Consider the following 144,179-nt stretch of genomic DNA (forward strand, 5'->3'; position numbering starts at 1 on the left):
GGAGAGCGCACCACTTCGATCTGTCCTTCACTCTGGTCCTAAGTCTAGCCCTCACTCTGGCCTTGACTCGGTACCTCACTCTGGCCCTGACTCGGTACCTCACTCTGGCCCTGACTCGGTCCCTCGCTCTGGCCCAGGGCCGGATTTATAATAGGGCTTGACGTGCTGAAGCACAGGCCAGGGCCGGTTCCTGGCATAAGCAATATAAGCTGTCGCTTAGGGCCACAACCACTAAGGGGGCCACATCACAGGGAGAAGATGGGGCCATGTCCCTGCTGCTATCGGACAGACAGGCATTACTTTCTCAATTCACCTGTGCTCAGACACTTTGTTTTTGTTCTGGAGTTGTTTTTTTAACTATAGAGAGGGGAGAAGGGAACAGCCCATGCCATAATGATGACATCGTAGCGTGATACACACGTAACAATGTGTTCTTATCAACTCACCAAGCTGTCATCATATTCAGAAGATCACAATATGTATCCTTGATTTATTAGACGTCATACAGGAAAAAAACTCAGGTTACATCATGTTCATCTGAGAAGCGTCAAGGATACAAACACAACATAGTCTTGCGACTTATTTCCATTGTGGTCCCTGAAATATTTATTCTTGTTAGTTTTTTTCTCCCACTGCTTGTTGGTGCTTTCATTAAAAGTACAGCTGAAGTTTTTACTAGTCGCTGCTCGTTTATACGTCTAATTTAAAATGTATGAAGATCTCTGCGTTAAACAACTTCGACACTTGAAGAAAACTCAAGGAAGGAAGGTACTGTTCGTTCAAAACAAAGCACTCTGTAGTTAATAGTATCTCAAATGAGAATTGCCAGATTTCAAATAGTTTGCATCACTGGGAATAAGAAGAAGTAGAATAGATTGCATCACTGGAAGTTTGCATGAAGAAGAAGTAGAATGGATGAGATGTTTGACCTTTTCAGTATTAATGAATATAAGTCACTGATGACTCCTGGTAATGTTACTACTGACCACAGCAGCGTCTGCCGCAGCTGCGTTATACGTCATTGCTTTGGCCCCGCTTAGCCGAGCTCGGACCTACTCTAGAGTGGATACTTTATACTAGCCTGATTTCAGACTCTGCGCTGGAGCTTGAGTCTGAAGTTGTCCATATTCTATTTGATTTAAAAGGGGAGGGGATTTAAAATTTGAAATTCCCAATCACAAGAGATCTGGTGGGAGGGGTTGTGTTTCACTTGTGTACACAAAACATTCCCCCTCCCCCTGTATGACAGGAATCAAGTTGTTGTCTTTGATGTTTCATTGATTAGAGAGAAGCACTAACGAGCTATTTACACTTGTATGGCTCAATCAATGACTGCAGTTCAGAACCCCTTTGAAGTTCAAAGGGAGCACCCCTCCCTCCACTGTTTCTATTGATTTTCAAAAGTTAGACACACCCCTCCTCCGTCTTGCATTGATTTCATTGGTCGGTGCGCCAAGACACCGATAGAAAGAGATGCGTCATATGACAAAACCAGACCAAGAGAAGCAGTCCACTCAGAGAGTGGGCAGGTCTATTGGCTGGAGCCAGGCAAACTTTATACTACCACGTTTTGTACCACTGTCACACCACTCTGCCCAGTTCCTTGTAGTGGAATACCTGGCACAAGTGTGTGGGGTCGGGTCGAGTGGGGGGGAGAGGGGTGGTGCCATGCCAAATATAATATAATAATAATAATCTGTTTATTTTAGGTGGGGGACACCTAAAATAATCTTGCATAGGGCCACCGGAGTCCTAGAACCGGCACTGCACAGGGCATCAACAACCACAGGGGGGCACCGGAGGATCAACTGTAAAAAAAAGATATTCACATGAGCTAAGCTAAGCTAAGCTAACCTAACGTTGCTGTTTGTAATGACTGGTTACACTTAAGGGTTTTGAAGAAACGTTAGGTGGATACTAGTATGCACAACTCTAAAAGAACTGGTGCACTATTGTGTTGGAGCGCCTCAGTGCGGCTGCAGAGTTAAGGTGCTATCTATCCCTGATTGATTGATTGATTGATTGATTGATTGATTGAAAACTTTCAAACTAGGTCCAAGCACAGGGCACCATGAAGGGTAAATCCTGCCCTGCTCTGGCCCTCACTCTCGCAGTAAGGCCCTCACTCTGGCCCTGACCAGGTACCTCACTCTGGCCCTATAGGTCTGGACAGATAAAAGTGGTGCGCTCTTTGAATCAAGTATGTGACTGGTCCATCAAGGCTTACATAATGGTCCCCATGACCTTCGGCAAAGTGGCCCAGAACTAGCAATGGCAGACTGTCGTCATAATGACCACATGGGGATATTATCGATTTGCAACACCCAGTGTCGATACAATCACGAACTGTATGTTGAACATTGTGGATGCTCTTTGTACAGCTAAATGATCCCCATATTTCACATTCATTTGCTGCATGTTTAGCAGATAATTGCTCCATTCTTCATCAACTGGGCCACAACTCATAATGTAATAAGGGCTCATAATGTAATAAAAACATGTAATAAAAACTCAAAATGTAATAATCAGCTCATAATGTAATAAAAAAGACATTATTACATTATGAAGTTGTATTACATTATGAGCCTCCTATGTGGAGGTTCTTAATGTAACACATTATTACATTATTGAAAAATCCATTATTACGTTATGCACTCGGTTTTTTATTACATTATGAGCTGATTATTACATTATGAGTTGCTACAAGGTCTAAGGGACAGGTCGTTTTTTAAAGAGGGATACTACTGGAGAAAATGTATAAGCCCTGATATAAAATGCCATGACCCTCCCTCCGAATGAGGGGAAAAATCAATTACCCTCCCCAAGCATAAAAATGGGTGGCAGATAGAGGCTGTGAGACTTATATTGATGTAATGCTTGTCATTCAGGATGGAAAGAAATGACACCTATCTGAACTTTTATGTGACAATTAACTGCAATCCTCCCTTTGATGCTGACACTTGCAGTGAGCGATGGTATAGGGCTGATCAGACCCTCAGCGGTGAGTTTCCATGTTCAAATCTAAGGCCTCCTACAAAACATCGCTCGAGTGCTTTGTCAAATTCAAGGTTAAATACAAACGATTTACTGAAAATCACCAGTAGAAACATTTTTTAACGTTGAAAATGTCAAAGGACTGGGATTTGAACACAGACCTCTGCACTGAGAGTCTGATCTTCAGACCACTAGGCTACACTATCTCTCACTGCAGGTTTACTTTGGTGCTTTTGAGTACTTATTTTGTATTTTAACCTTGAAAATGACAAAGTACTACTAGAAGAACATTGAGGGACTGAGATTTGAACATGGAACCTATGCACTGAAAGTCTTATCCTACACTGTCTCTCACTGCAGGTGTTTTCTAGAGCTTTTTATTCCTTTAAATTTGTATTATAACCTTTAAAATGTCAAAGTACTATATATGTCATAGTACTGAGATTTAGACCACTAAACCATCTCTCACACTGCAGGTTCATTCTGGTGCTTTTGAGTACTTGTTTTGTATTTTAACCTTGAAAATGACAAAGTACTATTTACTAGAAGAACATTTGAGGATTGTGATTTGAGTCTGATCCTCAGACCACTCCACTGTCTCTCATTGCAGGTGTTTTCTAGAGCTTTTGAGTACTCCTTTTGTATTATAACCTTGAAAATGTCCTATATAATAGGAGTACTGAGATTTGATCATGTGACCTCTGCACTGAGAGTCGATCTTAAACATCCTGTAGCTCTGGGCCATTGGTGCCTATCTGACCATAGTTACAGCATGCATGTTGGACAGTTGTTAAGGCAGCCATTCATCCTGGAAAATCACACAAATCTCTCTCTCTCTCTCTCTCTCTGAGAGTAACATGCTGGTGAATGTATGTCACTCAAAATACTCTGTGTGAATCTGTCCATTCTTGGACAGCTCTGTTGTAAAGAAAAATCACACCCAATGTGAAGTGAGCGGTGGTCGTGCTTGCATAACGTCTGTAATTGGTGATGTAATACAGGCTACACACACGCACATTGCTATGGCAAAACGCTGAGGAAAACACATTGCTATGGCAAAGCGCTGAGGAAAAGTGGCTATAGTTAGGTCTAGGATGTAATTGGTGATGTAATATGGCTACACACACACATACACACACACACACACACACACACACATATTGCTATGGCAAAACGCTGAGGAAAACACATTGCTATGGCAAAACGCTTAGGAAAAGTGGCTACAGATAATTGGTGATGTAATATGATGTAATATGGCTACACACACACATTGCTATGGCACAACGCTGAGGAAAACACATTGCTATGGAAAAACGCTGAGGAAAAGTGTCTACAGATAGTGGCTACAGATAATTGGTGATGTAATATGATGTAATATGGCCACACACACACACACACACACACACACACACACACACACACACACACACACACACACACACACACACACACACACACACACACACACACACACACACACACACACACACACACACACACACACATTGCTATGGCAAAACGCTGAGGAAAACACATTGCTATGGCAAAACGCTGAGGAAAGGTGGCTACAGACACACGCACAGCCACTCTTAGGAGCGGTTTACCACCGCTCAAAAACACAATGTGCTAATATGCTCATGACCCACCAGTGGGCCCCCGACCCACAGATTGAGAACCACTGGATTAGAGTGAGATTATTTGACTGCTGTCTTGTTGTTGTCCAGGGGTGCACTTTGAGGAGGAGGTGTTTGGTTTCAAGGTGTAATTGTAATAAACACTGTTTCCTGTGGTGATATAAAGGCAATTCACAGCCATTACAGAACACAGAAATGGGAGGGCAGGGGTAACCGATCTATTGATAGTAGTAAGCAGAGCTCCAGGGCTATTCTTATGAAGGCGGATTCAGATTTCATTTAATTCAAGTAGGCCTACGTAACACTAGATATGATTACTATGGTTATTATGTAAAACTCACTGACGGCTATCTGCCTGCCTTCTCTCCGCACCACCCCCCCCCTCTCCTCTCTCTCTCTCTCTCTGTCTGTCTCTCTCTCTCTCTCTCTCTCTCTCCCACCCCCCTCTCTCTGTCCCTCTGGTCATAAAGGATAGTTCATACTGCATCCTACACCAACCAAACCTACTGACATGTAGCCTCGTACCCGCCCTCTTCCAGAAACCATTTAACGGAAGTTGGTCGTTTACGAGGCTAACTGACATGTACTGTCAGGGGTGTCGCACCAAATTCTGGGCCCTAGGTACAAGGATTCACTGTGGGCCCCCCATGAATGTCAAAATGATATGCATTTGGCCACGGACCCCGATCTCAACATATTTAGTTCCATGGACTAAAAATGTAGTTACAAATGTAAAAAAATACATATATTCAAAGATTTGCACACATTTTTATGACTTTTCAAAAATAGCAGATCTACAAGCTCGCAGAGCTTGAATATCTGCTATTTTTCAATAGCTAAAGTATAAAATAATTAAGGCCCCTCCACCTTGGGCCCTAGTAACTCAGTCCCACGTTTCCCCCCCTTGTGACGCCCCTGTGTACTATATGCCGACAAATTGATACTAACTCAAGTGTATACCGTACACAAGCATGCACGCATGCAATGCACGTGATGATTTGGCCAGCCCAGTTCTGATCAATAGATTTTTGAGCGGTGCTAACCGCTCCAACATCTGGCTTTCAGAAAAGAAAATGCAAAGGCATTGCATAAAAATAACAATCCTCACCCAACCTTTATGTCAGGAGGCCCCAGGAGGTTCCCTTGTTCTTCTGTTGTTCTGTATCAATGCAGAATATAAACCACCAGAATATCTTCTTTCAACCAAACTTCCCTTATTCAGAACATGGAAGTGATGTACTTCATGTATCCATCTGACCTTTACTTATTTACATACTGTAGCTTGATAGTTCACGGCCACACTATTCGATGGTTTAAAAAGTTCTGCTCTGGATAGTGTAATTAGTTTATTGTTTGTCTTCACTGACATAAACAAGGGGATGATCAGTGTCCTTTGTTATTGAAAGTGCTGAGCGTATTTAAAACAGTCTCTTTGACAAACCACCACACCAAACACTCTTTACACACCTAAAATGCAATACCCGGCAGCTTCACTTCCTGAACTTTTATAGCTGTTCCTGGTACCTCACTTCCTGGAACATTCCAAAGAGTGATCACTTCCTGGAACCTTTACCACAAGCGCTGCTTTCCACCCACAGCTCCCCCTATGCAATGAACCATGACAACAGAACCTGAATGCCTATATTCAACAAAATAAATATATTTTTGTACACCACATTTGGGTGTTAAATAGGCCTACATTTTGTAAATATTCCCTTTGCTATCATAAAGGGTGATATATTTCTCACACAAGTATCCTGTAGTAATACGACACGCACGCACGCACGCACGCACACACGCACACACACACACACACACCCTCAAGGATCCCCGGACCCCACTTTGAGAGTCCGGGCCTTAGATCATTGACTAGGTGCACCAGTGGATGCCTATATCCACACATTTCATAGGGAGCATATATTTGGGGAAACCATAATGGGCATCACTTCAGTTGTCATTCAATTTAATTGTGTCAGCGGTGTCAGTCAACAATAATGTGGGACTGGGAACCCAACCTGGCAGAAATCAAAAAAGGTCATATTAGTCTGACTTACAGTACTTACCCTACAAGATCTCTCTCTCTCTCTATGCATTTGATGTGTTTACCTCGATTACTGTAAATCTCTCTGGATAAAAAACCTAAATGCTTAAATTGTAAAGCTTATCAGTTCAATAAGGGACATGTCTTGCAGTTTCCAAATAAGGGACAATTCCATATTTCAAAACCATAAGTGTGAGTCAATCTGCGCAGAACAGTGTGTCTGCCTCTTGTAGTCTGAACTGTGTGAAAGTGTGACCTCACTTACTGCAGGTCACCTTTTCACTCAATACATACTGTACCAGATAAGAAAACAAAGGATTTTTTTTAAGGCGCAGCTCAAATCTATTTGTTATTGAGACCATGAAACTCACACCAATATATTCATCCATAACATTGAAAAGAATCACTTTAGGCATTAAACTGCCAGCCTCATCTAACCTGTGCACTTCAGTTTTGTCGTTCAGTTTAGCTGTGTGTGTGTGTGTGTGTGTGTGTGTGTGTGTGTGTGTGTGTGTGTGTGCGCGCGCGCGCGCGCTGTACTTTAAATGTCACTTGACACCGAGGCTACTCTTAATTGACCTTCTCTATAGTACCGAAGTAGGGGAGAGCGGGGTAAACTGAGACACCGGGTAAACTGAGACGCTCCATTTATCTTGGCAATGGAACACATTTGTGGCCATGTGACCATTATATTTTCAAGCCCCTTGAATTTCCCACTTGTCATGAAAAGAGAGACCTGATAGTGCTGTAGAAAACATGCTTTTTTCACAAAAATGTGTTTTTTGCATGTAAAAGTAAATTTTCTTGCTGTCAACATAATCAGCTGTTGTGTCAAAGCAAATTGATGCAGGGAGAACATTTTATATCATACATGTTGATGAACTACCGACTTATAAATCCATGTGATAGATGCTAGCTGAAGATTACCCTGAATTGATAAAAATATCCCTTTTCCCAAAATGTGGCTGTGGGGTAAAGTGAGACAATTGCTTCGGGGTAAAGTGAGACTATCCTTAACATGAAAGACAGGGAGAAAGCTGTAAAAACCTAATTAAAGGGTGTACCAAACTAGTCTCAATTGATTCTTATGTATTTTCCCCTGTAGAATCCATTTTTGATATATATTTCTTTGTATTGTGCATAATTAATGAGATAATTAGCATATTTGACTAAATATGCAAATTATTTCATTAGTTATGCACAATACAACAATATACTTTGCAGAAATAGATTCTACAGGAAGAATTACATAAGGATCAACTGAGGAAAGTTTGGTAAACCCTTCTATACATTTTTTATAGGGTTTTTAGTTTTTTCCTTCTGCCCATGTGTCACATTATTTGACACATGGGTGGAAATGACAGGACAAAGCCTATTAAAAGAATGTCTGCTATGTACATTTTTGTATTGCGCATATTTAACCCGGTTAACCGGGTTTTTGTGTTTTTATGGTAGTTTTAAAGTGAAAAAAGTGAGTGGATCACTTTACCCCGTTGATTTCTCTGGTCTGTCTCAGTTTACCCCGGTCCTGGGGTAAACTGAGACACAAGACCACTTTTTTTAAAACAATCATATTTTCTCTGCCTTTTGTCTTGAATATGTTCTGATAACTTCCATTGTTAGGAAACATCCCAAATTACTGGGAAATGTGTATATTTTTACTGATATATCTTTTAGTTCGCCTCTAGGGGAGAAAATGTAAAAAGTGTCTCAGTTTACCCCGCTCTCCCCTACAACCTAAGCCATCCTGAATTGAACACAGGCTCACACTCACGCTTTGCTTTGCGTTTGTTTGCATAGGCTACATATTTCTGTCCTTGTGTGTGTGTGTGTGTGTGTGTGTGTGTGTGTGTGTGTGTGTGTGTGTTGTGTTGTTGTGTGTGTGTGTGTGTGTGTGTGTGTGTGTGTGTGTGTGTGTGTGTGTGTGTGTGTGTGTTGTGTGTGTGTGTGTGTGTGTGTGTGTGTGTGTGTGTGTGTGTGTGTCGTCTTTGGTAGCCTAGGGCACGTGCACAAGTTGTGAGCGGCTTACAAATGGCCGGTCTCTCAAAAGTAGGGTGACCATATCTCCAGCCACTCAAACCGGGACGCAAAACACTGTTGCCTAAAACTGGGACCCTAAAATCAATGCGCACGTTACCGCGCACGCACGTGCCCATTCTCTAACGTTCGTGCACGCGCACACACGCACCGCAGGGTTGTGAGTGATTGACAAACAGCCTCAGCGTTGAATTCAGACACGCAATGAATTTGTTCCTGTTTTCTGATTGGTTAGGTGAGCTGCTGAGCATGTTTTCATGAAAAGAACATAATAAATGTCTATACAACCACTGAAAACAGCTACTATTATTTTAATTCTGGCGAAAACCGGGACAATTTTGCAGTGAATGTTGAAAAGCGGGACATATCAGTGTTTTAGAGATATTTGTCGGGACACCGGGACACGCAGCTTGAAAACGGGACTGTCCCGGGTAAAACGGGACGTCTGGTCACCCTACTCAAAAGGGCCAAGTAGTTACTTAGGTACTGCTCAGTATCGGCCATTATAGGAAAAAAGGCGTTGTTTCCTTTATATCCATGATTTACGTCTGCTGTGTCTGACAAGTTAAGTATGTGAACTACAGTATATTGTATGTACAGTAATAATGTTCTGCCGGCTCTATTCACTTTGCAACAGGCTGTTGTTCTATTGTCTGACTGCATTCGCAGTGTTTGTCCTTTGTTCAAGTTATTCTTGTACTTCTGTTTATGTGGCGATACATACATATTTCAAGTGTGTGTGTGTGTGTGTTTAGTAATCTCTGAGAGTCTCTCCAACAGTAGATTGTCTTTCGCTCTGTCATCTATTTCCAGGAACAGCTTTTGTGTGTGTGTGTGTGTGTGTGTGTGTGTGTGTGTGTGTGTGTGTGGTTTCAGTTACCAGAACCTGCTGAGACTGAAGGTCATTATTATCCCAAACACAAAGACAACACTCAAATGTTTTGGTGGTGGTGTGTGTATGTGTGTGCGTTCATATAGGATAGAGAGGGACCTTGCTTGATATTGATATGCGTGTGTATTTTACAAACCACATTTCAAGCAATGTGCACTCTCAAAAAGAGTTCATTCCTTATAGTAGCTTTCCAAACTTGTCAAGGCTATTTTTGTACTCTACGGAATATTATTGACTGATATTTAACTGATTTAACCATGATAGTATCAACATCAAAATGACAGTAAACAAATCTCATTGTTGACCAGATGAGTTTCAGAATCTGGTGACTAGAGCAGTGATGTCACAAATGGATTGCAGTCGTAGGGGAAGGGAACATGTGCTTTACAATACAGAGACTCGTTTGGGGAAATCCTTTTCTGGATCAGTTGAAAACCTCAAAAGTGTTTGTGTGTGCATTTTCATGTTATGATTAATCGATAGTGACTGCTTGGATCAGTGGAACTAACAGTACACCTTCTATTTAGCAGTATCACCAATGTTGGGCAATATTACTCAGGACAGTATGTTACTTAGGTATTACATATTACTCCTTAAAAACATTCTAATATTAAATGATGTATTACTTGGAATCAAGAGTAATATATTATAATACATATGACTTTTGGTTAATAAATGATTCATCCCACTGCAACCACTTAGCTGATTGTACTATTTATAAACAGAGTTCAGGTTCAGGTTTATAATACAGTGCAATACTTGTGCTCTGGCTCTCTCAATGCACTCATACAGTATCATATTCCAAAACAAAACTGCCAGGTCAAATGCCACCCTTGATTCTTAAATATGTTATGGGTAAAGAAGCCTGATCCTTAAATATGTGACAGGACAAGTAAGTCACCATATTCTTAAACAGGAAGGAAGCATCATTTTCTAGATGAAGCGGTCAGATAAGGCCTCATTGTTACAATTCTCTTAAAAAAAAGAAACAATTCAAGCATAAAACGTGTCTACACACACAACACTACAACATGCTCCGGATCCAAAACAAGGAAAGCTATTAGATAATTTTGTATCTGAAGCAGTTAATGAACAGGCCCCCGGCATTCAGTCACCATACTGTCCTCTGTTTTCTTTGTAACTTAATAAAATGTTCTTATTTCCTGCTCAACCCTGCTGCTATTTCTGTTTCACCATGAACACAAAGCAGAGATTAGATTAGAGATACAACAACAATGGCATCTTGACTGTGTGTGTGTGTGTGTGTGTGTGTGTGTGTGTGTGTGTGTGTGTGTGTGTGTGTGTGTGTGTGTGTGTGCGCGCGCGTGCACACGTGCATGTTTGAGTCTTTAGTTTATTTACATACTCAGTCAAATGACATGAAATGCTCTGTTGGTAGCCTTGTTGTCACGATGCAGACCGACATGCGAATATCATGGACAATACTGTAAATACAAAACAGACTGACTGATGTGCTTTCACAACTTTATTATTTTTATATAAAATACTGTATAATACTTTATATATAAAAATGACCAAGAAGTGAATGCACATCAGTGACAAATATGAAGGGTCAATTCCCAGGCAGATCTTTTATTTCCAGTCCGCCCATGGCTGCATGTCTCTCTTTACAGTTATTTTAACCACTTCTTAACCCCACAAAAATGTCTATATTATTCAAAAAATGTTGAAGTTGTTGGACTCTCTTTAGTTTTTTACTTTGGTGTTATTTTGGATACAGGCCTAACATTGGGATACCAGGGTTAAAGTGGTTAACAACTGTTCATGGAAGTGCATTCCATGACAAGCCTCCGTTTTAAGCCCTCCTCAGTAAATGAGGAGGATCCTGTTAAGTGTTGAAAGTTGAAGTATAAACCATCAATCACACCGTCCCAGCTCTGTGGAATGTCATCCATGATCCAAAAGGAAGACAACCGTCTTCCACTGGATGATCTGAAGAATTCATCTGTCTTTTTGCATGGAAACACCAAGGTTCCCGGTTCAAACTCCCGGTTCCCTCTGGGCTAGTGTCATGATACAGAAGCAGGTTTGTGCCCGCTGCCCAGCTCTACCGTGAGAATCCTCACATGGGTTTATTTAAAGCGTAAATGGTCAATGTTCTCATCTCCCACTGCTACAGTGCCTTTGAGCAAGTCACTTAAACTTCGAATAGCTCTAGTAGAGCCGCTCTGTCGCGTCTTAAGCAACTCAGACAGTTATAATATATTGTTCTAAAGGAGCATTCCCACTCACGGTGTGGTTTTACATTAACACAACCTCTGCGAACCCAGACTACACTTTGAAGCTCCCTTTAACGTTCTCTTTGGCAAAACTGGACTGCTCCATTATGGCATTCAGAGAGGCTTTGTTCAGAGTCTGGGCCTTGCTGTACAGGCCCTGTTTCACACGGAACGCCAGAGCTTTGACCAGCTCCCGGTACCTCCTGGGAGCGCAGGCGAGGCCCTCGTAGCACTGGCAGGTGAAGCGCCGCGCGAATAGCTTCAGGTCGGCCAGGCCGGGCCTGCCCAGCGCCAGGAAGCGGCCCCGGACTCGCGCGATCCGGAAGCGCCCGGGGCTCAGGTGGAGGTGGTGGTCCGAGTTGTAGTTCTTGCGGACGCAGCGGCCGTTCCCCTGGCACAGGAGGTCGGAGCAGAGCTGGGCGGCCGCCGTCACGTTGACCACGTACGGGTTGAGGGTGGATGAGAGGTAGGAGGACAGAGCCTCGCACGAGGTCTGCAGCGAGTGAGAGATGAGGGAAATTATATTTCGACGCCGTTGGGCATAAACCTTGTTTCTCCATATTTCAACTTTTCATGTTTCCCCCCCCCCCCCCTTGTAAATTCATGGCATCATCATTCAAGAGTGTCACACAAAAGCAGTGAAAATAGCCGATCTTCAAGTCCACAACGATCGCCTATTTTCACCATTAAATAAATAAATAATAATAATACAAGGTTTATGGTGCTTTGTGGAGAAACAAATTACAACAAAATTATATTATTATGCAAAAAAAGAGAGAAGAAAAATCATCAGACCAAACCAGGTTTGTCTAGTCCAGGTTAGTAGCTGCATAGCCAGGGTTGCAGGGGAACATCCATGTGTCTGTTTCATGTCCGGTGGGGATGTTTCATCCCTGCTTCTGGTCAAACTGAATTTAATACAACCTTTTTTGGGAGATGTAGTCAGTCTGATATGTTTGGTATTATTTATGTTTGATAATATCTCAATTTAATACAAAAAAAAAAAATATGTATTATATATATAGTATACACATATATATAAACCTCCAATCTCCAGGTTTGAACTAGTTTTTGCGTAAACGAATGTCCTACTTCATCATACAAAAGTGTCACACAAAAGTAGTGAAAATAGCCGATCTACAAGCTCACAACGCCTCGCATTGTGAGCTTGTAGATCAATTATTTTCACAATTTTACTTTAATATAATTATAATAATAACAATATAAAGGAACAGTTTGGACATACAAGGTTTCTACCTGACAGTGATATGTAAAAGAAATGCAACCTTGATTGTAGCAACCCTAGCATCCATCAACATCCCCAGCCACTTACAGCGTCTGTTGGTCAGAGTATCCGTCTCCAGTACCACCTAATGGAATGTCTTTGTTTAGCGCCCCCTGGTGCTGAGTGACGGGCACAATGACCTGATCAAAGCTTTTGTATGTGTCCCCTGTTAGTAGCCAGTAGCCAGTAGAACTGTACTGTAGGTGCTGATTGATCTGTCTGTGATGGAGGGCAGAGCGTATGCATGGTTTCCTTCCAAACAAACGCTGCACCAGATTCACAAAGACAGCCTGACGTCACCTGGTTTGTTCCAAATGCACCAGACTCGTCCCACAGAGCAGTGCGCGTAATACAATCATACTAGGGGAAGAGGAAGCACAATCTTGTGGTTTTCGTCCTGGGTGCCATATATGTGTCACTCCAAGCGGTTAGCAGCACTGTGAGTGAGTGAGGTGTGACTGCTACATGTGGGCAACAGTGTGTGTGTGTGTGTGTGTGTGTGTGTGTGTGTGTGTGTGTGTGTGTGTGTGTGTGTGTGTGTGTGTGTGTGTGTGTGTGTGTGTGTGTGTGTGCGTGCGTGCGTGCGTGCGTGCGTGCGTGCGTGTGTGTGTCTTGCCCAAGAGCGAGAAAAATGCAGGTTGGCATAGATAAAAACAGTCAAAGGAGAACAATTCCCAAGTCTACATTATGGAGTATTTACCATTAACAGTTATTCTGTTAGGTTAAATCCGATACATACATCCTGTTTAGGGCCGAAAATAACGATCTATGAGCTCTATGATTATTTATATGCTATTTTCGGTCCAAGACACTCTCATATCATCAAGCCTAAATAAGGCATTACATTAGGCCTAACTGGCACTCTGGCAAATCCCACTGCACCCTGCATTCTCTCAGACTTATGTGAGCACATGACTGGCCACCACTGGCCCTGAACAAAGTCTTTGCCTCGTTGCTATCAGTCCCTATCTGAAAGAGAACGGCCCCATTCTCAATGAATTATTGAGACTAGCTAGTGGTGTGGTGTTGTTTAATAGATGTCTTTGGGTGTGTGTGGTATCTGTACAGAGGTGTACAGTATGTGTGTGCGTGTGTGTGTGTGTGTGTGTGTGTGTCAGCAGTCCAGTGGAGGACGTGTGGCGTGGAGCTACCTTGTCGTTATAGTCGGCACTGGCCCCCCACAGCACGGCCCCCGAGGCCCCTACTGCTGCACTCTCCCCTATGGTCCTGACCAGATCTCCCTGGGCAAACACACACACGCACACACACACACACACACACACACACACACACACACACACACACACACACACACACACACACACACACACACACACACACACACACACACAGGGGTAAAGGTGAAGGATAAAGGTTTCTTTCTAGGTTTCTGTTCATTACACCTTGAAACCAAACCGCCCTCACAGTGCAGTGGACCCAGGCCAGGACACTCTGTCTGTAGCATAATACTCAACCACAAGCAGGAGACACAAACCCTCACTGGTTCTTCAAAGTTGAGTCCAGGGACTATCAGGGGTCCAGAATATTGTCCAACACTCAATTAAATTAAACAATTAAATTAAGACTTTGGATTTTTCAGTTTAGATTGGGGTCCCAAGTAAATAACATAATGTATCAAATGGTGGTCTGTGGCCTTAATGCAGATCAAACTGTAAATTCAAAAGGTTGAGGCCTACAGTAATGTATCAACAGTAATGGTTGGATTCTCAACAAGGAAATATTTTATACTCGCCTATAATTAAATAAAATTGTTACCCTAATGAGAGAATGTAAAATGATGACAATTGAGTTCATATTGTAGGTTTCTCTCTCTCCCCAGTCCTCACCAACAGAATAAACAATTGTGTAATTCTGTATGAAATGTAACAGCAAATATCTTCTCTTATGGGGGGTCTCTGGCACAAAATCATTTTAAATGGGGGTCCGTGGTCTAATACAGATCAATTTGTTGGTCCTTGACATGAAAATGATGTATAGACACTACTCAGCCACTAGATGGTGCACTAGTACAATCAACATGACAACACCTCCTGTTGATATGGTCCTTATTTCCCTGAGTTATGGAGTTATTTTGTCTATAAGACATCTAAGAAATTCCATGAATAAAATATAATAATAATTAAGGAGTAGTGAAAATAACCGATTTACAAGCTCTCAGCACGGCACGAAGCATCCTGATATGAGCTTGTAGATCTGCTATTTTCACTACTTTGGGTCCTGGGCAAAAGTCTAATTTCTCTTTTGGGTCACAGGCCAAAAGGTTTGTGAAACACTGATACCTAGATTCCACCTCACGCATTCTGCTCTGGTTATGCACCTGGCTGAGGAAGTGTCGGTTCTGGTCGACGAAGACCGGCCGCGCGTAGACAAACACCGGGGCGGCAGCCGTGCCGTTGCGGATGGGCAGAGACGACACCCTCAGAGCCTCCTTGACCCGGTTCCGCACCATCAGCGCCGCCTTGTGGCTGTTTCTCAACGAGGCCTGAAACAACATCACAACATTTTAGAAATATTTAGAAATATTAATGTATTTTTGTAGTTTTTATGTTTGTATGTTTATCTGGTTCCCATTGGTTCTTTGTTTTTATTATTTTATTTTCTATTTTGTTTTGTTGTTGCCCTATCTGCCTGTTGTAAATCTCTGCACCATTGAAAATGAGGGTTCAATCCTCAATGTATTTGTGGGGGGAAAAAAAAGTTGAATGAATACTGTACAACAGCAAATGTTGCAGGAAATAGCTGATATACGACACGCCATGATGCAAGCATTATCAGCAATAGACCAAATCATCATGACCAAGACATTTTTCCAGGGGCTTTTTCCATGCTTTGGAGCAGTATTACGTACAGAAGAGAACACTTAAATGTGATTGAGAATTAGAAATCAATTATTTTGTTCTAAATATCCACAGGTTGACAACTTAGACAAAGCTAATGTTCTGGACACTTTATTTTCTGTTGTGTAAATATCCATAGACACTCTACCTGGAAATAATGCCTCACACATTCTAATCTGGTCTTTGTAGGGTATCTTTGGATTTTCTTTTATTTTATAAATGGCGACGTATCCAAAGTACTCAAAACCTGGATGCCAGGTTGAAAGTGGTTAAGTAAAAAGAGCTTGTGACTGAATAATAACTAGCCTGGCATGGCCAGACTAATATAGCAAATTTCTATATGTTTAGATCTGGCAGATTGGTCTGGTTTCTAGGCTAAATAACGACCATATTGTCCCGTTGTGTAGTTACTGAATATACTTAAAAGTAATGGTTTCGGACATACAAGGTTTCCACTGAGTGCTATAGGGCCATAACAGTGTATCGTCACTGTCGGGCAGAAACCTCGTATCTCCAAGTTTCAAATTGGTATGTTTTTTCGTAAAGTAAAGCCCTGCTTCATCATACAAGACTGTGGCACAAAACTAGGGAAAATAGCAGGTCTACAAGCACACAACGGCTTGCAATGCGAGGCGTTGTGTGCTTGTAGATCTGCTATTTTCACTATTTTAAATATTTTTTTAAATAATAACAAAAAAGGAAGGTTTTGGACATACAAGTTTTCCACCCAACAACGAGGCTATGTGAGTGTGTGTGTGTGTGTGTGTGTGTGTGTGTGTGTGTGTGTGTGTGTGTGTGTGTGTGTGTGTGTGTGTGTGTGTGTGTGTGCGTGCGTGCATGTGCGTGCATGTGCGTGTGTATGTGTACCTGCAGGTATATGGAAGGGAAGAGCGCTGTGCTGGTCTCCCACAGCCACAGAAGCTTGTTGTTCTGTGTGCGGACCTCCTTGGAACAGCGTCCGTTGTAGCCCGGCTCCAGCCAGCCGTAGTTGTAGCAGTTGGGGAACAGGTAGAACCCCCAGAGGTAGTTGGGTCTCATGGCTCTGCCCAGAGACAAGGTAGCCGACATGAAACTCCTAGCCGCTTTCTGGAAGGAAGGGACGGACAGACAGACAGAGAGAGAGACAGAAAAGAAAGAAAAGAAAAGAAACAAAACAGTGTTAGATAACTCACTTTTTACTAAGTGACACATTGACCAAATCCCATGGTCCCTTACAAACTCATTGAGCCTTGAACTTCAGCATCCTTATTCTGGGGCGAAAGGCCAAAAATAACTGATCCATGGCTATATTTGGAGAAGAGCTTTGGGTGTACAAGGAAAGAAGCACTCCAAGTACATTACGCCCCAACATCACTGTGATGCCAGTGGAACCAAATCTGTTTTATTGCCATATTTATGGACATCCCTGTGATGCCAGGGGAACCAAATCCCTTTTATGCCCATATATGGAGATATGGAGATCCCTGTGATGCCAGGGGAACCAAATCCCTTTTATTGCCATATATGGAGATCCCAGTTTGTGGGTTTCCTTGTATTTCCTGGTGTTCCCCATGCGCAACAACCCCATCTATGTAGGCAGAGGGCGCAGTTCATTGACAGTCCACTTGTGAAGAAGCTATTCCGCATCCTGCTAGTTTTGGCCTTAATGCTCCTATTCTTCTTCCCAGAGGGCAAAAAAATCCATGGGAGGGGTGATGGAGGTCCCTTATATAGTGGCTCTTTGGGTACAGCACTCTATGTAGAGGAGGGAACAGAGGCACCAATGATCCTCCCAGCTGTCTTCACCTCCCGGTTCAGGTGATGTTTTTCCCTGCTCCTTGCAGCTGCCATACCAGGAAGTGAAGCAGTAGGTTAGGAACTTAGGATAGACTCAATGGTGCCCCTGTAGAAGGTGGTGAGGAAAGGAGAAGGAAGGCCTGCTTTCTTGAGCTTTTAAGCACTTTGTGGAATCTGAATGTTGGTGTAGTTGTAGGGGGCTAAATAAGTTGCTCTGCCCGAACCCATATAAAGCTGGGAACATGACGGTCAGGGCTCGGTCTCTACGACCATGTGTGAGTTACGAAGAGCTAAAATCGCTTTGGGAAACCCGGCCAATGTTTAATCCAACAGAACAGGGTAATTTTTTATCAATTTCCTTAACGTTTTAGACATACAATGTTTCCACCCGACAGCGACAAATGGTTAACAGCCAAACGGGATCCAGATAAACAGACCTGGAAGTGGTGTTTGGCCAGCGCCGCGGCCTGCCGGACAGACAGGAAGGGATATCTCTGCAGCACCAGGCCTACAGACAGGCTCTGGTAGATCTTCTTAGAACCCCAGTTCCTGTCCCACAGGGGACGCCATTCCTCCCAGTCCACCACAGCCAGACCTTGACTGGTCCTGGAGGGATGGGCAGGAGAGACTGTCACGAACATGAAATCTTACTTGACGATTAATGGTCATACAAATAATTGGAATAACAATGTAATTCTGGTTTTGGGATTGAACATTGGAACTAGGGATGGTCCGATCAGGTTTTTTGGAACCGATCACCGAGCACCGATCACAAAAGTTTGATCACCCGATACCGATCAATCACCGATCCGATCAAGTTATTATTTATATTTTATTTATATTTTATAAATGTTAATGTTTTAACTTTAATTAATTAATTCACTCATGGATTCATTTATATATTTGCCTTATAGTTATTTACCAGCATTACTATGTATTTATTATCATAGCAGTAACTAATTATTCCTTCAGCACTGTACCCCAAATACCAAAAAATGGCCTCAAGTGGGCATACTGAACGGCTGGTTGATCGGATGCACCGATCGGATCGGATCGGTGAATTTACCTTTTGATCTAAACCACCGATTATCGCCGATCACGCGTTGATCGGCCCGATCCGATCCATTGCCGATTGATCGGTAACATCTCTAATTGGAACATATAAATATATGATCAATCTGGGAACCCATTCGTCTTGAGAGATTAGACTGTGGCCAATACCAATAATCTAAAAATATAATGTGCTATGTATGTAAGTACTAGTAATGGGTAAGTAGGCAGCATAATAACAATAACTAGAAAAGATGCAATCGGACATTGCAAGTGTGGTTGCTGACGTGACTATATTCTGCAGTAAGCTATCTGTCATGTGAAGCTCGACCAATTGTTTCCCTATTGATTCCCACTCCCATTGATTCCCTATTGATTCCCACTCCCATTGATTCCCTACTGATTCCCACTCCCATTGATTCCCTATTGATTCCCTATCCCTGTCAGACAGATGTCTGTCTGTCTGTCAATTTCCAATGGTGGCGGAAAGGTTACCCAAGAAATAAAGTTTCCCCAGGACTGTGTTGCCCTGTTGGGCAACCACACTAACTAGAAATACTGTTCCTACGAAACAGTGTGGGCTCACATGGAACACCATGTATGGGCACAAATACATGGCTGCTCCTCATTGGCCAAGAGCCCTGCCTTTGTACTGTCTGTAGTTTTTTTAAGGAGAATAACCTTGGTCTATAAAGTTTTGGTTTAACGTACTGATATAACATACTGGTCTCGAGCCCCCGTGTTGTTGTTATTTATATCAGGTCACACTTGTTGGTGATGATGTCACCATAGAACGCTGCTCCTCATTGCCTAAGCCCCAGCCTTTGTACTGTCGGTCATTTTTTTGAGGAGAACTTGACCTATAAAGATCTGGTATAAGATACTGGTGTCTGCTTTCAACGAGCCCACAATAAAAAGAAAACAAAGTCCATCTTCATAATCTATGCCCCAGCAGCTCCCGACTGTCCTGACCTGGAGGTGATGTAGTACGAGATGTCTGCTCTGGCCTTGGACATGCTGGCCTTCAGGTTGCCTTGCTGAGGTATTCCACCATTCAGAAGTTTCCTGCCGCTGCGATCCACATGGGGGTACAGACCCAGTCTGTCTGTGTAGAACAGAGACAGGAACTGACCGGGAACCTGCGGCGAGATGAGGCTCATTCAAAACATTGTTTGATTGATATTTCAATTGGGTAAATGCATAGCCAGATTAGCCACAGACCGACGAGGCACAGAGGGAATCATTCTTCTGCGCAATGGCTATCAAATGCAGGAATCGAGGTTTCCAAGTTACAAGAATAATGTCGACAAGCAAAAATAGCAGATCGACAAGCTCACCGCGGTTCATGAATCGGTACGATGTGAGCTTATAGAATGGCAATTTTCAGTTTAATTTTAAATTACACTCAAACAAATATCAAGGGGTTGGAAAAGTTTGGAACCTCCCAGGGTGGATAAATGGTTGGACAAAATGGAGGACATGTACTCTATGGAGAAGGTGACATATAAAATTAATGGTAAGGAAAACGTATTTGAAAAAAGGTGGGCCGCTTATCTTTTAAATAAGGATAACATGCCCACATAACCCCCCTTTTTTGTTTCGGTCCATTTTATTTATATTTTTGTTCAAACCAAAAGTATTTTAGACACAAACATCAAACAAAAAAAGCCTCTTTATTTTATTTTATGTATTTTTCATTTATGACATAACAAAGACTACATATCAAAGCCAGCCCCCTTTTTCATAATTATTTTGTTTTCCTTCTCTGTGTAAACATATGGGTCTGTATGTGAACATGGATTGTGTAGTATTTATATGGTCTTTGTGTAGTAGTTTATTTTGTTGTTATGTAGGTGGTGAAAAAAAAAAAAAAAAGATGGGTCAGGATGTCTATAGTCTCGCGTAGCCAGACAACTATTCCACAATCTCCGAATGCGGGAGCATTTGGCCAAATCGCGGAGGCAACAGTCTGGCCACGCGAGACTAGGATGTCTATACAGGACATGACATGTAAAAAAAAAATGTGCATGTATATGAACAGTGACAATGAGGTTGTCATTTGAAGGATCATTTGCATGTCGACTGACTTAATAAAGTATAGTATTTATTAAGTATTTATTTTGGTTACATTGTGATATAAATGTACGAATATATTTCAAAAAAGGAATTACATGTAGCACACATGAGGTGAATTTATAAAAAAAAGAATCCAAGGCACTTGGCCTTTATTATTATTATTACATCGTGGCTTTCAGCTACTTACTAAACTAAGGAATTACATGTATTTAATTCAGTATGACCAGAAGCAGGTATAAAACATATCGACACTGCATAAAACTGTATGACCAGAAGACGAGGATATCAAGAGCATGGATTTCCCCCCAGCCAATCAATCAATCAATCAATCAATCAATCAATCAATCAATCAATCAATCAATCAATCAATCAATCAATCAATCCATCCATCCATCCCTCCCTCCTACCTTAGCAGGTGTGGCCACTCCTCTGAAGGTGGATGTGTCCAGGGAGATGTTGTGCCTATTGCACACGTGGTCAGGGATGTTCCACGTGACGATGAACGGCTGATGATCAAACAGAGGGTGAGTGGCGTGAGGGAGGCGAGGTGGAGGGGGCGGTCTGGCATGGCGGGGGGGAAGCCTTTTAGGAGGAGGAGATGCGATGGCTCGAGGGTTAAGAGAAGGGGAGGTTTGTGTGGGAAGGGAGGACGAGGAAATGGGAGAAAATGGAGTCGAGGTTGTGGGAATAGAAGTGGGGAGATTGCGGGGAGTTTGTGTAGGTGTTGAAGAATGAGGGAGAGATGTTTCAGAGGGAGAGGGAGAACTTGTGGAGAAAATAAGTTGGGAGGTCGTGAGAGAAGGTTGAGGGTTTGAGGGTAGAGATGTCGACGGCAATGATTCACTGACAAGTTTAGTGTGAGGAGTCTGTGAGCTTTTGGGAAGCAGGGACGTTAAAGGAGGAAGTGAGGACAATTCTGACTGGTAAGTTGAGGGTAACATGTTGAAAAACTCTCCAAGACGTCTAGCCGGTTTGCCAGTTTTGGGGAATAACAAAAATAACGTTTTGGAGGTTGACTGTGAAGTTGGGGTTAGATATGGAGCTGTGACGGTGGTTTCTGGTGAAGAAGTCGGGTACATTGTTTTAACAGAAGTAACTGGGCCAGTTACTGGGGCACTCTGTGGAGACAAAAAGGTTTGTAGCACTGTAGGACTATAGGTAAGTGTCACAGGAGGGATAGTTGTGTGAGGTATTGACTGTGTGGTTGTGAGGGTAGAAATGGTGGTGGTAGAGACAACAGGAGTAGACCAGAGAGAGGATGTGAGTGTTGGGAGGACAGAGAATATGAGCGCAGAGAAGAAAGACAGCGTCAGAGATGGGAGGAGATGCCGACTGAACGACAGAAGCAGCGAACAGCCTCTGCTCTTGTGAGTGATGCACACCATCCTTTCCCCTGAAGGAGAGGGGAAATAATAAAAAAAAACCTGAATGAGAAGTTAGGGACCAGAAAACCAAAGCACAGTGCCTGACAAATCGCACACACCTATAAAGGTATTATAGTATGTGAGAGGGATTCATTATACCAGCTATTGTCCTTTCCGTTGAGGAAGAAAAATATGAGCATTTTTACAAATAAAGGCTTCACAGTCATGCATTAAAGGAAAGATGATTGGCAAGCTTAATTTACTGACTAAACATCCTGTATAGTACCTTATACAGCACAAAATGCAAGGCACATACATTATAGCCACAAAGACTGCTACATTACAAAACCTTGATATGAATCCACCCAGTGAAATCATCAAGACATCATGCCAATAAACTTCACACTACCATCTATAAATCCTGGTGTAATTTATTTCATTTAATATGAACCTCTAGCGTCAATATTATGGGCATATCATCATAGCCGAACATTCTGTAAAGCTACAAACGCATCACAACACAATGTGTTGAGAGCCTGTAGACCAGCTATTATCAGAGAAGAGATTTGGGGTAGAGGGAAAAAGGAGAGAACCATTTGAGGCCCCTGGGGAACCCCGTCAACAAAGTATCCGGGTTTAAGTAGTTAAATGTTACAGTAAGTGAAGACAGGTATTAGAGTTCTCAAATTCTGCCCGAACCCGACCATACCCGAACCCGACCGACATTTAGGGTTGGGTAGGGCCTAAAATGTATGCTAATTAGTCGGGCCGGGTAGGGCCACGGGTTCAATGAAAAAATAAAATATTTGTTTTTATTATTTTATTACTATTATTATACGATAGACCCGACCATACCCGACCCGACGTTTTCGGGCAGGGTAGGGCCTAAAATGTATGCTAACTAGTAGGGCCGGGTAGGGCCTCGGGCCTGCCCAGTTAGGGCCGGGCCTTAATTTTCAGGCCCGTTGCGAACTCTAACAGGTATTACCACGAATGGCAAACGCTACTGTCTAGAGAAAATCTACTCCACACCTCAGCAGACCTAAACAGACATAAATCCAACCTGCCAACACCAAAGAGGTTCTCCACAGCCAACTCAAACTCACAGATTCAACCAACTGTCAAGGTCACGGCCAACTCAATCCCACAGGCACACTCTCATATTACCTGGACATCCCTTCTAGTGCCACCGCCTCGCCTCCTGATCCCCTTGATGCTACGGCGACGTGTTTGTTGGATTAGGAGCAAACTCACAACCTCACACAAGGAAAACTGCTCTCCAGAGTGAAGCGAGAGAGCAGCCTTCGTCTGGTCCTCTCTACTGAGGAGGATGAGAGAGAGAGAGAGAGAGAGAGAGAGAGAGAGAAAGGGAGAGACTGCATGTAGGGATACATTCTGCTGTCCATACACATCTAAGAGCGTCTTGTTATGATCGCTCCTGGTGCCAAGTTTGTCTTGGAACGGAGGAGGAAGCCTCACCTGGGTGCGAGGTTAGGGAACGTGCACGTGGAACAGCAGGATTCCTTGGACACCGACCCCGGGAACGAGGATCAGACTGTTATTGTAGCACTTGTCGCTCCATGACCTCTCAGTGTGCCTGCGTGGACTGGGATGACGTTTTGACTAGGGGTGCGATGGATTTAGTGTGTGTGTGTGTGTATGTGTGTATGTGTGTGTGTGTGTGTGTGTGTGTGTGTGTGTGTGTTTGTTTGTGTGTGTTTTTGTTGACCATATTTGTTCAATGGAGGAAATTAAGTCTCAACTTCACCCAGCTGATGGCTGCTCAGATGGTGATTAGACCTGGGGGGAGAGAGCTGTAGTTAAAGGACAACTCTGCACTATACGGTATAACATATGGGCTCATTTTCTGCTGGGCAAACTGGACGACAGGGGCATTTCTGCCTAATAGACATGTCATTTGGGAATAATATAAGTGGGACAATGAGCCTAGATGTTATTTAGTGTGGAGTTGACCTCTAAAGACATTGTGCAGTGAAAAATCTTTTTAACCATAAAACAACCATTTCACCAGGTAAATGGCACACAAAAATGAATGAATGAATAACATTTTTATTACCGTGTCATGCCATCAGTTCGGACATTACACAAAAAGAAAACAACTGACATTAACAATCCTTCACATTCATATTACACCCTGCCTTATAAGATACAAAATGAATAAACGTGTGCACAGTATGAACCAAATAAGAACAAATATAACAAACAAAATATGCCTAAAATCCCCAAAGATTCATGTTGACACTTGACAGGGTTAGAGTTTCAAAATAATCCATCCAATTTCGAACATCTAAGTACACACACAAACACGCACGCGCGCTTTGCAGAACATCTCGCACAGCAGACAGTTCTATGGTGAATTTCTGAATGTGTTTGCTGTTAATAATTTTGGTGCGGTATGCTCATCATGAATGACTCAAAGCCTCTGTAATGCTGAATTTATGCACCATTGTACGGCGGTGTCACACCAAAAATATTTACCCAACACTGAAGTGCAACAGTCCTGCAGCCACAGTAAACATTTTTAGGATGTGGTGTGATGGGGACAGCAATATGGGCAAGAATATACCCACAAAAGGGTTAGAGTTTCAAAATAATCGTCCAATATCGAAGATCTTAGAGTCAACATATTATATCCAAAAAAAATCATAATTATTTTGTAAGATATGATTTCACTATGCTGTTTTTCCTCGTTGAGTAATGCAAGGCACTAACAATGCTGGGTATGGAGGTTCCATTACCTATGTAGGCCACTGTTACACTACAAAGGTTAGGGGTTAGGAGGATATAGGTTACCTGGATGAGCATGCTACAAGCATCTGTTGGGGGGGGATAGCGAGAGTGAAGAGGGCAGCCAGGAGAATCAAAACAAGTTCAACCACTTAAACCCTATTTTATACTTCGGCTACTTGAAAACGGACAATTTACAATTTCAAAACGAGGAACAATGTTTTAAAAATGGGGGTCCCTGGCACCAAATCTTTTCAAATGGGGGTCTGCACCTCTGCAGCGTGTATCTATTCTGCATCTAACATGAGGCAAGACCTAAATTCAGAGAGAACATTTTTAACTCAAATCTTCCCGAGTATTTTTCGGGCTATTGGACGTCTAATATACGTCTAAACGCTAGTCTAAAATCGGTCTAATAAACTTCTAGAAATAAAAGTTTTTTTTTAGGCGTTTAAGCTTAGACTGAACGTTGATTAGAGGTCTATATATAGCTGCTGAATTAACGTCTAGTCTAAGCTCAGATGTCTAAAAAACATTTATTTCTAGACATTGATTGATTAGACCAATTTGTTGTCTATTAGACCAAGTCTAATAGACAACCATTGCTCATGCTCACTGTATTTTCTTCTGGGGAGTGCCTGTCATGTAACGCCCGGGATTCGAACTCAGGTCTCCCGCCTGAAAGTCCAATATCTTAACCATTGATCCAAAGGGATATCCCTATGGACCGAGGGAGATTTGGAGGCCATCAGGCTGAGGAAGTGAGTCACTCTACTACACTTGGAACAAAATATTTTTAGATGGTGGTCCGGGGCCAAATACATATAATTTTGGGGGTCCTCGATATGACAAAGTTTGAGAACCACCGAAAACAACAAGGATTTCAGAAAATACATTTGTAGAATCGACTTATCAGCGGTTCTCAAACTTCATGTCAAGGACACCCCCAAATGATATGTATTTGGCCGCATCTCAAAATATATTTTTTCCGGGGACCCCTCAGAACCGAAGATTTGAGTAAAGAATGTTCAAGAATTTGGGTCTTGCCTCATGCTAGATGCAGAATAGATACACACGGCTCTGCGGCCAAATGCATATCAATTCGGGGACATCTCGCACAAAAACTTTTGAGAACCACTGGTCTAAATATAGCAGATAACCATCATGTGGCTGGTGATGAAGTCCTTAGCCCTGCAAGGCCCAGCGTTGCTTTTTGGCAACATTTTTTAAATCATTTTTTAAAAAATGTTAATTAATTAGTTTTCCTGTTCTTTTTTCACATTCACATCACCATTAAATCCTATTGTTTAGTATTACAATGCCATTGGCCACGATATTTGCATATAAATACCCCCCACATAGGCTGACATTCACAAGTCCCAGAGAAGTTGAAATTCCAGCGTCTGGACGAACAACATCTCACTTTTTAACTGAAGCTATTCCTCACTAAAACATAAGTACAATGCCTGTAATATTTTTTTTCGTGATCATTAGAATGTCTAGAACATGTGCATATGTTAATATTGTGAAAAATATCCCCAATATGCAAATTAGAGCATGATTTATGATTTATGGCTATAAAACCTTACAAAAACATTATTAATTTTTTAACATTACATTTTCCTGTGATTAGGACTGCTACAACACCATCTGATTTTTTTTTGGCCAGTAGAAATTAATTCGGGCCTTGCAGGGTTAAGCCCCATCCAAATGTTCACAGACTAAAGTTAGGACACAATGGTTTCACACCCAAGTGACAAGGGAGAAGAGCTGCATAATAAGAGTTCTAGAAGAACTCAAATTCTCCGGTGGGAGAGAATTTATTCCATAATGGTTTTAGGCATTTCGCATCCAGCATTGACAGTAGAAGGCGGCGATTCTCAAACTTTTTCCATGTCAAGGCCCCCCATTTTGAAAGTTTGGTGCCAGGGGAGGACCCCCATAAGAAAATATGTCTGTTGTTAGATGAATATTACATAATTCAACTGTCTATTCTGTAGGTGGGGAGAGAGAAACCTACAGTATGATTTGAACAGCCATTCTAATACATTTCAGTACATTCTACCATTGCATTACCTTCTAGCTGCTGGTTATATTATAGTGAAATTAACCACTTTCACCCAGCTGCCCTAATTTTGTAAATCATAGGCAAAGATAAATTATTTATTTTGTTCATTTTCAATCTCGAAACAAATGACATGAGCTTGTAGATGCGGCTATCTTCCCAAGTGTTTTTAAAGGTGATACACCATGCATTTAAAAAGTATTTATGTCATATTGTTTATGTCCCAAAAACGTTTTTCAAAAGGTTTGAGGCTAAATTACCACTCCTGAATAGAGAGCCTCTCTCATTTTTGAATGGCTCTCAGAGCATTTTCAGCTGCAGTACCACCTTTGGCCTGAACTGCCAGAGAACCAGAGAAAGACACAACGGTCAGAAATGGGACTTTGTGAGGATAGAAGGTGCTAGTGGGACCCCAAAAAAAGGTTTTAAAATAGGAAAAGTGAAATTTCATGGTGTATCACCATTAAAATAGTGCTCAATGGTTAAACCGTACCTCATTTTGCTGGGGAGCACATGGAACCCCCTCTAGGACCACATGGGGTTCCCCACTTTCAGGGGCACATGGGGATGAGGTTCAGTCCTTTATCCTAGAAGTGATATAAGGTCACTGGCTGCTGCCCCCCCATGTTCTCACTCTGCATTCTCACCAGTCTGTGAACTCTGCAATAGCACCAAATGGGACAGACATTTGTCTGCCCCATACATACTGTACACGCTATACTGTACAGACATTCAACATGAACACTGCTAGAATGTACACATTCTTAACCACTTGAACCTCAGCATCCATATTCTGTGGGGGCCAAAAATAGACGCTCTACAAGTTCACAACGTGTCATGTTGCGTCGCATTGTGAGCTTGTGGATCGTCCGTTTTTGGCGTGGAGAGATTTGGTGCGGAGTCTGCGGACCGAAAAAAGCGGTCCAGGTACAGAGACAATTCGGGTCCAGTTTGACAAGTGCCAGGAAACCTGTGCTGCTGGTCAAAGCCACAAGAGCATGCTGATTATACCTTTGGCATCTGCAAGCAACCCAACAGCCAAGTAGCTGTTGGGCTCATACCATATGGCCGCAAGGTCCGTGGTTTGATTCCCAGCCGGCACCATCTGTCTCCCTATACTATCACTGTCGAATAAAGGCTCTTGAATAAAGGCCCCTCGCCCTAAATTTCAAAATAATTTACAAAAAAAATCATTAAATCTGACATCTCTCCACTCCTGTTCGAGGTGCTTACAGTGGAGACCAGAATGTTGTGCCTGTGTTTATCCCGTACTTGTGTTTATGTATGTGGTCGGACAAACACGCCATGCGCCATTTGGTGATGACTAGTTCACGGGCTGGCGAGAGCTGTGTGAGGACTGGGACTGTAACCTTTGACCCCGGTGTTTTTGGGTCAGGATGGGATTAGAGTTGCTTGCGACGCCAAGCTGGTAGAGTACTGTATGAGTTGGGGAGGTACGGATGACCCAGACATGGCCCCATTTAGGGCTGTCACGATTATGACATTTTACATGACAATTAATTGTCACTCAAATAATTGTGATTAATGATTTAATTGTGTTTTTGTAATAATTACATTTCTGTTTGGCTTTTAGGCTTTGAAGTTGCACATGGCAGATATGACACATAACCTAAATATATACGAAATTACTTACATATTTGACAACTTAATACTTAAAAAAGAACATTGATAGCGGAAATAGCCGATCTACAATATTTCCACTATTTCTGAAAATGTTTGAAAATATATGAACATTTTTCAACATGAAACGATTATGACGATTGTGCAAAATAATTGAGATTATGTTAAATAATTGTGATTATGTTAAATAATTGTGATTAGACGATTATGGAATAATATTGTGACAGGCCTGGCCCCATTGCACGCCAATACCTGTGGGTGATGTTACCTCAAACCACAGACATGATACGGTAAACAGCGGGTCAACTTGATTCAGCAATTGCTGCCTTGTGAAAACCTTGTACTGTCCATTTAAAGAAGTGAAAATAGCTAGCACATCTTCAAAGACCCTCCTCAATTCACTGTCAATCATGGGTTTAGAAGTCATGTGATAACCTCTCCACATAACAAGTGGGTATTACCCCTGCTGTCCACAGTGTGGTGCCCTAACCACAGCTACCAGTTTCATCCAGCCACACACAGATGTCATTAGGGCTGCAATTATTGATTATTTATATTATATATTTTTTTCCAGATTAATCAAATAATCTTGAAATGCGTTTTTGAACTTGAACTGCATTGCACTTGAGGCTGTGAACTTACAGTATATTTTCAAACAAATGTGAAAAAAAGTATTAGTCCCCCCAAAATCTGTCATTTTATTGAACTTGATTATGCCATACAGTATTACATTATCTGGGTCGACTACTTCAAAGGGTTTCATCAAGCACCATATATGATGAGCAATTTGTTGTACCACTGTAACAATCGTAGCATCTGCTGTACAAACAACATTTCCCTTGATAGGGCAACCCGGCCAGGTGGAGATCTGTGTTTTGAGAACAAGCTTATTATTATCATTATTGCCTCCCCTCCTATTTTTTACACTTTTTAATGTGTATTTTCCATGGGTACGCTTGGGCGAACCCCTTGCCACAATTAAAACACTCAAAAGGTTTTTTGTCAGTGTGAATGAACATGTGTCTTTTGAGTGCGCTTGCGGAGGGGAAGGCTTTGGGACATTGAGTGCAACCGTAAGGTCTTTCCCGGGTGTGAATCCTCATGTGAAGAGTAAGTCCGCTTGACTTGCTGAACCTCTTCCCACACAGCTTGCACGGGTACGGCCTTTCACCAGTGTGAATTCTCATGTGCAGCCCGAGCTCTCCGGACGTCAAAAACGCCTTCCCGCACTCTGTGCACAAGTATTTCTTTTCCCCCTTGTGCATGAGCATGTGTCTCCTATGAGAATGGTGCTGGATAAATGTCTTCCCACAGATGTCGCACGCGAAGCTACGCTCATCCGTGTGCGTGCGCATGTGGTACCGCAACGTGTTCGAGGCACGAAAACCAAGCCCGCAGTGCGTGCACGTGAAGGGCCGCTCGCCTGTGTGCACCAGTTGGTGCTGATTCAGCTGTGCTCTGTATGGGTAACGTTTGTCGCATTGATCACAGCGGAAAGGCCGGGTGTGGGTTCCCATGTGGACCTTCAAGTCGCAAATTCTGGTAAACTCAATGCCACAGAGGCTGCACCTGTGGATTGGATGCTGTACCTAGAGAATGGAGACAGGTGGTTGAGAGACATGCCATCCTCACTGAATTATAAGATCAAAGTAATACACCAGGATTCAAGCTAATAAATAACTAACAAACAAACAAACAAACAAATAAATACATTCTCAGTTTTGAAAATATTTCTTAGGCCAAGGCCAAGTTCTAGGTCTATGGTTACAAGCCAAAACGAAGCCATGCTGATTTCCTAGATATGTTTGGAATGGAAACCTACTAGCTGAAAACAGTTGTGGTGTCTGTGAACTAGAGCCCTGCAGGCCCGGCGGGACCCGACCACGGCCCGGCCCGCCAAAACGGGCTGGGCCGGGCTCGTTTCTGAAACTCACCAACGGGCCTAGGGCCGGGCCGGGCTCAGAACCATGCTCAGAACATTTCGTGCTGTGAATTTCACACATAACGTCTCATTGTGCGGCTGTGCGCATAGCTAGAATGGAGAGTGTGTGTGAGTGCTGCCTGGGGTTCTATCCGTATCTATAGCAACACGGCTCTCATTGGTCGTGACATGAGTACATTAGCCAATGGCCGCAACAAGCCGAGGGCTTTTCTTCTGTCACACACTCACACAAACTTGTGTGTGTGTCTGCGACTCTGCGTACACAGCGAGACAAGAAAAGTTGGAGCACTACTGTAGAATCACCGTCATTTCTCGCCCTGTAATTCATATTGATTCCCTGACCTCCAGTACTATCAGTTCATTACAGGATGCGTCTTTACTCTTTAGTAACTGGACGATACTCTGTATTTTACGAGATGGTTTCTAACCACGGCAAGCCGACAATAATATCAATGTCTAATTTATTTCTGTGAGGATATATAGTAACATAACAAACGGTGGGTGGAGGAAGATTTCTTACTTGCGTTGTGATGTGTGTGTAATTACTTGCTGTGCTGTTGAATTCTTTCTTTTAATCAGAGCGCAAGACAAGAGCACAGCTAAAGGGCTGTACATACTGTCTCCGACCATAGTTTTCGTCGGAAAGTTCTGACTCTGACGTCCTCCGAACTCAAATTAGGAGTAATCCTTTTCAGCAGTTGCAAGAGATGTCATTTTGAAGTTGAACCGGACGCTTTCCGATGCAAATTTTGGTGGTCGGTGACAGTAAGGACTCCTCTTGAGAGTGTAGCTGCTGCGCGCAGCAATAATTAACTAAATAATACAGGCTGGGCCAGGCTCGTTTCTGAAACTCACCAACGGGCCAGGGCCCGGGCCGGGCCTTAATTCCACGGGCCAGGACCGGGCCCCACATTTCAGGCCCTTGCAGGGCTCTACTATGAACTTGAATCCATGAAAACCATTTCTTTATTTTGCATGACAACTATTGCATAGCTTGCACTAGATTACTGTATACAGATAAGGAACACAATCAGCCAATTAGCAAAGATTAGTCAGAATGTTACACTTACCATGTCATCATTATTGGGATCATTCGTCACAGTAGATCGGTGATGAATCTGGACGTATGATTTCAGCCACTTCAGACGTTGGATGAGTGACAGATCAGCACGAGTCTGCTTCTCCGGAACTGTGTGATAGGCCCGCACGAAACGCTCGCGCATTCGTCTCCATTTATTCTTACACTGTTCCGCACTTAATTTTATAGTGCTGGAGATCTCATCCCAGCTGTTCTGGCGAACATCTTTTCTGCTGTACAGTGGCGATGTAACATCATACAGATGCACATAGTTCCTGACCAAGTTGCAGAGCGTATCTTCAAAATGTCTTGCCTTTTTTCTCTTGGAACCTGCAAATGATAAAGTTGACGTGGAGTTGAAAGTTTGGCTTGGTGGCTTTCCCTTCACACTAAACACACATTATAAAGGTTATTATTGAACTCACATGAGAAACAATGTAACATAGTACAGAGACATCATTGTCAAAAGTCTAACGATCGTTTGTTTTTTGGAATGAGTTGAGTAGGGTACAGTCTTGCACCCTTTTTTTGTTGCTGCTTTTAGCAATATTCACCAGGCAGTCACCATTGTTAAAGATTCCCCCCGTGAAGTGTTAACTGGTTACCATGGTAACAAATAGCCCGTCGCGGGAGTGAGCGAAAAGACTCAGTTTCCCATGATTCCTCGCGGAATACTACATCCAGCGACTTCCGGCACCCATTGAATTGTATTCATCCTGGCTGCAGAAACAGGGTTATCTCTGATTCTTTTCCCATATGACTTTCGGCGGCCTTGGATGGGAACACCCGCACACACCATGGGCCACGCCGCATGCACAGAGCCACCGAAAATATGGTAAATACAATAGGAAAAAGCCTTGGCAGCTAATCTACATGTACATACATTGGTAATGGCAAAATTATGGCAATCAAAGTGTTAAGAAATCCAAAGGAGGTGCAGAAAGTGAAATCAAGACTGAGATTAAATTGTATTTTCAACCATTTGTTTCCCAATAAAGTCCTTTGAATTTCCTGAAAGGTCACATTTGTGAATGCAAAACTGGTCTGGCCAATCGCGTATAATCTGGGCTCCAGACTGAATGAGGCACACTGCTCTAGATTAATGAAATGGGTTTTTAGGATTTTAATTTAATTTTAATTTAATTAATTTCTGTCTACACTACAGGTTAGGGCTGTCCTCGACTCGGGATTTTTGGAATCGATTCGAATTGAGGGGTTCATTCCGACGCGTCGATGAATCGTTTTATAGTCTACTTTGTGTAAAAAAAGAAAAAAAAGAAAGAAAAAAAAAGTTTTGCTTTAAACGTCCACATCAACACAACACAATAATACATTAAGATGAATTGAATGCACGGTGTTTTCGGTGATATCGGTGCGCGAGCACAAACATTATCTGCATAGCAATGTACAACACACCGTTAAAACAAATAAAACATCTCCGCTGATCAACTCTGCCCCGTCTCGGCAGCATCCACTGCCGTGCAGTAGAGATGAGACATTCGCGAACGATTCCGCTCTCTTGAACGGCTCTTTTAAATGAACGATGGGATCCAGTCCGCAGTCGCGGGACACAGAGAACTGACAGAGTAATGAGTCGGTGTCGAGAACGGATTCATTTCAGAAACGGATCATAAATAGCTGGAGGCACAGCTCCCAGCTAGAGCCCTCAGTGTGGACATGTCATGGACGCAAACACAGCGAAACAAACTACAAACATCATCATGGATTATTACAACACTGGAACAATTCAGAAGCACTTTAATTAGAAAATGTAACTAGTAGCCTACACTTGTGTATGTTAATTTGACTTTAGTAGATTGTTTAATTACTTCGTGGACGTGCGTGTGTGCTGTGGCAGGTTATTTAATATGGGATTTTGACAGCGTGCTTCTCCTCTTAAGTACGGAACACCGTCCCGGCTCCGAATGTTTTAACGAAGCGGCGGTTCTGGCCGTTCCGTCTCACTTTCACCCCTACGCTGGTGCGAGACAATAAATAACTGTTCGCCAATTGCTACATCTCTCAATTGGAAGTACATGACACCAGTCTAGCAGCAGTGCACCGCAGTATAGTAGGTTAACTGGTGATATAAAAAATATATATATATATTTTCGACTCCTCGACTCAAACAATTGGCGTCGATTCCCGGGGCTTAAAACGACGCGTTGATTCGTCGATTTTTAGAGGACAGGCCTACTACAGGTATAACAGATAAGCATCGGAAATGGGTTAATGTAGAAGAGACCGTTTCACAGACCTTCAAAAAGTCTTAATACATTAAACATACATTGTCCCTCACCAGCAGTAACTTGGAAATGCGGTGAGGGTTCTGGTTGAGTCACTGCAGCTGGGTCAAGCTCAGCTTGAGTAGAAGGACCTAAGCAGATAAAAGAGACATTTAATATAAATAACAATCCAGAAAGCCATTGGCTTTCTGACCTCTTGCGGCAGTGAGCTGACGTCAATTTCTGGGAGACCCCTGGAGTGTACCTTAGTGCAGTTGACCCTGCAGGACTAGAGTACTTGTCTGACTTGTCTAATCCATCCATCTTTCCATCTTTCTTTCCCCTCCTAGATAAAGGTTATTTTGACGCGCTACTCCTCCCACAGTTTTGTTGGGACGCACTTGGGCCACATGTCAAATCGACCGGCTTCATCGGGAATCGATTCCTTGCATTTTGCTAAAAGACCTCATAGATGTCTGACATCATAGACCACATGAGACTGACACAGTACAGTATGGCATTCCAAGATATGGGCTTAAGAATGCATCAGGGATCTCCATATACATGTATGAGCATACATGTGATAAGGACTGACAGTGAATACATTTTCCCCCATTGAATGGGAAAACAATAAAACTAGGAGAAACAAGAATACAAATGTTTTCTAAAAGAAATGTGTTTTTGCAAAGAAACGGTGCGATTTAAATGATCAGTCTGTAATGTGATGCGCTGTCGCCAGGCACGTGTGCACATACAGCAAAGGGGGCTGGAGCCCTTAACTTTTATCAACAGAATTGTCCACCAAAAGGCCCTTCAGCCCATGCCTCTCTAACATTCTGTGCACTCCCTGGCTCTCGCCTAACAAAACAGCCGCAGCGAGATGCTCGCATGTAGAGCAATAACTTTCAATCGTATGACTTTTGGAATGGTTGAATCGGCTAAACGTGATGTCCATTTCATTCATTTTTTTCTCTCTCGCCCGTGTTTTGTGTGTGCTGATGCAGCGATCATTGAATTTGCGACTCTGAGCTTTGTTATTTTCGCATATCCTACTCTGTAAAAGACGACTTTAGCGTTCCTCACGTCATCAACATGTAACATTAGAAAGTTGTGTTTTAAGCTCTTCTTAAACGGGATTCAATGTGACGGGGGTCTGTTTTGTAAAATCCAATCGACAACGGAGCATTTGTTGAACAAGTCAGCGTGTACGACTCCAAATCAAGCAGCGTCGCAGACTCGCATTTGCGTGAATGCATGGATGTTACACAGACATTGGTGTCCACAGTGCGTATAGTTGCATGGTTGATGACTTGATGTTGCGTAGATATTGGTGTACAGGGCTTTTGGTGTGACACATGGGTTGATTTCCTTTTTCTTTTCTTTTTTATCGGTCAAAATTGACCGTTAGTGCTTACCGGTAACCAATTTCTTATCGGTGTAACGGTTAACCGTTGGCCATCCCTAGTCACGGCGTGACAAAAGTGGCTGTTCTACAAACTCTCAACGACCATCATGTTTCAGGACTAAACGCCTCGCATCCGTGACACGTTGTGAGCTTGCAGATCGGCTATTTTTCAGACGGAGAAAGAAGGCTGTGCAGTGAGTCACTGTAGTCAGACCAGTCGTGCAGCGCAGCACACGTTACTATTTATATTATTTAATAATCGACGTAGGCCTATTTAAAACACTTTCACAAGCCAGTGTGGCTTAATATTCATATTAAGGTTAACAAGCAGGCAAGCTGCGTGCTCTGAACATAAAAATATGTTTGCTAAACTATAGTCAGTGTAATCCGCGGCTTCCTCAAAGAAAAAGGAGGGGAAAAAGTGGTGGGAAATATACCTTTCAACAGCTAAGTACCCTACCTGAACGGCTCACAGAAGACCCTGTAAGTGATTCTTCGTCGCTCTGCTTCCCATCAGCTCCCTCCTCTTCCTCAATATTGTGATCGCTCACTGGAAGCCATTCTTCATCACTTTGAAGAATCACTTTACTGCAGTCCTCTGGAAGCCATTCTTCATCACTCTGCTTCCCCTCAACACCCTCCTCTTCATCAAGGCTGTGATCAGACTGTATGTCTTCGTCCTCCTCAGTCCAGTGTGGTGACAGCTTCCTCAAAGACCTCCTCCACCTCTTTCTAATGGAGCAGTTCTGCTGTGGTTTGCTTTGAGGAGATGATGCTGTGGGTGGAATGGTGCCCTGACTCTGAACCCAGGAACCTGGGAGGATGGAATATTAAATAATTATTCATGAATGAATACTTCCTCTTGTTTACAGATAATTGTTGTGGTTCTCTTCTAAGGCAAAAATAAACAAAACAAGATTAGACTACAGTAACTGACTGTAATCACTGATTTCAAATGAGAAATCATGTAACCTAGAGCTATGCATATAGATTTGTGCCAGTTGCTTTCAAATGTGTGTGTAAAATATATAAGGGTAATAATAATATATAATTATTTTCCAACATACATTCTTTGGAATTTCTCTGCTGTGTGTGATGGTCTAACAGTATCTTTAGTTGGTCGGGTTCAAACTCCAGTTGTCCACATTCTTCCAGGAGAGAGGGGGCAGCACTGAGCAACTCTGCTGTCTGAAGGTAACAAGGGGAACCCATTTGTATTCACAAATAAAACAAAGTGTTTAAATATCAAATTATTCTCTTTACACAAGCTCACAACTCTATGTCCCATAACTGCTGCAGTTTATTTTCCCGAAGTGTCCATGAACAAGACACTGACCTCTTATAATTCACCCTGACCCAGAGAGTCATCTAAATAACGAAGTCAAGTCTACAGTTTATTCTTTGGTACCTGCTTGATGTCTGGTAAAGGCAGCAGTTTATCCAATCTGGAGATGAATTCCCACACCAGTGCCAGTAAGTCTGCTTCTGGGAACTCCTCCTGAGTGTGCGCACGCACACGCACACGCACACGTGCACACACACACACACACACACACACACACACACACACACACACACACACACACACACACACACACGTTCGTCTTCACTCATTTACAAAAAACGTCTTCTAACTTGAAAATCACACCCGTGTGAACTGAGCAGTGGTTTACCCCCCCCCTTCCCCCCTGTGTGTGTGTGTGTGTGTGTGTGTGTGCGTGTGTGTGTGTGTGTGCCTGGTCTGGCCTGAACAACAGCGCCCCTCCCTTAACATGTGTGGCCATAAAAGGTACTGCAGGCCTGCAGGCTACATACAAACACACACGCACACACGCACACACACACGCATACACACACGGCCACGTATAGGAGACGGTGTAACCACCGCTCAAAAATTTACTATACTCGTTAGCCAATGAATAGAGGTATGCGCATGGCATCATCCTCATAACCGGAGGTTATGCACGAACGGCAAAAAACTACTTGCTGGCCTTGATAGCCCATACTTCCAAAAAGAAAAGTCTTGTCTGATTGCATTAAACAACGTTAAACTCACTTTGCCATTCACTTTATGCAAGCGCATACCCTCTATTCCTCCTACACATGTCTGTGTGTTCTCACTGTTGTTGTATCCTACTGACTCACCTGCCAGTGAAGAGGCCCCACCGGGAAGAAGTAGGAAGTAGAGCATTTGTCCTACTCCTGCTCAACACTGACAGGTGCCGCCCCAGCCCATGGGAATACATGCAATGACAATTCGCTTGGCAAAGCCTTTTGTCAAAAAAAGGGAAACACTGATCTCCTACTAATATAAAGTCCATCTCACCGTTGCTCTCAGTCCGACCAGAAGGTGAACCTTCTCTGTGTCACTCAGCAGGTGGGGAACCACCTCTGTCACCAACTGCACCAGCTCCTCCACCTTCCCATAATGCACCACGTTACAATGCTGAACCACCTGCCAGGCAAACGCTGACATCAGACGCAAGGTTGGAACCATCAGAGACAAGGTGGAGCAGGTCAGTTGGCCTCCTGGAATGAAGGGAGGGTTGTCAGGAACAACGTGGAACTCTCAACAAGATTATTGCAAACAGTGTTTGTCCAAATTAGATGGAGACCGAGAGTAAATATAAATATTCTCTAGTGGATTAAGGGACCATACCGGTGGTGGTCAGACATCTTTAGTTCATTAACTATCAGAGTATACAATACAGTTCTGTACTTGATATTACAGACATTTCCAGAAGTATTACTGTAGACCACTGTTTCCAAAACACTGGGTCAGGATCCATTTGTGGGTGGCAGATGTTTTTTTATGGGTCACACTAAATATATCTAAATGTTTGTTTCCTACATTTTCTTTGTAGTTATTCTTTTTAAGGCAAAACGCAGAATACAATATCTTCATGAACTAAAAACAGACTCAAAATAAGATTCAAAATGATTTGATAAATGCATTCAAATGTGTGATCGCAATAGTGACGCATTGTGAGCTTGTAGATCTGCTATTTTCACTTGTTTGGGTTCTGGGGAGACATCACATTTCTCTTTTGGGTCACAGGCTAAAAGGTTTGGGACCAAAGTTGTAGACAGAGTGACACATAAGTTAATAGGTGTGTTGCAGTTAATCACACCTGTCACGTGTGTGTGCAGTTCTGTGCACCAAATGTACGCATTCAAGTTCAACAAAGGGAGTTTTATATGTGTCATTCTGTGGTGTGTGTGTGTGTGTGTGTGCACACACACACACAGTACAGTATGTTTGTACATTGCAAACATGATACAGGGGCATCGGGAGAAGTACCACCAGACTTCTGAACAGTTTTTATGTATCAGCGATTAGACTGTTGAGGTTATTTTGGACACTGTTCTAACTAACAGAAAATACATTAAAGATGAATAATTAATTCAAAAATATATAACTTATTACATTTTGCTCAGCTGCCGATTAGGTTGCTAATAAAAGACAAATAAACACTATAAATACTTTTTCTTCTGACTGCATACATTTGATTAAAGAATAGCTACACATTTGTCAGTCTAAAGGGTAACAGTACTCTTTTCAAATAGGTAATTTAAAAATAAATATCAAATCATATTTTTTGTTCTTGACCCTTTATTCCTGCACGGTATTATAAATTCCAGCGATTAGTTGCCAATTCGATTACTAAATCAGTAGGCAACTACATTAATAATCGCCTTGATTGCGATTAATCGTTGCACCCTTAGTTGTTACATGATTCATCAGACTGTTTTAATGGTCTTTTAGCACGCATACGTGTATTTTATTAAAATGCACTTTAAATATATCCTTTATTTATTATTGTGCAGATCAGTGATAGTTACATATCATGCACTTAGCCATAAATCACAACTATTGTAGAGTGCTTTTATTTTGGGACCTTATCTCTTTAAACGTCCCAAAATATTAGCACTCTACAAGAGTTATGATTTATAGCTAATCATGCACTGTTTTCTCTGCCCCTCTCCTCTTCCCCCTTATGCTCCCTCTAACGTTTTTGAGCGGTGGTCACAACGCTCCGTGGCCGTGTGTGTGGGTCTGTCTGTCTGTCTCCGGGTATGTAGCCTGCAGTAACCTTTTCTGACCACACAGGGGCGCTGTTGTTCAGGATAGGCCAGGCATAGGCCAGGCACACACACACACACACACACACAACCGCTCAGTTCACACGAGTGTGATTTTTTTTTCACTGCAATGATGGGTCTGCAAGAATTTGCACCCATATCACCTGTAAATTAATGTGATGTGACAAATAGGCTAAAGATTGATTTAAGTGCAGTGTAGCCTATTTAGTCTTGAAAAAAATGGACATCCATTGTTATTATTATGCTGCATAATAAATATAACAGACTAAACAGACTAACCCTCAAATAATCCAGGAGCAAAAACTCCTGTCTATGTCCCAGTCCTGGACAGAGTAATACAGGATCTCTCACTATGAATATCACAGTTTATTTGATGCAGTTTCTTACCTGCAGCATCGTTAGACCTTTGTTGATCCATATTCATCGACTAGTTCAAATGACACGTGTATTTACTATTTACAGTAGAACCTGTTGGTGGAATAACATCAGCTTTAGTTAGCCATGCTGCTAATGTCTGTCACACTGTACATTGTACTGGAATTATCCTGGTGACTGGGGTTAGTCACAACAAAATACTGTTTTATCAGCATGTTGCTATAGTGTCTGGAAACACTTTGTTGGCAGTTCAGAAGTCAGAACTCAAACATTCGTTGTTTACCTCTGCAGGCCGATGTTCCGTCAGCAACGACGAGGACAAACTAGCAACAATAACACTTCCGGTGGCCGATCTCTTCAGAATAAGAGGAAGCCATTGAAAAACGATTGCACATTGCACATAATACATTAAGCATTCATACAACTGTTCCCTGGGGTGCCATTAAAAAATGACCCCTGAAAACACGTGAAAGTGAAGGTCCATCCAGTATGTATAACAAAAAAAAGTTTTCATAGATAAAACTCTCTCTCTCTCTCTCAAAGCGGCAACATCATTGTTGGTTAAATTCAATGTTTTACCCATAAAACACATACAAACTTTCCTCAATCAATTAGTAGGCTACATCATTGTAGGCCTAATCACAAATTGCCAGATGTGATTATAATTACCCCCACCAACTGCAATGCAAGCGTAAGAATTTATTCATTTTAAACATGTATCAAATGCAAAAAGTATTCTTACAAAAGGTGAAACATAGATGTATGAATTGCAATGAACATTTACATTTACAAAAGGCAATTTCTCCAAAGACTCCTCTATTCACTCACTGTCAATCATGAAGTAAAGCAGAGGTCATGTTTTATAATGTCAATACATCCAAAACACACACACATGGGTGTCACCCCTACTGTCCAGTGTCCACAGTGTGGCGCCCTAACCACAGCTACCAGTTTCACCGACCCAAACACTATAGGTTCCAGATGTGCACACATTTGCAAGGTACCAATCATTAGGGCAGCAACTCTTTAATTTCTTGGCGCTTATTCAAGCGGTTACTATTTCAATAATTGAATCTTATACCACTTTTTTAAATAATATTTACTTTATTGTAACTAAAAATCAAGAAAATAAAAACTAATATTTTCTTATGATTGACTAAACAACCTTATGAAGGTTAAATAGACAGAATGGTTGTTATATTCCATGAAAACCTTTTTCTTTGCTTTTATCTTTTTAATTTAGGTTATGCACTGTGGGCTTGTAGATTGATTGTAGATTTTCAGGGGTAAAAAAAGAAAAGAAAAACTAAACAAAATAACATTTAACATGTCCCCACCATTTTTATTTTATTTTATTGAAAAGTAGTAGTAGTAGTAGTAGAAGTAGTAGTAGATGCATAATATAACTTATCTTTAGCATTTTTGCATGTCCGAATGTGAGTTTTCAAATTGGTATTTTGAGTGAAGCCCTTGCCGCAGTGGATACACTCAAAAGGTTTCTTGTCGGAGTGAATGTACTCGTGTCTTTTGAGTGTACACCTGGAGCCGAAGGCTTTGGGGCAGTGAGTGCAACTGTAAGGTTTTTCCCCAGTGTGAATCCTTTCGTGAATCGTGAGTTCACCAGTTAAAACAAACCTCTTCCCACACATCTTGCACAGGTACGGCCTTTCACCAGTGTGCCATCTTGTGTGCTTCCCGAGCTCTCCGGACGTCAAAAACGCCTTCCCGCACTCTGTGCACAAGTAGTTCTTTTCCCCCTTGTGCATGCGCATGTGTCTGCTATGAGCTTGCTGCTGGATAAATGCCTTCCCACAGATGTCGCACGCATAGCGACGTTCATCCGTGTGCGTGCGCACGTGGTTCAGCAACGTGTTTGAGGCACGAAAACCAAGCCCGCAGTACGTGCACGTGAAGGGCCGCTCGCCTGTGTGCACCCGCTGGTGTGTTCTCAGACGATGTTTGTTTGGGTAACGTTTGTCACATTGATCACAACAGAAGGGCCGGGTGTGGGTTCCCATGTGGTCCTTCAAGTGGCCCCTTCTGGTAAACTCAGTGCTACAGAGGCTGCACCTGTGCATTGGTCTCTTCATGGCAGTGATATGCGCTGTAAGGGAAAAGGACATTATGATGTGCAATAAGTATAGGAATCAAAATCTCCTCTTGGCATGTTGTCTTAAAAATGGCTAAAAATATGCACCCCAAATGGACACTCTTGAGTTTAAAAAAACACCAGACTAGGCTTCCAGAGATAAAAATAAAATAAAATAAATCATTGCTTTACACAGTTACCTTCATGATGTTGACTGTGTCCTGCCAGAACAGGCAAGGAGCTCACTGATGGAGAGAGATGCTGTTCCTAGAGAATGGAGACAGGTGGTGAAGTTCTAGGTCTAAGGTTACGAGAGAGCGGGAGGGAGGGATGGATGGATGGATGGATGGATGGAGCAAGTCAACCCAAAGCCCCGGTCTAAAAAATAGTGAAAAATGCTCAGATTGGATTTCCCGAAACATACCCTGTCACCCGTCGAATTGAGTCTCGTTCTAAAGAGTAAAGAAGAGCTTAAAACACAACTTGCTAGTGTTATGTGTTGATGAGGAGCAGAACATCAGACGTCTTTACAGAACATAGAGTAGGCGATGCATTGCCCGACAGACACACTGCAGTGTATAGACGCGGCAGGCGGAAGCTAACTGTTGCATATCTCCATGTATTTATGGTGAACTGCGAGTCAGTCGGTGCAATTATTTACAATTAGTTTTACAATTACATTAACATGTTTCCACATTGGGAGTTAATCTGTTCTAGGGCTCACTCTGCTGCTGTTGCAGCCAAGTCACATTACAGACATGTGCTCATGTCAATCAAACAGTTTCACTGCAAAAAAAAAAGAAAAAAAAATTCTCAAAACATTTGTATTCTGCTTCTTATTCCTCCTCGTTGTATTGTTGTTTTTAATGTGTAAATAGGGCACTTTCTTTTTAAATGGGTAAAATAGCGCATTTTTTATGTAACCGATAAGGCTTAATAGTGACCGGATAAGAAAATGTCTCCATTTGGCTATCCCTAGTTGTGGTGACTGTGAACTTGAATCCATGAAAGCAGTTTCTTCATTCTGCATGACATTACTATGCCATAGCTTGCAATAGATTACTGTATACAGATAAAGTAGGTTGACTCATTGTAGGACACATTCTGCCAATTAGCAAAAACAAATCAGAATGTTACACTTACCATGTCATCATTATTGGGATCATGTGTCACAGTAGATTGGTGAGAAACGTATGATTTCAGCCACTTCACACGTTGGATGATTGACAGATCACCACCACTCTGCTTCTCCGGATCTTTGCTATGGGCCCGCACGAAACGCTTCCGTATGGCTATCCATTTATTCTTACACTGTTCTGCACTTAGTTTTAAAGTGCTGGCGATCTCATCCCAGCTGTTCTGGCAAAAGCGTTTTTTCCTGTGCAGTGGCGATGTACCATCATACAGATGTACATAGTTCCTGACCAACTCGCAGAGCGTATCTTCGAAACGTCTTGCATTTCTTCTCTTGGTACCTGCAAATGATAAAGTTGAAGTGGAGTTGGCTTGGTGGCTTTCCCTACTTCACACTAAACATACAGTATCAAGGTCATTATGAACACACATGAGAAACAATGTAACAGACGTGAGCATAGTACAGAGACATCCTTGTCAAATAAAATGGCTAACGATCAATTTTCATGATGCTTTTAGACACATTCACCAGTCACCATGCAGTCAGCCATCGGTTAGTTTGCTCATCTCCAAATTTGGGCAAAATATTTGTTTTTCCAAAATCGGCCTGATGGTGGCGCTATATGGGACAGATCGACGTTGATGAGATGAGTGTAGACATACTGTGTACCGATTTGCGTGATTTTAGGGCAAAATGTGTAAGTGCAGTGTCCAAAAATGTGTTAGAAAAAATCGGCCTGATGGTGGCGCTAAATGGGACAGATCCATGTTGATGAGATGAGTGTAGACATACTGTGTACCGATTTGCGTGATTTTAGGGCAAAATCTGTAGGAGCAGTGTCCAAAAATGTGTTTGAAAAATTTGGCCTGATGGTGGCGCTCTATGGGACAGATCCATGTTGATGACATGAGTGTAAACATACTGTGTAGCGATTTGCGTGATTTTAGGGCAAAATCTGTTGGAGCAGTGTCCAAAAATGTGTTTTAAAAAATCGGCCTGAAGGTGCCGCTATATGGGACAGATCCATGTTGCTGACATGAGTGTAGACATACTGTGTACCGATTTGCGTGATTTTAGGCCAAAAATTGTAGGAGCAGTGTCTGAAAATTTGTTTTGTAAGAATCAGCCTCATGGTGGCGCTAGAAGAGGGCATTGAAAGACAGACGGATAGAACATAGTACTTTATCTAGGATAATATCAGTTTCAAAAACATAACATCAAATACAAAGGCAGAAAAAAAAGAAAAGGGCATGGGGGCTTAGTCTATTTACAAGTCACGGGTAGCAGCTGTCTGAAGGTGACTTTTCATACCAATTTTGAAGGAGGCTAAATGCGGTGAGGGTTCTGGTTGGGTGGTCACTGCAGCTGGGTCAGGCTCAGCTTGAGTAGAAGGACCTAAGCAGACAAAAGAGACATTAAGATTTCATTTAAAAAATAATACTTTTCCCAAATACGGAGATGACTGACATATTACACCACATGAGACCACATGAGAATATATGGGCTTAAAGGGCATTTTTTTTTGTTTTTTTTACACAAGGGTTCATATTTTAGATTGTAATTAGAGTTTCAAACATGCACAGGATGTACACATTACCCGCACACCATCTTTCACTTGCCAACAAGAAAAAACTATTTTTATTTAGAAAATGCAACGTTTCAGTCAAAGACCTTCTTCCGGCATCTGCTGACAGGTAGTAGCAGCACAGCTAAATACATACAGGAATCTAGCACACCCAATCGCAGTCTCCCTTGTAAATAGGGATAAGCCACAATAGGTGGTAATCATTGAACTAATGTAATCTTGTCATCACTGTCAGTATATATACAGTACACAGTTACTACACAAATAAAATTCACCTTACAGATTATACTAAACAGTGGATCACAATGTACCGTATGTAAAACTATACAATACACAAATTCAACCAATATTAAACATCAATATATACATATTTTATTTCTATCTTGTATATGTTGTGGGTCATATGTACATTCTGTGCATGTTTAAAATTACGCTGACCCTTGCCTACACACCCATCTCTAAGCTTTAATCAGGTGTGCATAAGACTCTGTTGTAGATTGTAATTAGAGAAAAGAAAAGATGAGTGTTAAAATGTTTTCATTTACTGCTTTTTTTACTTGTTTTAGTGACTAAATATGTATTTTTAGACACAATAAGCCGGCAATTCCTTTGTTACTATTCACACCAGCCCCCATAAATCACATCTGCCCATGACGCAGATGGAAATGGGCTTACATGCATGCTCCCAACCCGGGGGCATGCATGCCAATCAAAATTGTTAAAATCACTAAAACGATAGAAAGAAGTAAATTAAAACATTTTAACAACCATCTTTTCTTTTCTCTAATGACTATTTAAACTACCAGTAAGACTCCCAAATCGGGAGATAAGCAACCATTTGGTCGCTTATCTATTTCAATACACAAATAGGCCAAAAATGGGTTTTTCAAAAATGGTCCAGATGGTGGCGCTAGATGGGACAGATGCATTTTGATGACATGACTGTGTAGAGATACTGTGAACTGGTTTGCGTGATTTTAGGGGAGAATCTATAGGAGCAGTGTCCAAAAAGGTGTCTTGCAAGAATGGGCCTCATGGTGGCGCTAGAAGAGGGACATGTGAGAAATGAGTTGGGGGTTGTGCTGTGGCAGCCAAGGAGTGTGTGTGCAAGGTTTGGCATGGATCGGGGGAACGGTGGTGGAGATATGAGTAGGGGGAAAGTGTGACGTGTGACGAGTGATGTGACGGACTGACAGCCGGTGGAGGTTTGGATAGTATACTATAAGTAACTGCGACCTAATGGTCGCAATGAACCCTTGTTGTAAAAAAACAAAGCTGTGCCCAAGACGTGTTAATCAGTCTTCGGCATTAGACCTAATCTATACGATTCTTGGCGATGCTGGATTACTTAAAATCAACGGTTAAGTACACTACCTGAACGGCTTGTTTCACTGCAGTTCCCTGGAAGCGATGCTTCGTCGCTCTGCTTCCCCTCAGCACCCTCCTCTTCCTCAACTATATGATCGTTCAGCCATTCTTCATCACTTTGAAGAATCACTTTACTGCAGTCCTCGGGAAGCCATTCTTCATCACTCTGCTTCCCCTCAACACCCTCCTCTTCATCAAGGCTGTGATCAGACTGTCTGTCTTTGTCCTCCTCAATCCTGTTAGGTGACAGCTTCCTCCCAGTCCTCCTGCACCTCTGTATGTTGGAGCAGTTCTGCTGTGGTTTGCTTTGAGGAGATGATGCTGTGGATGGAGTGGTACCCTGACTCTGAACCCAGGAACCTGGGAGGATGAAACATTAAAGAATTATTCATGAATGAACACAGATAATTGTTGTGGCTTTCTTCTAAAGCAAAAATAAATTAGATAACTGTAATCAGAACTTCAAATGAGAAATCATGTAACCTAGAGCTATATACTGTAGACAGTTGAGACAGTTGGCTCTTTTGCCTTTCATCCACAGTGGCTAGTATAGTAGTAGCCTGGGATCGCTTTTAATTTCGGGTTTCTGATCCGGTCAGGCCAACGTAATTTTGTAGTCAAAACAGACTGGAACTACCTGGAACTAACAAACTGGAAACAGTTTTAACCCAAAACTTAAGGACACATTTTTAGGGTCTACCCAATAAAACCCTTGATGCGGCGTAGTTTTGCTTATTTTTTGGAAAAGTTAATTTGGTATATCCATCTCTTAGACCAACTCGCAATGACTGGCAAGACTACTGTACACTTCTCCAGCATTTAAATAGGGATTGGCGAAACAAACAGGGGGACCGAAACAAAGTGACACCGCTTCTTCTCGGTTTAAAACAAATACCAGGCTTTCCTCCGAGGTGGAAAGACTGGTGAAGCGAGGTTAGTATAGTAGTAGCTGAGAATGGAGCAGTAGTTCTGTGGGCTAAAGTGCCTTGTTAATGCCAGAGTTCAGAGGGTAGTGGCCAGACTGGTTTGATGCAAAAGAGTGTTGAACACACAGCACGTCCAACCTTGTGGCAGATGGGCTACAGCAGTGGTTCTCAACCGGTGTGCAGGAACTTCATTTCCCATGTTGCTTTGGGCGATGGTGAAGTCATTAAGTGATAAACAGCGAACTCATCATTTATCTCCAGATCACGGCGATCGGCCGGAAAAGCTTTTTTTTACCGAGCTCTGTCTAAGCGGAGAATGTTCGCAGTAGCAATGTTTCTCCTCTGGGTGAAAAAAGACAAGTAAAAAAGATGTATGGAAGGAAGTATCGTCATCAACAGGGCGGGGGTCACTTCTGTGGGCCGTTCAAAATAGGGGAAATCTATGAAATCTCAGTTAAAATATGATTATTTTGTGGGTCAAGGCCTGAAAAGGTTGAGAACCACTGAGCTACAGCAGCGGAAAACTGCGTCACCAACATTGGAAAATAAAAGATTGTGTTATGATGAGTGTAATGAGTTAATGATCTTCTTTTCCTTATTTTTTCAACATACATTCTTTGGCATTTCTTTGCTGTGTGTGGTGTAACAGTGTCTTTAGTTGGTCCGGTTCAAACTCCAGTTGACCACATTCTTCCAGAAGGGAGGGGGCAGCGCTGAGCAACTCTGCTGTCTGAAATGAACATGGGTAACTCATTTGTATTCACAGATAAAACAAAGCGTTAATCCATCAAATTCTACACTTATACACTCTTATAACTCGCCTGAACAACAAAGTCATCTAAATAACTAAGTCGGTTTATTATTATTATACCTGTTTGATGTCTGGTAAAGGCAGCAGTTTATCCAATCTGGAGATGAATTCCCACACCAGTGCCAGTAAATCTGTTTCTGGGAAGTCCTCCTGAGTGCGCACACACACACACACACACACACACACACACACACACACACACACACACACACACACACACACACACACACACACACACACACACACACACACACACACACACACACACACACACACACACACACACACACACACACACACACACACACACACACACACACATGAAATTATGTATTTATGACCACATGAACAGAAGTAGAAGGGTGCCTCGTACAAAAGTTATAAACAATGGTTGACATACTTGTCAGACACAGCGGACATAAATCATGGGTAGAGGAAACAACACCTCCTCCAAATAGAGCAGCTTCCTATAGCTGATACAGAGCAGTACCTTGCTAACTGTTTGGCTCCTTTTGGAGAGGCCTGCCATTTGTAACTGTAAGCCCCTCAACCAACCAACTTGTGCACACATGCCTTAGGCTGCCAAAGATAAAAACTAAAAGTTTACATCTGTAGCCTAGCTGTGAGATGGTCTGCTCTAGCTGTTGATATTTCAGCACTTTGGTTAGAAAGGCTTCTTCCAAGCTGTAGTCAATAGTACAGCCGACCTCAAGAATGAACACCTCCCTATGGTTCTCTTGCACACACACACACACACACACACACACACACACACACACACACACACACACACACACACACACACACACACACACACACACACACACACACACACACACACACACACACACACACACACACACACACACACACACACACACACGTAATTCCACTCTGGAACAGTATTGGACTCTGGGCTCGAAACCCCAGGCTGGAGTAAGCCAACATTATTTTTACATGTTGAACAAAATCATTTACTTATCAATCATCCAAGCCCGTGTGTGTGTTCACTCAGATCAGCCAACACAGGGATGCCGACAGAACCCTCGCAAAAAACCCCAGGACAAGTCCACTCGTCCTAGATAATTTGCCCTCCTGGCCCCCAAACTATCTAATATTACATTCCTCTTCCGCCGCATCCCACTTCCAAGCCCATTCACGCCCACTAACTCCCTGTCGCACATAGAGCAACAGACTCACTACCTACAGTAGCTCGGCCGTGGTCTGAAGACTCACCTCTTCTGAATCCACCTTAGCCCATAGCACTTAGCGTAGTACTCGCCTACCATCAATGACCTTACATGAAAGCATTTGTTTAGGATTTATATAAAGTGTTTTTACTGAATAGGTTCTTGGTATATGGTCTACCTACGTCCTTTTTCTTAAATTACTATTTCTATGCATTTGATGTATCGATGTATTACCTTTTTTTAATTCGCTCTGGATTAAGAGCGTCTGCTAAATGCCTGAATTGTAAATTGTATGCTCTCAACGTGACATCAGTGTAACTTGACCACCATTTATTGTACTGGTCATGGCAATGAATTCCCCCACACACACACATCTGTGTGTTGTCACTGCTGTTTAATCAGGGGATATCTTAAAAAGTCCTGGAATAAATTCCTTACCAAAACATTTCTTCACCAATTTGTTTGTAAAGGTGTCTAGTAACACATCTCACAAAGACTGAAATTCAGTTTCCCTAGGAAAATCTTTGACAGCTAGGGTAATTCTGGGTCACTATACACTATACTATAGGGGGAAAAAAATATGCTTTAAGTGGGATGTGAGGGGTCTAACTAGGTGTTTTTAATTATTCTGAATCCATTGCAAGCATTTGTTTTGCACAAAAAAAACATTAATTGGAGTAAAAACAGCCCATAAAATGATGGTTTAGTGTTGAGTCATCACTTTTCACAGTGGTATGGGGGTCCATTTCTAGCCCAAGGAATGTTTTTGGTGCAAAACAAATGCTTGCAATGGATTCAGAATAATTAAAAACACCTAGTTAGACCCCTCACATCCCACTTAAAGCATATTTTTTGGGAGTGATTTTTTCCCCTATAGTATAGTGTATAGTGAGTGAATGAGACCCAGAATTACCCTAGCTGTCAAAGATCTTCCTAGGGAAACTGAATTTCAGTCTTTGTGAGATGCGTTACTAGACACCTTTACAAACACATTGGTGAAGAATTTTTTTGGTAAGGAATTTATTCCAGGATTTGACACTATTTCTAAAGATATCCCCTTACTATGTTGTATCCTACTGACTCAACTGCCAGTGAGGAGGCCCCACCACACTACCAGTTGACAGGTGCCGCCCCAGCCCAAGAGAATATGTGCAATGACAATTGTGTTTGTATAGACAATTGGCAAAGCCTTTTGTCAGATGTAAATGTTTCCAAAATGAAAAGATAGGGAAACGCTGATCTCCTACTAGGGCTGTCACAATTATTACATAATCGTCTAATCGTGATTATTTGAAATTATCGCAATTATTTTGTCATAATCGTCATAATCGTGAATGTTGAAAAATGTCCGAAATAGTGGAAATAGCAGATCTACAAGCTCACAACGCGTCGCATCGCGACGCGTTGTGAGCTTGTAGATCGGCTATTTCCACTATCAAAGTTATTTTTTAAGTAGTAAGTTGTCAAATATGTCAGTAATTTCTTTGTATATTTAGGTTATGTGTCATATCTACCATGTACAACTTCAAAGCCTAAAAGCCAAACAGAAATGTAATCATCAACGACAAAAATACAATTAAATCGTTAATCGCCAATTATTTGAGTGACAATTAATCGTCATGTAAAATGTCATATCGTGACAGCCCTATCTCCTACTAAAGTCCATCTCACCGTTGCTCTCAGTCCGACCAGAAGGTGAACCTTCTCTGTGTCACTCAGCAGGTGGGGAACCACCTCTGTCACCAACTGCACCAGCTCCTCCACCTTCCCATAATGCACCACGTTAGAATGCTGAACCACCTGCCAGGCAAACGCCGACATCAGACGCAAGGTTGGAACCATCAGCGACAAGGTGGAGCAGGTAATTTGGCCTCCTGGAAGTGGGGATGAAGGAAAGGTTGGCAGGGACAATGTGGAACTCTCAACACGATTATTGCAAATAGTGTTGGTCCAAATTAGATGGAGATAAATATTCTCTAGTGTATTAACGGACCATACCGTTGGTGTTCTGGCATGTTTAGTTCATTTACTATAACATCTCGATATTACAGACATTTGCCGAAGTATACTGTACACTGTTTCCATGTTGGGATCCAAAACAGACAAAATAAGATTCAAAATGAATTGATAAATACATTTAAAACATTAAACAAAATCCATTAATTAATAAACAGCCTGTTGTCACTTCACAGACTGAACTGTGTTTTAATGGTCTTTTTGCACACATACATGTCTTCAGTCAGTCACGTCACGTCACACTTTTCCCCTACTCAGATCTCCGCCACCGTTGGCTGCCAAACTACAACCTCCACCCCATAATTTCTCACATGGCCCTCTTCTAGCGCACCATGAGGCAGATTCTTGCAAAACAAATTTTTGGACACTGCTCCTACAGATTTTGCCCTACAATCACGCAAAGCGGTACACAGTATGTCTAGAGTCATATCATCAACATGGATCTGTCCCATAGCGCCACCATCAGGCCGATTTTTTCAAACACATTTTTATGCCTATTTAGGCCTATTTGTGTATACCGGTACATGTGACCTGACGGTCACTTATCTCCCGATTAGGGAGTCTTAATATGCACTTTAGATACATCCTTAATTTATTATTGTGCAGATCAGTTACATGCATTATCATGCTGACTAAGCCCATACCTCCCTCCCCTTTTCCTTTGTAAATATCTCCAATTTCTCTTTATTACTATTTTTTTCCCTCGTTATTTTATCTTGTATTTTTATTTATTTCTTTATGACTGCTTTTTCCCCTTTTGTTATTGATAATTTCCTATGCAAAGTATTACTGTGTTCTATCAGTCTGTATTTCAATGTTATATGAGATAGGCCTACATAAAAATTTTCCTCTGTAAATACGCCGAAAAGCTTATAGGATCTCCTTTAGGTCGACCTTGTGATTTGTACTGTCGTGAAACTGCACTTTTTCCTATGCATCCTTCTAATACATTCTTCAATCATTAAAAATAAAAATCCACTTTGTGTTTACAGATTGATTGATTGATTGAAGTGTAGAGTATGTAGTCTTGAAAAAATGGACATCCATGCAGCACAATAAATATGACAACAGACTAATACCCCCCAAATAATCCAGGAGCAAAAACTCCAGTTCAATCTCTGCATTATGAATATCAGTTTATTTGATGCAGTTTCTTACCTGCAGCAACGTTAGACACCTTCAGCTCTTCTCCAAGGGTAGGGGTAGGAGACATGGGGTAGAGCAGGTTCTGACCAGTGTGGCCTCCACTGGTCGATGGCTGCTCTTCTTCTTCTCTCTAAGAAAAGAGAAGAAAGAAGTGTTAAGGGCTTTGCACACAGACACGTTTTCTTTTTCGCACGGAAAAAACAGACAATTTTGTTTTTTAAAAGAAACAATAATATGACCTCATGCACACCGGCTCCAAATTTGCCATGCGGCAGGTGGCTGAGGCAGTGCGTTTTTTTCCTGATCGAACCCAGTTCGATTTGTGCATCTTGTCGCGGTAAAAACTCACAATTGGCAATCACTCCTTTTATGACTCCTTTTCGGATCCGCAGTGTGGATTCCGCACAGCCTTGCACACCAAATCCAATGCGTTTTAATCATGCAGCAAATGGGAAAAACGCAATGGTTGAAAATCGCACCTGTGTGCAAAGCCCTTTATAAACCCACTGAAGTAAATGAATATGAATACTTCATCCAGAACACACCAAATAGTTTCATTATTTACTGTATGTATGTATGTATTTATTTATCTATTTATATATCAACTATGTTGGCACATGTTTCAATTCCAACGTAATCATGTCATTTAATAACATGGATACCAACTGTTTCTCTACATTTCATGTGGCAACAGTACAAGAATGTGTATGTATGGTGGTGTCAGTGGCATTTGTACTTTACTTGAGTACCGGTATATCAAAGTTTTTACTTACTCCACTACATCTCGGATCCAAATATTATACTTTTACTCCACTACAATTATTTTAAAACTTTAGTTCGCCTACTAGTTACTGTTTAGATCTAGACCTATTATTACAAAACATACATTAACCACTTCAACCCTATATACATTATGGACATTTGAAAATAGATGATCTACAAGCTCACACAGATTGTAGATTTGCTATTTTCAAAAGATTTGTAAACTTGAAATGGGACATTCTGCATAATGAGTACTTTTATTTTTGGTACTTTAAGTACATTTTACTTTTGTACTTTTACTCAAGTACATTTTGAATTCCGGAATTTTTACCTGTAACACAGAGTATTTTTATATTGCAGTATTGGCACTTTAATTAGTAAAACATTTGAGTACTTTTTCCACCACTGCATGGTGTAATGTGAACAACATCATTTATAACATGAATAACAAAGACTACAGTGCTTACCCCCGACTCATTTGATGGCATGATGTTCCTAGTAGTTGACCGATGCTTTATATGTGGGTCAAGCCACTGGAGGAGGAGGTACAGAGGAGGAACCACGTTCTTTTTTCCACCTTTCTTCATTCTGGCTTTTGCCTTGGTGAATCGGTCCCGCAGATTGCTCCACGTTTTTCGACACGTCTCTGCAGGTGTTCCCAAGGTCTCACTGATTTCTTGCCAGCTATTATACATATCATACATTTGCTGGTTTTTGTTTGATTTCAGTGTTGGGTTGTAGAGATGATGGTATCTCCTCACCTCCAATGACACCAATTCTTCAAACGGATTCATTTTTTTTACCTTTTTTTTTCTTTTCTCCCAGACTCCTCTGCTATCTGCCTCTTCTGTTTTCTATTTGTTTATTTTTATGTTTGAATTATATTCCTTTCTATCTCTGTCGTTGTCTGTTAACTCTGTTTCTATTGTTCTCTCCCCCGTCTGTCTCTCGCTGCTCTCTGTTTCGCGCTTCTGTGGCTCTGAAACCAGGGGGCACACTGATTGGTCGATCTGGAACAATCAGTGAACGGGGTGATGGGCCGATCTGTCTGAAAGTAAAAACAGATAGTGAGGGAAAGTTAGCCGAGTGTTGGACCAATCTGGGAACTAATACCAATAGCTTTCTTCACAAATGTGTTCATAAAGGTGTCTACTATCACCTCTGAACCTTTTCAATCACATCTCCCTTGGGAAACTTTATTGTAGGAGCCAATCAAAGTTGGGGGTATCCCGAGGGCCTGGGATTAAAGGGGGGGAAAAGAAGAATTGCCAATATCAGCGTATGAGGTGTGTAATTAGGGTATTTTCGGGCTGCTGACCCCATTCCAACCATTAGTTTTCAGTTAAAATGACTCCTTGGCCATAAAATAGGCCACACCTACTTTTGTGTGTCCATGAGAAATATAATATTGGCAATTTTTGCATAACTCAATGGACATCTATGGTGTTTTCTTTTTTGTTTGTTTGTTGGGGGTGGGTGGGTGACGGGTTCTATTCAAATATTCATTAAAATATTAATATTACAAACAGAAACTGTAATGGTCTTTACCAGTATCTCAATAGATACTATGGTGTTCATTTTGAAGTAATGTTTCAAGTGTCAACTGTTTTCCTTTGTTCCTAATTACCTTTCTTGTCTCATTACATTGTGACTAGTTACGTTTTTGCCTGTATCCCGTTAGTCCCTTAGACAATTATGTCAATCGAGTTCTCCTGTCCTGTTAGTCCCTATTATTACGGTATCTATTATCTATTTTTACCTATTATTATTATTATAATGACCTATTATTACCTACTATTATCCTGTTAGTCAGTCCCTATCTATGTTTTAAACCCTGTGCCTGAGTGAAGTGCATTTCTGCTTGCGGTAATGGCAACTTTTGAACAACAAACCAGGTAACAATTAGAGCGGTGAGGGAGATGCATGCCAGGGAGTTGGATAGATCACTTTTTGTTTGTCATATTTGAACACACACTGACTGTACATCATATTTGTATTAGGGGACACATTAGAGACACAGGTATTGTTTATTACCATTTACAAAACCATTAAAGTGCTTTATTTTTTTAAATACTAGAAGCTCGGCCGCCCGAGCGTCTAGTCGGCAACCTGGCCAACTCGGGAACGATGTAAATAATACAAAACCCCATTATGCCTGTTGTTACACAACCTGTTTTGACCATCTGTTTGCCTGTGTCCATTTATGCCCATATATGGAGATATCGGTCTGTCTGCGTCCATGTTATGCCCATATAGGGAGATCTCTGTATCTGTCTGTCTGTGTCCCTTTTATGCCCATATATGGAGATCTCTGCCCTTCGGGCGGCCAAGTGTCTAGTCGGGTGCCGGCCTACTCGGGAACGATGTAAATAGGGAATGAATGCCCCACCCTTTAACGCAAACCCCATTTATCTGTTTGCCTGTGTCCATTTATGCCCATATATGGAGATATATTTCTGTCTGCGTTCATTGTATGCCCATATATGGATATCTCTGTATCTGTCCATCTTCATCTCTAGCAGTATACGCAGCCTGCTTGCTTTGCCACCCGTGGGGAATGATGCCCCTCCGGTTGTTAGGCAATACCCATCATACCCGTTGTTCGGTTAAGTCATACTGATGACATTCAATACGTAACCATGGCATTTTTTGTTGACTCATGTGGTGTACCTGATGTCAGAGTCTTTTATGAAGTGATGTCACAATGAGTCAGCGCTTGCGCCGATTTCCTCCGGAACAGCCTGATGTCAACAATAAGTTCCGCATACGGAGATTCTGAACGTTTCGCGCCGGTTCGGGAAAACCGTGCGTCGGGTCGGGTCGAGGCCCGGCACTGCACTCTGCGCCGCGGCGGGGGAACGCGCGTTTCGAATCTGAAGCCGGTGGGACGAACGGTTCTCGAGATACGCGGATTACATACACAGACAGACAGACACACACGCACGCAGAGACTTCTCGCATTTATAGATAGATTAGTTTTAATTATGTGTTGTTTCTTTTTATTTAATAAACAAACTTCAAGTCTGAGGAGCTCTGATTTTCATCCTTCTTTTCGTCTGAGAACAAAAGTAATCTCACTTTTAAATAAATCAGTTAGTTTCAATTGAGATGCATTTGTGATATTTTAATAAGCAAACAAACAAAAAACACCCGTCGTCCATTGAGTTATTGCAAAAATTGCCAATATTATGTCTCATGGACACTATTGTATGGTCATTGGCCAAGGAGTCATTCCACTTTCAAAAAAACTTTTGGTCATTTTATTGTCTAATCAGGCTTTTATGAACACCCTGAACATTTTATAATTTGCTTGATTCAATATTTAGATATTTGATGTTATCAGGTCCTCCAGGCCCAGGGCCTCTCCCCATACACACCCATTGTAACTTCAAACTCCATTTTAATTAATTAAAAACATCCATTATTTTTGTACTATTTCATATTTCATACTACACCCCCCCCCCCCCCCCCCCCCAATACGTGAGCAGGCCATGATATTTCAATAACGTTTTTCATTTATTTTTAATAATTCTTCAGGAAAATGGTAAAAATGATATACAATACACAATTATAAAAAATAAATTAAAAAGCTTATCGAAAAAAACACTGCCTGCTCACGTATTAGGAGGGTGGTATGAGTCACCAGAAAAAAATAATGGTTGTTTTTAATGAATCTACCATGGTTAAAATAGAGTTTGAAGTTACAATGGGTGTATGGGAGAAGCCCTGGAGGAGGAGGGCCTGGTAACATTTAAATCAAATATATAAATATTGAATCAAGCAAATTAAAAACCGTTCATGGTGTTGATAAAAGCCTGATTAATAGACGATAAAATGACCAAAAGTTTTTTGAAAGTGAAATATCCCTTTAACTGAAAACTAATGGTTGGAATGGATATGGTTGCAACTTGTCTCTCACAGTTTCACAAGGGAGTTGTGATTGAAAATGTTCAGAGGTTATGAATATGAACACATTTGTGAAGAAGGCTATTGGTAAGCATTTAGTTCCCAGAATGGTCCAACACTCGATCGGCTAGTAAGGCCGGGGAAAGTTAGGAGACATGTCTAGGTCCAACCTAATGCTGTAGTTTTCTGACTTTAAAAGAATACACCGCGGTGATGGCTTATCACCGCAGACTACACTATGACAAGGCCTTAATAGCCCCCAAATACACGAGCAAAAACTCCAGTTTGTTCCTGGACAGAGTAATACATCATGATCTCTCACTATGAATATCAGTTTATTTGATGCATTTCCTTACCTGAAGCGTTAGACCCTTGTTGATCCATATTCCTCGGCTCGTTCAAATGACACGTGTATTTACTATTTACAGTAGAACCTATGGGTGGAAGTAACAGCAGTCAGCAAGCAGCTAGTTAGCCATGCTGCTGCTAATGTCTGTCGCAATGTACATTGTGCTGGAGTTATCCTGGTGACTGGGGTTAGTAGTCACAATAAAATAACATATATCTGTAATGTTTTATCAGCCTGTTGTTTGTGCCTGGAAACATTTTGCGGTGTTCAGAACTCAAACATTCGTTGTTTACCTCTACAGACAGGCCTATGTTCTGCTAGCAACAATAACCTTACCTAGCAGGAGATTTCCGGTGGCCGATCTCTTCAGGATAAGAGTCTGATCTGATGTTCTGGTTCTGCTAGCAACAATAACCTTACCTAGCATAAGACTTACGGTGGCCGATCTCTTCAGAATAAGAGTAGCGCTGAACCCCATCTGAACCCATTGAAAAACGAATAATTTGCACATTAAATATATAAATGAAGCATTTAAACGCAGTTATAGGCTACAACTCAAATTATGTTTTTGTGTTTTTTTTAATAACATCAAATAGATGCTGTTCCCTGGAGTGCATAGCCGTTACTGTCTGTCAGTCAGTCCCTCTGTCTGTCCGTCACGTCACGTCACACTTTTGGCATTACTCTTATCTCCGGCACCGTTGCCCCTATCCATGCCAAACTTTGCACACACACTTCTTGGCTGGCAAACCACAACGTCCCTGATTTCTCACATGCCCTGTACTTGCGACCTGACGGTATCTCCTGATTAGGGAGTCTTACTGCTGAGAAACAGCTCTATTTAACCCATATTTTACTGTGTCTTGATCATGAAATACTTGTCCGGTTTAATATTTAGGAGTAGCATTAATTATTATTATTACTTTATTTTATTATCTATTATTTTGATTACCATTAACAAATTGATTAGTTAAATTAAATGTTTTACCCCTAAAACACACGCAAACTTCCGCAATCAATGAGTACATCATTGCAATGAACTCCACCAACTGCAATGTAAGAGCAAGAATTTTTAAAATATGATGGTGATTATTTGCATTAGATTATCATTGGAATAAAAAAAGAATGTAGGAAATACATTTTGTTGCTAAAGGGATTCTTTCAAAAAGTGAACTACGGTACTAGGAATGGATATATGAATTGCAGTGAACATTTGTATTTACAAAAGGTAATTCCTCCAAAGACTCCTCTATTCACTGTCAACCATGCAGTCAGAGGTCATGTTATAATGTCACATCACAAAAACACATGGATGTTACCACAGCTGTCCACAGTGTGGCACCCTAACCATAGCTACCAGTTTCACCTAGCCTGACTGCAAGCGTCAGACTTTTCATACACACACTACATTTCACTTACACTAGCCTGACTGCAAGCGTCAGACTTTTCACACACTACGTTTCACTTCGTTAGGGCAGCAACCATCTTTAATTTCTTAGCGCATATTCAAGCGATTACTATTCCATTAAGTGAATAATCTAATACCACTTTTCAAATGTATTATTACTTTATTGTACGTAAGAATCAACAAGAAAAAAGATCTTATAATTGACTAAACATAATCTGATGAATGTCTAATAGACAGAAAGGTTGTTATATTCCATGAAACCTTTTTCCTTGCATTTTTTAGGTGCAATTTAGGTGATGCGCTGTGGACTTGCAGATTGTCAAGGGAAAATAAACATATAAATAACATTTTAAATGTCCCCACAAAATGTTTTAAATTAAAAGATAGTACGACATAAGGTAATTACACATTCCCTTTACTATCATTATAGTAGTAGTAGTATTATATCCCTACTACCAATTGTTGATGTACCGACATATTATCTTGCTTATTATAGTGATGTGTATTACCTGCTTATTGTAAGTCGCTTTGGATTAAAAGCGTCTGCTCAATGCCTAAACTGTAAACTGTAATGCAAGTTTTCAAATTACACTTTTGAGTGAACCCTCAAAGTTCCACATTTAAAACATTCCAAAGGTTTTTTGCCGCTCGACACCGCAGTTATGGTTGCTGCTCTGAGAAATCATTCTATACCGGTATGTCCTTTTTACTAGGCCTGTGACGATTCACTTTTTCCCGATTCGATTCGATTTCGATTCATATGGTGACGATTCGATTATATCACGATTATCGCGTCTTCCTGCGATTTGCGATTCGAATCACGATTATTGCGATTTTTCCCCAAAAATTACAGCTTTTTTATATTGAAACATTTTAAAACAATTCTAAACAATATAAAACATTAAAAGTTGAATCATATACTTCAAATCAATGCAGCCAAATAAAGTTAGTCAATCTTTCTGACATTTATTTCAGCCAAAGTGCCAGTGGTAGGCTACAACATTACAACAACATGTTCCTGGTCAAGATGCCAGAAAACACAGAAAAAAAAGTCGCTGTGCTGCAGGCCTACAGCACTGTGCTAGCTTTAGCCATAACATGACATCCTCATGGCCTAAAACTGTTCCTTTAGAACCTGTACTTACTCTGACTGAAAGTGGTTATTTCACCTTCAGGTTAATTTCACCTTTTTTTTTTTCTTTTTTTTTTTATAAATAAATAAAATCGGGAAAATCGATTCTGAACTTTGAAAATCGATTAATTGAATCGCCAGCATTAACATCACGATAATATAGTGAATCGATTTTTTTGCACAGGCCTACTTTTTACATGTCCGCATGTGCACTGTCCGATTGAAGCGTTGTGTGAACCCCTTGCCACATTTAGAACACGCAAAAGGTTTTTTTTCCGAGTGAACGAACATGTGTGTTTTTAGTTTACTTGCGGAGAGGAAGGCTTTGGGGCAGTGAGTACAACTGTAAGGTTTTTCCCCAGTGTGAATCCTCATGTGTTTAGTAAGCTCGCTACTGGAAACAAACCTCTTCCCACACAGCTTGCACGCGTGCGGCCTTTCACCAGTGTGACATCTTGTGTGCTTCCCGAGATCTCCTTTTGTCAAAAACGCCTTCCCGCACTCTGTGCACAAGTAGTTCTTTTCTCCTTTGTGCATGCGCATGTGTCTGACGTGAGTATGATGCTGGATCGACTTCTTCCCGCAGATGTGACACGTATAACGATGTTCACCAGTGTGCGTGCGCATGTGATCGCTCAGTTGCCCCATCTGCTTGAACAGACGCCCGCACTCTGTGCACAAGTAGTTCTTTTCTAGCCTCTTTTCTCCTTTGTGCTTTTCTAGCCTCTTTTCCCCTTTGTGCTTTTCTAGCCTCTTTTCCCCTTTGTGCTTTTCTAGCCTCTTTTCCCTTTTGTGCATGAGCATGTGTCTGATGTGAGTGGGCTGCTGGATCGACTTCTTCCCGCAGATGTGACACGTATAACGTTCCCCCGTGTGCGTGCGTATGTGTCCATTCAGATGCGCCATCTGCTTGAACCCACGCCCGCAGTGCGAGCATGTGAAGGGCCGCTCGCCTGTGTGCAAGCGCCGGTGCAGGATCAGACCTTGTTTAGACGCGTAGCGCTTGTCACAATGGTCGCAGTGGAAGGGCATCGTGTGGAGTCCCACGTGACACTTCAGAAGACAAAAGCGTTTAAACTCAAGGCCACAGTAGCTGCACCTGTGGATTGGTCTCTTGTTGCTCTTCATGGCTGTGGTGTCAGAGTGAGGCAGATTGTCGAGTTTGATGGTGTGCTCCTGTCTGATAGGTGTCTGCAGAACGGTGTCTTCTTGGCTGTGAGAGGACGAGCGCTGAGGGCACGCGTGCAACCCCGGTCCTGTGTAGAGATCAACGCCTGTAAAGACATTGAAAGAAATAAGAAAGAGAACTGATTATGACTTGCTGTAGGAATCAAGTGTAATGCTGTGTTCACACTGGCAGCTACATACATTTTCAGTGAGAACCAGCAGTGCTTAATTTGTCAACGAGTAGGTGCCGTTCTGTGCGAGTTTGCATGTTCTCCCCGTGTCTCCTAGGGTAGGTACCCTCACAAAAAAACATGCGGTAATCCTGGTCTCTTTACTGCATCCCCCTGGCCAGCCGGGGTGCCTGATGGAGGGGAAAGGAACTGTTTGAAATTGACCATATTCACCTGACGGCCATGTTTGAAATTTTCATTGAAACCGGGTGGCAATTCATTAACTTAATGGCAAGATGGCCACCGTGTGAATATGGTCAATAACCATATTCGTGGAGTTCCTTCCACACGCTACGTCCAACTGGGGAAACTCTCCCTTCAGGCCCTGCCAGGTGAAAATAAGCAACTTGGACTCCTCATGCATAGAAGGAAGCATGAATTTAACATTATATAGTATAACATTGACATCAACATTTCACATGTGGCCCATCAGAACACTTTTAGTCAATCTATCAATTTGGAATGACCAATCTGAATAACTGGCATATTCAAAATATATATTTTCATTTAACAAAATTCTATTGACACCACAAAGCGACGCCAGACATTTTTAGCTGCTACGAAATCTACAAAGCTACACTGTTAAATATTACCAGGATCTCACAATACTTTACATTATTATTTCACAATATAATACTGTATTCTGAATATTACTGTGTAATCACACCATCATCTGTGATAACACAACAAATGACTGTACTCTAAATTGTTATCAGGATTACACAACACTTTACAATATATCTCACAATAAAATATTGTGTTCAGAATGTTACTGTGATATCACAACAAATTACTTGTACTGTGCTGCATTGTGGGATTACATTTCAAATTTATATCCATTGTGAGAGGGAAAGCAGTGAACTGATGGTGAAGATGGAATTATGAAATTATGAAGTCAATTTCAATTCAAAGGAACTTTCAGAAGTCATGTGAAGTTCATAACATTGCTCTGATAAGGTAAGTCACGCTCTTTTTTTACCCCCTCCACCTTAATGACAACTAGTTGTGCTTTCGCGTGTGGTTCAGTCTTGCTCCAGCAATGTATGTGTGCTGCAGGCTCTGAAGCAGCACTGCTTCCCTGCTGACGTGCGCCTGTCGAGCGGAAGAAACCACCCAAACACACCGGTGAACCGGCTTAGCGTACACACCGAGCGACGCGCGCCACTATGAGCTTGTATATCTGCTATTAGTTAAAGCGGTGTGTGAGGGAAACACACATTTAAACTGTCGAGTTAAATGTGTCTTTCCCTCACAAACCGCTTCAACTAAATAGCAGATATACAAGCTCATAGTGGCGCGCGTCGCTCGGTGTATACGCCAAGCCGTTTCACCAGTGTGCTTGTGTGGTTTCTGCCGCCGATAGGCTGCACGTCAGCGGGGCTTATTTATATCATGTCGGCTGCTTACTAGCTAGCGGACCGCGGTAGGGAACGTTCCCTGCCCGGTTCAATACGGCCGACGCGCGTGGAAGAACTCCCCGCGACGCACGAGTTACAGACCCACACGGGTCCATTTGGTTCCTATATCTATCATTTAGCTGTGGACCATCTGGAACTCCATCACTCGGACGCGATAATGACCGGACACTACTTTGAGAACCACAGACAATCCTTGTGTCAGTTGTACGTATCCTTACGCCGGGTCCATTTGGTTCTTCTCAACTATATCAATGATAATATTTGCACCGGGGGAGGTTTTATGCTCCAGTGTGGCTAAAAGTTGCTGTTGTAAAAGCAACCGATCCACAAGCCAAGCGTCACGACAAATGGGAGCCTGTAGATCATTGGTTTTCAAAGTGGGGTACGGGACCCCGCAGGAGTCCTTCAGGGAGTTCCAGGGGGTCCCTGGCTAAATGATAACAGGTCCATTTTGTTCCATTTGTACATTCTGAGAGTTAAATTAACATATATCATCTCAGAGATAGAAATACCATTACATATGTCCTGGGGGTCCTTGAAATTAAAATGGAATCACTACAGAGCCTTCAAAATCTTCTCTTATGGGGGTCCCTGGCGTATATCTTTTCAAATGGACGTCCACTGGCTGATAAGTGTTAAATTGGGGTTTGTGGAACCACAAGTTTTGAGAACCACTGCTGTAGAGCTGGTCTATATTCGACAGGTGACACCATCAGATTAATGATTGATCATTAGCCTACCTGTGGTGTCCACTGCAGTAGGAGCTTAATTTCCGTCAAAAATCCCGTCATAAGTATAATGTCCTTAAATCTTTATGCATGGATTAAATGTATATATTTAATTGCCTACATTAAAACTTTGTTTTGACTTTGATGGAATCTCCTCGCCCAGTCGCCCCTCCCCTTTCCTCCACATGTGAGACATTATGGTCATTAGGGTGACATAGGGTGATTTTTTCCCCTTAATATCATATTATAGCATACCTAGAAAATAATGTAAGTCAGAAAAATACTGGAATGTGTCTGAATAGAGATTTTATTTTTTATATTATCTTCATCAAATAATATTAAAGTAAAATAAACTGAATATTTTGGAAAGATTTCATTTCTTTTAAACTGTACCAAAACAGTACATGCCACAGAGTGATAAGTCACTCTGTGGGCATAAATAAATTGTGTGTGTGTGTGTGTGTGTGTGTGTGTGTGTGTGTGTGTGTGTGTGTATTGTGGAATGCATTTAGCATTTCACCTCTTAACAATATCACACGATGGGTATCTCTGTTCAGGTGATATAATGAAGGATGCTGTCCATTGAAGAATAAGATGGGACCACGTGATGGCTACTGCAACTTCAATCTGCAGTATCCTTCCTGAGGATGGCACTTGTACTCTGGAGTTTATCCAAAGGTATTATACTTATAGGCTACTGAAAATGTATTATACTGAATTTAACATTGCTAATAGAATTTGGCATAGAATAATACAAAGTAGATCTAATGTGATTGACAGATTGATTGAGGTTCTAGATAAGGTTTTAGAGGTCCTGGAGAGAGTTTGGTGTCAGCTTGAGATCTCTTGGGCATGGTCAATCATTGAGGTGGTTGTTGTCTTGTCTTATTTATTTTACAGCTGTGTGCCACAGCCACTGATGTGCAGATGACGGAGAAATTACCAAGCACCCCCTGCTTGATTGTCCAAGGTAGATCAAAATAAAGTGAGTTGTGTCAGTTTGTGATGTTGCTGATCATTGAAATTCTACTCTTGTTCAATTAGCATTTCACCTCTACAATATCACATAATGGGTATCTCTTTTCAGGTGATTTAATGAAGTCTATGGCCTGGATGCTGTCCATTGAAGAGCAAGTGTGATGGGACAACACGATGGGATCATTATTGGATAGCTGTGGTTTTCGCGATCTACTACAACTTCAATCTGCTCCTGAGGATGGTGTGTGTACTCTGGATTGGAGGTATTGTAACACTGAAATTGTACTGAAGCATTGTACTGGATTGCTTGCAACATTGATACTTGAATGTTACTTACTCTCAGTACTACTTTCTTTCTGTGGTGTAGGGCAGGGGTTTTCAAAGTGGGTGACAGGGTGCCGCGAGATCATTTGATAATATTTGAAATGTATTTATTTGGACAAATATTTAGTATCATTTAAACTTGAAGTACAGTTATTTTCAGTCAGGCTATTATCTCAACGTTTTCCTCTCAACCTAATCACTTTTCACTAGTTTAGTACATTTTATGGATGATAAATACAAAACTAACGGTTTTGGACATAAAAGGTTTCCACCCGACAACGATGATATGCTATAAATATAAGGTGCTGGGAGTGAAAATTATAATGTAGGGGTGCTTCGGATTAAAAAGATATTTATGGGGTACCCTGAGACAAAAAAGTTTGGGAACCCGGTGTAGGGTTTACTTAAGGGAAAGGGGAACTGCTGCATGTGCCTTGTATAAACGATGCAATATATGTTTATGTGAAAGTAAAAGTTGTTGTCTTGTCTTATTGTTTACAGGTGCTTCATGGGCATTAACCCTGAGAGAGGCTCCAAATCGAAGAAGCGTGGCGTATCAACCCACACGTGAGCACACTTTTGAGACAACTTGTGGACTTTGAATGGTCGATGGTATTCAGGACTCCAATATGAGACACACTCATACGCATTTGAGAAAACTTGTGGACTTTGAATGGTCGATGGTATTCAGGACTCCAATATGAGACACACTCATACGTGTTTCAGATGCCCTACTCTTGTTTGTCCAACTCCACCAGCCATTATTCTTATCTGGATATGTAAAATTGCCAATATTCTTTGCTGATGCCCTGTCACTTCATTCAGCAATGCTCGCCTCTTCTGTCTCTGCCTGCATGTTAGCAAGGTGCATACTGTAATCATTAGTTTGCTTTGTTCTTACCACTACTGTGTTGCTTTATACCTTCAGGACTTATGTGACTGAGTGCAAAGTTGAGGTGTACTTCACATACTTCGTGCCTGCTGAAGTGTGTTCATATAACACACAGGAGGGTTGCCAGAGAGAACCAGTCACCATTTCTCCCCAAGTTGTGAAGGCAACCTCCATTTGTGTTATATGGACACATTTCACCTCTGTTCCAACTGGCATGAGGGTGAGTAGATGAGTTATTTTGCAGTTAAAGGAACAGTTCACCCAAAAGTGAAAATGTTGTATCTACTCACCACCATGCTGATACAAAGTCAGGTGAAGTTTTTTTAGTCCACAAAATCACTCCTGGAGTTTCACAGGAAAACAGTGTTGCAGCCTCCTAAATAACTAAAGTCTATGACAACCAGTTTTCAAACTGGCCTCCAGACACCAGACCAAACTCCAGGAGTGTTTGTAGACTTAACACTTCTACTGAGTAAAAGGCTTCATGTGTGGTTCTTCTTTGTCCATTTGAAATGTTGCACTTTGTATTGGAATTGTACAATAAAAAGTTTAAATGAATGAAGTTGTTTTTCCTTTCTTTTTTTCTTTTAGCATGTTTGTGTATGTATGGTAAAATCACAGTTAAGGTTAGATACAGATAAAACAATATCTGTCACAGATAAAAGAAATATCTGTGGCAGATATTTTTATCTGTATCTACCATCCACTTTGAATGGAAAAATATCTGGAGAAAGAGCTTTTTTTGTATCTGTTATCTGGCCCAGTGGGAATGGGCCTATAAATTCAAATTTACAATATTTTACTGTATTAGATACAATTTACTGTAAATTTACAGTAAATTACTGCCTACTGAGCTGCCTTACATTCACAGTAATAGTGTAAAAATACAGGCAACTACTGTAATATCACAGTAAATAACTGCAATACATACTGCTAAATCACAGTAAATTACTAACATTTCACAGCTGTGAAATTACAGTAATTTACTGCGCAATATTTACTGTGAAAATTACTGTGAAAGTAATGCAATTAGTAGCCAGTCATTTACTGTAAATTTACAGCGAATTATTTTACAGTGTACAATTAGGGATGTCAGATATTATCGGGCTGATTATATATCGGGAAATATCAGTATCAGTTTTTGAAAATAACAAACAAATACACATTTTTTTAACATGATGTATTGCGACCGTTAAGTCGCAGTTACTATCAAAACCTCCACCGGCTGTCAGTCCGTCTGTCAGTCAGTTTGTCTGTCCGTCACGTCACACTTTTCCACTACTCATATCTCCGCCATCGTTGATGATCCTTAACTCATTGCATGCCAGGCCCGATAGTCCCGAGATTATTTCAATGTCTTTCCCTGCCAGGCCCGATAGTCCCGAGAATTTCCGCCATTTTGAAAAAAATAAAAATAAAAAATCAATTTTTTTTTGGACCCCAAAAAATGTAGTAGGCATGATAGAAATCGCGAAATTGCATGTTTAACCCCCATAGCAACCCCATCTATCAAACATGGCAGCCATCTTTGTTTACATTTTAGGAAAACATAATGGCTTGTATCTCATGAATGCCTGAACGGATTTCCATTCGGATTTTTTTGTTTGAAAGCTGTGAGCAATGTGGACACACGTGGTGCATGATCTAGGCATGGGTGTGCATGATCCGTGCACTATGAATTACATGGAAGTCTATGGAGACCAGAGGCACCATAGAGTACGAAGGTATTGTTAAATGGCGGGGAATGTGTTAATCATATTCCATCAAATTCAAGAGCTTTTGGAGAGAAATGAGACAGACTCCAGACACTTTCAAAGTAGAGCACTGCAGAGTGTGACTCGTTAAAACTTGTTAATGTTATATGGAGCAAAGCAATTATGCTTCTGTACTGTAAAATAGACCTACATCTAATCAGTAAGTTTAGTGGGAATCAAATGACCATCAGAGTCCCAGGACTCACTTCATTGAAAACCTAACAACATCAATGTATTATATTAGATGTATTAGATATTATATTTAGTGTGACTAGTTGACTTTTGGTGAAAAGGCCGGTATTTCGGTATCGGTTAATATCGGTATCAGAAATCAAGAGTTAGACAATATTGGTATATCGGTTATCGGTAAAAAAAAAAAGGAAATATCGGACATCCCTAAGTTTAGCTACAAAGCTAACAAAGCGGGGTCGCCGAAAATAACCACCTCAGAGCTGCAGCAAAGGAGGAGCGGGGGAGGTGAACACTCAGTCTCAATGCCATGGTGAAAATAAGTATACAGTATAATGAAGCCAGTGAATAGGGTCCAGTAGTTCTAGAGACCCAGTCGGGTCTGTTTCAGCCCGTTTCCAATTTTCCTGGGGTCTGCTTTAGACCAGGTCCAATAATTGGCAGGAATGTTTAGTTTGTGTTTGGTACCGAATAACGGTAAACTAACCTAAGTGGAACCGACGCCCGCAGTGCGTGCGTGTGACGGGCCACTCACCTGTGTGCATGCTGTGCCAGTGATTAGTAAGCTGTGCCTTGAATGGGTAGCGCTCGTCACAAATGTCGCAGCGGTATGGCAGCGTGTGGGTTCTCATGTGGCTTCTTGTCAGGGCGCGCTTTGTGGTAAACTCCATGCTACAGAGGCTGCACGTGTAGACTGGTCTCGCTGAAAGGAGAAATAGCTGATTCAGACGTGCACAAAACCTGTGTTACTAGGCTGTAGAAAGGTAGTTCTGAATAACTCATACAGCATGTCAACAAGAGAGGTAATACACTATCGCTGGTTTGTTCAACTCTTAGTCCTTGGCATGTTTGTGAGTGTGTGAGTGCGTAAAAAAGTTTGTGAGTGCGTAAAAAAGGATATTCACCATAACCATAAATAAAACACAGATGCAGCCCAGGGGTATATTCGTAGATTGCTGTATTTGAGAGAGTCAGACAGGTGATGTACAGTATGCATACACTTCCATTGTTGCAGCCAGGGGTGTCGCACCAAATTCTGGGCCCTGGGTACTTTAACTATTGACAAATAGTGCTGTGTGCCTCGCTGCAAGCTTGTAGATCTGTTATTTTTGAAAAATCTCCAAAATTCTGAAAAGTCTGTGGTGCTCAAACTTTTCATGTAAAGGACCCCCAAAATGTATTTGGCCACAGACCCCCATCTCAAAATATTTTGTTCCAGGGACCCCCCAGATAAATGTTTGCTTAAAAAAATACATATTCAAAGGTTTTCACACATTTACACAACTTTTCCAAAATACAGATCTACAAGCTCGCAGCCCGGCACTCAGTGCCGCGCTGTGAGCTTGTATATCTGCTATTTATCAATAGCTAAAGTATAACATAATTAAGGCCCCTCCACCTTGGGCCCTAGTAACTCAGTTCCACTCCCCCCCCCCCCCCGTTGTGACGCCCTGGGTGACGCACAGTATGCATACACTTCCATGGTTGCAGCTCTCTCTCCAAGATGGAGGTTTAAGAACGGAATACAGTATATGAATCAGTATATGACCTGCAACCCTTTGATTGCTTCCTTGAGAATGTGATAAGACAGAAACCCTAGGCCTTATAACCCAAACATGATCTCGTAGTCATCGTAACCAGTTGCAGTAACCTGTAAGTCAAAACAGTTTCTCACAGAATATAACTTCATAGTCATATGAGCCTCATACATACAAAATTATCCATCAGGGTCACTGACTCGAATATGCGCCCCGAATGACAATGTATTTTCTTTTTTTTAAACACGAACAATTTTAAATGTTTTTAGATTGGGCTCCCAGAGATACAAATCGGACCTATTAAAAAAAGTAGAAAATCTGACCACACACACGCACGTTAAGGGAGGCACACTCACACTGGCGCATACACACATGCAAGCACGCACAAACGCACGCACCCACCGTCTCCAGGCATATCATTCTACCATTAAGTATCCAACTGTACCTGAACGCCTCACAGAAGAAGAGATGATTGGTTGCCCTTCCTTCAAATCTTTATTTATATTCTTTTTCCTTTTTGTTTTACTGCAGTTCTCCGGAACCCATTCTTCATCACTCTGCTTCCCCTCAGCACCCTCCTCTTCCTCAATAATGTGATCGTTCACTGGAAGCCATTCTTCATCACTCTGCTTCCCCTCAGCACCCTCCTCTTCCTCAAGGCTGTGATCAGACTGTCTGTCTTTGTCCTCCTCAGTCCTGCAGTGTGGTGACAGCTTCCTCCCAGACCTCCTGCACCTCTGTATGTTGGAGCAGTTCTGCTGTGGTTTGCTTTGAGGAGATGATGCTGTGGGTGGAATGGTGCTCTGACTCTGAACCCAGGAGCCTGGGAGCATGGAACATGGAACATTAAAGAATTATTCATGAATGAATACTTCCACTTGTTTACAGGTAATTGTTGTGGCTTTCTTCTAAGGCAAAAAATAAACAAAACAAGATTAGACTAACTGTAATCACACATTTCAAATGAGAAATCATGTAACCTAGAGCTATGCGTATATAGATTTTTGCCAGTTGCTTTCAATTGAGTGTAAAAAATATAATAATAATAATATATAATTATTTTCCAACATACATTCTTTGGCATTTCTCTGCTGTGTGTGATGGTCTAACAGTGTCTTTAGTTGGTCCGGTTCAAACTCCAGTTGTCCACATTCTTCCAGAAGAGAGGGGGCAGCGCTGAGCAACTCTGCTGTCTGAAGGTAACAAGGGGAACCCATTTGTATTCACAAATAAAACAAAGTGTTTAAATATCAAATTGTGCTCTATACACTAGCTCACAACTCTGTCCCATAACTGCTGCAGTTTCTATTCCCGAAGTGTCCATGAACAAGACAATGACCCTCTTATAATTCACCCTGAACCAGAGTCATCTAAATAACAAAGTCTACAGTTTATTCTTCTATCCACAAGTTTCTGACGTCCCATCATGCATTACACAGCAGGTGGGCAGCAGTTCCGGCGTCGGCAGCCGAGTCGATCTACAAGCTCACACCGGTCACATCTGTGACGTGACGTGAGCTTGTATGTTAGCTGTTCTCCGCTGTTTTCTACATGCTTACCGGATGTGTCCCACACATAATTCTACAGTAACTTCCTGTGAAAACAGGTGGATACGCTACCCGTTTGATGTCTGGTAAAGGCAGCAGTGTATCCAATCTGGAGATGAATTCCCACACCAGTGCCAGTAAGTCTGCTTCTGGGAACTCCTCCTGAGTGCGACGCGCGCGCACACACACACACACACACACACACACACACACACACACACACACACACACACACACACACACACACACCACACACACACACACTTTTAATTATATTCGTCATCACTCATTTACAAAAAGTCTTAAAACTACTTTCTGGCCTTAACAGCCCATACATCCAAACAGAAAAGTCTTGTCTGATGCATTAAACAACCTTAAACTCACTTTGCCACTCACTTTGCCAATTGCCACTCGATTTGCCGTTCACTTCATGCATGCACATATCCTCTATTCCTACATTTGTGTGTTGTCACTGCTGTTGTATCATACTGCCTCCCGTCCAACACTGACAGGTGCCACACTCCCGCCCCAGCCTATGGGAATACGTGCAATGACAATTATCACCCTACCTGCCAGGCAATTATTGTTCGCATAGACCAGGGGTCCTCAATAGGCAGACCGCGGTCCATGACCGGACCGCGGCGCACCACCGACCGGACCGCGGCACATCTCCGACAAATCTCTGCAGTTACAGTATGTCATGTGCTGCGCTCAATGTATGGACCGACTGTGTGTGTGTGTGTGTGTGTGTGTGTGTGTGTGCGCTCAAACACACACACAGGCTCACAAGACACACCTCCGCCAATCTGCAAGCCCACAAAGCATAGCGGATGCAACGAGCTGTGGGCTTGTAGATCAATGGTGTTCCTTCCCTCCGAGTCGACGTAGCCTGCTCCCCCCTCCCCACTCTCACGTCTCACACTCACTGAGCAGAGGGGGAGATGCTCGCTACCTGAAAAAAGTTGTTAAAACCTCTTGGAAACCATTGCTGCCACTGGATTAATAACTGATCATCAATACATCTCAAATAGAGATCTACTACTACCTTTGGCTGTTCAATTGGAGAGGACAACAGCAACACATTAAAATCCAGAATTTAAGGCTCCAACTGCTTGCATTAGATCCAGAGAAATGGTCGCAATGGATGCGTGATCATGCGTCTTCAACACTGCGCATATTATTGCCAGCTATCTTAGGCTGTGTAACATAGGTTAACAATGACTTGTTGACCCTGATTTGACATAGGCAATCAGCACAGCTTGGCTTGTGCTTGTGCCTAATATTATTGCATTTAGGCTCTTTAGTTTCCAATAATTAAATTATAAGCCAGTGTTTTATTGCTACACAATAAATGGTAACTAATGTAGCCTACTCTACACGCATAAATAATAATCCATCTATCCATCTTCAACCGCTTATCTGGCATCGGGTCGCAGGGGTAACAGTTCAAACTGAGATCTCCAGAGATCCTTAATAATAATAATACAAATTAAAGCTGCAAGCAGCGATGACCGGGCCCTCGCAGCTCTACCCACGTCAAAAGGGGCAGCGGTTTCACTATTACACTTATTGCCCTTTTACACTTATTGCCCTTTTACACTATTACACTTATTACACTATTATACTATTACACTTATTACACTATTACAGTTATTGCACTATTACACTATTACACTTATTGTGCCATTACACTATTACACTTATTACGCTATTACGCTTATTACACTATTACACTTATTATGCTATTACACTATTACACTTATTACATTATTACACTATTAGACACTATTACACTATTACACTTATAACACTATTACACTTATTGTGCTATTACAGTATTACACTTATTACACTATTACACTTATTACACTATTACACTTATTGTGCTATTACACTTATTACACTATTACACTTATTACGCTATTACACTTATTACACTATTACACTTATTACACTATTACACTTATTACACTATTACACTTATTGTGCTATTACACTATTACACTTATTACACTATTACACTATTACACTTATTACACTATTACACTTATTGTGCTATTACACTATTACACTTATTACACTATTACACTTATTACACTATTACACTTATTGCGCTATTACGCTATTACACTTATTACACTATTAGACTATTACACTTATTACACTATTACACTATTACACTTATAACACTATTACACTTATTGTGCTATTACAGTATTACAATTATTACACTATTACACTATTACACTTATTACACTATTACACTTATTATGCTATTACACTATTACACTTATTACACTATTACACTTATTACACTATTACACACTATTACACTATTACACTTATTGTGCTATTACACTTATTACACTATTACACTTATTACACTATTACACTTATTGTGCTATTACACTATTACACTTATTACACTATTACACTTATTACACTATTACACTTATTGCGCTATTACGCTATTACACTTATTACACTATTAGACTATTACACTTATTACACTATTACACTATTACACTTATTGCGTTATTACACTATTACACTATTAAACTTATTCCACTATTACACTATTACACTTATTACACTATTACACTATTACACTTATTACACTATTACACTATTACACTTATCACACTATTACACGTATTACACTATTACACTATTACACTTATTACACTATTACACTTATTACACTATTACACTATTACACTTATTACACTATTACACTTATTGCGCTATTACACTATTACAGTTATTACACCTAGACACAGTTACACTATTGCACTTATTACAAACCATTGAAAAGATAGCAAATAGGAACTATCAATAATCGACCAATCAGAAAAGGGGGCGGGGCTAAGTTAAACCAATTAAGGTGAAGGACTCTTAGTCAAGTCATATGATACCAGCCACAACTCTGTACGACAAACGGTTGATGAGTAACAGCCAAAAAAAGGAACAATCAAGTTTCGGCCAATCAGAAGAGGGGGCACTTCCTGTTTGGCGAAGGAAGTTTGACGCTTCGCCACGGTCACGCCGTTTTCCGAAAACTCACGATTCGCACAACTTTTCATCGTTAAGGTGTCTTGAGTATGCCAAGCGAAGTTGAAGTTGATCCGATTAACCCCCTAGGAGGAGTTCGTTAAAGTGCGACACGTGAAAACGGCCAAAAATGCGCCAAAACGCCACTAATTAGTCAAAATGGCTGACCTCCTGTATGGTTTCGGACATGGCGCCAAGAGACTTTTTTGTGAGTCCGGACATGATACAGGTGTGTACCGATTTTCGTACTTGTGGGTGAAACCGTATAGTGGCGCTGATGCGTTGAAATTTTGTAGGGCCGCAGTTGCGCCATTAGGCCACGCCCCCTTGATTACGTAATTTTTCGCCACTTGTGATGTGCTTGCAAAGTTTCGCAAATTTTGGAGTACGTTTGGCGCCTCAAAAACGCGATTCATTCGGCGGAAGAAGAAGAATAATAATCTTTGCAAATACAATAGGGTCCTCACACACTGTGTGTGCTCGGGCCCTAACAAACAATACTAATGATTATAACTAGAAAAGAAAATTTCTAAGAAATTTTAAGTGTGCCTGCAGCTCGCTAAGTCTGTGCAACCTTGTGTAGCGGTTGGTGTTAGCATTACATTTTTTTAACATTAACATTTTTTGCATAAGCTTTAACATTATGGTTCTTCATATGACACCACCCACATGTCTGTACGACAAACGGTTCACGAGATAAACGGTCACTTCCTGTTTGGAGAGGGGCACTTCCTGTTTGGAGAAATAGGCCACAATTAAGGTTAAGGACTCTTAATCAAGTCATATGGCTCCACCCACGCGTCTGTACGACAAACGGTTCACGAGATAAAGGGTCACTTCCTGTTTGGTGAGGGGCACTTCCTGTTTGGCGAAATAGGCCCCAATTAACTCTTTGAGTGCCCCCTTTTTCACCACTAGAGGGCCCCAATGACCAGAGAATTCTACTTAGACAGTGCTGGTATATGCACAAGCCCTGCAGCCATGACATGCCTGAACACTTTCCTTTGTGCATGTACAGGAAGAGGATGAAGTTAGCTTGAAGTTAGCTATTGGCTACCAAGCATTTTAGAAGATCTATTTTCTGCAATTTAGCCACGATTAAACCTTGCACACCTCATGCATGGGAAAAAAACAGAGAAGAATGAGCTCTAAAAAATTCAATGCAATCCTGGATTGCATTGGAGTGGATTTGTGCAGTTTGTTCACAGCTTTCAAACAAAAAAATCCGATTGGAAATCCGTTCAGGCATTCTTGAGATAATAGCCATTATGTTTTACATGTTATGTAAACAAAAATGGCTGCCCTGTATGTTAGATGGGGTTGTATGGGGGTGGAACATGCAAAATCGCGATTGAAATCATGTTCACCAGATTTGATGGGGGGTTTTTTTTTTCCTTTTTTTTTTTAAAGCCGAACTAGTTCGGGATCGGCACTCTGCGATGCGATAATAAAGCCGAACTAGTTCGGGATTGGCACTCAATGAGTTAAGGTTAAGGACTCTTAATCAAGTCATTTGATGCCATCCACGCGTCTGTACGACAAACGGTTCACAAGGTAAAGGGTCACTTCCTGTTTGGTGAAGCGCACTTCCTGTTTGGCGAAATAGGCCCCAATTAAGGTTAAGGACTCTTATTCAAGTCATTTGATGCCATCCACGCATCTGTACGACAAACGGTTCATGAGATGTAGAGGCACTTCCTGTTTGGCGAAGGGCACTTCCTGTTACAGAGGGGGCGGGGCTTAATCAATTACAGCTCATCCCTATTGGCCGGAAAAAGACCAAAGTTGTGTGTGCATTTTAAAGTTTAAATCACGTTGCTAGGCGAAAGTATGGCAGAGTTATGTGGCGCAAAAGTTTCGGGGTTTTTTTCGGAGTCCCCCATTCAAAGTCAATGGGGGTTTTTGCGCGTAGTTTTTTACGAATTACGTTGCCATGGTAACGCGGATCGGAAAGAAAAGTAATAGCACACCATTCCCGGCCGAGCCGCACATTTTGATGTATATATTGCGGGGGTGGCGTAAATCTTGCGGCAGTTATTACGTGCCGAAATTTCCCCCATTCTAAGTCAATGGGGTTTTTGTGGCGTCGTTTTTTGCGAATTACGTCGCCATGGTAACGCGGATCGGAAAGAAAAGTAATAGCACACCATTCCCGGCCGAGCCGCACATTTTGATGTATATATTGCGGGGGTGGCGTAAATCTTGCGGCAGTTATTAAGTGCCGAAATTTCCCCCATTCTAAGTCAATGGGGTTTTTGGGCGTCGTTTTTTGCGAATTACGTCGCCATGGTAACGCGGATCGGAAAGAAAAGTAATAGCAACCTATTCCCGGCCGAGCCGCACGTTTTGATGTATATATTGCGTGGGTGGCGTAAATTGTGCGGCAGTTATTACGTGCAGAAATTTGCAAGAACATTACTGACTTACTTACTTACTGACTTACTTAAGTATGGCGGATTACAATAAGTGTTTTGCCATTGCATTGCATGGCAGGCACACTTAATAAACATACGTACAGTACATACTGTATAAATGTATACGCCACTCACCGTTGCTTTCAGTCCGAGCAGAAGGTGAACCTTCTCTGTGTCACTCAGCAGGTGGGGAACCACCTCTGTCACCAACTGCACCAGCTCCTCCACCTTCCCATAATGCACCACGTTACAATGCTGAACCACCTGCCAGGCAAACGCTGACATCAGACGCAAGGTTGGAACCATCAGAGACAAGGTGGAGCAGGTCAGTTGACCTCCTGGAAGTGGGAATGAAGGAAAGGTTGTCAGGGACATCCTTTTTTTAGATATGTTGAATCTAGGAATATATGTTGCTATCCTGATTGTCCCCCTTTGCTGGGACAGTCACAGATTTCCATGACTTTTCAGGCGTCCCACATTGTGACTTGCAGGCTCCAGTAATAAATCAATGTGCAGGTGTTACTTAAGGGTTAGTTAAGTAAGTAAGCAGGTGTTGATAGGTGCGTTGATTGTTGCTGAAGCTCTTAACGTGTACTTACAGCAAGCTAGACTGGACCACATTGGACACAGCACTGCTCTAGCAGCATGTGAATAAATTATAGGGTAGGCTTTGCTTTTATTGAATAATAATGCGGTCATGGACGACACATTTATTTTGTTGAGAGACAATGTTCAGAAGGAAATGCTGCAGCATCGTTGATCTATGCTAAACCCCTAGGGGGTCCTCAAAATCTTTGAAAAATAGCGGATTTACAAGCTCACAACGCCTCGCGCTGCGAGGCATTGTATATCTTCTATTTTTGGCAAAGAGCTTTGGTGTAGAGGGGAAAAACAGCAGACTAAGTACAGAGTGAAAGGTCAAGTTTATCAAGTATTGACGGTTCAAGTGGTTAAATATCTGAAAATACAAATTGACATGAATCCAAAATACACTGATAATCGTGAAACTATATGGAAGCTATGAACAGGTTGTGGGCCAATGTGGGGTCCCTGCTTCATCAATTTCTCAACTAAGCGGTCCATAGCCTGAAAACTGTCCCACACAAGCAGTACTTCTGTCCCTCAAATGAAAAGTTTGGATCTGGTCACCATACTGTAGACTGAGGAAGGCCACATTGATGGCAGCAATGAAACTTCAACAAGCACATTATGTAAGGGACACACATATTGACAGGTGTGTTGCGGTTGTTCACTTCACACCTGTCAATTTGTGGGCCCCAAATTCAGTATAGTGTCCAATGAAGAAAGTTTTTAGGTGTCTCTAGTGCTGCAATGTGTATGTGTGTACAGTAAAGTGCAGGTGGGGGACTGAGCATTTGCAGTGTATGTGTAGTCCTGAAAAAATGGACATCCACTTTCTGCTGGTGTTTCAGTCCGAGTGTATCAAAGGGTGCGTTCGGAAATTCGCACCACCGAGTGTGTGCTCAGTGTAGTGAGTGCCTAAACCCAACCCCCTTATCCTAACCCTAACCTCAGTAAAACTATGCCTAAACCCAACCCTAACCTACCCTAACCTCAGAAAAACTAGGCCTAAACCTAACCCAACCCTAACCTCAGAAAAACTATGCCTAAACCCAGAGTCGTCTAATCAGAGTCCTGCCAAAGGTAGAAGGCTCTGCCTAACCCCAACCACACCCGGTGCGCATTTCCGAACGCACCCTTTGATACACTCGGCCTGCTTTTCAGAGAGAGCGTCACAGGGTTTGGGGCTGTTGTGACACTGTTTTGACACTGTGTTCAGTGTTCACTTAAAAGCTTGCTGCGAGGACAGATTAAAATTAAGCGATGCATCGCACATGCGGCTTCATTTCTCCACTTGCTGCTGTAACTGGGACCGTACCTATGTTCCCCAGGTTCTATGTTCCCCATTTACCCCCCCCCCCCCCCAAAAAAAAGGTTCTAAGTTCCCCGCTTATCCAAAAAAGGTCCTATGTTCCCCAGGTTCTATGTTCCCCACTTACCCCCACAAAAAGGTCCTATGTTCCCCGCTCAATTTACAATAGGTTCTATGTTCCCCACTTATCCAAAAATGCCGGAAACATTCCTTTATAATTATTAATAACAACTCAAAACACCCAATAATGGGGAGAGATTATGAATACTAGTGGGACAGGGGGCACTAGGGACATCTGGACACCATACTTTTGTTATGTCTGGGCATCTGGACGAGTGGGCACCTGGACATCTGGGCAATAGGGACATGTGGGCATTTGGAAGAGTGGGCACATAGACGAGTGTGCACTTAGGGGTGGAGACATCTGGGCACCCACTAAGCACGCCGTCTAAAAGTGGTCTAATAGTGGTATAGATTTGAAAGTTTTTTTGTCGTCTAAACTTAGACTAGACGACTATTAGACGTCTACTAGTCGTCTAGTTTAAGTTTAGACAACAAAAAAACTTTCAAATCTATACCACTATTAGACCACTTTTAGACGGCGTGCTTAGTGGGCCTGGGCAAGATGTCCCACCATTTCCTGCATTTGAGTGGGGAACATACATGTTTTTGTGGGGACATACAGTAGATCCTGTTTTTGGTTGAGAGGGGAATATAGAACCTTTTTGTGGGGAGGGTGGGTGTGGAACATAGAACCTGGTGAATATAGAACCTTTTTGGGGGGTAAGTGGGGAACATAGAACCTGGGGAACATAGAACCCGGGGAACATAGGGTGGACCCCCTGCAAACTCTGCTAGATTTGTTCCTGTGTGGGCTGCCTTCGTGGAACACTCTGTAGAAGAAAAGTTTTGCATTTCCCACTGCTTTATATGGTGTGCCGTCACTGTGGTGCTAGTGAGTGGCGCAAAACGTCCAGCCAACGTGTAAGTGCAACTCTGTCAGCATTGCTCAGCGACCCAATTATCTCACTTTTCACTTTTTTGTACAGAGCGTGGATTTTCGTGTCGGTGAAGAGCTCCCTGTCTGGTATTTTGTACCTGGGGTCCAATGTCTCGAGTAGATGTTTGAAGCCCTCGTTTTGTACAACACTATAAGGCTGGATGTCTTTCTTTACAGATGAAATAGCCATAGGAGATGGCGTCATCATCAACGTAGATTTAACACTAAACAAGGCGCTAACTCGTTCTCCTGCTATACCATCAACATGTGGAACGCCCTTCAACAAGCCTTAAAGGAGAGCAAATCCCTAGCCTCCTTCAAAATTGGTATGAAGTCACCTTCAGACAGCTGCTATGCTCCCCCCCCCCCCCTTTTTTTCTTTCTTTTCTGCCTTTGTATTTGATGCTGCTTTTGAAACTGATATTATCTTAGATAAAGTATGTTCTATCCGTCTGTCTTTCAATGTTATATGAGATACTTAAAGTGTGGTTCTTGTGGAAATAAGCCTCGGCTTTCTATGATCTCCTTTTAGTTGACCTTGTATCAGTGATTTGTACTGTCACGAAACTGTACTTTTTTCTATTGCAAACTTCTAATAAATTCTTCAATCAATCAAAATCACACCCGTGTGAACTGAGCGGTGGTCGTGGAGGCTGCGCAACAGCAAAACAAATATATATATACCTGTGTATATATATATATATATATATTAAAACATATTAAAACAATATTAAACAAAATATTAATAATAAAATGCATGTCACTCAGGCCGCCACTGGTATCCATCCATCATCCATCCGTGTGTGTGTCTGTCTGTCTGTCTGTCTGTCTGTATGTCTGGTCTGGCCTGAACAACAGCGCCCCTCCCTTAACATGTGTGGTCAAAAAAGGTACTGTAGGCTACATACAGACAGACAGACACGGACGCAGACAGACAGACAGACATACCCACACACACGGCCACGTATAGGAGCGTTGTGACCACCGCTCAAAAAGGCGTCAGTTATGGCTTTAGCACGGTTAGAGCTAGCTCTGGTCCATAGCGTTAGTGGAGTTCTCCCTCCACTAACGCTATGGACCAGAGCTAGGTTAGAGCTTGCTGCCAGAACACTGCCTTTGCCATAATAACTTGTGAGCATCTCACCACCAGTTTTGCTGGTACTCGGGTTAGCCTCCGCTCCGGTGGAATTCGAGGAAGAGACGGGTGTCGCAGCTCTGTTTGTATGGATGTCATGTTTTCTTTTCAAGTGAATGATCATGTTTGTCGTGCTGCCATTGTAAGGTTTAGAAGCACGGCATTCTTTACAAATAACCTGCGTCTTGTTAAGTTTACCATATTTCTTGTAAAAGCCGAAGTGTTTCCAAACGTTTGATTTTAACGTTGTAGGTGCGTTAAAAATCTCCTCAAACTCAGCGTTGCTGCTATCCCTGACCGCCGCCATGTTTGTTGTGTTGTAAACTCGTGCTAGAAATGTGCCTAACTGCTTCCGTCCGTGTTCAATACAAATCGATTGCAGTACGCGGAAACCCAGTAGGAGGCGGGCCTTGGAGGAGGCGGGCAGCGTCGCGTGATATTGAAACGTACCGGCATTGCGGCAAGTCCCAGAAAAGACGCGCTGTGATTGGCTGAACCGGACGTAGGGAGCGCTCCGTTGTAGTCACTTGGACCGCGCGAGGTGCACCAAAACCCAATTATCATTGCGTTTATCGTGCGCTTGCCCAGGCCGTAAATATAACGATTGCATTCACCACGGCTTCGTAACTCCCCCCTGGCCCGCTCTTCGCGGCCACTCGCGCCTGCGGCGCGAAGGCCAGCGGACCTTGGTCCTGCTCTTCGCCCCCGAGCGAAGAGAGATCATAGAAAGCCGAGGCTTATCGTGGACAATAACTTAATGTCGTGGACAATAACTGTGACATCTAACCATAAAACGAGCGCTCCCTTCGTGTATGCCGTACTAATGCCGTTACCTTTAGATATCACGCGGCAGCGTCTGGCCGTTAAGCAAGCCTGTCCCTGTTCCGGTCTGGTTCCGGTCTCCCCCAAGCCCCCTGTGATTGGCTGAACCGGACGTAGGGAGCGCTCGGTTGTAGTCACTTGGACCGCGCGAGGTGCACCAAACGTTGCGTTTATCGTGCGCTTGCGCTTGCCTTACGGCCTGGGCATAAATATAACGATTGCATTCACCACGGCTTCGTAACTCGCGCGGCCGGCCCTGGCCCGCTCTTCGCGGCCACTCGCGCCTGCGGCGCTCGGGGGCGAAGAGCAGGACCAAGGTCCGCTGGCCTTCGCGCCGCTTGCAATGTCATGGACAGTAACCGGCTGGCGTATCTAACCATAAAACGAGCGCTCCCTTCATAGACTAGATTGCGAATAGCTTCCTCGCAGGCGGGCATTGGAGGAGCTGTATTCTTCTTCTTCTTCTTTCTCTTGTTTTACGGCGGTTGGCAACCAATTTTATGGTGCATTACCGCCTCCTTTTGATCCGGCGTGTGGATCGACACCTAAATCCTATTCACATTCACTCACTCATTCACACTATATCCATAGGCGATTCTAGCCTCTTCCAGCAGGGGGTGCACGACCTCTATTACCTCATGCACGCGCGCGCGCACGCGAAAAAAATTGCGGATATTAGCGGTTTTGTAATGTTGTTTTAGCGGATTTCTGCAGTTAATTTTGTACCCAAATGTAACACAATATAAACAAAAAAAAGTGTAAAACAGGTGCTTCTTTTTCTAGACACCATATGTCTATCTATAGGATTTATTTACTTATTTTGCAGACAGAGGCAGCACAGCCAGGACATATAAAGCCAAACATCAAGTTAATCATCATTCATCAAGCAATCAAGCAGTCATTTACATTGGTGGTGTGGCACAACCACACCACCAAAGATCCATAACCAGCAGCTACCAATATTTACAAGCAAGTGAAGCAAGCATGCGCGCTCGCTCGCGCGCGCACACACACACACACACACACACACACACACACACACACACACACACACACACACACACACACACACACACACACACACACACACACACACACACACACACACACACACACACACACACACACGGAGGAGAAGAAAACAGGCTGGCTAACTCCACAGTGAACAGATAGTTAAATAAAGCCATGTCTTACCTTAAGAAAATGACAAGAAAATATCCAATGTTATATTGAGGTGCCCAGAAGAAAGTGTTATTCCTTGGAGGCACAGAACACATCGTGTAATCCAGCCTCGTTGAGCAGCGCCGAAAACTTTAGTTCACGTATGGTAAATGTAAAAGCTATCCACATGTCCTATGGATGTCTGTAGTTAACCCCAGGTAGCATATTCCACTGTGAAACAACTGTTTAATTCTGTTATTTAGATAAATCTGCAGGTGTCATCATCTGCCGTTTGTTTTTCAGCTGTGCTGTCAGAGACGTTCAGACAGTCACTGTGATTGGTTGAGAAACCAGTAGTCCTATTACCTCCCGCCCCCCATTTGCTGTGATTGGTTTAGAAGTCATGCTATGGGTGCTTCAAAGGGTCAAAAAAGGCGAATTTGAGCTGTTCTTCTTCTTAATCATTATTGCGTGTTTATTATGATCAAAAAAATCAAAATGGCCGCCTGGCGGCCAGGGGGTGCACGTGCACCCTAGGACACCCCTTAAAATCGCCTATATCCTATCATAGACTCCTGTTTCCCTCAAAAATCCTAACAATACCCTAACATGTACTCTTTTCCCCATACTTAACATAACCTTTAGTGTAAATTCCTTCACCCCTAATTCCCTCAGCTGATTCCTCATTGTCTCCCTCTCTCTCCCATACCCCCTACAATCCATTATAACATGTTCGACTGACTCCTCTTCCTGACAAACCTCACATAATCCTGTCGGATGCTTCCCTATTATTTTCAATGTTTTATTTAGTCCACTATGCCCTAATCTTAATCTCGTCAATATAATTTCCTCTCTTCTTTGTCCACTTCCAACCCTATTTACTTTAACACACTTTTGGACATCATATAAATGTCTCCCTTTCTCCTCACTATCCCACCTTTCTTGCCACAATTGATTTATCCTTTCCCACACTACACTCTTAACCTCTGCTTTACTTATACTAACATGCATTTCTATTGACTCCTTCACTAACGCTTTCTTAGCCATCTCATCTGCTTCCTCATTCCCCTTCACCCCTACATGTGCTGGCACCCAAAGAAATTTGGTCTTGCCACCCTGCTTTTCTATTCTTGTGATCGACTGCAGAACTTCATAAAGCAGCCCTTGACGACTGCTTGAATGGAATGACCTTATACTAGCCAGGACTGAAGCTGAATCTGAACATACCACTACCTTTTCAACTCTTTCTCTCTCCACCCACTTTAATGCTACCAGCACCCCCAGCATCTCCACAGTGTACACCCCTAAGTTATCCGATGTTCGCCTATTAATACAAATTCTTTTATCAGGAACTACCACCCCAAATCCTGTCACTCCTGTCTCGGGTTGTTTTGCACCATCTGTATATATTTGTACACACTCGCTATACTCATTACTTAAATGATTACTACAAGCACTAACCAAGTCTACCCCCTCACTCCTCTTAAGTTCCATCAAGTACCAATCCACCTCTGGCCACACCATCCTCCAAGGCGGCATCGCCGGGTACACCACTGTTGGGCTCACTTTCCTTCCAAACACTCCAAACTCTTTTGCTATATCATTTCCCACCCTACCAAAATGGTCCCTTTTGAACTTTCCATAATCCCAGCATTCCTGCAATACTATTTTTGTAGGATGGGAATCACTATGACCTTGCAAGTTAGCCCAATAATTTGCCTGTAGCTGTTTTCTTCTCATTAACAGAGGCATCTCTCCCAATTCCACTTGTACAGCAGACACTGGAGATGATTTAAAAGCCCCACTACATACCCTTAACGCCTTAGCCTGAATCACATCCAGCTTCTTTAACAAAGAAACAGCTGCTGACCCATATACAATGCTACCATAATCTATTATGGCTTTGATCATTGCCACATAAATGGTCTTTAATGCAGAGCAACTTGCCCCCAATTCCCTACCACTCAGACATCTCATCACATTAATAACTTTCTTGCACTTATCTTCAACTTTCTTAATATGGTCTGCCCATGTTAATCTAGAGTCAAAATGCACCCCCAAATATTTAAATGTACCCACTCTTTCCAAACCTTTCCCATACATCCTTAATTGCATCCCTTCCTCAATTCTTTTCCTGGTGAAAAATACTGTTTGCGTCTTTTCCACAGAAAATCTACATCCCCAGTCATACCCCCATTCTGTCACTTCATCAATTGCTTTCTGTACTTTACCTATTATATGATTAATATTCCTTCCTCTTTTCCACAATGCCCCATCGTCTGCAAACAGTGACCTGCCAATATCTGCTGGTAACTTAGAAAATACATCATTTATCATCAAAATAAACAATAACGGACTAATTACACTACCTTGAGGAGTGCCATTCCCCACCATATATTTCCCTGACAAATCTGACCCTATCCGAACCTGTAATTTCCTATCAAACAAAAAATCCTTAATCCAATTAAAAACCCTACCCCCAACACCCATATTATATAACTTAATTAACAAGCCTTCTTTCCACATCATATCATAAGCCTTTTCAATATCCAAAAACACTACCACTACAGATTCTCTATTTGCCTGAGCTTTCCTTATCTCTGTTTCAAGTCTTACAACTGCATCCATAGTATTTCTACCTTTCCTGAAACCACTTTGGCAACTAGTCAACATGCCTCTCTTCTCAAGTTCATATGTTAGTCTATCTGTTATCATCCTCTCCATTACTTTACACAGATTGGATGTTAAAGCTATTGGCCTATAACTAGAAGGTTTGCACGGGTCCTTTCCCGGTTTCCTAATCGGAATCACCACAGATTCCTTCCAAATATTTGGCAACCTTCCCTCTCCCCATACTCTATTGTATAATTCTAACAGTTTACCCAATCCTCCTTCTCCTAAATTCTTTAACATATAACTCACCTGATCTCCCCCCGGCGCTGTGGGTTTAGCTTTCTTTATTGCTCTCACTAACTCTGCCATAGTGAAACTGTCATCCATGGCCTCCCCTGACCCTTCCCTCCTCTCTAACACACCTGGATACTGGCTCACAGTCACTACTCTTCTTCTTCTCCCTTCCTCTGACAAATTATCCTCACTATGCACTTTTGCAAATGCTTTTGCCATTAATTCAGCCTTATCTTTATCACAAACTGCTGTTTGCTCCTCTAATGTAATGACTGGGTAGTCCCACTCCCTTCTATCACCCCCCATCTTCCTAATCATTCCCTAGCCTTACATTAAGACGCACCGGTAGTTGCTTCTGCTTTGCTGACGTCTATGGCTACCGGAGCGTCTTACCGTCTTTGAATACACTACCACTGCAGGCTCCACTAAATCTCATCTAGTTGCTCGACACATGCACTAATGAAAAATATAAGACTACGCCAGAGTTCTCATATCGCTTACCGACTCTGGCGGAAACTGTTCACAATGTAATAGTCCGTTGTTTTCAATAAAAATGCTTTTTACCAAGTCTATGTCCGAGTGCCTTTTCTCTCCGCTCTGTTTTTCATCATGGCTTCCTGCATTTCTTCTTTGAAAACAATGCTGTTGCAGCTGCGCAACAGCGCCCCTTTGGTGGCCGGGAGGTACTATTGCTCAATTCAAATGAGCAATAGTACCTCCCGGCCATCAAACTGGCGCTGTTGCGCATGCGCAAAAGAAGAAATGCAGGAAAAACAGAGCGGCACTCGGACATAGACTTGGTAAAAAGCATTTTTATTGAAAACAACGGACTATTACATTGTGAACAGTTTCCGCCAGAGTCGGTAAGCGATATGAGAACTCTGGCGTAGTCTTATATTTTTCATTAGTGCATGTGTCGAGCAACTAGATGAGATTTAGTGGAGCCTGCAGTGGTAGTGTATTCAAAGACGGTAAGACGCTCCGGTAGCCATAGACGTCAGCAAAGCAGAAGCAACTACCGGTGCCCATTCCCCACACTTCTCCCACTGGTGTTGTTCTCCCTATATCGCTACAAAAGGTTCTCCAACTTTCCCTCTTTACTCGTCTAATTACTCTTCTTACTATTGCCTGTGCTCTCTTATACTCTATCAAACTATGTAAAGTATGGTTTCTTTTAACTTGCTTAAATGCTTTGTTCCTGGCTTTTACAGCCTGAGAACACTCTTCAGTCCACCATGGGACTAATTTCCTATTTCTCCTACTTTTCCTCTTTGGTATCGCTTGACTTGCCGCTGCAATAATTGCTGATGTAACATTGCTATTTATTGTATCTACATCCCCACTTATGTCAACTGACTCCATTATTTCCTCACTTACCTTCTTGAAATCTCCCCACTTTGCTTTACTATAAACCCACTTCAGAATCCCATCACCTGCATTCACCTCCACTTTCCCTCCCACTGAACACAATACTAAATAATGGTCACTGCCTAACGTTGATCTCTTCAATACTTCGTTCCCACTTACTAATTCCTGCCAAATTAACTGATACAAGAGTTAGATCTAAAGCTGACTCATTACCTGTTCTTACATCTACTCGTGTCCCCCTCCCATCATTCAAACAAACAAGTTCCCTCTCATCCATTAACTCCTCAATAACTTTACCATTTGTATCTGTGTGCGCCCCTCCCCACAAAGTGTTATGGGCATTAAAGTCTCCACACCAAACTATCTTATGTCTATCTGTACCCTTTATCCTAACTAACCTATCTATCTCTAATTTTTTACATGGATTATAGTAATTTATAATAACAACTTCCTCCCCCTTCTCCCACACTTCCACAACTATATACTCCTGTTCTATTCCCTTTTCTAGTACCCTATATGCAATATTTTGTTTAATAAATATTGCACACCCTCCACTAGTCCCTTCCTCATCCCTCCTATCTCTTCTTATTACTACATACCCATATACCACAAAATCTAATGTTGGTTTCAAGAAGGTCTCTTGTATACATATTACGTCAGGCTTTTCTTTCATTTCTCTTAAATAGTGCTTGAACTCTTGCCCATTTGCCACAATGCTTCTAGCATTCCACTGGATTATGATCACCATGATTATGAGGTTTCCTTGCTTGGTCCTGGCTACTACTCTGCCTATTAATATCAGCCTCTATTTCCTCCCATTTTAGCCCTTCCATGCCAAAATGATCTTCTGCCATCTTTACTATTAACTGAATACTAGTGGTCCTGGACGTGGAACTACGTGTGGAATTAATTGCTGCAGCAATAAATACCACCAATTGCTTTTTATCTACCCACACTTTATCTGTACTTGGCTGCTCTACTTCCACCTCCCTTGGCGGTCGTCTGGCGCCTCCCCAGGCTGGGACTGGTAGTGGAATTCCTCCTCCTACCGCTCCCTGTATCCTATTGCCTTCCCTCTTTCTAACCACCTTCACTGCTTCTGCATACGACAGTTTATCCAACACTTTAATCTTCTGCACTTCCATCTCCTTTTTCATTGTTACACAACCTCCAAAAGTGACACTGTGCTCCCCCCCGCAACTACAACACTTTGGTTTGATTCCTTCTGGACATTCTCCATATTCATGATCGCCAGTACACCTAGCGCACCTCCTCCTTTCCTTACAAAACTTTGCAATATGCCCGAAAGTTTGACATTTATAACACCTCATCGGCTTAGGTATATACGCCCTTACAAAGAAAGACATGAAACCCCAAAACACTCTATCTGGTATTTTGGTACCTTCAAACTCCACCAACACAGTTTCACTCATTTTCTTTTCTTGTCCCTTCGTCATTCTCTTAATACTTACAATTTCTATCCCTCTGGCCTCTATGTTCTCCTTGAGCTCCTGCTCCCCAACCTCCACATCAATTCCTGTTATTACTCCTTTACATCTTTTATGTCTCTTCCCTCCAACTTGCACCACCCTCAACACTTTACTATTTCCAACCATTGTCAATTGCTTTGCTAGGGCCATCTGAATCACATCTGAACAACCTATCAGCAGGTTTCCGTCTCTTAAGACTCTGGCAAACTTTAAATCGCCGCATTTCCCTGACAAATCTTTTGTAAGTTTAATCGGGTTTAATTTCCCCACTCCTCCCTGCTCCACAAACCGAACTACTAAATTGAGCGAATCCTTTTCCTCACTTCCCTCATCCTCACTTGACTCACTAACACTTCCCATCTCTTCTACTGAATCATTGCTTGTTGAGCTCACTGTTCTGGACCTTTTTACCTTGCCATCTCTCCCCTGATTCTCATCTCCCTTACTTTCCTCCCCGCCATCACTTCCCCTATCCTTATTTTGTCCTTTATCTCCTGCCCCCCCCCCCCCCCCCCTATTATCCTTGCGTCTTTCTTTAGCTGTTTTACCTGTCATCACTGCTATCCAGTAAATCTATCAACTAACTAATTAGAAAAGAAGAAAAGAAATAAAAGAAAATAAAAGAAAAAGAACTGAACCGGGCACCGTTCCGGGACCTATATAGGTCGTCGGTCGGCACCCTTACACTAACTTTATCCCTCTAACCGTGAATCCCTATTCTATACTTATATATCTAAACAGTCACACCAGTGTCAATCCACAAAAACAACTTTTTACTTTCCGCGCCAAACAATTCAGAAGTTCTCTCAGTCAGTCTCTCCCACCGCCGCTCCGCCCTGTCTCCGTGTCACCTCCTCTCTCTCCAAGCTCACGCGGGAACAGGAGCTGTATTCTAAAGCGGGAGGCGGATTAGAAAGGTTCATAGTGGCAATAATGTCACGTGCACGCTGCTCTGTCCCAGGTGGGCTTTGAATTCCTCTTCAAACCTTTATTGAACACAGAAACTAACATTCCCAAAAAATAAAACGTTTTTTAATAATGAAAAGTAACTTTTAATAATAAATAACTGTATTGCATTCATTCTTATTGCCGAAAATGAATCTTCAATATTCAACACTGGAAAATAATAAGAAAACGTTTATTAATAATGAAAAATAACGTAATAATAAATATTAGCGGCGATACCCCCCGGTGGTCCGCGAGAGACCCCAGTGTGAGTCAGCCGTCCTGCGGGGGTTTCTCGCCACCAACCACGGGGTGACCGCAGTGGAGGTCTGTGAGTGGTGGTCTCCCGGTGGAGGGTCGACGGATCCCCGCACGGTAGCCGTGAGTCAGCCGCCGACTCACGGCTACCGTGTCGACCCTCCACCGGGAGACCCGATGGTCACCTCGCCTCGCCGATGACCGTCGCCTCGCCGGCGGCGGCTGACTCACGGATCCCCGCACGGTAGCCGTGAGCCAGCCGCCCTGCGGCGGCTGACTCACGGCTACCGTGTCGACCCGATGGTCACCTCGTCTCGCCGATGACCGTCGCCTCGCCTCGCCGGCGGCGGCTGACTCACGGCTACCGTGTCGACCCTCCACCGGGAGACCCGATGGTCACCTCGCCTCGCCGATGACCGTCGCCTCGCCGGCGGCAGCTGACACGGCTACCGTGTCGACCCTCCACCGGGAGACCCGATGGTCACCTCGCCTCGCCGATGACCGTCACCTCGCCTCGCCGGCGGCGGCTGACTCACGGATCCCTGCACGGTAGCCGTGAGTCAGCCGCCCTGCGGCGGCTGATTCACGGCTACCGTGTCGACCCTCCACCGGGAGACCCGATGGTCACCTCGCCGATGACCGTCACCTCGCCTCGCCGGTGACGGTCAACGGCTCCGTGTTCAGTGGCGGGGTCTCGCCGCTGACCACCGGGGTGTCTCTCACCGCTGATATTTATTATTAAAAGAAACTTACTATATTATTAATATGTAAGCAATTTACCCCGAGTGAGAGGACATTATGCTCTGATAATGTCCTGTGTTAGGGTGTTATCGGACGAGGCGAAGCCGAGTCCGATAACACCCTAACACAGGACATTATCAGAGCATAATGTCCGACCCCGAGTGGTAAATAGCTTTTCTACCACTTTTTCCCTTATACATGAAAGAAAACACATAGTTGTAACTTGCAAGGATCTTAAGTTACAATCATTATTGCCTATAAAACTTCCGCGAGACAGCAGATAGTTCCACCAACAACATCTTCTACTCACCAACAGATGGCGCCAACTCCATACTAATCCATGCGTCTAGCTTACAGCTAAGCTAACGTCAGTTAAAAGCACCGTTCCGGCCGTAAATAGAGGCTGTTCGCTTCCAGAAAGGCATAGGTTCAGAGAAAAGGGGCTTTAAAGTTGGCGGATTGCATTGGATCCAAATAAATCGGCGACGATAGTACGCACGTTAGTAAACATAGGACCGCTGCGACCTTCATTTGTTGGTTGGGGGAAAGGTGTTCCGACTACCTCCTGAAGTCCCCGGATGTACACTGAGGCGCATTGATCTCCTCACACAACTTTGCGGCAGTTGTCCTCTCATAACCTCCGGAATTTAGCCAATCAGAATCCAGTATTTGAACACGTGACTCGAAAAAGTGGTAGAAAGATACTATTTACTGTATTATTATTATTACTATATTAAAATAAACTATTTACTATATTATTAATATAGTAAATAGTTTCTTTTAATAATATTCTTAAAGAAACGTGTTATTTTCCTGTGTTCAATAAGAATTAATAATCCATGTCGTTGTAGTATTCTACAAAACGACTGGGCACCGGTGGCTGTGTTGGGTGGCGAAAACAGCCGATCTACAAGCCCACAAGCGAGCACAAAAGGCAGAGCGAGTGGATCTGTCTCAGTTTCAAAAATGGACACCTCCAAGGCCCGCCTCCTCCATGATTCTATTGGATACTATGAACCTTTCTAATCCGCCTCCAGCTCCTCCAATGCCCGCCTCCTCCAAGGCCCGCCTCCTACTGGGTTTCCGCGTACTGCAATCGGACCCGTCTCATACAAATCGCGAAATAGTGATGGTGCATTCAAGACGCCTCGGAAAACACAGGATAGAATAAAATACTACATGAAATACCGATGCAATCGTGAAATGTGACACTCCGCGAGGCTAGGCAGGCTGTGGTTCTTGCATTCAGTAAACATTGTTGGTTGATACCATCAAAGGAATTGGTGTTAAACTCTTCTTTGAAAGGCAATGTTTAGCATTAATTATTATTATTAGCCTACTTTATTTGGTTATCATCTATTTTGATTATCATCTATTTTGTTTATTTTGATTGGCATCAAATTGATTAGTTAAATTCAATGTTTTACCCCTAAAACACATCAACAATCTTCCCTCAATCAATGAGTACATTGCAATGATCACAAATTGCCAGGTGTGATACTGTGATTACAATTACCTCCCACCAACTTCAATGCAAGAATTGATATGATGGTGTTTATTTGCATTAGATCATCATTGGAATAAGAACTGAAAATAAAAATAAGCATAGAATTCGTTTTAAACATGTATCAAATGCATTTTATTGCTAAAGGGATCTTTACAAAAAGTGAACTGTAAACATGGATGTATGAATTGCAAAGGTAATTTCTCCAAAGACTCCTCTATTCACTGTCAATCATACTGTCAGATGTCACCAGTGGGTGTTACCACAGCTACCAATTTCACCGACTCAAGGACACATGTTCGAGATGTGCAAAAATGTGCAAGGTGCCAATCATTGCAGCAACTATCTTTAATGTCTTAGCGCATATTCAAGTGATTACTATTCCATTAATTGAATAATCGAATACGATTTTTTGTCTCCACCAGGAGAGTATCTTTTCACCCCTGTCCGTGTGTCCAATTAGTTTGTGTCTCCAGCGCCTGGTTGGCCCAGTCGCAGCCAAACTTTGCGCACACACACACACACTCCCTGGATGCAATTTCAGAACCTCTGCCCTACATTTCTCACATGGCCCTGTTCTAGCGCCACCATGAGGCCGATGTTTGCAAAGCACATTTCTGTTCACTACTCCTACAGATTCTGTCCACAAATCATGCAAATTGGTAGACTGCATCTCTACAGTCATGTGATTAACATGGATCTGTCCAATTTTCCATATTCCATCCTGATTGGCTACAATTCGATTCCAAAGTTTAAAGTATTGCTCCGTTTTGAACAAAATGCCTCAATTCATGAACACGGCATACAATCTTGGTGAAATTCGGAGACCTGTACTTAAAATTATATTAACTTTATTGTATCTAATATTTTCTTATAATTTACTAAATATTACCTGATGAAGGTCTAATAGACAGAAAGGTAGTTATATTCCATCAAGCCTTTTCTTCTTGCATTTGAAGACAGTCACTGTGTAGGATATATTTATTTTTCCCCCCCTTTTATAATTTAGGCGATGCCCTGTGGGATTGTAGATTTTCAGGGGGAAAATAAATGTATAAATAACATCCCCACAATATTTTGACAAGGTAACTTCACAATCCCTTTACTATCATTATAGTAGTAGTAGTATTGTAATCCTGCTTTGTCCCAATGTGAGTTTTCAAATTCCACTTTTGAGTGAACGCTCAAAAGTTAAAACATTCAAAAGAGTGAATGAACATGAAGTCTTTTCAGTTTACCTGCGGAGGGGAAGACTTTGTGCAGTGAGTGCAACTGTAAGGTTTTTACCCAGTGTGTGTGTCCTCATGAGAACAGTAAGGTAACCATTGGCAACGAACCCCTTCCCACACAGCTTGCATGTGTGCAGCCTTTCACCAGTGTGGTTTCTGGTGGGCTTTATCAGCTCTCCAGATGATATTTATTTCCCAGGCCAGCACGCTGCCTCACACATACAGTAGGTGCCGCTTGACACCGCAGTTATGGTTGCTGCTCTGAGAAATCATTCTATACCGGTATGTCCTTTTTACATGTCCGCATGTGCACTGTCCGATTGAAGCTTTGTGTGAACCCCTTGCCACATTTAGAACACTCATAAGGTTTTTTGTCTGAGTGAATAAACTTGTGTCTTTTCAGTCTATTTGCGGAGCGGAAGGCTTTGGGGCAGTGAGTACAACTGTAAGGTTTTTCCCCAGTGTGAATCCTCATGTGAACAGTAAGCTCGCTACTGGAAACAAACCTCTTCCCACACAGCTTGCACATGTGCGGTCTTTCACCAGTGTGCCATTTTGTGTGCTTCCAGAGGTCTCCATTTGTCAAAAACGCCTTCCCGCACTCTGTGCACAAGTAGTTCTTTTCTCCTTTGTGCATGAGCATGTGTCTGATGTGAGTGTGCTGCTGGATCGACTTCTTCCCGCAGATGTGACACGTAAAACGATGTTCACCAGTGTGCGTGCGCATGTGTTCCTTCAGATGCGCCATCTGCATGAACCCACGCCCGCAGTACGAGCATGTGAAGGGCCGCTCGCCTGTGTGCAAGCGCTGGTGCGCGATCAGACCTTTTTTAGACGCGTAGCGCTTTTCACAATGGTCGCAGTGGAAGGGCATTGTGTGGATTCCCATGTGACGCTTCAGAAGATAACATTGGGTAAACTCAAGGCCACAGTAGCTGCACCTGTGGATTGGTCTCTTGTTGCTCTTCATGGCTGTGGTGTCAGAGTGAGGCAGATTGTCGTGGTTGGTGGTGTGCTCCTGTCTGATGTGTTGCAGAACGACGTCTTCTTGGCTGTGAGAGGACGAGCGCTGAGGGCATGCGTGCAACCCTGGTTCTGTGTAGAGATCAACACCTGTAAAGACATTGCGTGAAAAATAACTGATTTTGACATGTGGTAGGAATCAAGTGTTATACTGTAGTGTGTTCACACTGGGAGCTACAAAGTTACAGTTAGCCTTCATTTTCAGTGGAAACCAAGCCATGAAGAAACGAAGCCTGACATGTGTAGTTGCTGCAATATCTATACGCTATAATCCAAGCTGAGCAACAAAGCTAACAAAATGTAATGGAGTTGATTTCACGACAGGATGTGATATGTTGTTACCCAACATTAGTTTTGGTGCAATATGCATCACTATCAGTTTATATCGGAAACGAAAATTAAGAGTTGGACAATTCAGAAAATTGGATATTGGCCAAAAAAGTCTATATTGGATATCTCTAACTCACTTCATACAATTCCTGCTTATAAAGGGGGAAAACTGATTATTTCCATCAGGCAGTTCTGTGTTCTATCTTATTTTTCTCACTCGTCAAACTTGTGCTTGATGTCAGCGAGCTTCACCGGTTCAAATATATAATTAATAATGCCTTTCTTCAAATTATGTATAATAAAGTGTTTGATATGAAGGTGTTTGATATGATTAATCCTGGGCGCTAAACTCCCTCTGCCAACCTGGGGAGAGCAATGGACTGACTAGGGATGTCCCGATACCACTTTTTTGCTGACCGAGTACAAGTACGAGTACTTCATTTTGAGCACTCGCCGATACCGAGTACCGATACGAGTACAATTAATAATACAAAATGTCTTTAAATTACGTTTTTTTTTTCTTCTTTTTTTTATCAGATGTTCCTCACTTTCTGGCTGTATATAACACATTAAATTGCATTGCTTTCCCAGAACATGGCACAACTATTTCACTTTTTTTTTCAGGTTTAGCCCATGGAAATTCCTGTACTGTGCATGATCTTCTAGATCTGCTATGCTCAAACATTTTGTATTTTTACTTTTGATACTTTAAGAGAGAGAGAGAAAGGCGAAGTGGCGGAACACACAGGGTACTCGGGCGCTTTGTGAGCAGTATCGGACGAGTACCGATACCGCAAAATAGGCCGGTATCGGGGCGAGTACCGATACCACGAGTACCGATACCGCATCCCTAGGACTGACATCATGCTTCCTTCAATGCATGAGGAGTTCAAGCCGCTTCTTACCACCTGACAGGGAGTAGTTTCACCCGGTTGGACGTAGTGCGTGGAAGGAACGCATTCTAGCGAATTACAACTAGATTCTGCCAAGTGCCACCCTGCCTGCGTTTGATTGGCTGAATGTCTTGCATGCAGCAGCCCAACCCACTAGCCTCTTTGAGTGGCAGTCGGTCACAAAAGCAGTCCCCACAACAATAATAGAATAGTAAATATTATTAACTTCTAAAGGCGCTGAGTCAGCTCAAGCGACCTTCGCGAAACACTCGATTACACAATACACGGCGATTCTGCGACTCGCTCACTTTAGCTCACTCGGTGGTGTCTCACGCAGCTAAAGGTCACTTGAGACAGCGTGCCTTCATCATGGTCAATAACTACATTTATGACTGGCCAGGGGGAGGCAGTATAGAGGATTACTGCTTATTTTTAGTCAGGGTACTACTCCAGGGGATATGGCACATGGTCAACCCTATGGGCACTGATGACATGGAGGAGAGAACACACCCCCAGCACCCACAGCGGGAACGAACGCAGGGCCTTCTAGCTGTGAGGCGACAGCACTAACGACTGTGCCACAGTTACCTTCATGATGCTGACTGTGTCCAGCCTGAACGGGCAAGGAGCTCACTGATGGAGAGAGATGCTGTTCCTAGAGAATGGAGACAGGTGGTAGAGGGAGATTTCAAACTCACTGAATTATCCTTATTATTCAAACAAATACATTCTCATTATTGATATTTTTTAATGCCACTGCCAAGACCTAGGTCCAAGGCCAAGAGAATGCCATGCAGATTTCCTTGATATGTTTGGAAACCTAATGCCCGAAAACGTAAAGCTTAATCCATGAAAGCAATTTCTTCATTCTGAATAACTGATTATTACTGTATACAGATACGGTAGGTTGACTCCTAGGAGGACATATTCTGCCAATTATCAAAGATTAATCAGAATATGATACTTACCATGTCATCATTATTTGGATCATTCGTCACAGCAGGTCGGTGAGAAATGTATGAGTTCAACCACTCCAGGCGTTGGATGATTGACAGATCACCTCTACTCCGCTTCTCCAGAACTTTGTTATGGGCTTTCACGAAACCATCGCGCATGGCCTTCCATTTGTCTCGACACTTTTTTGCACTTAATTCTAAAGTGCTGGAGATCTCATCCCAGCTGTTCTGGCGAACATCTTTGTAGCTGTACAGTGGCGATGTAACATCATACAGATGTGCATGTTTCCTGACCAACTCGCTGAGCATATCTTCAAAACGTCTTGGGTTGTTTCTCTTAGAACCTGCAAATGATAAAGTTGAAGTGGATTGACGTTTTGGTTTGGTGTGGTTTTCTCTTTACAGTCTGTTTGTTGTTTGTGCTTTTTCCTTTTACTTCTCCTTTTTTTGCCTTTCTGCCTTTATTGATAGTATTACTGTGATGACAAGAAAGAGGTAGAGACTGACATGCAGCAAAGGTAATCGCGCGCGCGCGCGCGCGCGCGCTCACACGCTCACACACACACACACACACACACACACACACACACACACACACACACACACACACACACACACACACACACACACACACACACACACACACACACACACACACACACACACCTCTACCCCAGGCATATCTTTCAAAGGTGCCCTACCTGAACAACTCACAGAAGACGAGATGTTTGGTCGCCATTTCTTCAAATCCGTGGATTCATTTCTTCTTTTTGTTTGACTGCAGTCCTCGGGAAGCCATTCTTCATCAGTCCTGTGTGCCGACAGCTTCCTCCAAGACCTCTTTCTGTTGGAGCAGTTCTGCTGTGGTTTGCTTTGAGGAGATGATGCTGTGGATGGAATGGTACCCTGACTCTGAACCAAGGAGCCTGGGAGGATGGAACATTAAAGAATTATTCATAAATAGAATGCTTCCTCCCATTTCCTCCTGGCTCTTCTTCTAAATCTAAAAAGATTAGAATTGCAAGCAGAATTTCACTGGCCCATACATTTACACATGCAAGTTGCCAAAATCCTTCTTATCACCTGACAGGGGGGAGTTGGACGTGGCACGTGGAAGGAACAAATTATTCTAACCAGTTCCTCTCCCCTCCATCAGCCGGCCTTGGTTGGCCAGGGGGAGGAATTACTGCATATTTAACCAAGGGGACACAGCACATGCACAGAAAGGTCCTTTTGTCAACACCACACCCCAGCATGAAACAAACCCAGGGCCTTCTAGCTGTGAGGCGACAGCGCTAACGACTGTGCCACTGAGCCCCCCCACAGTTACCTTCATGATGCTTACTGTGTCCAGCCAGAACGGGCAAGGAGCTCACTGATGGAGAGAGATGCTGTTCCTAGAGAATGGAGACAAGTGGTTGAGGGAGATTTTAAACTCACTGAATTATCAGATCAAAGTAATACGCAGGGATTCAAGCTAATAAATAAACAAATTAACAAACAAATACATTCTCATTATTGAATATATTTGTTTAGGCCGCTGCCATGCAGATTTCCTTGATATGTTTGGAAACCTAATAATGCCTAAAAACAGTTTAATCTACAGTATGAAAGCAATTTCTTCATTCTGAATAACGGATTATTACTGTATACAGACAGGGTAGGTTGACTCCTAGGAGGACAAATTCTGCCAATTATCAAAGATTAGTCAGAATATGACACTTACCATGTCATCATTACTTGGCTCATTCGTCACAGCAGATCGGTGAGAAATGCATGTTTTCAACCATTTCAGGCGTTGCATGAGTGACAGATCACCCCTACTCCGCTTCTCCAGAACTTTGTTATGAGCTTTCACGAAACGATCGCGTATGACCTTCCATTTGTCTCGACAGTCTTTTGCACTTAATTTTAAAGTGCTGGAGATCTCATCCCAGCTGTTCTGGCGAACATCTTTTCTGCTGTACAGTGGCGATGCAACATCATACAGATGTACATAGTTCCTGACCAACTCGCAGAGCGCATCTTCTGTCTTCTTTCTCTTAGAACCTTTAATGATAAAGTTGAAGTGGAGTTGAAGTTTTGGCTTGGTGTGGTTTTCTCTATACAGTATCGAGGTAATTATTGAACTCACAAGAAAAACAATGTAACCTAGAGGTAAGCATAGTCTAGAGAAAGAGTACATCGTTGTCAAAAATCATTGCATTGAAATGATTAATGGGATGAGTAGATCTTTCACAAAACATTATTGTAAGAGTATCTACCCCAGGCATATCTTTCAAAGGTTAGGTACCCTACCTGAACCACTCACAGAAGACGAGATGTTTGGTCGCCTTTTCTTCAAATCTGTGGATTCATTTCTTCTTTTTGTTTTACTGCAGTCTTCGTGAACCCATTCTTCATTGCTCTGCTTCCCCTCAGCACCCTCCTCTTCCTCAATAATGTGATCGTTCACTGGAAGCCATTCATCATCACTCTGAATAATCACTTTACTGCAGTCCTCTGGAAGCCATTCTTCATCGCTCTGCTTCCCCTCAACACCCTCCTCTTCCTCAAGGCTGTGATCAGACTGTCTGTCGTTGTCCTCCTCAGTCCTGTGTCTTTGAGGAGATGATGCTGTGGATAGAATGGTGCCCTGACTCTGAACCCAGGAACCTGGTAGGATGGAGCATTAAAGAGTTAAGTATGCACAAATCCTGTTTATGTATCATTGCTGTGGCTTTTCTTCTAAATCAAAACAGATTAGAATTGCAATCAGCATTTCACTGGACCATACATTTACACATACAAGTCGTTGAAGATATACTCTGTCTGCAACCGATGAGTTGCAGGCAGTGATTTGAAATAGTTTTGAAACACAAATCTTGTATGGGGGTCCCTGGCAGGGTGGCACAAAATCTTTTTCAGATAATGTACATATTCATTTGGGGATCCTCGACATGAAAACGTTTGAGAACCACTGTTATAAAACATCAAAACCTCTTAGTAAACAAAACATACATTCTACATCATCTACTGGAGGAATGTGGGAATGTGATGATGGTTCTGGTTGGTTCATCGTTGCAGTTGGGTCAGGTTCAACTTGAGTAGAAGGACAAAAAGATACAATAAATAATAACCAGAAACTGTTTCTATTTTCCTTAAACTGTAATAGTCACTACTCAAGCAGGTATAAGCAGCAAAATGTCACTGCACCAAAACACACGCACACAGTATACTATCTATAAAGGATAATGCTGTCTTGAGAAAATCATTGAATAACTGACCATGTCTAAATTGCACCAAACGCCATATTGTGAGATAGAGATGTTTTATATGAGATACTTAAATGGTTTCCTGTGGAAATAAGCTTAGTCTTTTATAGGATCTCCTTTTAGTAGACCTTGTACCAGTGAACTGTACCGTCATGAAACTGTAACTTTCCTATGCAAACTTCTAATAAAGTCTTCAAATAATGTATATTAAAGTGTTTGATTTAATCGAGCATTAAAAAAGGAGTTCAGCAGTACACTGTACAATATTACAACATACATTCTTTGTTATTTCCCTGCAGAGTGTGGTGATGTAACAGAGTCTTTAATTGGGCCGATTCAAACTCCAGTTGTCCACATTCTTCCAGAAGAGAGGGGGCAGCAGTGAGCAACTCTGCTGTCTGAAAAGGAACATGGGGAATTGACTGATTGAACATTTTATTAGACAGAAATGCAGCACAAGTCAAAGCACTTAGTTTAAAAGGAACACACACACACAAAAAAATGCTTGCTGTCTTGTTTCCATTGGGGTCCTTAGTATTCAATTCATCAACATAAAGTAGCATCAAAACATTCAATATCGACACTAACAGAGTAGGGAAAAAAGGGTGGGGGTGGGGGTAATCACTTCTCACCTGCCTATGGGAGAAGTGATAACTACAAATGGAACCCATTTGTATTCACAAATAAAAGAGTGAATGCATCAAATTGTGCTCTATATATACTAGTCCACAACTCTATGGTATCCCATAAATGCTGCAGTTTCTATTCCCAAAGTGTCCATGAACAAGACACTGACTCCACTAATAATATTATAAGTCAAGTCTACAGTATATTATTCCTCAAGGTACCTGTTTGATGTCTGGTAAAGGCAGCAGTTTATCCAATCTGGAGATGAATTCCCACACCAGTGTCTTTAAGTCTACTTCTGGGAACAAATTCTGCACACGCGCACAGCGACACACACACACACACACACACACACACACACACACACACACACACACACACACACACACACACACACACAGTGCAAATAAAACAATTTTATTCCACGCTTGAAATCCTAAACTGATTTTGCAGTTTATATAGCACAGCTATCACTCTTTTCAGGGTGTTTTGACTCAAACTGTTGGTTTGTTCGTCCAGGGTGTTCACACTGTGGACTACTGTACCTTCGAAGTAGTCCAACATTTTACATGCGCCGCCTGTATGTTCTCAATGTGACATCAATGCAACTTGTCATACAGATAGCTAACCCGCACATGTAGTAACAACGTTGTTAAGCAGACTCATAAATATATCCCTATTTTGGGCATGTCCTTACATTGTCAAAAACATTAAAAAATAAGCAAGATTGTTTAAGAATAAGTCTCTGTTAACATATCTGATATGTGGATGTGGGGGATGTCAGCTTTTGCCAGATATAAGGGGGGCCTCCAAGAAGAAGAAAGGATAGAGAAGCACTGATCTCCTACTAAAGTCCAGCTCACCGTTGCTTTCAGTCCGACAAGAAGGTGAACCTTCTCTGTGTCACTCAGCAGGTGGGGAACCACCTCTGTCACCAACTGCACCAGCTCCTCCACTTTCCCATAATGCACCACGTTACAATGCTGAACCACCTGCCAGGCAAACGCTGACATCAGACGCAAGGTTGGAACCATCAGAGACAAGGTGGAGCAGGTCAGTTGGCCTCCTGGAAGTGGGGATGAAGGAAAGGTTGGCAGGGACAACGTACGTAGCTGCAAATTGCAGCACTAGATTTTTTTTTCCTTTTCTTTTTAGATATGTTGAATCTAGGAATCTATGTTGCTATCCTGATTGTCCCCCTTTGCGTGGGACAGTCACAGATTTCCATTACTTTTCAGGTGTCCCACATTGTGACTTGTAGGCTCCAGTATTGTAATAAATCAATGTGCAGGTGTTCATAGGTGCGCTGATTGTTGCTGAAGCTCTTAACGTGTACTTACAGCAAGCTAGACTGGACGACACCGGACACAGCACTGCTCTAGCAGCATGTGAATAAATGATAGGGATGCTATGCTTTTATTGAATAATAATGCAGTCATGACACATTTATTTTGTTGAGAGAAAGGAACCGCTGCAGCATCGTTGATCTATTCTAAACAAAAAGTAAATGGTATAAACTATGTCTTTAAGCCTGTTAAACATGAGAAATATCATTATACTACTTCTGTCCCTCAAATGAACAGTTTGGATCTGTTCACCAGACTGTAGACTAATATTAGAGGAAGGCCACATTGATGACAGCAATGAAACTTCAACAAGCACATTATGTAAGGGACACACATTGACAGGTGCGTTGCGGTTGATCACAAGGTCACACCTGTCAATTTGTGGGCCCCATATGTGTTCAATGAAGGACGTTTTTAGGTGTCTTTCGTGATGCATTCTGTATGCGTGTACAGTAAAGTGCAGTGAATGTACTGTAGTCCTGACACAAATGGACATGCACTCAGCATAAATAAGTTATATTTACCATGCTGAGTGGATGTCCATTTTTGTCATATTATATAACAAGACTACCGGTAATAAACCCCAAACAATCCAGGAGCAAAAACACCAGTTATGAGTCCCTAGAGCAATAAATGATCTGTCTCATCACTATGAATAGACCTATCTGTTTATTTGATGCAGTTTCTTACCAGCAGCATCGTTAGACCTATGTTGATCCATATTCCTCGACTCCTTCAAATGACACTTTTTATGTGTATTAGGCTACAGTAGAACTTGATGATGGTAACAGCAGCTAGTTAGCCATGCTGCTAATGTCCTGATAGTTGTCCTGGTGACCAGTATAACTCTATGGTCAACACACATGTTTTATCAACATGCTGTTTATGTCTGGAAACATGTTGATTGTCTTTGATAAAAAGGTTAATTTTACATTTGTCACGTGGAATGATATACGGAGCTTGTTTGTTTACAACTACACTGGAAGGATGCAACACTTCCGGGTCTTATTTCTTCAAAGTAAAGGTCCATCCAGTTGTTGGTGCTTGCCGCTTAAAGGAGTAGTTCACCCGTAGAGTTAGAGTTCACGATGGAGACTTGAGTTCAATAATATATTTTTGTATGTATCCCATTCCTAAGACACAAAAATGATTATAGTAAATGTACCCCCATTGATTCTGAATGGGGACCCAAATGCATGGCCCTGGATGGGGACCCAAATACAAGGCCCTGGCCTGGATGGGGACCCAAATACAAGGCCCTGGCCCCTGACCTGGATGGGGACCCAAATGCATTTGGGTCAGAATCAATGGGGGTACATTTACTTGACCCTTGACCCTAAATTTACCCCCCATTGATTCTGACCCAAATGCATTTGGGTCCCCATCCAGGGCCTTATTTGTGTCTGGCCCTGGATGAGGCCAAATGCGGGAACAAACTTCCCTCAATCAATGAGTAGGCCTACATCATTGTAATCATAGATTGCCAGGTGTGATTATAATTACGTCCCACTAGCCCTGAATACAGGACGGTCATATATATGACCGTCCTGTATTCAGGGCTAACGTCCCACCAACTTCAAGGCAAGAAAGAGTAAGAATTGATATGATGGTGTTTATTTGCATTGGATTATAATTGGAATAAGAACTGGACAAAATAAGAACAGAATTCATTTTAAACGTGCAGTGCATGTAATTGCTAAAGGGATTCTTACAGAAAGTGAACTGCAAACATGGATGTATGAATTGCAAAGAGGATTTGCATTTACATTTACAAAAGGTAGTTTCTCCAAAGACTCCTCTATTCCCTGTCAATCATGCTGTGTCAAATGTCACCACATGCAACAACAACATGGGTGTTACCACTGCTGTCCACAGTGTGGCGCTCTAAACACAGCTACCAGTTTCACCAACCCACACCTTAGGTTCCAGATGTGCAAAGATTTGCAAGGTACCAATCATTAGGGCAGCAACTATCTTTAATTTCTTGGCGCTTATTTAAGTGATTACTATTCCATTAATTGAATAATCTTATACCACTTTTTGTCTCCACCAGGAGAGTATGTTTTCACCCCTGTCCGTGTGTCCCAATTAGTTTGTTACCAGCTAATCTCCAGTGCCGTTGGCCCGGTCGCAGCCAAACTTTGCACACACACTCCCTGGATGCCAATTCAGAACCTCTGCCATGCATTTCTCACATGGCCCTGTTCTAGCGCCACCATGAGGCCGATGTTTGCAAACACATTTCTGTTCACTACTCCAACAGATTCTGTCCACAAATCATGCAAATCGGTAGACTGCACCTCTACAGTCATGTGATCAACATAGATTTGCCCTATTTTCCATATTCTGTCCTGATTGGCTACAATTCGATTCCAAAGTTTGCAGGATTGCTCCGTTTTGAACAAAATGCCTCAAATCATGAACACAGTGTGCAATCTTGCTGAAATTGGGCTAGCGGAGACCTGTGCTTAAAATTACATTTAATTTATTGTATCTAAGAATCAACAAGAAAACAAAAACAAATATTTTTTCTTATACTTTACTAAACATTACCTGGTGAAGGTCTAATAGACAGAACGGTTGTTATATACCATGAAACTTTTTTTCCTTGCATTTGAAGACGTGTGCAGGATTTTTTCTTTTTTTCTTTCATAATTTAGGTGATGCCCCGTGGGATTGTAGATTTTGTAGATCTTTTGTATGTCATGACAAGGTAACTTCACAATCCCTTTACTTTTATTATAGTAGTACTAGTAGTATTTTTTACACTATTTCCAAACAATCCCGATGCCTCTCCCAAACACTTTTTTTGACAACCTATCTAAAGTATTTAGGAGATTTATCTGGAATGGTAAGAAGCCAGACTACGTCTTAATTTGTTATATTTGCCCTATGAAAGAGGGGGACTCCAACTGCCCAATCTTAGATGGTATTATATGGCAGCCCAATTAACATCTGCATCGTACTACTTTAACATCATTTCACCCCCAGTGTGGGTAAGCATCGAAGAAGCATCTATTCCAAACCTACCATTACATTTATATATATACTCTTCAGACGTTAAAACAACAAAAAACAACAAATTTCAGTTTGGTTTGCAGCTCATAAACATATGAGTGATATTATGCCTATACTATCTCAATTTTCTCCTATCTGGGGTAATGACCAGTTTATTCCGGCAAGAAACGATAGAGGTTTTAAGTTGTGGCATATTAAAGGTATTCAGAAAATAATTGACCTCTATGAAGACGGAGTTATGCTCTCATTTGAACAGTTATGTCGGAGATACCAAATTCCTCATGAACATTTCTTTAAATATTTACAATTAAGGGTTAGGGTTATGTCAACAAAATGAGACAATGTGATGTATATTCCACCCCTCTCAACACTTGAGAAAACATTAATTCCAAAAGGGAGTGGTTCCATATCTGTATATTACAATCTGTTAGTTGAATATAGTGTTGATTCAACAACAGATAAATTAAATGCTTGGAAATTGGACTTTCAGGAAGATATTGATGACGCAGAGTGGAAACAGGCATGTGTAAAAGCACAAAAACAGACAATTAATACAAGGTTTAAATTACTCCAATATAAATGGTTAATGAGAATGCACATAACTCCTGTCAAATTACATCATATGTCCGCAAATATCACAGACGTCTGTACTAAGTGTTCAACTGAGAAAGGTACTTTATTTTACTGTATGGGGAGTGTTCTAAAATGCACATTTTCTGGAATGAAGTCATGAAGTGTCTGTCAGGAATCTTTAAAACCACAGTTCCACTAAGTGCTAAACTCTATATACTCGTAATCTATCCGAAGAACTTTATACAGACAGCAAAACTAACAAAAATCTTAGATTTTGGTCTTCTCCAAGCTAGAAGGGTGGTGGCATTATGCAGGAAAAATGTTGATGCCCCCACGCTGAGAATGTGGCATCGAGAACTCATGAACTCTATTGGGCTAGAGAGACTGACTTATATAATTGGGGGTAGACAGAGCGACTTCAAACAGCTTTGGGAGGTATATGCATATTCACAATGGTAATGTAAGGTTAAAGAGAAGAGGAAAAGAAATGGGGGAAAAAAAAGAAAATTATGTGAACAATGTCATCTGAATTGTTTTTTTATTTTTAGAGATTTCATTTTATTTTATTTTTGTAAACAAGGTGACTTTTAATGGGCATGTGCAGGGGGTAGGCTGTGTGTGAATGGGTGTGCGCACACACACACACACACACACACACACACACACACACACACACACACACACACACACACACACACACACACACACACACACACACACACACACACACACACACACACACACACACACACACACACACACACACACACACAATAGTACCGGTAGTACTAGTAGTATTGTAATCCTACTTTTTACCTTTTCAAGTCCCAATGTGAGTTTTCAAATTCCACTTTTGAGTGAACCCTCAAAAGTTCCACATTTAAAACATTCAAAAGAGTGAATGAACATGAAGTCTTTTCAGTTTACCTGCGGAGGGGAAGACTTTGTGCAGTGAGTGCAACTGTAAGGTTTTTACCCAGTGTGTGTCCTCATGAGAACAGTAAGGTAACCATTGGCAACGAACCCCTTCCCACACAGCTGGCATGTGTGCAGCCTTTCACCAGTGTGGTTTCTGGTGGGCAGATGATATTTATTTCCCAGGCCAGCACGCTGCCTCACACATACAGTAGGTGCCGCTTGACACCGCAGTTATGGTTGCTGCTCTTAGAAATCACTCTATACCGGTATGTGCTTTTTACATGTCCGCATGTGCACTCTCCGATTGGAGCTTTGTGTGAACCCCTTGCCACATTTAGAACACTCATAAGGTTTTTTGTCTGAGTGAATGAACATGTGTCTTTTCAGTTTACTTGAACAGCGGAAGGCTTTGGGGCAGTGAGTACAACTGTAAGGTTTTTCCCCAGAGTGAATCCTCATGTGAACAGTAAGCTCGCTAGTGCCAACAAACCTCTTCCCACACAACTTGCACGTGTGCGGCCTTTCACCAGTGTGCCATCTTGTGTGCTTCCCGAGCTCTCCTTTTGTCAAAAACGCCTTCCCGCACTCTGTGCACAAGTAGTTCTTTTCCCCTTTGTGCATGCGCATGTGTCTTAACAGGTGCTGGATTGACGTCTTCCCGCAGATGTGACACGTATAACGTCGTTCACCTGTGTGCGTGTGCACGTGTTGCTGCAGAGTGCCCGAGCGGTGGAACCCACGCCCGCAGTGCGTGCATGTGAAGGGCCGCTCGCCTGTGTGCAAGCGCCGGTGCTCGATCAGTCCATTCCTTTGTGCGTAGCGCTTGTCACAATGGTCGCAGTGGAATGGCATTGTGTGGATTCCCATGTGACACTTCAGAAGATAAAAGTGGGTAAACTCAAGGCCACAGTAGCTGCACCTGTGGATTGGTCTCTTGTTGCTCTTCATGGCTGTGGTGTCAGAGTGAGGCAGATAGTCGTGTTTGGTGGTGTGCTCCTGTCTGATGTGTTGCAGAACGGCGTCTTCTTGGCTGTGAGAGGACGAGTGCTGAGGGCATGCGTGCAACCCTGGTTCTGTGTAGAGATCAACGCCTGTAAAGACATCGCGTGAAAAATAACTGATTTGACTTGCGGTAGGAATCAAGTGTTATACAGTAGTGTGTTCACACTGGAAGTTACAAAGTTACAGTTAACATTCGTTTTCAGTGGAAACCAACGCCATGAAGATACAAAGCCTGACTTTTTTAGCTGCTACAAACTCTATAAGCTACTACTAGTAAGACACCTCATGGTGACTTGCGACCTCAGGGTGACATGCGCGCCAATTCTTGACCATCTGGCCAACCACAGCGTTTCTCTGACGATTCTAGTTGTTGTCATTCTGCATTCCCACTAGTCCCTTTGAGTGGCAGTCGGACACGAAAACAGTCCCCACAACAATAATAGAATAGTAAATATTATTTACTATTCTGGCCCCCTGGTTTACAACTTCTAACGGCGCTGAGTCGGCTCAATCGACCTTTGCAACACTCGACAAGATGGGCAGAAAAATTTCCCTCTTGGGAGGAGTAGGTAACTATCTATCTATCTATCAAACCCGGGAGGTGTGAATTGGAAGTCTAGTGACTAGAGCCAAGCCACTGAGGCCGGTGTTGAGATGGGGCATTCGGTCTGTATAAGAATAGGACAACGCCCAACCCCTGTAAAAAGAAAGAAACCCTGCCAGAAGCCTCGCCCAGTAGGGGAGGGGAAGGCTCACGTACAGCCACCCCTACGCAAGGCTACGGGGCGAAGCTGTCACTCAAAGTGACAACTAGCAAATCGTCTTTTCCGTCTTGTCCCCGACTGGCCAGGGGGAGGCAGTATAGAGGATTACTGCATATTTTTAGTGAGGGTCCAACTCCATGGGACATGGCACATGCACAGAAAGGCCCTTTTGTCAACCCTATGGGCACTGATGACATGGAGGAGAGAACACAACCCCAGCGCCCACAGCGGGAATCGAACCCAGGACCTTCCAGCTGTGAGGCGACAGCGCTAACAACTGTGCCACAGTTACCTTCATGATGCTGACTGTGTCCAGCCTGAACGGGCAAGGATCTCACTGATGGAGTGAGATGCTGTTCCTAGAGAATGGAGACAAGTGGTTGAGGGAGATTTTAAACTCACTGAATTATCAGATCAAAGTAATACACAGGGATTCAAGCTCAAATAAACAAATTAACAAACAAATGCATTCTCATTATGGAAGATATTTGTTTAGGCCACTGCCAAGACTTAGGTCTAATCAATGAAAGCAATTTCTTCATTCTGAATAACTGATTATTACTGTATACAGACAAGGTAGGTTGACTCCTAGGAGGACATATTCTGCCAATTATCAAAGATTAGTCAGAATATGACACTTACCATGTCATCATTATTTGGATAATTTTTCACAGCAGGTCGGCGAGAAATGTATGATTTCAACCACTCCAGGCATTGGATGAGTGACAGATCACCTCTACTCCGCTTCTCCAGAACTTTGTTATGTGCTTTCACGAAACCATCGCGCATGGCCTTCCATCTGTCTTGACACCTTTTTGCACTTAATTCTAAAGTGCTGGAGATCTCATCCCAGCTGTTCTGGCGAACATCTTTGCATCTGTACAGTGGCGATGTAACATCATAGAGATGTGCATGTTTCCTGACCAACTCGCTGAGCCTATCTTCAAACCGTCTTCGGTTGCTTGAACCTGCAAATGATAAAGTTGAAGTGGAGTTGAAGTTAAATAAAGAGAAACAATGTAACCTAGAGGTAAGCATAGTCTGGAGAAAGAGTACATTGTTGTCAACAAGTATTGCATTGCAATGATTTATTTAAGGGATGAGTAGATCCTTCACAAAACAACATTATATTTCCAGTCTTCTTGTTGTTGCTGCTTTTTCATTTTACTTCTCCTTTTTTTGCCTTTCTGCCTTTTCGGTACACAGTATGTCTACAGTCATGTCATCAACATGGATCAGTCCCATTTCCCATATTCCCTCCTGAATTGCTACCATTGCCTTCTAAAGTTTGTGTTTGCGACCTGACGGTCACTTATCTCCCGATTTAGGTAGTCTTACTGGTAGTATTACTGTGAGGACAAGAAACAGGTAGAGACTGACATGCAGCAAAGGTCATTGCACGCGCTAACATGCATGCACGCACGCATGCACGCGCGCACACACACACACGCACACACACACACACGCGCGCACACACACACACACACACACACACACACACACACACACACACACACACACACACACACACACACACACACACACACACACACACACACACACACACACACACACACACACACACACACACACACACACACACCCTACCTGAACCACTCACAGAAGACGTTTGCCTTTTCTTCAAATCTGTGGATTCATTTATTTTCTTTTTTGTTTTACTGCAGTCCTCAGGAAGCCATTCTTCATCACTCTGCTTCCCCTCAGCACCCTCCTCTTCCTCAATAATGTGATCAGACTGTCTGTGTTTGTCCTCCTCAGTCCTGTGTGGTGACAGCTTCCTCCCAGACCTCTGTATGTTGGAGCAGTTCTGCTGTGGTTTGCTTTGAGGAGATGATGCTGTGGATGGAATGGTGCTCTGACTCTGAACCAAGGAGCCTGGTAGGATGGAACATTAAAGCATAATTCATAAATAAAATAATCCTCCTGTGTACATATCATTGCTGTGGCTTTTCTTCTGAACCTAAAAGATTAGAATTGCAAGCAGAATTTCACTGGCCTATACAATTACACATGCACGTTGGCAAGAATAGCCCCCCCATCAGAGCTAAAGCGAAGGAAGGGCGGGAGGGGTAAACACTCAGAGGGCCAGTTTCAATGTGAAATTAAGTATAATGAAGGCAGTGAATCGTGTCCAGTAGTTCTAGAGAACCAGGCTGGCCTGTTTCAGACCGGTTCCAATTTTCCTGGGGTCTGCTTTAGACCAGGTCCAATAATTAGCATGATTAATTAGTTTCCTACTTGGTACCGAATTGCGGTACCCTATCCTAAATGGAACCGACACCCGCCTTGCGGTGTGTGAAGGTGGATAAAAAAAGTGTGCATAAAAAAAGGACATTTACCCCCAACCCTTAAAATGTATATCCCAAAAATGTGCCCCGAATGGGCAATCTGAGTTTAAAAAACACAAAATATTTGTATTAGTTTGGACTCCCAGAAATACAAATCGGACCTATGAAAAAAAAAAAAAAAAAAAAAAAAAAATCATTGCTCTAGTTTACATTTAACTTTTTATCCTGTAACCCATTTGTTCACCCAGTGACACTTGTCTAATCATGTGATCCTGTGTGCTAAACTCCCTCTGCCTACCTGGGGAGGACAACTGACTAACATCATGCCTTCAATGCATGAGGAGTCCAATCCGCTTCTTATCACCTGACAGGGGGGAGTTGGACGTGACACGTGGAAGGAACAAATTATTCCAACCAGTTCATCTCCCCCCCATCAGCCGGCCTTGGTTGGCCAGGGGGAGGAATTACTGCATATTTTGTTGTGAGGGTACCAACCAAGGGGACACAGCACATGCACAGAAAGGAGCCTTTTGTCAACCCCACCCAGGGTATGGGCACTGATGATACGGAGGAGAGAACACACCCCCAAAACCCCCAGCGGGAATCGAACCCAGGGCCTTCTAGCTATGAGGCGACAGTGCCAACGACTGTGTGCCAAGTCTGTGCCACCGTGCACCACCCCCCCCCCCCCCCCCCCCCACACACACACACACACACACACACACACGATTACCTTCAAGATGCTGACTGCGTCCAGCCAGAATGGGCAAGGAGCTCACTGATGGAGAGAGATGCTGTTCCAAGAGAATGGAGACAAGTGGTTGAGGGAGATTTCAAACTCACTGAATTATCAGATCAAAGTAATACGCAGGGATTCAAGCTCATAAATAAACAAATTAACAAACAAATGCATTCTCATTTGTTTGGAGACCTAATGCCTGAAACGGTTTAATCGATGAAAGCAATTTCTTCATTCTGAATAACTGATTATTACTGTATACAGACAAGGTAGGTTGACTCCTAGGAGGACATATTCTGCCAATTATCCAAGATTAGTCAGAATATGACACTTACCATGTCATCATTATTAGGATCATTCGTCACAGCAGGTCGGTGAGAAATGTATGATTTCAACCACACCAGGCGTTGGATGATTGACAGATCATAACTACTCCGCTTCTCCAGAACTTTGTTATGGGCTCTCACGAAACCATCGCGCAGGACCTTCCATTTGTCTCGACACTCTTTTGCACTTAATTTTAAAGTGCTGCCGATCTTATCCCAGCTCTTCTGGCGAACGTCTTTTCTTTTGCGCAGTGACGATGTAACATCATACAGATGTACATAGTTCCTGACCAACTCGCAGAGCGTATCTTCAAAACGTACGCGTCTTGCGTCGTTTCTCTTACGGTAACCTGCAAATGATAAAATTGAAGTGAGTTAGAGTTTTGGCTTAGTGTGGCTTTCTCTACTTCACACTAAACATAGAATATCAAGGTAATTATCTAACTCATATGAGAAACAATGTAACGTCGGTTACATTATTAAGCATAGTCTGGAGAGTACCTCGTTGTCAAAAATCTAACAATCGTTTGGTTGGTTGGAAGCATGTTTTATGACATAAGTAGATCCTTCACAAAACTACATTAAAATATGTAAAAACTATGTACGTATAATATGTACAAAAAAGTTTGTAGTTATGTATACATGAATCCTGTTCACGTATCATTGCTGTGGCTTTTTTCTAAATCTAAAAAGAATAATTGGAATTGCAATCAGAATCTCACTGGCCCATACATTTACTGTACACATACAAGTAATCTAAAATATACTTTGCCTGAAACCTGTGAGTTGCAGACAGTGATTTGAAATATTTTTGGAACACAAATTTTGTCACAAAATTGGCACAAAATATTTTTATAATACTGTACATATTAATTTGGGTGACGTTGACATGAACAAGTTTGAGAACCAATGTCATAGAACATCAAAACTTCTTAGTAAACGGAACATACATTGTGCGTCATCTGCAGTAACAGGAGCAAGGTGGGAAGGTGATGATGCTTCTGGTTGGGTCATCGTTGCAGTTGGTTCAGGTTCAACTTGAGAAGGACCCAAGCAGACATAGAGACAATAAGATACAAGAAATAATAACCAGAAAATGTATCTATTTTCCTTATACTGTTATACTGAAATTCAACAATCAAATATCAAGGTTTATTTGTCACTACTCATGCAGGTATAAGCAGCTAAATGTGATTGTACCAAAACACACGCACACAGTATACTATCTACGATAATGGATCTAAAGGATTATGCCGTGAGCATGTCCAAATTTGCCTGGCATTGCCAGCCTCTATCACACACTTTGTTTTGGGAAGAGAGTCTGGGATTTCAGGAAGAGTTTTCATATCTGGGGTTTGCCCCAAACCACGTGCCCCAAGCCTACAGAAACCACATGCCCCAAGCATACAACCCTGATTGGCCAACCCTTGAAGCTGGTTGAGGAAATAGAATCTCAATGGATCGGTGCCAGACCGTACTACAACACCACTACCGCCAGGGGGTGTTTTTGTGTTCGGTCTGGTTTATTAACCAGGCAATGTCCAAATTGTACCAAACGCCATTTACTGAAATGTTTAAATAATGTATAATAATGTGTTTGATATGAAGGTGTTTGATATGATTAATCCTGGGCACTAAACTCCCTCTGCCAACCTGGGGAGAGCAATGGACTGACATCATGCTTTCTTCAATACATGAGGAGGCCAAGCCACTTCTTATCTCTTGACAGGGGGTAGTTTCACCCGGTTGGACGTAGTGTGTGGAAGGAACGCATTCTAGCGAAATACAACTACATTCTGCCAAGCCCACGCTGCCTGCGTTTCATTGGCTGAAAGTCTTGGATGCAGCAGCCCAATCCACTAGCCTCTTTGCATAGACATAGAAAGGTAGACACCTCCTTCGACTCTGATGCATGTGCATCGAGGGACTAAGGGAATCACGTGTGCATTGCTTCCACGTGCGTCACACATAGGGAAGTTGCTAGGCCAATCAGAGGTAGGTGGGGGCGGGTCTTTACGCAGCCTGTAAGAACCATAGAACAGCTGAGCCGCGCAACATCGGAACTGGCTCTGTTGAATTGAATTGTAGTCCTTGGATAAGTCCCGGAAAAGACGCGCTGTGATTGGCCAGTAGTCACTTTGACTGACAGCGTTCCCTTAGTTTTTCCAGGATGTCCGGACTACAACTGTTGCACGTCGCTCCAATGAACTGCAGAGGCGAACGAGGCATCTAGCTCTTTATATCTGTGCCTCTTTAAGTGGCAGTCGGTCACAAAAGCAGTCCCCACAACAATAATAGAATAGTAAATATTATTTACTATTCTGGCCCCCTGGTTTACAACTTATAATGGCTCAAGCGAGCTTCGCAAAACACTCTACACAGCGAATTGCTCACTTTAGCTCACTCGCCGGTGTCTCATGTGGCTAAAGGTCACTTGGAGAAGGCGCGCCTCCGCCATGGTCAAAAACTACATCTATCTGCAAAAAGAAAAACGCTTGGGTCTGTGGTCGGCAGGAAAAAAAAAAGTGGCATAAGCGGGATGCAAACCCGGGAGGTGTGGATTGGAAGTCTAGCGACTAGCGAGCCAAGGACACCGCCCAACCCCTGTACAAAGAAAGAAACCCCTCCAGAAGCCTCGCCCAGTAGGGGAGGGGAAGGCTCGCGTACATCCTCCCCTACGCGAGGCTACGGTGCGAGGCTGTCACTCAAAGTGACAACTGGCGGGAATCAAACCCAGGACCTTCTACCTGTAGCTGAGGCAACAGTGCTAACGACTGTGCCACAGTTACCTTCATGATGCTGACTGCGTCCAGCCTGAACGGGCAAGGAGCTCACTGATGGAGAGAGATGCTGTTCCTAGAGAATGGAGACAGGTGGTTTCAACCTCACAGAATTATCAGATCAAAGTAATACACAGGGAGTCACGCTAATAAATAAACAAACAAACACACTCATTATTTTTTAAAGACACGGCAGAGAATGCCATGCAGATTTCCCTGATATGTTTGGAAACCTAATGCCTGAAAACGGTTTAATCTATGAAAGCAATTTCTTCATTCTGAATAACTGGTTATTACTGTTTGCATTAGAAAAAAGTACAGTTTCATGACAGGACAAATCACTGGTACAAGGTCTACTAAAAGGAGATCCTAGAAAGCCAAGGCTTATGTCCACAGGAACCACACTTCATGTATCTCATATAACATTGAAAGACAGACGGATAGAACATAGTACTTTATCTAGGATAACATCAATTTCAAAAGCAGAAAAAGCATAACATCAAATATAACGGCAGAAAAAAGGGGGGTGGGAGCGTGGGGGCTTAGTCTATTTGCAAGTCACGGGTAGCAGCCACCTGAAGGAGACTTTTCATACCAATTTTGAAGGAGTCTAGGGATTTGCTCTCCTTTAAGGCTTGCGGAAGGGCGTTCGACTTGTTGATAGTATAGCAGGAGAACAAATTAGAGCCTTGTTTAGTGTTAAATCTACGTTGATGATGATTAGTGGAGCTGCCTCTGGTGTTGTGATCGTGAACATCCTTGACCTTTAGGAAGTAGTTTGTCAGGTACATGGGTATCTTGGAGGTGTAGTCGTGTATCTTGTACACCAGGGGCCAGTTGCACCACCAGAACGTAAGTTCTTCCCTAAGTTAGGGAGTAAAGTCCTTACTAGAGGCTTAGTAACTACTAGTTAGTTTGTAACTAAGTGAGTTACTAACAGGTGTTGCACCACGACTGCTTAAGGCATAACGTAACTAGTAATGCGTAGACTGTTCCTAAAGTAATGTATAGTCGCATAAAATGACGTCATAGCTCCCGAATCCAATGAAAACTAACTGTTTCTAGTAAAGTAAAGCTTGTATCGTCTTTTGTCAATAGACAGAGCTCTGTCTCTCCACTAGCATGTACACAAAGTCATATTGATACGCGTGTCATGGCGAGCGCATCCCTGCTCACGGATTGTATCACACATTATATTGGCCCCTCATACATTTTGACCCGTTGTGAAGTAAGCTCACAGATTGTATCACACATTATATTGGCCCCTCATACATTTTGACCCGTTGTGAAGTAACGCAGGGCTGTGCATATTTGGAGGGGAAGAGCACCGTTCACGTCGCTGTTGTGGTGTATGTCTGCTGCGGCTATATGCAGTGGTTGAAAAAGTACTAAAAATTAATTAAAAAAGTATCAATCCTGCAATATAGAAATACTCTATTAATAGCAGACACATTGTGAGCTTGTAGATCGGCTATTTTCACATGGCCGAAATGTATATAGGGCTTAATGTATGTTTTAAACAGATGGGTCGTTTCATTGTTGAATTAATTAAATAGACGCTATATAATGCTGTCTGCCACGTTAGTAGTGTAGTTGCTCTACTCCCATAGAGATAGGTTACTTAGTAAGGACTTAGTGCTGCCCAAAGGCTGGTGTAAATATTTAGTAGTACTTAGAGATAGGTTAGAGTGGTGCAACACCTGACATTTTAGTAATGCGTAAGTCTTGACTTAGAAGCCATTTACTTTACAACTAGGCTACGTTATAACTTAGTAACAGCTGGTGCAACCCCGCCCAGGCCCATTGCAAGATGCTGTACTCTGTCAGCTACTTTGAGCCACCCCACGCTTTCATGGTGATGAACGTAAGGTGGGCCCGAGGAGGAAGACCAAGCACGACCCTAATTAGTTTGTTCTGGGCAGTTTGGAGCTTTAACTTTAAGGCAGCTGAGCATCGCGATACCAAACAAGGATAGATAAAGACAAGGTAGGTTGACTCCTAGGAGGACATATTCTGCCAATTATCAAAGAACATGACACTTACAATGTCATCATTATTTGGATCATTATTCACAGCAGGTCGGTGAGAAATGTATGATTTCAACCACTCCAGGCGTTGGATGAGTGACAGATCACCACTACTCCGCTTCTTCAGAACTTTGTTATGGGCTCTCACGAAACCATCGCGTATGAACCTCCATTTCTCTCGACACTCTTTTGCACTTAATTCTAAAGTGCTGGAGATCTCATCCCAGCTGTTCTGGCGAACATCTTTGCATCTGTACAGTGGCGATGTAACATCATACAGATGTGCATGTTTCCTGACCAACTCGCAGAGTGTATCTTCAAAACGTCTTGGGTTGTTTCTCTTAGAACCTGCAAATAAAGTTGAAGTGGAGTTGAAGTTTTGGTTTGGTGTGGTTTGTGTGTGTGTGTGTGTGTGTGTGTGTGTGTACAGTATGTGTGTGTGTGTGTGTGTGTGTGTGTGTGTGTGTGTGTGTGTGTGTGTGTGTGTGTCTCAAATCTACCCCAGGCATATCTTTCAAAGGTTAGGTAGTAGGTACCCTACCTGAACCACTCACAGAAGACAAGATGTTTCGTCGCCTTTTCTTCAAACCTGTGAATTCATTTCTTCTCCTTTTTGTTTTACTGCAGTCTTCGTGAACCCATTCTTCATCGCTCTGCTTCCCCTCAGCACCCTCCTCTTCCTCAATAATGTGATCGTTCACTGGAAGCCATTCATCATCACTCTGAAGAATCACTTTACTGCAGTCCTCGGGAAGCCATTCTTCATCGCTCTGCTTCCCCTCAACACCCTCCTCTTCCTCAGACTGTCTGTCGTTGTCCTCCTCAGTCCTGTGTCTTTGAGGAGATGATGCTGTGGATAGAATGGTGCCCTGACTCTGAACCCAGGAACCTGGTAGGATGGAGCATTAAAGAGTTAAGTAAATCCTGTTTATGTATCATTGCTGTGGCTTTTCTTCTAAATCAAAACAGATTAGAATTGCAATCAGCATTTCACCTGGCCATACATTACACACGTTGAAGATATACTGTACTGTACTGTCTGCAACCGATGAGTTGCAGGCAGTGATTTGAAATAGTTTTGAAACACAAATCTTGTATGGGGGTCCCTGGTAGGCTGGCACAAAATCTTTTTTTCAGATAATGTACGTATTCATTTGGGGTCCTCGACATGAAAACGTTTGAGAACCACTGTTATAAAACATAAAAACCTCTTAGTAAACGAAACATACATTCTACATCATCTGCTGGAGGAATGTGGTAATGTGATGATGGTTCTGGTTGGGTCATCGTTGCAGTTGGTTCAGGTTCAACTTGAGTAGAAGGACCAAGCAGACATAGGAGACAAAAAGATACAATAACTAATAACCAGAAAACTGTTTCTATTTTCCTTATACTGTAATAGTCACTACTCATGCAGGTATAAGCAGCTAAATTTGATTGTACCAAAACGCACGCACACAGTATACTATCTATAAAGGATAATGCCGTGAATTTAACGTCTTGAGAAAATCATTGAATAACTGACCATGTCTAAATTGCACCAAACACCATATTGTGAGATAGAGATGTTTTAATAATGTATATTATAGTGTTTGATTTAATCGAGCATTAAAAAAGGAGTTCAGCATTATGCAGTATATATATATACAGTACACTGTACAATATTACAACATACATTCTTTGTTATTTCCCTGCTGAGTGTGGTGATGTAACAGAGTCTTTAATTGGGCAGATTCAAACGCCAGTTGTCCACATTCTTCCAGAAGAGAGGGGGCAGCAGTGAGCAACTCTGCTGTCTGAAAATGAACAAGGGGAATTGACTGATTGAACATTTTATTAGACAGAAATGCAGCACAAGTACAGTCAAAACATCCAAGTGGTCTTTTTTCTGTTGGGGTCAATTCATCAACATATAAAGTAGCATCAAAACATTCAATATCATCACAAGTATAAAACACTAAAAAGGGTGGGGGTGGGGTAAAGGGGGTAATCACTTCTCAACTGCCTAAGTGAGAATTAATAACTATATTATAACTATAACTAATAATATTAATAAGTCAGGTCTACAGTATATTATTCAAGGTACCTGTTTGATGTCTGGTAAAGGCAGCAGTTTATCCACTCTGGAGATGAACTCCCACACCAGTGTCTGTAAGTCTGCTTCTGGGAACTCTTCCTGCATGCAAGTGTGTAAAAAAAAAAAGAAAAAAAAAAAGAACATTTTAAAATACTACACAAAACTCCACTGTCTCATTGTGACATAAATGCATCTTGTCAAACAGAATCCCTAAAATTGTTACAAAAATATAAACGTTGAACCTGGAATCCACAATTTGGGCTTGTCATTATATTGTCAAAAACATTCAAAAACAGCCAAGATTTTAAAAGTTTAAAATATTTCTAATCTACAAGTCCTTGTAGAACAGCTATTTTCACTACTTGTCATACCGGTAAGTGTGCTGACATGTCTGAAAACCAAGTATGTGTGCTGTGTGGATGTGGGGGATCTCAGTTTGTCACATACTGTAGAAGGAGGGTATGTCTGTCTAAATTGTAAATTGTACATTGTAAGGCCTCCAAGAAGAAAAGAGAGTAACACTAGCCCCGTATACATGTCCACTTCTAATCGTATTAAAAGCAAGATTTTAGATAAACCCGATCTAATTCTCCATGTATACACCTAAATAAACCCGATCAAAACCAACACGATTTAAATTCTGATCGGATGCAGAGGGGTGGTCTAGACCTTTTTACGACCCGATCAAAAGGAAAACCCTTCCATGTATACACCTAACCCGATTAGAATCTGATCATGTTCTCTCAGCGCACGCTTCCTGGCCATTTATTGTGGCACTTTGTGTTTCACCACATTAGTCTATTTAGTTTATAAACGCATTTTTTAATCAATCTATAAATGTGCAGAATGTCTGTGTAGCCTACGTGAACGCGCATGTTTGCGTGCGCTCATGCGAATCCCAAGACTCCTGTCTCGATTGAGAACCGTACGACAGATCGATCAACTAGGCTATAAAACTCAGGAAGCATAATTGCTGAGGAGCGTGACAGAGGGGAGAGACAACGCTGCGCACACACACACACACACACACACACACACACACACATACACACACACACACACACACACAGACGACGCAAAAAATCACGAGAGGAAAAAAAGAGAGAGAGAGAAAGAGAAAGAGAGAGAAAGATTCTAGCGCGACTGGACGTTACCCTGTCCTCGTTCATCTATCCTCCTGTGGAGTCCTGTGCGTCTTTGACCATGTCAGATTGACCTGGTCACTAACTGTCTTCTTGCGATCATAAATAGCCTAAGAAACCACCAGCAAAATATCCTATATCCTTCATCAGATAAATAATATTTAAAGGGGACTGGGGTAAGGATATGAGAGTCCATTTTAAAAGTATTTAATTTAACTATACAGACTTTTTGTTATTATCGTGAATGCACTTGTCCATGAAGCCTATATGTTCTATGGGCCGTCGGCGCAAACATGGATTGTGACGTGATGATTATAATGATAACATAGGCCTAATACATGTAGCCTATACAGAACAACGCACATCCCCAATAATCTAATTAAAAGAGCATTGCAGCTTTTTTTCCCACTTTGGTGGGGCTGTGCATTTGCATTAGGCTCCATTATTATTACTATTATTATTAATGGATATAGGGAAATGCGATCTATTTAATCATTTGCGTAACAACACGATTTAAAAGTGGGCACATGTAAACACCAGATCGGATTGATCTCACCCCATGTAAACACTTGATCCAATGCCTTCAATCGGGTTTATTTAGATCAGATTGGAATGAGGCTGTCATGTAAACGGGGCTATTGAGCTCCTAAAGTCCATCTCACCGTTGCTCTCAGTCCGACCAGAAGATGAACCTTCTCTGTGTCACTCAGCAGGTGGGGAACCACCTCTGTCACCAACTGCACCAGCTCCTCCACCTTCCCATAATGCACCACGTTAGAATGCTGAACCACCTGCCAGGCAAACGCTGACATCAGACGCAAGGTTGGAACCATCAGAGACAAGGTGGAGCAGGTCAGTTGGCCTCCTGGAAGTGGGGATGAAGGAAAGGTTGGCAGGGACAACATACATAGCTGCAAATTGCAACACTAGATTTCTTTGATTTAAATTTTTTTTTCTTTTTTTAGATATGATGAATCTAGGAATTTATGTTGCTATCCTGATTGTCCCTCTTTGGGTGGGACAGTCACAGATTTCCATGACTTTTCAGGCATCCCACATTGGGACCACACTGGACACAGCACTGCTCTAGCAGCATGTGAATAAATTATAGGTTAGGCTATGCTTTTATTGAATAATAATGCGGTCATGACACATTTATTTTGTTGAGAGACAATGTTCAGAAAGGAACCTCTGCAGCATCGTTGATCTATTCTAAACAAAAAGTAAATGGTATGTCTTTAAGCCTGTTAAACATGAGAAATATCAATATGCAGTATTAGGCCTATAGTCTATGACATTAAGGCATTTAATCCCACATTGTCCCACACAAGCGCTACTTCTGTCCCTCAAATGAACAGTTTTGATCTGGTCACCATGAACTGTAGACTGATTTTAGAGGAAGGCCACATTGATGGCAGCAATGAACTTCAACAAGCACATTATGTAAGGGACACACATATTGACAGGTGCATTGCGGTTGATCACACGGTCACACCTGTCAATTTGTGGGCCCCATATTATGTATAGTGTTCAATGAAGGACGTTTTTAGGTATCTTTCGTGATGCAATCTGTATGCGTGTACAGTAAAGTGCAGTGAATGTAGTCCTGAAATGGACATCCACTCAGTCAGCATAAATAAGTTATATTTACTGTATTAAAGAGTGGATGTCCATTTTTGTCATATTATATAACAAGACTAACTAGTAAGACACCTGAGGGTGACTTGCGACCTCAGGGTGACATGCTGGCCATCTGGCCAACCACAGCGTTTCTCTGATGATTCTAGTTGTTGTCATTCCGGGGGAATTTGTTCATGTTTTTAAGAGGGTATCAACCCTAGGAGGCACGGGGAGAACATGCAAACTCCACACAGAAAGGCCCTATCGCCAACCCCACCTAGGGTGTGGGCGCTGATGATATATGTCCTTAATATTGATGAGATAATATCCTTAATAATGTCCTTAATATTGACAATATAGGAATCTCCATATATGGGCATAAAACGTACGTAAGTAATGCCAAGCAGGGCCTTGGTGAGTTAAGGCCTTGGTTTGATGTCTGTGGATCTCCATATATGGGCATAAGGGGTACCCCAACATTCTCATTTTCGGCCTGGAATTTATGACATCAGAAATCTCCATGTATGGGCATAAAAGGTTGTTTCTTTTTCTGGGAATGACCATACTGTATATGGACTTTTTTATTTTATTTTATCCTTTATTAATAATAATAATATGTATCCATATACATAAAATAAATGCTATGCCCATACATGGAGATGGGCATTAAAAAAACGTACATTCATTAATAATGCCAAGCAGGGCCTTGGTGAGTTAGGGCCTTGGTTTGATGCCTGTGGATCTCCATATATGGGCCATATGTGTTGTGGTACAGATTAGAATGACTCATATATGGGCATAAAAAGTATGTCATGTGACATCACTTCCTGTAGACAGTCAGACAGACAGCCATTGACTCCGGCCTAACAATGGCTACTGTCTATGACGGTAGTCCCATATGACATGATGGACTGGACTACTGTATCTCCATATAGTGTTCTCCACATCTCCATGTTTAGGCCAAACAGGTTCGCTCCATTTCTCCATGTATAGGTCCAAATGCCCAACGTTGAGCTTGACAACGAAACATTCTGATCGGAGGAGGATACAGCACATTGTACCTCATCCACCCTTTCTTCTCTCTCCGTATTTGGTATCTTTATCCTCCTCCTCCTTTTTTTCTTTTTTATTCTTCTCTTTTTTTTAGTCTTGTGTATCCTTCTCTCTTTTTTTGTCTTTCTTAGTCTTGTGTAGCCATCCCGTACAGGAAGTGATGTCACGACTCACTGACATCACTTCCTGTACAGAATACGTACGTACACTCAAGCGACAAGATTTTTCAGGGTAAATGCGACCTTCGGTCGCAATAAACCCCAAACAATCCAGGAGCAAAAACACCAGTTATAAGTTCCCAGAGCGGGGTCCACCCTATGTTCCCCAGGTTCTATGTTCCCCACTTCCCCCTCAAAAGGGTTCTATGTTCCCCAGGTTCTATGTTCCCCACCCACCCTCTCCCAAAAAGGTTTTGATTGATTGATTGAAGAATTTATTAGAAGTTTGCAATAGAAAAAAGTACAGTTTCATGACAGTACAAATCACTGGTACAAGGTCTACTAAAAGGAGATCCTAGAAAGCCGAGGCTTATTTCCACAGGAACCACACTTTAAGTATCTCATATAACATTGAAAGACAGACGGATAGAACATAGTACTTTATCTAGGATATCAGTTTCAAAAGCATAACATCAAATACAAAGGCAGAAAAAAGAAAAGGGGGTGGGAGCATGGGGGCTTAGTCTATTTACAAGTCACGGGTAGCAGCTGTCTGAAGGTGACTTTTCATACCAATTTTGAAGGAGGCTATGGATTGGGCGTTCCACATGTTGATGGTATAGCAGGAGAACGATTTAGAGCCTTGTTTAGTGTTAAATCTACGTTGATGATGATTAGTGGAGCTGCCTCTGGTGTTGTGATCGTGAACATCCTTGACCTTTAAGAAGTAGTTTGTCAGGTACATGGGTATCTTGGAGGTGTAGTGTATCTTGTACACCAGGCCCATTGCAAGATGCTGTACTCTGTCAGCTACTTTGAGCCACCCCACGCTTTCGTGGTGATGATCGGTAAGGTGGGTCTGAGGAGGGAGACCAAGCACAGCCCTAATTAGTTTGTTTTGGGCGGTTTGGAGCTTTAACTTTAAGGCAGCTGGGGCGTCGCGATACCAGACAAGGACTCCGTAATCAATGAGGGGCCCAATAAGAGCACCTCCTAGTGTCTTTCGGGATTTAATATTGATCAGCGGGGCAACCCTTTGCAAGAAACACATTTGTTGGTTGACTTTATTGATTACCTTGGTAGTCATTTTTTCACTGGATAGGTTAGCCTCCAGGATGCAACCCAGGTAGCAGATGTGTTTTTTTCTTTCTATCACAGTGTCACCTACTTTAATTGTGAAGTTCTTAACTAGGCTAAGTTTCTGACTAGATCCAAAGAGGATACATTCAGTTTTACCTAGGTGAATTGAGTCTGTTGTCATTGCCGTGTTCCCCACCCAACTCAAATGCAGGAAATGGTGGGACAGCTGGGCACTTATAACATGTGGGCAATCTTAATTTAGGTGCCCACTTGTCCAGGTGCCCAGATGTCTCCACCCCATGTGCCACCTCTTCCAGGTGCCCACTTGTCTAAATGCCCACATGTCCCTAGTACCCAGATGTCCAGGCAGGTGCCCACTCGTCTTGATCCAGTCACAACAAAAATATGCTGCCCAGATGTCCCTAATGCCCCGGCCGTCCCACTAGTATTCATATTCTCTCCTCATTATGTTCTGTTGTGTGTATTTAGAGTTGTTTTATTAATAATTTGAAATGAATGTTTCTTACATTTTTGGATGAGAGGGGAACATAGAACCTTTTTGTGGGGGTATGGGAACATAGAACCTGGGGAACATAGGTACGGTCCCCCTAGCCTAGAGCAATACATTATCTGTCTCATCATGAATAGACCTATCCGTTTATTTGTTGCATTTTCTTACCAGCAGCATCGTTAGACCTTTGTTGATCCATATTCCTCGACTCCTTCAAATGACACTTTTCAGTAGAACTTGATGATGGTAACAGCAGCTAGTTAGCCATGCTGCTAATGTCCCGATAGTTGTCCCGGTGACCAGTATAACTCCATGGTCAACACACATGTTTTATCAACATGCTGTTTATGTCTGGAAACATGTTGATTGTCTTCGATAAAAAGGTTAATATTACATTTGACACATGGAGTGATATACGGAGCTTGTTTGTTTACAACTACACTGGAAGGCTGCAACACTTCCGGGTCTTATTTCTTCAAAGTAAAGGTCCATCCAGTTGTTGGTGCTTGCCGCTTAAAGGAGTAGTTCACCCATAGAGTTAGAGTTCACGATGGAGACTTGAGTTCAATAATATATTTTTGTATGTATCGCATTCCTAAGACACAAAAATGATTATAGTAAAAATGTACCCCCATTGATTCTGAATGGGGACCCAAATGCATGGCCCTGGATGGGGACCCAAATACAAGGCCCTGGCCTGGATGGGGACCCAAATGCATTTGGGTCAGAATCAATGGGGGTACATTTACTTGACCCTTGACCCTAAATTTACCCCCCATTGATTCTGACCCTCCAGGGCCTTATTTGTGTCCCCATCCGGGGCCAAGCATTTGGGTCCCCATCTAGAATCAATGGAGATAAATGTACTATAATAATAATAATTATTATTATTGTCTTTATAGGAATGGGACGAATACCCCAAAAATATTATTGAACTCAAGTCTCCATGGCGTGACTAATCAATAGAAAAAAAAGTAAGAGTAGTTCACCCCCAAAATGATTTTAGTTTTTTGTCGCATTCCTAAGATAATAATTTTATTACAATAAATTGACCCCCATTGATTCCGGATGGGGACCCGAATGCATTTGGGTCCCCATCCAGAATCGATGGGGGTCTATTTACTATAATACAATTTTTTGTCTTAGGAATGCGGCAAATACAAAAAAGTATTATAGAACTCAAGTCTCCTTGAGTTCTATAATATTTTTTTCTTCTTTTTTTCTAATGATTACTTAAAGTAATCATTAGAAAAAAAGTCATTTTGGGGGTGAACTACTCCTTTAAAGCTGCAACATCTTACCCGGGACTTGGAGCCAGGAAGGTTGTGGTTCTTGCATTCAGTAAACATTGATGGTTGTTGCCGTGTGAGAGATCTTCAAAGGAATTGATGTTAAACTCTTTTTTTGAAAGGCAGGGTTTCAGATGGTTCCACAGTGGTATGTCTGGGAAACAGCTCTATTTAAACCATGATATGGACAATTGGGCATTAGAATTATTATTACCTTATTATTTTTGATTTAATATAAAAATAAAAAGAATCTGTATTTTGCACTAAACACACACATACTTCCCTCAATCAATGAGTACATCATAAACTGCCTAACCCAACCTGATGTGCAAGAATGTATTTGCATTGTATTATAATTGGAACAAGAACTGAGGAAAAATAATAATAGAATTCCTTTTAAACATGTATCAAATGCATTTTATTGCTAAAGGAATTCTTACAAAAAGTGAACTGCAAAGATCGATGCAGTTAACATTTACATTTACAAAAGGTAATTTCTCCAGACTCCTCTATTCACTATCAATCATGCAGTCAAAGGTCATGTTTTAATGTCATTACATCACAACAACAACAACATGGGTTTTACCCCTGTTGTCCAGTGTGGCGCCCTAACGCAGCTACCAGTTTCACCCTCTCACACACTAGGTTCCAGATGTGCACAAATGTGCATGGTACCAGTCATTAGGGCAGCCAACTATCTTTAATTTCTTAGTGCTTATTCAAGTGGTTACTATTCCTATTAATTGAATAATCTTATAGCACTTTTTAAATTATATTTACCTTATTGTATCTAAGAATAAATACAAAAAAAAGAATATATTCTTATAGGCTAATTGTCGTTATATTCCATGAAACCTTTCTTTCCTTGCATTTGAAGACAATGATAGGTGATGCACTGCGAGCTTGGAGATTGTCGATTTTCAGGGGCGAAAAATAAACAAATAACTTTTAAATTGTTAAATAGTACGACATGACACAATCACTTTAACTATCATTATAGCAGTAGTATTATACTAGGCCTACTACTTTCTGCCTTTGCATGTCCGTTTGTGAATTCTCAAATTCCACGTTTGAATGAACCCCTTGCCACATGCAGAACACTCATGAGGTTTTTTCTCTGAGTGAACGTACATGTGTCTACCGCGTGCACTTGCACTGGAGAAGGATTTAGGACAGTGAGTGCAAACATAAGGTTTTTCCCGGGTGTGAGTCCTCATGTGTAGGGTAAGTCCCGTTGACTGAGAGAACCTCTTCCCACACAACTTGCACGCGTGCGGCCTTTCACCAGTGTGCCACATTGTGTGCTTCCCGAGCTCTCCTTTTGTCAAAAACGCCTTCCCGCACTCTGTGCACAAGTAGTTCTTTTCCCCTTTGTGCATGAGCATGTGTCTCTTGTGAGTGTTCGGCTGGATTGACTTCTTCCCGCAGATGTGGCACATGTAAGGCCGTTCGCCCGTGTGCGTGAGCACGTGTGACTGCATCGCTTGCGCGTTGCGGAAGCCGCGCCCGCAGTGCGTGCATACGAAAGGCCGCTCTCCCGTGTGCCCGCGCCGGTGCACGACCAGCTCTGTTTTGCTTGGGTAGCGCTTGCCGCAATCTTCGCAGGAGAAGGGTCGCGTGTGGGTTCTCATGTGATTAAACATTCTTTGCCTGCTAAACCCAATGCCACAGATGCTGCACTTGTGGATTGGTCTCGCCATGGTGGTGACGTGCGCTGCAAGGAAAAAGGACTACAATTAGCTTAGCTGTAGGAAAGGAAACAAATGTTAAATCTCCTTCTTGGCATAATGAGTACTTTTACCTTTGGTACTTAAGTACATTTTGAATTCCAGACATTTAGTTGTAACAAGAGTATTTTTATATTGCATTATTGAAACACTTAAGACATGTTATATGTTTCCACCACAGAGAGAGAGAGAGAGAGAGAGAGAGAGAGCGAGAGCAAAGCATGTTTATGGTACTGTAACTGTATAGCCTATTTCTCACCTCAAATGTTTTCAGATACATATGTTAGTGTACTGTAAAGGACAAAACAAAACAAACCAAACCAACAGTATGGTTTTGGTGTGGCTGGCGGGTACAATATGTGCGGTCTTGAAGTGAGGTGTCGCTCGACAACCAAGCAAACTCGGCTGCTGTCAACCGTCAATGGGGCAGAGATCTGTAGTTGGTTGTTATGTATGTTATGCCTGTTAGGTGTGGCAGGGGCCCTTTCACGAATGCAAAGGAGGTGGTATTTGCAGTAAATTGTTATGCAGTATATTTTGTCTGCATATCACATAGTAGTACAGGGTTTCCCAAAGTGGGTGCCTTGATGCCAGTACGGGGAAAACACCTGAAGTAGTAAACCGTATGTTATATCGCTGCATAGTAGAGAGACGCCTGCAACAAAGCAGAAAGCCCGCAGCACTCCAATTTAGATAGTCTTTTCGGTGCACGGCTCGAAAGAACATGTGAAATGAAGAAAGTTGCCAGCACTCAAAGGAATCTCCTTTTTACAAAAGTTTTTATTTACCTCATACAGGCTCTAACATGAAACACGGACGCGTTTCGACCGTTCAGGTCTTCATCAGCGTGAAACAATATCGCTGCATAGTGCCGCATGTTTGCTCAAAATGCAGACAAAACTTTAAAAGGCATTGAAGGGTCCCGCCTCTACGCTGAGAGCAGAGAGAGGTGTCGGATGTCATCGTGACCAGACGGACTAGACAAGACACACACAGTCCACCACAGACTGTAACTTTCTGTGCGCACTACATTTTTTTTTAGATTTGAATGGTAATTTTAGCATTGGACTCCTTTTTCTCTACAATAAAGTATCAAACAAAACTACAAAACTAGTGGAGGTACTTTTGTGACCTATTGACAAGACATTTGTCAAAGATCGTTTCAGCGGTTTTAAGGATTAGTTTACGGACGCGGACACACACACAGATCTGCAGAATTCTGACCTCTTTTGACACCGTTTCGTGACAGCTGTCTCCCAGAGCTCCTGCTCCTCTTTCTGTTGGAGAAGTTCTGCTGTGGTTTGCTTTGATGAGATGATGCTGTGGATGGAATGGTACCCTGACTCTGAACCAAGGAGCCTGGGAGGAAGGAACATTAAAGAGTGGTGTATGCATAAAATGCTCCTCCTGTTTACAGATTATTGCTGTGGCTTTTGGTTCAATATATCTCTACATGTACTGTTTAACAGGTAAGTATGGGAAATGTGTTCATCTACAACAGGCAGTTCTTAGGGTTACACTGACCTAAACAGACCATACGTGACAATAAATAATAACCAGAAAACTGTTGCCTTATAATACTGGCATACTGTGTGTATCAGCTTTGACAACGTACCGCAGTTCTCTGGAAGCCATTCTTCATCACTTTGCTCCTCTTCCTCAAGGCTGTGATCAGACTGTCTGTCTTTGTCCTCCTCAGTCCTGTGGGGTGACAGCTTCCTCCCAGACCTCCTCCACCTCTTTCTGTTGGAGCAGTTCTGCTGTGGTTTGCTTTGAGGAGATGATGCTGTGGATGGAATGGTGTATGCATAAAATGCTCCGCCTGTTTACAGATCATTGCTGTGGCTTTTGGTTCAATGCAGCTGTGTTAGGCTCTACTTGAGTAGAAGGACCGGATTAGACATAAGAGACAATAAGATAATTAGAAAACAGGAACCTGGGAGGATGGAACATTAAATTAGGCATAGAAAATGTGTTCCTCATCTGTGCATAATACAGTTGTGGTTTTCTTCTTAAAAAAAAAATTAAATACAATCAGAATTTCTCTGGCCCATACATTTGCACATATAATGTGTAGGAAAAAAGTGTAAAAACAATTGGCTAAAGGGGGGGGTGGGGGGGGGGGGTGGGCTATACTTAAAGTAAAGTACAGAGGGGACTGCACATAAGTCCGACCTCCCATAAGGGCGACATCTCATCACTCCGACGGTGGTTAGGGTTAGGCATAGTTTTACTGAGGGTTACGGTTAAGTTTAGGCATAGTTTTACTGAGATTAGGGCTTAGGTATGGTCAGACTAATGGAATAGAATATAGTTATCTGTGGTGCGAATTGTTTGGGGCTGGCATCACACAACCCATCACAGCAGCGAGCCCACCACCAGAAGGGTTTCCCAGCAGCAGCCAAGCAGTCGCAGTTAAAAGCAGTCAGTGGTGTAACGTAACCAAGTACATTTACTTGAGTACTGTAAGTATTTGTACTTAACTTGAGTATGCCAATTTCCAGTACTTATACTTCTATTCCACTACATCTCGGATCTAAATATTTTATTTTTACTCAACTATTTATTTTAAAACCGTAGTTACTAATTACAGATATAAATAATAATATAAAACCATACTTTTATTTAAGAAATACTGCACCTTTTGCACCACTGACGGCAGCAGGCATGCAGCAGGCATGAATAGGAAAAACTGTCTCAATGCAAAGGGATAGTCACTCGACCATGTTCTCTCTTTCTCTTTAAATTCTCTCATTTGCAAATCCCGCCCCATTCTGCCCTGTTACTATGGTGGTACAAATGACCCTGGGCAGATTGTTTTTATAGTGACAGTGAATGGGGGGAGAGGGTATTTTCATTGCCTCATTATTGCAATTTAAAGTACCAAAGGAAAAACATCTAGGTGATATTAATAAAAAGGGAAGACAAAGGTACAGTAGTTACATTGCAAAACAGGGGGTTTCCCCCGAAAATATATGTTTTACTTTTAATTTGTTTAATCCCAGTGGGACAGAATCACCATTGCAGATTATTTTATAGTGGAAGTGGATGGGGAAAAAAGATTGTTCATAGCCTCATTACAGCTATATAAAGTACCAAAAAAACACATCTACGTGATATTAATAAAAAGGGAAGAAAAACGTACAGTAGTTACATAGCAAAACAGTAGTTTTCCCCCGAAAATATATGTTTTAATTAGTTTAATCCTCTGGATCAGACAGAGGAGAAAAATAGAAAGAGAAAGCGCAGTGCATTTTGGGTAGGAAAATGACAGCCAGCCTATAGTTCTCCTCACATAATAGGCTGGCTTTCATAATTCTGCCCATTTAAAATATATGTACCCAATCAAAACTCTTAGTTACATTGATAAGGTCCATGTGAACTAGTTTATTGAAGCTTATTCATTATAATGGGCGAAATCGCTATCACCTCGCGCCGCCGTACTGCACGCTCTCCGTGCCGCGCAGAGCGGACCGTTGTTGAAAGCCTGAAGCAACATTCTCTCACTGCACAACTCCACCCCCGATAGCAAAAAGTGAATGATTTTTTCTGGTTGGCGAGTCAGGGAGTCTCAGGGACCAATCAGAAGGCTGACAAACGGTCTATTGGGTGAAGTTAGCTTGCTTTGATACCGGGAGAGAGAGCGGTTCACCTTCGTGGTGTGGAAGCTTGCATTGACTTTATGAGGTTTATTTTAATTTTTTTCTTAGCAAATTCTCCCCCGGTGTGTAAAGACCTTTTCATACATTTCTATGGGTTGGCTGCACAAAGCCCCAGTGCTTAGGAATACGCATGTATGGAGCATTACTCAAGGAAAGTGTAGAGTGGCAGCAGTGAATCCCTGCCAGAAGCATATAGCAATGGTGGCGAGTATGTGAATAAATACACATGCAATTGGAACATAGTTAAAGATCAAATGATCCTTTGGTTGGAAGCATTTGTAAAGGTATGCACAATGTTTACATGTTTCCTCACCAGCAGTAGCAGTAGTGACTTGGGAATGTGATGATGGTTCTGCTTGGGTCATCAATGCAGCTGGGTCAGCCTCAACTTGAATAGGACCTAAACAGACCATATGTGACAATAAATAATAACCAGAAACCCATTGCCGTACAATACTGGCATACGGGGGCAGGTGGCGCTGTCGCCTCACAGCTAGAAGGTCCTGGGTTCGATTCCCGCTGGAAAGCTGTGGGCTCTGATTAAGGAGTCTTACTAGTCTTTATACTGCCAGCCAGGGCACCTGATGGAGGGGAAAGGAACTGGTTGGAATAACGTGTTCCTTCCACGTGCTACGTCTAGCCGGGGAATCTCAGTCTCAGTCAGTCCGTTGCTCTCCCCAGGTTGGCAGAGGGAGTGTAGCGCTCAGGATTACATTAGATAATTGTTACAGTGTGAAAATGGGTTACATAATCTTGGGATAAAAATGTATAAAAGAATAATTACTTTACCATCAAATAATAACAGTTACTATCAAAACCTCCACCGGCCGCCCGTCTGTCTGTCCATCAAGTCACGTCACACTTTTGCCCTACTCATATCTCCCCCACCGTTGCCCCTATCCATGCCAAACTTTGCACACAAACTCCTTGGCTGCCAAACCACAACCTCCACCTCTCATTTCTCACATGGCCCTCTTCACCACCATGAGAACGATTCTTGCAAAACACATTTTTGGACACTGCTCCTACAGATTTTGCACTAAAATCACACAAATCGGTATACAGTATGTCTACACTCATGTCATCAACATGGATCTGTCCCATATAGCGCCATCATCAGGCAGACTTTTTCAAACACATTTGGACACTGCTCCTACAGATTTTCCCTAAAATTAAGCACAGCGGTACACAGTATGTCTACACTCATGGATCTCTCCCATATAGTGCCACCATCAGGCCGATTTTTACATGCGACCTGACAGTCGCTTATCTCCCGATTAGGGAGTCTTACTGGTAATAATACTGCCATACTGTGTGACAACGTACTGCAGTTCTCTGGAAGCCATTCTTCATCACTTTGCTCCACTTCCTCAATGCTGTGATCAGACTGTCTGTCTTTGTCCTTCTCAGTCCTGTGTGGTGACAGCTTCCTCCCAGTCCTCCTCCACCTCTTTCTGTTGGAGCAGTTCTGCTGTGGTTTGCTTTGAGAAGATGATGCTGTGGATGGAATGATACCCTTTCAATAAAATTAAGTCCCATGTGGTCTATGACATCAGACATCTACAGTATGATGTCACATGCCCATATATGGACATATTGTGTCAGTCTCAAGTGGTCTATGAAGTCAGACCTCAATCATCTCCATATATGGCCCTGTCTGTTTGGCTCTCTTTTATGACCATATATGGTGTTCCATGTCCTCACGGTTCAACTAATTAGTATAACAAATACAAAATAAAAACAGCAATAACATCATGCATTTTTACCAAAGTATGATTTAGGCCTACATTCTTTGGCATGTCCCTGTTGTGTGTGATGGTCTAACGGTTTCTCTAGTTGGGATGGTTCAAACTCCAGAACAGAGGATGAATCACTGAGCAACTCTGCTTTCTGAAACGAAACAAGGAGAACACATTTGTACAAATAAAAGTGGTTAAATGGTACACAAGTCGATCCAGCAGCACAATCACAAGGGACATACACAAGCATACAAAAAGCTAACAACAACAACAACAACAACAATAAAATAATAATAATAATATTAATTCAATCTCATGACTGGCATTTTTTGTTAGGCTGAGGTATTTGTTACAAACCATGAGAATGCCACGATGGCCTCAATCGAAACCAAATGATTGAAATAATTGCGACCGTAAGGTCGCAGTTTAGTATGAAAACCTCCACCGGCCGTCCGTCGGTCACACGTGCGGTCGACCGCACGTCACACGTGCGGTCGACGTGTGATGAGGTCACGATGAGTCATCTATGCCCAAATATAGATTTCTAGGTCAGATGGCCCATAGAGTTTGTGATGTCAAACCTAGCAACCCAATATAAACAAACCTGATGTCAGACCTGAAGTATCCTTTTATACCCATATATGGAGATACAGAGATCTCCATATATGGGCATATTAGAAAGCCCATATATGGGCATATACGGATGACATCAGGGATATCCATATATGGGCATAAAAGGGACAAGGGCTTACAGTTAAGAGATCTCCATATATGGGCATATCAGAAAGCCCATATATGTTCATATACTGATGACATCAGGAATATCCATATATGGGCATAAAAGGGACAAGGACTTACAGTTAAGAGATCTCCATATATGGGCATAAAGGGACAAGGACTGTTACAGTAGATATAGAGATGTCCATATATGGGCATAAATGAACAAGGACTGACAAACACTGAGATCTCCATATAACCTATGGGAATATAAGGGACGAGGACTGTCAGCTTGTAGACCTATTTTCTAAATATTGTTGTACATTAAAAACTTGAAATGGGTCGTTCTGCATAGTACTTGGGATTTGTTGATGTAAATGTTCACATAGTGTAATAATTGGTAAAACAAACTTTTGGCCTATTTGTGGAGATAAGCGACCAACGGTCGCTTATCTCCCGATTAGGGAGTCTTACTGGTAATAATAATAATAATAATAATAGTGTGAAGTGCTATTTATGAGTTGACACTTACCCTGTCATCATCATTTGGAACGTTTGTCACAGAAGATCGATGAGATATGTATGGTTTGACCCACGCCAGGCGTTGGATTATTGCCTTCTGCTTCTTGTTTCTAAGGGCCTTTACGAAACTGCTGCGTATGTACGCCCATTTATTCTTACACTCTTTTGCACTTAATTGTAAGGTTCTGCCGATCTCATTCCAGCTCTGCTCCAAAACGTGTGGCAAACGCAGTGGCGATGTAGTATCATACAGATGGACATGCTTCCTGACCAACTCACAAAGCCGTCTTTCCATGTTCCTCTTGGAAACTGTGAAAGATAAAGTTGGAGTAAAAAGTATTAGTTTGAATTGTCTCTCTTGTTCACCTGATCTCCTGCACAGCCTGTCACTGAGCTATATATCAATGAGCTATATCCTTCACTGTGTTCCGTTGGCTGTGTCCATCTTTCAATGGAACAATACAACCTCCTACATGTCCTACGTAGGTGTAGGACCTACACGTTTCTGCTATTGATCCATACAAACAGTAAGTATTCCTAAGCTCAGGGGATTTGTGTGCAGCCCAGCCGATGAATAGAAATGTTCAGTCAGATAGGCCCCATCTGTATCCTCCATACTTTATAGAGGGGACTTAAAATAAGAATTAATTTTTAATTTGGTTCAATATTTCTATATGTATAACAGCAGGTAAGTATGGGAAATGGTTCATCTACAACAGGCAGTTCTTAGTGTAAAGGCCAGTAAATATCTCCGAAACCGAACATTTGGACTGAGAGTTCCGAATCTCCGACGTGCAGCTTTCTGAACTCTAATTTGAGGTAATGCTTTTTTTGTAGTTGAACCGGACCTTTCCGATGAAAGGTTTGGTTTCTGAGAGCATGGACAAGCCTTTACACAGATCATCAGAAACAGAAGGACCTCATTGGACATACTGTAAGAGACAATAAGATACAATAAATAATAACCAGTTGAAGATCAAATGCTCTTTGATTGGAAGTAGAGATCTGCGCGGGACTGATTTTGTAATCCCATTACCGCCCGCTCCCGCTTGATTTCTGACCAATCCCGCCCACTGCAATGATTTCATTTTTGACCGCCCGCAGACAATTACTGTCTGCCGCTCCCGCCCGCAGCAAACAAATGATGTGCATTTAGTCCTGTGGACTCCCGCGCCGCATAGTACCAACAGCCTATCTCCCAGGAGAGATAGGCTGTTGAGAGCATGCTTTTGCGGGGAGAGAGCATGATTTTGCGGGGTCCGCTGGCTTTACTTTGACCGCCTGCTCCCGCCCACAGGGATTAAAATACCGCCCGCGCCACAAGTATTTGCGTCGGGTCCTGCAGGTCCCGCGGGAGTGCGCTCCCGCTGCAGACCTCTAGTTGGAAGCATTTGTAAATGTATGTGCAGCAATGTTTACATGTTTCCTCGCATCCGCCTGGGTGACAGCATCCGTCAACAGTGGCAACGTGGGAATGCGTTGATGGTTCTGCTTGGGTCATCAATGCAGCTGGGTCAGCCTCAACTTGAATAGGACCTAAACACACCATACGTGACAATAAATAATAACCAGAAAACTGTTGCCTTATAATACTGGCATACTGTGTGTATTAGCTTTGACAACGTACGTAGGAACCTGGGAGGATGGAACATTAAAGAAGGCATAACTAAATTAGTTCCTCATCTGTACAGATTACTGTTGTGGTTTTCTTAAAAAAGTAAAGATAAATAAATTGCAATCAGAATTTCACTGGCCCATACATTTGTGTCCATTGTCATGGATCGGGGCAACGGTGGCGGAGATATGAGTAGGGGAAAAGTATGACGTGACGGACAGACAGACAGCTGGTGGAGGGTTTGATAGTAACTGCGACCTGACGGTCGCAATCATTAAAAGAGCTATCCATCGCTCTTCCTGGCTCCATTTCTAAATCCTTGAAATATCACATTTTACAGCAATATCATAGTGTATACGTTTGCTATTTCCAGCACCCTTTTAGTGGATAAATATGCAGACAGCGTGACTTACATAAATACACAGAGAAAGACAGCCTAATTATTACAATAGTTATAAATTCAATTGAAAAAAAATTGCATGTAACATCATGCATTTCATACACAGTATGATATTACAACATACATTCTTTGGTAGGTCCCTGCTGTGTGTGATGGTCTAGGGGTTTCTCTAGTTGGGCTGGTTCAAACTCCAGGGGAGAAGATGAAGAACTGAGCAACTCTGCTTTCTGAAATGAAACAAGGGGAAGAAATGTTGTATCTACAAATAAAAGTGGTAAAGGGTATATCAAATTGTCTTCTACACACAAGCTCACAACTTTGTTGTTATAATCAAAACAAAGCAATATACCGGGATTAAATCTAATAATAACAATAAAATAATAATTTCTATTTTTAACATCAAGTCAATATTTATTTGCATGTATATTTATTTGCAACTGAGAAATTCTTGTTGCAGCGGATGATACAACTCTAACAAGGAGGCCTCTGAGGAGATAGTGTAGATCATCTATAATCAATACACATCTTTATATTAAGTTGCAGGAATGCCTATTCACACCAGAAAAAGTCATCTGGGCCATAACTGGCCTAATTATCACTCAAAAGGGTAACAATTACAGAATCATCTGCAAATGTAACAATGTGCCTGTCGGCATGTTGACGTCTACAATCATACAGGATATATGTACAAGAGTGGGGAAAGAACATAACCTTGGGGTGAGCATATGGATTATGTTAGTTCTCCAGACAGTTTCACATTCACCCTCTGAGTTCTATTTATGAGGAAATCAAGAACCCAACCCTACCTGAGTCTAAGCTAAAGTTTTTTGCTTAGACTATGCGTATTGCTACCTTCCAGATGTTTAAATAGGAGTGACGGTTCAATAGTGTGATGGTAGCAGACACTCCTATCTCTTAGCCCTGTAGGCTATTCAAATTGCAAAGGGTCCAGGAAACACGCTTCCCTAACAAGTATCTCAAATGACTTCATAACCATGGAGGTTAAGGCAACAGGCCAGCCTAAAGTCATTGAGAGCCTTGGGACAAGGAGGACCAATGGCAACCGGCACCACAATGGAACGCTTAAAGACGGCACCCTCTGCTGAGTAAGAAACAGCTGAAAAATACAATAAAAATAGGGGCTAACTGTTCTGCAGACAGTAAAGATGACGGCCACCTATGTTGTCTGGGCCTGGACTTTTCTTAGGTCCATATCTGACAGGGTGGCTGCCTGCATTTTCAGAGAGCATTTTTCTTTTCTTTTTTTTTGTTCAGGCTTGATCATTGGAAATGCCATTACGTTTGTATTCATCCATCTGTACCACAATGAAAACTCTGATGTGAATGAGGGCATGTGCTCTCTGCAACTCTCTCTCTGTAATTGGTGCATGACCCGACCCCCTGGTGGCAATAATCTGGGTAATAATAATTGAGTTTCTGGCAAATTATACAAATTCAAATAGTAACAGCCTGTACAAAGGTATATCTTTGTAGGCAAATGGGAAACTGGTGTTTTGGGGGAACCTACAATTCTAGATGTAAGATATGACACTTACCATGTCATCATCATTTGGAACATTTGTCACAGATCGGTGAGAAATGTATGGTTTCAACCATGCCAAGCGTTGGAGCCTTTCCAGAACAGGAGGAGATCTCCCCGACTTCCCTCCATGGGCCTTTACAAATTTGCTGCGTAAGTAGACCCATTTATTCTTACACACTATTGCACTTGATTTTAAAGTGCTGCAGATCTCATTCCAGCTCTTCTGGCAAATGTCTTTTCTGTTGTGCAGTGGCGATGTAGCATCATACAGATGTACATGGTTCCTGACCAACTCACAGAGCGCATCTTCAAAACGTCTTTTCATCCTGTTCTTGTAAACTGTGAATGATAAATTGGGAGTAAAACGTATTAGTTTGAATTGTCTCTCTTGTTCATCTGATCTCCCGTGCAGCCTGTCCACTGAGCTATCCTGTGTCTGTCATACACTGTTTTCTGTTTGCTGTGTCCAATTTTCAAAGGATCATTACCACCTCCTACACTTTCTGCTATTGCTCCATACAATTAAAAAAGAAAAAAAATGTATGTATTCCTAAGCGCTATGTGCAGCCCAGCCCAGCCAATGAATACAAATGTCCAGACAGAAAGGCTCCATCTGTATCCGTATCCTCCATACATTACACATGGGCCTTAAATACCCGGTAAACACTGTGGAGTCTAGGGTTCGAATCCACACACAGATGTGCTGAGTGTCAATACAAACACCATGTTCTGGGGAAGCAAGGCGGGCAGGCTGATATTTGTCACTGAAAGTACTCCTATGGGCAGGGCCGGCACCTGTCACTGTGGAATTATGAACTGGAGGAGTTAAAGACCCATGTATACTTAAAGTAAAGTACAGAAACGGATAGACAGGGTATCTTCGTCCATACTCTGCATATATTTCTATGCGTTGGCTGCACAAAGCCCCAGAGCTTAGGAATATGTATGTACGGAGCATTACTCAAGGAAACTGTAGAGTGGCAGCAGTAAATCTCTGTAAGAAGCATATAGATCATCGCAGTGAGGTGTCGGAAGCAAGCTGGCCATTCATTTTTACCATAGGGTTTTTCATTTATCAGCCACAAAGTCGTAGCAATTCAATATACACTTATGTAAAATGGTTCTATATGTTCCTGTAGAACACCCGAGTATGTATGCAATCACTCTAGTTTTAGTAAAAACACGTTTTAATCAAGATCGCACGGAGAAGAACTGCATTTCCCATACTGCTAAACATGTACATCCGGTGAAGTCGACGTCTGTGATTGGTCTAGCTTCTTCTTCTTCTTTCACATATCTTGCGGTTACCGCGGAAGTAGCTACAGCTCCCTGTCTGCCCGGCAGATTATTGCACTTCAGCAGAACTCTGTGAGCGAGTGTCTTTCTTTTACAAATATGATGCACTGTGTTAAAGAATACGATAAGAGCGTCCAAAGAGATGAAAATCACTACATGTCAAGCCATATGCTGGCCTGGATAACTAAACTGAGCGTGATTTAAGGGCTATATTTCAGGAAACAAGTGGCATTCGCAATGCATTCTGGGAGTGTAGTTTCCGCAATTTTAAAAATAATGATGTACACAGCCTTGTACCCTGCCCTTTTTTTCAGCTTTCTAATTAATTATTGCATTTAAAAAAAACTGAATATTGTCATGATTCCTCTCCAGCCGAGGTGGCTTTGTCCGAGGCTTAAAAACGTTTAAATAAATACTCTATGAAATGTCTATGGAAGAAATGAATGGGGAAAACGCTTCCGACACCAGAGTGAAGACGGGGTGGGGCTTCAACTGCGATGCTCTATAGCAATGGCGACACATATGCAAATAAATATACGTGCAGCTGGAACATTGTTGAAGATCAAATGCTCCTTTGGTTGGAAGCATTTGTAGTGTATGTGGAATGTTTACATGTTTCCTCGCATCCGCCTGGGTGACCGCATCCGTCAGCAATAGCAACGTGGGAACATGATGATGGTTCTGCTTGGGTCATCAATGCAGCTGGGTCAGCCTTAACTTGAATAGGACCTAAACACACCATACGTGACAATAAATAATAACCAGAAAACCACTGCCTTATAATACTGGCATACTGTATATCAGCCATGATAACATACTGCAGTTTTCCAGAAGCCATTCTTCATTGCTCTGCTTCCCCTCCGCACCCTCCTCTTCCTCAATGCTGTGATCGTTCCATGGTGGAAGCCATTCTTCATCGCTCTGCTTCCCCTCAGCACCCTCCTCTTCATCAAGGCTGTGATCAGACTGTCTGTCTTTGTCCTCCTGTGGTGACAGCTTCCTCCCAGACCTCCTGCACCTCTTTCTGTTGGTGCAGTTCTGCTGTGGTTTGCTTTGAGATGATGCTGTGGATGGAATGGTACCCTGACTCTGAACCAAGGAGCCTGGGAGGGAGGAACATTAAAGAATTATTCATGAATAAAATACTTCCTCCTGTGTACAAATTGAAGGAAGCTTCTGGTGACACAAGTGACTACACCTGAAAACAGAGCGATGCAGCGTGTCGACTGTGTGAAAAACTCTGGCGTGCAATGGTGTCGGGCGCCGAAAGTAGCCGATCTAACAAGCCCACAACGGATTCCACAATGTGTGACGTGTTGTGAAATCATCAACATTGTACCAAAGGTTCCTACCAATAAAGTCCTACAGTACTACTACTACTACTACAACTGTGAGGAATCGAAATTCAGTCATCATTGTAAAGTAGCGTTGATTGAAAATCTTGCATTTATGCAATTATCTTGTGCCTTTTTTATTCATCAGTTCATCACTGGCACCGGCACCTTTTAAAAGCACTGGTTTAGCATCTGTATCGGATAAATAAAACCCAAACATTACCCAACCTTATGCATTACAGTATATCCAGCTCGATTTAACAACATACATTCTATGGCATTATCTTGTTGTGTGTGATGGTCTAACAGTATCTTCAGTTGGGCTGGTTCAAACTCCAGTTGTCCACATTCTTCCAGAAGAGAGGGGGCAGTGCTGAGCAACTCTGCTGTCTGAAATGAACATTTACAAATAGAAGTGTTAAAACATCAAATTATGCTCTAGTCTACACACTAGCTCACAATTGTGTCCCATAACAGCTGCAGGTTGTATTCCCAAAATGTCCATGAACAACACACTTAAAGGAAAACAAGGGTTATTTTAGATTGTAATTAGAGAAAAGAAAATATGTGTTAAAATGTACTACTACTAAACTGTTCATTTACTGCTTTCTATTGTTTTAGCGATTTTTATTTCAGTGGCTACATATGTCTTTTTAGACACAATAGTCGGGGGCCTAAGGGAGATGACATGGTAATCTCGCGCTAATTAGTCTAAAAGCACGAAATTTTGCACAGATGTATCCCAGGGCATGCTCTAATGATTTAGCTAGGGCGCCCGAGTCGCCGACCTTCGGGGTCGCCACAGCGGCCAAATCAAGTTGGGCTCCCATCAACTTTCTATACAGGAGGAAAATACCCAGAAAAACACTTTTTTTCTGGGTATTTAAGTTGGATTTGAGGGGTCTAACTAGGGGTTTGTAATGATGCTGAATCCATTGCAAGCATTTGTTTTGCGCAAAAAACATTCCTTGGGCTATAAATGGCCCAAGAAAACGATGGTTTAGTGATGAAAAGTGATGCGTCATCACTTTTCAGAGTTTTTTGGGTGTTTTCTGGAGCTGTGGCGACCCCGAAAGTCGAGATATCCTTAAGTCCTCCGACTACAATAAGCCAGAGATTTCTTTATTACTATTTACAGTAACACTACTAGCCCACAAGTCACATGTGCCCATGAAAGATTGCAGTGCATCTTGGGAATGGGCTAATTGCATCTAAAAATACATATTTAGCCACTTGTACACATGCCCCCAACCACTGAAATCAAAATAATTACAATCCCTAAAACAATAGAAAGCAGTCAATTACAACACTCATCTTTTCTTGTCTCCAATTACAATCTAAAATATGAATCCTTGTTGTAAAGTTCTTGGACCCTCATTCTGACAATACCCATCCAATGGCATCCATAGACCCTACCTTAGGTTCGTATAAAACCAAAAGGCTGGTAAATAAGTCAAGCCTACAGTACATTATTCAATACTGTACCTGTTTGATGTCTGGTAAAGGCAGCAGTTTATCCAATCTGGAGATGAATTCCCACACCAGAGTCTGTAGGTCTGCTCCGTGACAAGGACCACTGGGTGCTGGCTGATGACGTAAGGGCAGAATGGCCACAGTGTGAGTGTGAGTGAGTATGGAACATCAAGTCAGACTTCCATCATCTACTTCTACTAAATCACTTTTTAAACAAAGCTCTCACCGTTGCTCTCAGTCCGAGCAGAAGGTGAACCTTCTCTGTGTCACTCAGCAGGTGCGGAACCACCTCTGTCACCAACTGCAACAGCTCCTCCACCTTCCCATAATGCACCACGTTACAATGCTGAACCACCTGCCAGGCAAACGCTGACAACAGCCGCAAGGTTGGAACCATCAGAGACAAGGTGGAGCAGGTCAGTTGGCCTCCTGAAAGTGGGGATGAAGGAAAGGTTGTCAGGAACAACGTGGAACTCTCAACAAAGTCAGGGGATATTGATACAATTTGGGTATTCCTTACCAAGACATGTCTTCACCAATGTGCGTCTAAAGGTGTCTACTATCACATCTAACAAAGTTTGAAAATCCCTAGGGTAATCTGTGTCTCATAGGAGGGCTGTGGGCAGTTCAGAAACTGCCAGGGACATCATTGATGGGGAATCCAAGATATCTAATAGGAACTGCAGGCTTTCTATTCCTGAAAAGTTGCAATGTTATAATGGAAGCCATTGTTCTCGTGAAAATAAAAATCTAAATATATCCTGTATATTTGTATTTGTTAAAAAGAATCTGACGAACGATGATGTCACTGGCAGACAAGCTTTTGAACTGCCCACAGCTCTCTTTAATAACCGAGTAAATAAAATTGTGCTATTTTATCTTGAACATTAGGACCAAGTATATATAAACACAGGTTCAGTACTATACTTGATATTACTACTATAATGTACTTATTGTTATATCACACATTGACAGGTGCGTTGTGGTTAATCACACCTGTCAATTTGTGGGCCCCATCTGTCTTTAGTGCTGCTCTGTGTGTGTGTGTGTGTGTGTGTGTGTGTGTGTGTGTGTGTGTGTGTGTGTGTGTGTGTGTGCGCGCGTGCGTGCGTACAGTATAGTGCAGTGTGTATGTTGACAAAAATGGACATCCACTCAGCATTGTAAATATAACAATAACAGACCAATATAACCCCCAAATAATCCAGGAGCAAAAACACCTGTTATTATGACTATGAGACAACATTAGAGTCCCTGTACTGTACTGGACATAGCTCTGGTCCAGAGCTTCAGTTGCACTGACGCTCTGACAGGTGGCTTGCTAAAAGACTAGACCACGATTTCTCTACCCCATACGAGGGCTCAACTTCGGTCAAAATAAACTAAACTACTTCGCTACTCACCTAACCAAAGGTAGTTTTGCGTTGTTGAAAGTCTATTCTCCGCGGTGGGAAACGGGGTCCACCCTATGTTCCCCAGGTTCTATGTTCCCCACTTACCCCCCAAAAAGGTTCTATGTTCCCCAGGTTCTATGTTCCCAACGCACCCTCCCCACAAAAGGTTCTATATTCCCCTCTCAACCAAAAACAGGATCTACTGTATGTTCCCCACAAAAAAATGTATGTTCCCCACTCAAATGCAGGAAATGGTGGGACATCTTGCCCAGGTGCCCAGATGTCTCCACCCCTAAGTGCCCACTTGTCTATGTGCCCACTCGTCCAAATGCCCACATGTCCCTATTGCCCACATGTCCAGGTGCCTACTCGTCCAGATGCCCAGACATAACAAAAGTATGGTGTCCAGATGTCCCTAGTGCCCCCTGTCCCACTAGTATTCGTAATCTCTCCCCATTATTGGGTGTTTTGAGTTATTATGAGTTATTAATAATTATAAAGGAATGTTTCCTGCATTTTTGGATAAGTGGGGAACATAGAACCTATTGCAAGTTGAGGGGGGTCTGGGGGGAACATAGAACCTTTTTCTGTGGGGGTAAGTGGGGAACATAGAACCTGGGGAACATAGGACCTTTTTTTGGATGAGCGGGGAACATAGAACCTTTTTTGGGGGGGTAAATGGGGAACATAGAACCTGGGGAACATAGAACCTTTTTTGGGGGGGTAAATGGGGAACATAGAACCTGGGGAACATAGGTACGGTCCCGTGGGAAACCTCTCAGCACCCCATCCACTCTGTAAAATACATTATTTTTGTCATGAAATAAAATGCACCCACCTCGACTCGAGCCACCCCAGCAGCCACCGCAGAGTTGGATGTATTTCATGACAAAGATAATGTATTTTGCAGAGTGGGCGGGGTGCTGAGAGGTTTCCCACCGCGGAGAATATACTTTCAACAATGCAAAACTACCTTTGGTTAGGAGAGTACTGTAGTGAAGTAGTTTAGTTTATTTTGACTGAAGTTGAGCCCTCGTAGGGGTAGAGAAATCCAGCCGCCCACCAGAGCTCTGAGCTACTGCTACACAGCCTACACTATCATGAATACCAATGACGTTTCTTACCAGCAGCATCGTTAGACCTTTGTTGATCCATATTCCTCGATTCGTTGAAAACCTTTTATACTTTCAGTAGAACCTGATGGTAACGGCAGCTAGTTAGTTAGCCATGCTGCTAATGTCCTGAGTTGTCCTGGTGACTCTATGGTCAACACTCGTTTTATCAACATGCTGTTTATGTCTGGAAACATGTTGTTTAAAAAGGTTAATTAAATTGTCACTTGGAGTGATATACGGAGCTCAAACATTCATTGTTTACAACTACACTGGAAGGCTGCAACACTTCCGGGTCTTATTTCTTCAAAATAAAGCACTCTCCTATCACAGCAGCTCACACTGACTGCTGCTGCAATGTTCACAGTAAAGAGTGATACCCTCTCCTTGTCCTTTGAGAATGCGGGTGATACCCTCTCCTTGTCCTTTGAGAATGCGGGGGGAGGGTTTCGTCCAATTCATTCTCTATCGAAGTCACATGGTTATCATGCCTCTTCCATCTCCGAGCCTCTTGGCTTAAATCAAGCTTGAGCATGAAACCATGATGTGACTTCCACAGAGAATGAATTGGACAACACCCCCCCCCCCCCCTCATTCTCAAAGGACAAGGAGAGGGCATTTACTGTTTGTAGGAAGCCTTACCCGGGACTTGCAGACTAGTGGTTGAGGTTCTTGCATTCAGTACTCTTCTTGGTTGTTGCCATGTGAGATATCTTCAAGGAATTGGTGTTGTCTGGGAAACACAGCTCTATTTAAACCATGGTAGGCTATGGGCAGTGTGTGATGTGAACAAAAGTGCAAAGCCCTGATCATGAAATACTTGGCAGTTTAATAATTTGTAATAGCATTAATTATTAATATTACTTTATTACCCCTAAAACACATACACACGAGTAAAAGAAGGTATACAGTATGATGGTGTTTATTTGCATTGGATTATCATTGGAAAATTAAGAATATAATTTGTTTTAAACATTCATAACATCAAATAAACAACATTTAAAATATCCCCACCAAAATACCAGTTAGTAATATGTTTTTGAAAAAGGACATGACAACAAGGTAACTACACAATCCCTTTACTATCATAGTATTTGCATGTCTGAATGTGAGTTTTCAAATTCCATTTTTTAGACATGTTTGAGACTTTATTAAGCACTTTGTTTGTGAAATCTGAATGTTTGTGTAGTTTGTATAGGCTATCGAATTTGCCTCCGCCAACCAAAGTAAGTCCTCATCCATGGCGGTTGTACGTCATGTTATCAGTGACCGTCATGTTTCAGGGCTAGTATCTGGTGTGCTTTAACAGCTCTCCAGATGATTTCCCCCCCTAGTATGCTGCCATGTAGCTGTGGTGTCAGCGCACAGCCACCCACACACATAGGTGCCGCTTGACACCGCCGCTTATGGTTGCTCTGAGAAATTGGTCTTTATGTGCTTTTTACATGTCTGGATGTGCAATTTCCAATTCCAGCGTTGTGCGAACCCCTTTC

General features: G+C 42.2%; 8 protein-coding genes across 12 annotated transcripts in view; all 8 read right to left on the bottom strand.

Annotated features, from left to right (window-relative positions):
- Positions 1 to 11,890: 11,890 nt before the first annotated feature.
- On the bottom strand, positions 11,891 to 23,422 carry LOC308308841 (hyaluronidase PH-20-like; the record flags this gene model as incomplete). The annotated part of the gene is made up of 8 exons (XM_080754293.1): positions 11,891 to 12,331; positions 14,275 to 14,364; positions 15,462 to 15,626; positions 16,849 to 17,067; positions 18,195 to 18,363; positions 19,780 to 19,946; positions 21,291 to 21,465; positions 23,415 to 23,422. 8 exons carry the CDS (start codon positions 23,420 to 23,422, stop codon positions 11,891 to 11,893), a joined length of 1,434 nt encoding a protein of 477 aa, XP_080610419.1.
- A 6,041-nt stretch (positions 23,423 to 29,463) lies between these two features.
- On the bottom strand, positions 29,464 to 40,132 carry LOC308309179 (uncharacterized protein). 3 transcript variants are annotated; one of them, XM_080754666.1, is made up of 9 exons: positions 40,114 to 40,132; positions 39,843 to 39,923; positions 37,678 to 37,880; positions 36,760 to 36,849; positions 36,419 to 36,539; positions 35,812 to 36,165; positions 34,021 to 34,098; positions 31,714 to 32,051; positions 29,464 to 30,290 (listed from the first exon to the last, which is right to left on the bottom strand). In XM_080754666.1, the coding sequence occupies exons 2-9, from the start codon at positions 39,877 to 39,879 to the stop codon at positions 29,616 to 29,618; spliced, it is 1,896 nt and encodes a 631-aa protein (XP_080610792.1). In that variant the 5' UTR covers positions 39,880 to 39,923; positions 40,114 to 40,132; the 3' UTR covers positions 29,464 to 29,615. The 3 variants fall into 3 exon arrangements, with proteins under 3 accessions (XP_080610792.1, XP_080610790.1, XP_080610791.1); XM_080754664.1 differs by having other exon boundaries at positions 34,009 to 34,098; XM_080754665.1 differs by lacking the exon at positions 40,114 to 40,132 and having other exon boundaries at positions 34,009 to 34,098; positions 39,843 to 40,025.
- A 643-nt stretch (positions 40,133 to 40,775) lies between these two features.
- LOC308308444 (uncharacterized protein) lies at positions 40,776 to 95,848 on the bottom strand (the record flags this gene model as incomplete). Its single annotated transcript, XM_080753860.1, has 3 exons — positions 40,776 to 41,934; positions 95,172 to 95,238; positions 95,552 to 95,848. 3 exons carry the CDS (start codon positions 95,846 to 95,848, stop codon positions 41,183 to 41,185), a joined length of 1,116 nt encoding a protein of 371 aa, XP_080609986.1. The 3' UTR covers positions 40,776 to 41,182.
- On the bottom strand, positions 44,322 to 57,261 carry LOC308308445 (uncharacterized protein; the record flags this gene model as incomplete). The annotated part of the gene is made up of 8 exons (XM_080753861.1): positions 57,121 to 57,261; positions 53,326 to 53,906; positions 52,109 to 52,226; positions 50,606 to 50,808; positions 47,805 to 47,894; positions 47,546 to 47,663; positions 46,014 to 46,367; positions 44,322 to 44,449 (listed from the first exon to the last, which is right to left on the bottom strand). Exons 2-8 carry the CDS (start codon positions 53,650 to 53,652, stop codon positions 44,322 to 44,324), a joined length of 1,338 nt encoding a protein of 445 aa, XP_080609987.1. The 5' UTR covers positions 53,653 to 53,906; positions 57,121 to 57,261.
- LOC308309177 (uncharacterized protein) lies at positions 59,666 to 80,209 on the bottom strand. 2 transcript variants are annotated; one of them, XM_080754662.1, is made up of 7 exons: positions 79,925 to 80,209; positions 76,019 to 76,221; positions 70,491 to 70,580; positions 69,944 to 70,064; positions 69,317 to 69,694; positions 67,869 to 68,036; positions 59,666 to 60,927 (listed from the first exon to the last, which is right to left on the bottom strand). In XM_080754662.1, the coding sequence occupies exons 1-7, from the start codon at positions 80,034 to 80,036 to the stop codon at positions 59,840 to 59,842; spliced, it is 2,160 nt and encodes a 719-aa protein (XP_080610788.1). In that variant the 5' UTR covers positions 80,037 to 80,209; the 3' UTR covers positions 59,666 to 59,839. The 2 variants fall into 2 exon arrangements, with proteins under 2 accessions (XP_080610788.1, XP_080610787.1); XM_080754661.1 differs by having other exon boundaries at positions 79,922 to 80,209.
- Positions 95,849 to 105,120: 9,272 nt separating the features above from the next.
- Positions 105,121 to 123,290, bottom strand: LOC308309175 (uncharacterized protein). 2 transcript variants are annotated; one of them, XM_080754658.1, is made up of 15 exons: positions 123,032 to 123,290; positions 119,104 to 119,306; positions 117,309 to 117,398; positions 116,898 to 117,018; positions 116,452 to 116,532; positions 115,764 to 116,111; positions 115,239 to 115,570; positions 113,205 to 113,271; positions 111,366 to 111,452; positions 110,425 to 110,765; positions 110,084 to 110,144; positions 108,650 to 108,937; positions 107,684 to 108,009; positions 107,334 to 107,400; positions 105,121 to 106,366 (listed from the first exon to the last, which is right to left on the bottom strand). In XM_080754658.1, exons 1-15 carry the CDS (start codon positions 123,060 to 123,062, stop codon positions 105,534 to 105,536), a joined length of 3,276 nt encoding a protein of 1,091 aa, XP_080610784.1. In that variant the 5' UTR covers positions 123,063 to 123,290; the 3' UTR covers positions 105,121 to 105,533. The 2 variants fall into 2 exon arrangements, with proteins under 2 accessions (XP_080610784.1, XP_080610785.1); XM_080754659.1 differs by lacking the exons at positions 105,121 to 106,366; positions 107,334 to 107,400 and having other exon boundaries at positions 107,750 to 108,009; positions 108,663 to 108,937.
- Positions 123,291 to 125,289: 1,999 nt separating this feature from the next.
- Positions 125,290 to 142,830, bottom strand: LOC308308446 (uncharacterized protein; the record flags this gene model as incomplete). Its single annotated transcript, XM_080753862.1, has 17 exons — positions 142,699 to 142,830; positions 140,407 to 140,609; positions 140,193 to 140,294; positions 138,977 to 139,097; positions 138,192 to 138,476; positions 137,986 to 138,102; positions 136,091 to 136,416; positions 134,659 to 134,761; positions 133,939 to 134,055; positions 132,530 to 132,828; positions 131,329 to 131,431; positions 130,868 to 131,038; positions 129,855 to 129,941; positions 127,495 to 127,665; positions 127,104 to 127,238; positions 125,487 to 125,749; positions 125,290 to 125,307 (listed from the first exon to the last, which is right to left on the bottom strand). The coding sequence occupies exons 1-17, from the start codon at positions 142,727 to 142,729 to the stop codon at positions 125,290 to 125,292; spliced, it is 2,652 nt and encodes an 883-aa protein (XP_080609988.1). The 5' UTR covers positions 142,730 to 142,830.
- A 183-nt stretch (positions 142,831 to 143,013) lies between these two features.
- The window catches only part of LOC308308448 (uncharacterized protein), a gene marked incomplete at its 3' end in the record, with an annotated part of 42,458 nt that continues 41,292 nt past the window's right edge, over positions 143,014 to 144,179 (bottom strand). Inside the window, exon 23 of the mRNA XM_080753864.1 lies at positions 143,014 to 143,111. Coding sequence (XP_080609990.1) covers positions 143,014 to 143,111 — 98 coding nt within the window. The remainder of the gene's footprint in view (positions 143,112 to 144,179) is intronic.

The sequence above is a fragment of the Nannobrachium achirus genome, assembly GCF_963921795.1.
Source record: "Nannobrachium achirus genome assembly, chromosome: 23".
Taxonomy (NCBI): Eukaryota; Metazoa; Chordata; class Actinopteri; order Myctophiformes; family Myctophidae; genus Nannobrachium; species Nannobrachium achirus.

Bases quoted from the DNA above. Each gene is read 5' to 3' on its own strand.
- LOC308309179 (XM_080754664.1), bottom strand. From the start codon at position 39,879: ATGAATATGGATCAACAAAGGTCTAACGATGCTGCAG. The intron at 36,850-37,677 runs GTGAGATGGACT...GCGCACACTCAG, and splicing joins TGGTCGGACTGAGAGCAACG to GAGGAGTTCCCAGAAGCAGA. The intron at 34,099-35,811 runs GTAGGGTACTTA...TTATCTGCTTAG, and splicing joins GTCTTCTGTGAGCCGTTCAG to GTCCTTCTACTCAAGCTGAG.
- LOC308309177 (XM_080754661.1), bottom strand. From the start codon at position 80,036: ATGATCATTCACTTGAAAAGAAAACATGACATCCATACAAACAGAGCT. The intron at 70,065-70,490 runs GTAGCGTATCCA...TGTTACCTTCAG, and splicing joins CTTTACCAGACATCAAACGG to ACAGCAGAGTTGCTCAGCGC. The intron at 68,037-69,316 runs GTACAGTTGGAT...TTCTCCTTTCAG, and splicing joins TTCTTCTGTGAGGCGTTCAG to CGAGACCAGTCTACACGTGC.
- LOC308309175 (XM_080754658.1), bottom strand. From the start codon at position 123,062: ATGGATCAACAAAGGTCTAACGATGCTGCTG. The intron at 107,401-107,683 runs GTAAGTGTCATA...TCCATTCTCTAG, and splicing joins ATCCAAATAATGATGACATG to GAACAGCATCTCACTCCATC. The intron at 106,367-107,333 runs GTAACTGTGGCA...ATGTCTTTACAG, and splicing joins ACACAGTCAGCATCATGAAG to GCGTTGATCTCTACACAGAA.